General features: G+C 39.6%; 2 protein-coding genes and 2 pseudogenes across 2 annotated transcripts in view; 2 read left to right on the top strand and 2 right to left on the bottom strand.

Moving 5' to 3' along the window:
- Positions 1-27,308: 27,308 nt before the first annotated feature.
- Positions 27,309-29,236, bottom strand: LOC117085615 (annotated as a pseudogene).
- Positions 29,237-49,406: 20,170 nt separating this feature from the next.
- CHIC2 (cysteine rich hydrophobic domain 2) lies at positions 49,407-104,770 on the bottom strand. The gene is made up of 6 exons (XM_033214690.1): positions 104,269-104,770; positions 89,053-89,107; positions 88,757-88,912; positions 54,713-54,769; positions 54,487-54,546; positions 49,407-50,835 (listed from the first exon to the last, which is right to left on the bottom strand). Exons 1-6 carry the CDS (start codon positions 104,385-104,387, stop codon positions 50,785-50,787), a joined length of 498 nt encoding a protein of 165 aa, XP_033070581.1. The 5' UTR covers positions 104,388-104,770; the 3' UTR covers positions 49,407-50,784.
- A 25,828-nt stretch (positions 104,771-130,598) lies between these two features.
- Positions 130,599-131,802, top strand: LOC117085612 (annotated as a pseudogene).
- A 12,193-nt stretch (positions 131,803-143,995) lies between these two features.
- GSX2 (GS homeobox 2) overlaps positions 143,996-144,179 on the top strand; it is a 2,465-nt gene continuing 2,281 nt past the window's right edge. Inside the window, exon 1 of the mRNA XM_033214688.1 lies at positions 143,996-144,179. This exon is cut by the window's right edge and continues 704 nt beyond it. The gene's annotated coding sequence lies outside the window, so the exon portion shown is untranslated.

Below are 144,179 nucleotides of genomic sequence, written 5' to 3'. Positions count from 1 at the left end.
GACCTGCCTGAACTCTGCCCGGGGCCAGGCCAGACAAAGCCCCCCTTGGGACAGCCACTGTCTTCACCCTCTAAGCCCAGGTGGCTGCACAGGCCTCCCAGAGCTTGTGGCAAACAGTAGGCACAGTGTCTCCAGCCTCCAGGGCAGTCCCTGTCCTGCAGCTGTTTTTAAGGCTAATCCCAGGAAAGGGTGAGAAAAAAGAATCTAACTTTGTCACAGAAACAGGATCCTCCTTCCCGAGGAAAAATGGAGTCTGTATAGTTAGACTAAGTTGATGAAGTGAAGCAAGTATTTTTCTCTTGGGTTGTTTAAGAGGAGTTTACTGATTCAGACTGCAAGCCCCTCCTGTTACACAAACACACCACCCCCGTGTCTAGGCTGTCTGGAATGTGTTTCTCTGGTTATTGCCACCTCCTGAGAGACTGCTTTGAGCAGCAAAATCAATTGACTTATTTGTCTCTCTAACCCCTGCCTACTGAGTGAGTCACGAATAATTTTTGAATGAGTCCTTGAAAATCCATTTCTATCATGTATGTTCTCTGAACACCAAGTATCTTTAACATTAGGAACAGGATTTAGAGCAGGGGGATCCACTGTGTTATCAGTCTTGGGTCAGCACAGATTGTAAAATGCACCCCTTTCTTAAGGAAAGGCATCAACACTAGACTGGCCATTGGGATGCCTGGGTTCAAGCCAAGATTGCCCCCCAGCGTGAGCCTCATCTTCCTTTCTTGGTAAAATGTGGCAGAGACACAGGTGACCTTCAAGATCCCTCAAACTTAAACACATTGTACACTGCTCCAAGCTCTCTGGGTTAAGCAGATCCTTCCCACCTGGCTCCATTTTCCCAGCCAGGCAGCCCTTTTTCAAGACTTGTCGGATATTGTTGCTCTTACTGCAGCTTCTGAAAAAACGGCCAGTTATTCCAGTGGCACAACAGAAAGGTCCACAACAGTTGTCTTCTATGGGAGCCAAACCCATCCCTCCAGGCCCTAGCTACAGTTCCGATCACCTCAGTTGCTTTTGAGGGGGGATTTTCATTTACAAACCCCATTCAGAGGCTTTTTGGAAGCCTTCTATCCTGGTGCAATGAAGCAGGCTGCCTTTTTTTCCACCCAATGTCCCAAAGGGAAATGACATTCACCAAGAATTTGGACAAACTTTTTGAGAAGAAGAAACAGTGTGAAAATTGCACAGATCCTTGTTACTTAAAGCATTTGAGAAGAAAACTGCAGGAAGTAGTAGATTCGGGACATAAAGGACATCATTTGCCTGCCTTATTATCTCATTTTTCAGTGGAGCTGACAGGACAGCTGCCTGTTATTACAGGGCACACCAGGAAATGTTTAGCTGCCAAACAGAAAAGAACGAGTGAGGGATTAGCAGCCCTGTTCATGCCACACAAATAGAATTCTTGCACCTGGTAGTCACGCAGTTAGATTTATTATTTCATAGGGTATGTTACTTAAATCCCATTTACAAAGAAACAAAAACAACCCAAAAAGGCGCCTTAATGATATTGTAATTATGATAAGTATTAGTAACCATTTTGCAGTTTTTAGTCTAGATTAAATTAATTGGTGGTGGTTTTCATTTAATCACACTAATCTTTTATTTGGTTTCTATAATGTCACAAATTTACTATTCTATGTTGCAAATCTAAAACGTTCTTAAAAATGAAAGATCTATAACAGTTTAATCCTCCACAAGGCTACTATCATTAATGATGCTGTGTAACAATAGAGATCTCTTTGCAAGGTGGCAGATCACCTACAGAAGTGAGATTTCAAAAAAGGAAATAATTTCCATCTCAGCATCATTTCTAATATTAGGGGGTAGAGGGGAGAGCTGGGGGGAGCCAACTCCTTGAGCTGCTATCAGAGATCAGAGAGGCTGCCTGGGGGATGGCAGGGCTCCTAAATGGCTTTCTTGTTCCCACCCAGAGTGAATTCACTTCCCTTATGCCAAGCTCCAGTAAGAAACCTAACAAGAGAAAAAGTAAGTTTAAGATCCTGTGAAAACCACACTTTACTATCACTGATCATGTATTTTATCAGATGATTCTTTGAATTAATTAAAAACAAAACACAACAAAACAAAACTGCTCATGGAGCCTTGCTGCTTAAATCCTTAAAGCATTAGGTAGAAGTTTGAGATGGTTAACTCTTCATTTTTCATGTAGCATCTGTTATGGACTGATTGTGTGTGTCCGTAAGATTCATAGGTTGAAATCTTAACTCCCAATGCAATGGTATTAGGAGGTGGGATCTTTGGGAGGTGATCAGGTTAGAGCCCTCATGAACGGGATTAGTGCTCTTATAAGAAGAGACACAAGAGGGTCCTCTCTCTCTCTTTTCCTTTGTCTCTCATTCTCTCCACTCTACCATGTGAGGATACAAAGAGAAATAGCCATCTGCAAACCATGAAGCAGGCTCTCACCAGACACCAGATCTGTCTGTCCCTTGATCTCGGACCTCTTGAAGCTGGGAAGGATCCATATTCATATCATTCTAAGCCTCTAAAATTGTAGAGTGAGAAACATGTGTTTGCTGTTTCAGCCACCCAGTCTATGGTAATTTGTCACAGCAGTTCCAACTAAAACAGTATCTACTAAGGCCTCTCTGTACCAACCCTAGATATTAAAAAATGTTTCTGAGTCTGACCCCGTAGGGGCTCCTCACAGTCTGAGATCCCCAACTCATCTTGGAGGTGTCAGGAATGTCTTAGTTGTCAAGGGGAGTATTAGTTTTTCAGGTGAGCAGGAGTCAAGGACATCCCAGCCAGAAAGAACCACAAAAAGGGCATGCAAAAGGCTTGAGAGGGGTACTGTAAGTAGTCAGGTAAGACTAGAATGTAGGTGGCTATGGGTGAATGAAGGGAGGGGAGGCTGAGCCAGCACTCAGGGCCTTAAATGTCCTTTTAAGTGTTGTGGTCTTTGCCCCCCATGTGATGGAGCATCATAAGCAGCAGAGTAATGTAGCTGGTGATGATTGTGAAATTTACTCCTACGGCACAGGGGAAGATGAATTTGAAGGAAAAGATGCAGAAGATGGGAAGATATAGGATACTCAGGATAGTCCAAGTAGGAGATGCTCAGGTGGGATAGCAGTGAGAGTAGAGAAGAAAGAACAGCTCCCAGAGAGCTTTAAGACATAGCTTTAACAAGATGCCAATGGGATATAGGGAAGAGGGACTAGCTTTTCTCCCTGGACACATGGGTGAAGAATGGTACCACTAATATAGATGGGCAACTGAGTAGAAATCTAGATTAAGGAATGAGGGAAGAGTGGATCTGCTCCATTTCAGCATGGCAAGTTTGGCCTGTGTAGGTGGAGATGTCCAGTCCGGTAGCTCAGGAGAGAGTATGAGCATTCAGGCACCAGAGACCTGGTGCATAAAGGGAGTTCAGGAAGCACAGATTTGGGAGTCCTTGTTAGAGCTCTCTTGAACTTATCTGAACAGAGATAGTGGTTGAATCTACCAGATTCAGTAAATTCACTCGAGGACTGAGTATGCACTGAGACCAAACACAGGCTGAATACCAAGGTTAGAGATACCACTCTAAACTTGTACATAGAAAGCACCAGAGAAGGACAGCAGGCTCGAGGCCAGAAGCGGGGGAGAATAAGTTTTCATTAAAAAGAATGTGAGCAGCCATGTCACCTGCCAGCCAGGCCGTGTCCATGGGAGTTGGCAATAAGGAGGTCATCGATCATCCTGGCAAGTGGTTTTCTCTCTTGAGGTGCACGGGGTGGAAGGTGGGGTGCCCGGTAGGGTAGAGTGAGGGCACCGAGTAAAAGAGTTGAATTTCATTGGGATGAGGAGAGAATACAGGGTAAGAGCATGGAGACCACAAACAGACTTGCTTTTGAAGACTGTAATAGAAAAAAACAAATATCCATAAAGAGATACAAAATTACGGAAGAATTTTTTTTTTTTTTTAAAGATGGAGAAAACCTGAACATGTGTATGAGCTACTGGGAGAGAACCAGGAGACAGAGAGAGATCAGAAACGGAGGAAAAGACAAATCAGTGTGCGGGTGTGGCAGCTGGCCTTGTACTCCTGCGGTAAACGCTATCTGTGGGGTCAGAAGTGGCAGTGCTGGGAAGAGAGTGACTGAAGTGCTGGGTGACTGTGTCAGGCAGGCTTTGCACATGCTGATGTTCTTCTCCCTGTCACAAGGGCTCCCCTTTGTCCCATGCCCCTATCGCCTCCAAACCAAACTCTGCATACTCCAAGGCCCCTTAAGCGCCCTTTTCTCTGAAGACCCCCTAATTCCTCCAGCTGTAAGTGATATTTCCCTTATCAGAACCTGGGCACTTCATCTGTTTTTTTCCTCATGGGCCAACATGCTCTATCTTGTATTGTTATTATTTGAAATCAGGGCATAATCCCATTATTAGATGTTTACTTCTTCGAGGGAAGGAACCTTATCCTAAATAATTTCATGCCTCCCATATCCACCTACATAACCCAGAAGAGTGTGTTACACATGCTAAGTATTCAATAACATTCTCTAAAAGGACAAATGCATAACTTGAAGCTAATTTTAACTTCCTGCTGGCTGCAACTGCTTGTGGGCCCTTCTTGCCATCATCAATTTCTATTTTCTTTTTCTTTTTTTTTTTTTTTGAGACAGAGTCTCGCTCTGTCGCCCAGGTTGGAGTGCAGTGGCCAGATCTTGGCTCACTGCAACCTCCGCCTCCCAGGTTTACGCCATTCTCCTGCCTCAGCCTCCCGAGTAGCTGGGACTACAGGTGCCCGCCACCTCGGCCGGCTAGATTTTTTTTGTATTTTTTAGTAGAGACGGGGTTTCACCGTGTTAGCCAGGATGGTCTCCATCTCCTGACCTTGTGATCTGCCCGTCTCGGCCTCCCAAAGTGCTGGGATTACAGGCTTGAGCCACTGCACTCGGCCAATTTCTATTTTCTAAACATATAAATGATTTTCATTTTAGCTTGGATGAAGTTTATTGGAAAGATAAATCTACTGTAATCAAAGTCAGATATAAAAATATTTAAATTATCTCTGCCACCCAAGGTAGGTTATATACTATCATGGAGCATGTTTTTTAATCAGTAAAGCAGAAATAATAATACTATCTACTGTATGAGGTTGTTTCCATCATTAAATGAAATAATGTATATACAGCGCTTAGCACAAGACCTGGGATATAGTAAATGCTTAACGAACAATAGACATTAATAATAATAGTCATTAGCCAGCTAGATAATTTCTAAGACCTATTCCAATTAAGTTTGTAATTCTGTCTCCATTAGTGCAGACAATTAAGAATAGACTTTATACATAAAATATGCACATATTCAATAATACACCATAGTCATGACGGTATGGTTAATCCTACATTTAATGTTTGTGTTTTGTTTGTTTGTTTGTTTGTTTTGAGATCGGGCCTTGCTGTGTTACCCGGAGGTGTAGTGCAGTGGCACAATCACAGCTCACTACAGCCTTGAACTCCCAGGCTCAAGCAATTCTCCCACCTCAGGCTCTCGGGTAGCTGGGACCACACATGCATGCCACCAGACCTGACTAATTGTTCCATTTTTTGTAGAGATGGGTTTTCTCCATGTTGCCCAGGCTGGTCTCTAACTCCTAGGCTCAAGTAATCCTCCCACCTTGGCCCCCCAAAGTGTTGGGATGACAGGGAGGAGCCACTCCGCTTAGTCTCTGCATTTAAATTTAAAGTAGGGGGACGGAGCAAGATGGCCAAATAGGAACAGCTCCAGTCTCCAACTCCCAGCGCGAGCGACACAGAAGACCGGTGATTTCTGCATTTTCAACTGAGGTACTGGGGTCATCTCACTAGGGAGTGCCGGATAATCGGTGCTGGTCAGCTGCTGCAGCCTGACCAGCGAGAGCTGAAGCAGGGCGAGGCATCGCCTCACCTGGAAGCGCGAGGGGGAAGGAAATCCGTTTTCCTAGCCAGGGGAACTGAGACACACAACACCTGGAAAATCGGGTAACTCCCACCCCAATACTGCGCTTTAAGGAAACAGGCACACCAGGAGAATATATCCCACACCTGGCCGGGAGGGTCCCACGCCCACGGAGCCTCCCTCACTGCTAACTCAGCAGTCTGCGGCGATGTATCCGCAAGGCAGCAGCGAGGCTGGGGGAGGGGCGCCCACCATTGCTGAGGCTTAAGTAGGTAAACAAAGTGGAGCTCACAGCAGCTCAAGGAAGCCTGCCTGTCTCTGTAGACTCCACCTCTGGGGACAGCCCACAGCTGAAGTCCAATAGGGGAAGCAGCAGGGGCCGGTGCAGACGCGAACGACTGTCTGACAGCTTTGGGGAGAGCCGTGGATCTCCCAACGCGGAGGTTGAGATCCGAGAACGGACAGACTGCCTGCTCAGGTGGGTCCCTGACCCCTGAGTAGCCTAGCTGGGAGACATCCCCCACTAGGGGCAGTCTGACACCCCACACCTCACAGGGTGGAGTCACCCCTGAGAGGAAACTTCCAAAGGAAGAATCAGACAGGTACACTCGCTGTTCAGCAATATTCTATCTTCTGCAACCTCTGCTGCTGATACCCAGGCAAACAGGGTCTGGAGTGGACCTCAAGCAATCTCCAACAGACCAACAGACAGTCCTTCTGACTGTCAGACGGAAAACTATCAAACAGGAAGGACACCTATACCAAAACCCCATCAGTACGTCACCATCATCAAAGACCAGAGACAGATAAAACCACAAAGATGGGGAAGAAGCAGGGCAGAAAAGCTGGAAATTCAAAAAATAAGAGCGCATCTCCCCCTGCAAAGGAGCGCAGCCCATCGCCAGCAACGGATCAAAGCTGGTCAGAGAATGACTTTGACGAGATGAGAGAAGAAGGCTTCAGTCCATCAAACTTCTCAGAGCTAAAGGAGGAATTACGTACCCAGCGCAAAGAAACTAAAAATCTTGAAAAAAGAGTGGAAGAATTGACAGCTAGAATAATTAATGCAGAGAAGATCATAAACGAAATGACAGAGATGAAAACCATGACACGAGAAATACGTGACAAATGCACAAGCTTCAGTAACCGACTCGATCAACTGGAAGAAAGAGTATCAGCGATTGAGGATCAAATGAATGAAATGAAGCGAGAAGAGAAAACCAAAAGAAAAAAGAAGAAAAAGAAATGAACAAAGCCTGCAAGAAGTATGGGATTATGTAAAAAGACCAAATCTACGTCTGATTGGGGTGCCTGAAAGTGAGGGGGAAAATGGAACCAAGTTGGAAAACACTCTTCAGGATATCATCCAGGAGAACTTCCCCAACCTAGTAGGGCAGGCCAACATTCAAATTCAGGAAATACAGAGAACGCCACAAAGATACTCCTCCAGAAGAGCCACTCCAAGACACATAATTGCCAGATTCACCAAAGTTGAAATGAAGGAAAAAATCTTAAGGGCAGCCAGAGAGAAAGGTCGGGTTACCCACAAAGGGAAGCCCATCAGACTAACAGCAGATCTCTCGGCAGAAACTCTCCAAGCCAGAAGAGAGTGGGGGCCAATATTCAACGTTCTTAAAGAAAAGAATTTTCAACCCAGAATTTCATATCCAGCCAAACTGTTTCATCAGTGAAGGAGAAATAAAATCCTTTACAGATAAGCAAATGCTTAGAGATTTTGTCACCACCAGGCCTGCCTTACAAGAGACCCTGAAGGAAGCCCTAAACATGGAAAGGAACAACCGGTACCAGCCATTGCAAAAACATGCCAAAATGTAAAGACCATCGAGGCTAGGAAGAAACTGCATCAACTAACGAGCAAAATAACCAGTTAATACCATAATGACAGTATCAAGTTCACACATAGCAATATTAACCTTAAATGTAAATGGACTAAATGCTCCAATTAAAAGACACAGACTGGCAAACTGGATAAAGAGTCAAGACCCATCAGTCTGCTGTATTCAGGAGACCCATCTCACATGCAGAGACATACATAGGCTCAAAATAAAGGGATGGAGGAAGATCTACCAAGCAAATGGAGAACAAAAAAAAGCAGGGGTTGCAATCCTAGTCTCTGATAAAACAGACTTTAAACCATCAAAGATCAAAAGAGACAAAGAAGGCCATTACATAATGGTAAAGGGATCAATTCAACAGGAAGAGCTAACTCTCCTAAATATATATGCACCCAATACAGGAGCACCCAGATTCATAAAGCAAGTCCTTAGAGACCTACAAAGAGACTTAGACTCCCATACAATAATAATGGGAGACTTCAACACTCCACTGTCAACATTAGACAGATCAACGAGACAGAAAGTTAACAAGGATATCCAGGAATTGAACTCATCTCTGCACCAAGCAGACCTAATAGACATCTATAGAACTCTCCACCCCAAATCAACAGAATATACATTCTTCTCAGCACCACATCACACTTATTCCAAAATTGACCACATAATTGGAAGTAAAGCACTCCTCAGCAAATGTAAAAGAACAGAAATTATAACAAACTGTCTCTCAGACCACAGTGCAATCAAACTAGAACTCAGGACTAAGAAACTCAATCAAAACCGCTCAACTACATGGAAACTGAACAACCTGCTCCTGAATGACTACTGGGTACATAACGAAATGAAAGCAGAAATAAAGATGTTCTTTGAAACCAATGAGAACAAAGATACAACATACCAGAATCTCTGGGACACATTTAAAGCAGTGTGTAGAGGGAAATTTATAGCACTAAATGCCCACAAGAGAAAGCAGGAAAGATCTAAAATTGACACTCTAACATCACAATTAAAAGAACTAGAGAGGCAAGAGCAAACACATTCAAAAGCTAGCAGAAGGCAAGAAATAACTAAGATCAGAGCAGAACTGAAGGAGATAGAGACACAAAAAACCCTCCAAAAAATCAATGAATCCAGGAGTTGGTTTTTTGAAAAGATCAACAAAATTGACAGACCACTAGCAAGACTAATAAAGAAGAAAAGAGAGAGGAATCAAATAGACGCAATAAAAAATGATAAAGGGGATATCACCACTGACCCCACAGAAATACAAACAACCATCAGAGAATACTATAAATGCCTCTATGCAAATCAACTAGAAAATCTAGAAGAAATGGATAATTTCCTGGACACTTACACTCTCCCAAGACTAAACCAGGAAGAAGTTGAATCCCTGAATAGACCAATAGCAGGCTCTGAAATTGAGGCAACAATTAATAGCCTACCCACCAAAAAAAGTCCAGGACCAGATGGATTCACAGCTGAATTCTACCAGAGGTACAAGGAGGAGCTGGTACCATTCCTTCTGAAACTATTCCAATCAATAGAAAAAGAGGGAATCCTCCCTAACTCATTTTATGAGGCCAACATCATCCTGATACCAAAGCCTGGCAGAGACACAACAAAAAAAGAGAATTTTAGACCAATATCCCTGATGAACATCGATGCAAAAATCCTCAATAAAATACTGGCAAACCGGATTCAGCAGCACATCAAAAAGCTTATCCACCATGATCAAGTGGGCTTCATCCCTGGGATGCAAGGCTGGTTCAACATTCGCAAATCAATAAATGTAATCCAGCATATAAACAGAACCAAAGACAAGAACCACATGATTATCTCAATAGATGCAGAAAAGGCTTTTGACAAAATTCAACAGCCCTTTATGCTAAAAACGCTCAATAAATTCGGTATTGATGGAACGTACCTCAAAATAATAAGAGCTATTTATGACAAACCCACAGCTAATATCATACTGAATGGGCAAAAACTGGAAAAATTCCCTTTGAAAACTGGCACAAGACAGGGATGCCCTCTCTCACCACTCCTATTCAACATAGTGTTGGAAGTTCTGGCTAGGGCAATCAGGCAAGAGAAAGAAATCAAGGGTATCCAGTTAGGAAAAGAAGAAGTCAAATTGTCCCTGTTTGCAGATGACATGATTGTATATTTAGAAAACCCCATTGTCTCAGCCCAGAATCTCCTTAAGCTGATAAGCAACTTCAGCAAAGTCTCAGGATACAAAATTAATGTGCAAAAATCACAAGCATTCTTATACACCAGTAACAGACAAGCAGAGAGCCAAATCAGGAATGAACTTCCATTCACAATTGCTTCAAAGAGAATAAAATACCTAGGAATCCAGCTTACAAGGGATGTAAAGGACCTCTTCAAGGAGAACGACAAACCACTGCTCAGTGAAATCAAAGAGGACACAAACAAATGGAAGAACATACCACGCTCATGGATAGGAAGAATCAATATCGTGAAAATGGCCATACTGCCCAAGGTGATTTATAGATTCAATGCCATCCCCATCAAGCTACCAATGACTTTCTTCACAGAATTGGAAAAAACTGCTTTAAAGTTCATATGGAACCAAAAAAGAGCCCGCATTGCCAAGACAATCCTAAGTCAAAAGGACAAAGCTGGAGGCGTCACGCTACCTGACTTCAAACTATACTACAAGGCTACAGTAACCAAAACAGCATGGTACTGGTACCACAACAGAGATATAGACCAATGGAACAGAACAGAGTCCTCAGAAATAATACCACACATCTACAGCCATCTGATCTTTGACAAACCTGACAAAAACAAAAATGGGGAAAGGATTCCCTATTTAATAAATGGTGCTGGGAAAATTGGCTAGCCATAAGTAGAAAGCTGAAACTGGATCTTTTCCTTACCCCTTATACGAAGATTAATTCAAGATGGATTAGAGACTTAAATGTTAGACCTAATACCATAAAAACCCTAGAAGAAAACCTAAGTAGTACCATTCAGGACATAGGCATGGGCAAGGACTTCATGTCTAAAACACCAAAAGCAACAGCAGCAAAAGCCAAAATTGACAAATGGGATCTCATTAAACTAAAGAGCTTTTGCACAGCAAAAGAAACTACCATCAGAGTGAACAGGCAACCTACAGAATGGGAGAAAATTTTTGCAACCTACTCATCTGACAAAGGGCTAATATCCAGAATCTACAAAGAACTCAAACAAATATACAAGAAAAAAACAAACAACCCCATCAAAAAGTGGGGAAAGGATATGAACAGACATTTCTCAAAAGAAGACATCCATACAGCCAACAGACACATGAAAAAATGCTCATCATCACTGGCCATCAGAGAAATGCAAATCAAAACCACAATGAGATACCATCTCACACCAGTCAGAATGGCAATCATTAAGAAGTCAGGAAACAACAGGTGTTGGAGAGGATGTGGAGAAATAGGAACACTTTTACACTGTTGGTGGGATTGTAAACTAGTTCAACCATTATGGAAAACAGTATGGCGATTCCTCAAGGATCTAGAACTAGATGTACCATATGACCCAGCCATCCCACTACTGGGTATATACCCAAAGGATTATAAATTACTCTACTACAAAGACACATGCACACGTATGTTTATTGTGGCACTATTCACAATAGCAAAGACTTGGAATCAACCCAAATGTCCATCTGTGACAGACTGGATTCAGAAAATGTGGCATATATACACCATGGAATACTATGCAGCCATCAAAAAGGATGAGTTTGCGTCCTTTGTAGGGACATGGATGCAGCTGGAAACCATCATTCTTAGCAAACTATCACAAGAAGAGAAAACCAAACACCGCATGTTCTCACTCATAGGTGGGAACTGAACAATGAGATCACTTGGACTGGGGAAGGGGAACATCACACACTGGGGCCTATCATGGGGAGGGGGGAGGAGGGAGGGATTGCATTGGGGAGTTATACATGATATAAATGATGAATAGATGGGTGCTGACGAGTTGATGGGTGCAGCACACCAACATGGCATAAGTATAAATATGTAACAAACCTGCACGTTATGCACACGTACCCTAGAACTTAGAGTATAATAAAAAAAAAAAAAATTTAAAGTAGGGAAAAAGAAAAACAACTCAGAACTTGAAGCAAACTGAGAACATAGCACTTCCATGTTCCTCTCTGTAAACCTTTCTATGTGATCAGTGGCTATGACAGCTCATTCATTTGTTCATTCCACAAATATGTTTTGAGCACCTACGACGTGCAGGTTTCTCTGAAAGAAGCCACAGGGGAATACAAAGATGAACAAAACCCAGGCTTTGCTGTAAGGCATTCTGAGGTGGGAGGAAGATAAATAAGTACACACCAAGTCCAGTATTATGCGATATGACAAGATACTGAAGAAGACAAGCTGCAGGAAGGAAAGCCTTCAGGAAGAAGGGGAGGGGACCACAACATAACCCTACCCCGGGCACATCGATTTAGAAGCAAAAGCCTTAAGATCTTGCCTTTCAGAAGAAACACGCTCTTTGTATGAGCCTCCTTCTCTCCTTAGCTCAAATTCTTCACAAAGGTGAGGAAAGAGGCCGACTTGTCAGCATTAAGCACCCAGTGGGGCATCAGTAGACTAGTTCCATGGGGACTTCTACTATTAAGCCAGCTGGATTATCCTGCTCTCAGGGACAAAGCAATTTCTATAGGAAGGGTTGGTGGTGAATCTTTTTTTCTCTTTTTAAGACCCCCAGAAGAGCTAACAGAATCAAAATCCTCCATCTGAAAGAGATGTAGTTTTTGGCAGTCTATGGACGCCCGAGTCTTCCTTCTATTCAGGTATCTGGCTGGCTCCCCATCATCGGAAATGCAGCCTCATGCTGCAAAGAAAATAAATCCCCAGAAAACTGAGCATCATTTTAAAAATAGAATTTCCAGACCATTTGCAATTTGTAATATAGACTTGAGCTCTTTTGGAGAGGGGAAAGTGAACAAATTGTTGGAACTTTAATTGATACATAGATTGGCAGACATCCTGGAGGAACTTCAGCCTGTTGGTTTATCAGGTGGCTTGTCCCTTCTGCCTGTGATGGGTGTCTGGGAGGGAAGCAGGTGGTGGCAGTGACTGCGAGGTCACTCGTGAAGTCTGTTGGCCAGTTATTTACAGATCGTATGCAGGAGTATTTCAGGAATAAAATGAAGATTATGCCTTTGAAAGTTTTAGCGCAAGATGTGTATCCCACACTTAATAAAATGTTCTTTGCTTTAAAATGTCTCTAAACTTACTAGGTACTGATAACAATTTGAATTGTTTATGTCAATATCAATTTTTGGTGGCCTTAATGGAAATTTTAGAGCATAATGAAGACTATTTGCAGATACATTGGGTTTTTTAATTAATATAAAATTAATTAAAGGAACATATTTTAATTATAAAACCTAGTTTTCTTAAACCTTAAAGTTCAGCATAGAAACCTTATTACTCCATTTGCAAATTGAGTAGAGTTTAACCATCAGTTTCAAGGAAATTAAAGCTCTGTCAACTAAAACTGCAGGAACTAACTTTCCCAAACACTTTCATTTACATATTGAGTTAATTAAATTCTGTTAAAAATTTCAAACTGCATTTACATACTTAATATACTGGATCTTTTTTAGCACTTCAAATGCTTCTATCAAGCAAAATGTTCTCAAATACGTGACTCTTGCAAAATGTAACTATAGTAATGGTTTAAAGCCTTAGTCAAAAGGTTTTTAAAGGCCTCCTTGTGCCTTTCAATTAAAAATTACAAATTAGACTCTTTAAATTGGGATAATTCCCTAAAAGGTCAAACCTTCCCTTACAAATATTTAAAATACCAAACAAATACATGTTATCTTCAAGATCATAAAAATCTCTTCCTGACTTTACACAAAAATGCTAACCCTATAGATTTGATTTACTTCCCTACTGCTCTACTTTAAACCTTAACAAAATTAAAAGATAGATTAAGAAAATAGCCACACCACCCCAAACAAAAAGAAGTCACTACTTTAGTGGAACAAGCATTCATATTGGCCAGAGGTTTTTAGCTGAGGCATAAGATTTGATTCTCTCCATGGTAATGACCTGCAACACAGTGAACTCTTTTTATAGTTGCCATAGCAAAAGTGACTCCAAGTCCATGCCCTTTAGACATCACCGGTTTCGAGATACAACCTTACCCGTTGTATCTGCAACCCAGACCCTGCACCAGTTTGCTAACCACTTTATTTGCTAGAATAAATAATATTTATGCCTGATTCCTTTCTAACTGTTTTTCTTATTCTTCCATTCTGACTCATAAGTATCTAAATGATATCCTGTAAAACTCTGCATATCTCTCATCATTGCTCAAAATGATGGCCTCAAACCAAACTGGTCCCCTTCACATGACCCAGCCGGTCTCACAACATGAGAGAAGGTTGACACATGTTCTCTTCCTTTTCCCATTAGGTCCATCTCACACATAAGTCCCTTTGTTCCCAAAGGGATTGACCCAAGTTCAGACACAGTAGATCAAGTGAGGTGTGGAAAGGGGCTCTCCTTTAAAGACTGACTCTCAAACTGTAACGTACGTAGGTACCACTGAGATTTCATTCAAGTGCAGAATCTGATGCAGTAGGTCTGGCCTGAGGCCCAAGACTCTTCCTTATGAACAATCCTGTGGCAACCCTGATCTGTTGGTCCTCAGACCACACATTGAATAGCAGGACTGCATAGTTGATGGTACGTGAACTGTAGGGTCAACCTGGCACCTCAATTCTATGAATTATGCAATAAACATCTTGTTTCCTTTCACTAAAGTCCTTCTGTCTCTTTTGTCAATCATTGGTCCTCAGCTTACATTTTTAATCAAAAAAAATTATTGGTGTAAAATTCACATAACATGAAATTAACCATTTTATTTATTTACTTTATAATTTCAACTTTTAGATACAGGGGTTGTAAGTGCAGGTTTGTTAAATGGGTATATTGCATGATGCTGTGGTTTGCAGTACAGATCCCATCGATCCTATCACCCAGGTACTAAGCATAGTACCCAATAGGTAGTTTTCAAACACACACTCCCCTCCCTCCCTTCCCTCCAGTAGCCCACAGTGCCTATTGTTCTCATCTTTATGTCCATGAGTACCCAATGTTTAGCTCCCAGTTATAAGTGAGAACAGGAGGTATTTGGTTTTCTGTTCCTGCATTAATTTACTTGAGATTATGGCCTCCAGCTGCATCCATGTTCCTTCTGAGAACATGATTTTTCCTTTTTAATGGCTGCATAGTATTCCACGGTGTATATGTACCACATTTTCTTTATCTAGTCCACTTCTGATGGGCACCTAGGTTGATTCCATGTCTTTACTATTGTTAATAGAGCTGTAATGAACATACAAGTGCATATGTCTTTTTGGTAGAATGAATTGTTTTCTTTGGGGTATATTCCCGGTAATGGGATTGCTGGGGTTGAATGGTAGTTCTGTTTCAAGTTCTTTGTGAAATCTTCAAACTTCTTGTGAAACCCTCAACCTTCTTTCCACAGTGGCTGAACTAATTTACATTGCCACTAACAACGTATAACTGTTCCCTTTTCTTCACAGCCTTACCAGCATCTGTTATTATTTGATTTTTAAATAATATCTATTCTCTGCAGTGAGCCCATATTGTGCCACTGTACTCCAGCTTGTGTGAGATAGTAAGACCCTGACTCAGAAAAATAATAATAAAAATAATAATAGCTATTCTGACTGCTGTGAGATGGTATCTTATTCTGGTTTTGACTTCTCAGCTCATTTTTTCACATGTATTCTCTCTCTGACACACACACACACACCACGTCCTTTTCCTAACCCTTTTCAAACCTATCAGTGAGAATCTAATGCTTTAGTCACTTGAAAAGTACTCTGTATGCAGATTTGAGAAGAAGGCTATGTATAGAGAACACTGGGATAGTGTTATGGTTTGGCTGTGTCCCCACTCAAATCTCATCTTAAATTGTGGTTCCCATAATCCCCATGTGTTGTGGGAGGGACCCAGTGTGAAGTAATTGAATCATGGGGGCAGTTATCTCCATGCTGTTCTCATGATAGTGAGTGAGTTTTCATGAGATCTGATGGTTTTACAAGGGGCTTTTCCCCACCCTGACTCAGCACTTCTCCTTCCGTCATGTGAAGAAGGATGTGTTTGTTTCCCCTTCCGCCATGATTGTAAGTTTCCTGAGGCCTCCCCAGCCCTGTGGAACTGTGAGTCAATTCAATTTATTTTCTTTATAAATTACCAGTCTCAAATACGTTTTTACTAGCAGCGTGAGAACGGACTAATACATATAGTAAACATAAACTTCAGCTATGTGTTAATAATAATGACCATTTATTATGTGCTGATTACATATTTGTCACAAGCAGTATTTATCTCATATAATCCTATGAAAAAGGTATCATTGTCCCATTTTAAAGGAAGAGAAAACTGAGGTTCAAAAAGGTAAAGTAACTTGTTTTAGTTCAAAGCGTTAGTACATGACAGAGTGGCAGATGTCCACACTTCTTTGAAGCTCATCCCACCAGGTTGGCCTTGTGAGTAGCTTTAACTGATAAAATGTAGCAGAAATGACTTCCAAACTTTGACCTCAGGAAGGCTGGTAGCTTCTGCTCTTGCCTTTTGAACACTGCTATCTCATGAACAAAATTTGGCTCACCTCCTTGAGGATGAGGGACTTCACAGAGAGAGAGGCCCAGTTATCCCACTGTGGCAGCCAAACCAGACATATGAGGCAAGTGAAGCTATGTGGGACTAACCATCCTTCACCCTATTTGCAAGCTAACTGTGGATGTATGAGTGAGCCCAGGTGAGCCATCCTAGGCTGAGCCCTGCCTAAATTGCCTACACATTATGGAAAATAAAGAGTTATTGTTTTGACCCAGTAAGTTACATGATGGCTTATTATGGAACAATATACAACTCAGCTAAGATTTGAATTACAAGTAAGTCTGGCTCTAAAACTCTTCTGAGCCCAAAGCCATGACCCTAAGCCCAAAGCCATGACCCAAAGCCATACCCTAACTTGTGGTCCATAACTGATTTTTGGTCCTGCTTGTTCCTCTCTGAGTTCTAGCTCTAGACCTGGTATAATTCATATGTCACTTCTGATTTTTCTGTGCCTCCAACACCTTCACCACCCTTGGGCTGACTGTCTTACCTTTCTTATCTTTGGGCTCCAGTCCTCCTTCAAGATTTTTTGAGCTGTCTGCCTGGTAACCTGTATATGGGGGTTCATGGTCTGGTCCTGCTTGGGCTCTCTAGGAGACTGTTTATTAAATTTTACTGTGCTTACACATCTAACGATTTTGTTAAAATGCACAATCTGCTTTAGGTGGTCTGGAGTAGGACCTGAGATGCTTCATTTCAAATAGGCTCCCAGGTGATACTGATGCTATTTGCCAAAGGATTACACTTTGAGTAGCAAGGCTGTAGGCTACTCTGCAAAGAAACTATTTCACTGCTTCCTCATTCACATAAATAATAGTCATAGCTGATGGAGATCATGGCTGGATAATTCAGCCAAAGAGGAAATCTCAGCTATTCATTTATCAGTGACCTGCATACTTGCCAGTTTAACCCAGGGAACAATGTTAAATGAAGGAAAAGATAAAAGGCAAAGATTCAATTTTCAAAGCATTCATTCATTAATACAACAAATATTCACCAAGCATCAACAACAAACCACTATGTGATAGTATCTAGGTATGAAACCTCAGGACATCCTCTCCTGAGGACTTGAATCTCCTAAGAAAATACCATTTTACAATGAAACGTCCTTTCTCTAGTCACCTCACAGCCCCCTGAACTAATTAGCTGAACTCTTCGAGCTTTAAATATAATGCTGACTGAAACAATTTGTTTGTAATGCAGCAGTTTGAGTTTGGGAACCAGTGTTATGTTTGCAATGTAACAGAATGGTTAGTGTTCAGCTATCTGTACATAGGTGAATGATCTGTCTTGAAAAGTATATGCCTGGACAGCCTAACCCCTTTCTTAAGAATCAGAGATACATTGGCCGGGCGTGGTGGCTCACGCCTGTAATCCCAGCACTTTGGGAGGCCAAGGCGGGTGGATTGCCTGAGGTCAGGAGTTCGAGATCAGCCTGGCTAACATGGTGAACACGTGACTCTACTAAAAATACAAAAATTAACCAGGTGTGGTGGCGGGCACCTGTAGTCCCAGCTACTTGGGAGGCTGACGCAAGAGAATAGCTTGAAGCCAGGAGGTGGAAGTTGCAGTGAGCTGAGACTGTGCTACTGCATTTCAGCCTGGGTGACAGAGCAAGACTCCATCTCAAAAAAAAAAAAAAAAAAAAGGATCAGGGATACTCATGATATATGTAGGTAACCCTGTAAATAGGACTAGATAGGTGACTTATTTGATCTGAATCCCTACATTCTTTGCTTCGGGAGTCCACCCCGAAAAGAGAATGTCCTGGAGCTCTCTAAATAGATACCACCACATACTGTTTGGCATAGGCATCTTGTGAATATTTGTTATTCATTATGGAATGAATGCCTTGAAAACAGAATCTTCATCTTTTATCCCTTTTCTCCTTTTACCTAATAAGTCCTTCTAAGACAAGAGCTGTCTCAGCCCTGACTAGATGAAGGACTCAGTTTCCCTAGGGACCAATCAGCTACAAGAACCACTCCACCTTCCTCTACATCAACACATGTGCCTGTGCCTGGAATGGTGAGAAACTGCCATTCTTTTTTTTTTTTTTTTTTTTTTGAGATGGAGTTTTGCTCTTGCTGCCCAGGCTGGAGTGCAGTGGCGTGATCTCAGCTCAAAATCTCTGCCTCCCAGGTTCAAGTGATTCTCCTGCCTCAGCCTCCTGAGTAGCTGGGATTACAGGTGTCAGCCACCACACCTGGTTAACTTTTATATTTTCAGTAGAGACGGGGTTTCACCATGTTGCCCAGGCTGATCTCAAACTCCTGACTGACCTTAAGTGATCTGCCTGCCTCGGCCTCCCAAAGTGCTGGATTATAGGAGTGAGCCACCAAGCCTGGTCTGAGAAACTGTCATTCTTAACTTCTCTCTCCTGCCAAGAATCTACCTTTTTCCTTTTTTTCTAGACCACACAAGGAGAGGGATGAGAGCTTGCTTTGTTTTACCCAGTCCTGGATTTGCATTGCAAGGGCCTACCTCTGGAATGATAAACTTCATCTTTAATTACTCTAACACAGATAGGTTCCAGAGAAGCAATGTGATGTGAGACAGACAGGGTCCCTCCCCTCGAGATGGCCCATCGAGAGATGGAGACAAGCTGTTGGGCACTACAGGTATGGCTACTACAATGGGGGAACACACAGTGTTCCTCTGAGCATTGAGGAAGGCACCCACTCATGTTTTGGGAATGGGATTGGGGTGGGGACAGGAAAGGCTTCCCTAAGAAGTTATCACCTAAGGTGGATATTAAAGAACAAATAACAGCCAGGCAAAAAGGAAGGAAAGGGTGGTAAGAGAACATCCTGAAAGAGAAAAGCCATTGTGTAAAATAATTTGAAGAACAAGTCATTAATTCAAGTGGCAATGGTAATTTGAGACATGCAAAACATTCTATGTCTTAGTATTTGAGGTTTTGCTCCATTTTTTACAATTATGCCTACTTTTAGAGAGTAAATTCCATAGTGGAAAGCTTCCCTGAGGAATATGTGATAATTGAACAAAGCTTGGCTGACATTTACCTTTGCTGCATCTACAAAGAAAGAATTTGCTGTGATAACTAATAGAGCAACCATAAGCAGATGCACCTAATCTACTTCAAGGACACCTTTTTTTCAGCATTTTGTAAGTACACTAAATGCAAATTATATTATGCATAAAATTAAAAATCAACCTCATCTAGTCATCAAAACAAGTTATGGCTTAACATCTACCAGGAAACAGCCACTGTAAAAATAAATTTGAATTTAATTACACAATGCAGCTTTTTAAAAGTCCTTTCCTTGTAACTTTGTATTAAGTTATATTAAGTTATCCTGACCTTCTAATTTATCTCATCTATAAGATTTCACCAAATTTGATAGATGCTGAATTGCTTGTGACTGACTTATGTTTTTGTTAGCTTTGAATGTGAAAAAGGAAGTTTCCAAATTCTTCTGTTAGTATCGGTTTAAACAGGATTATAATAATCAGTCAAAATAAGCTCATTTATTAACACAAGTTGAGTATCCCTTTTCCCAAATACATAGGATCAGACGAGTTTTGGATTGGGGATTTTGTGGGATTTTGAAATATTTGCATATACATAATGAAACATGAGACCCAAGGCTAAACACAAAATGCACTTATGTTTTGTATATACCTTATTCACACAGCCTGGAGCTCATTTAATACACTATTTTGATAATTTTGCGCATGAAACAAAGTTGTGTACACTGAATCATCAGAAGGCAAAGGTGTCATCTCAGCCACTCACCGACAATCTGTGGTTGTTTGACATCATCCTCATTCCTGACTCTGAATTTACATGCTACAAATTAACAATCATTTTCACTTATTCACACATAAGTACTTAACAGCAAAAAATAACATCCCATTAATACAGTAAAAAATAATATGTTCAGGAGAACTTAGCAGCACAGTAGCTTCACTAGAACACCTGCATCAGCTGCTAAACAACAGTAGCAACAAACAACAGCAGGCTTTCAGCCTCCACCTATCATGCTGTGTTTTCATTAAAAGGTTACTGTCCACTGTATTTTATTTTTTTAGGTGAGAAGAAACATCAGAAGCAGTCGAAGGACCAGGAAGTGGGTCTTCTAGGGACTAGGAGGCATTCTGCTGAATGGCTTTTAAAAATCTTTCCTCTAGCCTCTTCTGCCTCATTAACAAAGGTGTTGTCTCAGAAGTCTCTTTGATTTTGTAAACTGTCATGATTTCTTGTTCTTGGATGAATGCATGCTGCTCTAGTCCTTCAATAAGCCCATCACACATTTTCACCATGTTGTCTATAGGCACTTTTTCTGTAGTGTTAACAACATCAAGTTTATGACTATTATGACAATTACCTTGATTCAGAACCATTTTGGCTATTCTACCATCAGGTGGTGAATGAACAAGTGGAGCTTCATTATCGATTTAAAAAATTTCTTCAGGCTGGGCATGGTGGTTCACGCCTGTCTTCCCAGCACTTTGAGAGGCTGAGGCAGGTGGATCACTGGAGCCTAGGACTTCAAGACCAGCCTGGGCAATATGGAGAAACCCCATCTCTACCAAAAATACAAAAATTACCTAGGTGTAGTGGCGTGCACCTGTAGTCCCAGATACTTGGGATGCTCAGGTGTGAGAATCACTTGAGCCCAGGAGGTTGCTGCTGTAGTGAGCCATGATCACACCACTGCACTGCAACCTGGGCAACAGAGTGTGACCCTGTCTCAAAAATAAAACAAAACTTCTTCAATAGGCCGGACATGGTGGCTCACACCTGTAATCCCAGCACTTTGGGAAGCTGAGGCAGGAGGATCACTTGAGGTCAGGAGTTTGAGACCAGCCTGGCCAGCATGGTGAAACCCCATCTCTACTAAAAATACAAAAAAAAAAAAAAAAAAGAACCGGGCATGGTGGCATGCACCTGTAGTCCCAGCTACTTGGGAGGCTGAGCCACTAGAATGGCTTCAGCCATGGAGGAGGAGGTTGCAGTGAGCCAAGATCAGCCTGGGCAACTGAGTGAGACTCCATCTCAAAAAACCCCAAAAATGGCCGGGCGTAGTGGCTCATGCCTATAATCCCAGCACTTTGAGAGGCCGAGGCGAGCAGATCAAAAGGTCAGGAGTTTGAGACCAGCCTGGCCAATATGGTGAGGCCCCATCTCTACTAAAAATACAAAAATCAGCCAGGCATGGTAGCAAGTGCCTGCAGTCCCAGATACTTGGGAGGCTGAGGCAGGGGAGTCCCTTAAACCTGGGAGGTGGAGGTTGCAATGAGCCAAGATCGAGCCACTGCACTCCAGCCTGAGCGACAGAGTGAGACTCCGTCTCAAAATAAATAAATAAATAAACCCCGCCAAACCAAAAAAACTTCTTTAATATAAGAAAGTAAAAAAACTTCTTCCAACTTACTAATGGACTCTGAAAGTATATTTTTTGCATATGTAAGAAGGCTAGACATCATTTTTTTTTCTCACTTGACATACAGAATCATTCAAACTTGTCACCTTGCTCGTCATCATCACTGAACACAGTTGCAGGCCAGAAGTTGTGCCAGACATGCCCAACTGTGTGTTTAGTCATTGTGTTCCAATCACTGGCAATAGCACATATAGTATCCTTCAGGCTAAACTCCTTTTGAAAACGTTCACAGTCACGCCTCTGTTCACTATTGCTAGCACGCTGTTCAAAAAGTTTATTGATCTAAGGATAACATGGTCATATGGCTAAATTAATAAAGTCATCTTTGTGAGAAAGTATATGACATAAACATTATTTTTGCTGCGGATCTCAGGTGAAGAATGAGCAGAACAGTTGTCAAGGAATAACAAGATATTTGAGTGGACATCCAGTTCAGCTTTTCTGCAGCACGCGTGAACCACTGGTACAAAATATTTGAGAAACTGCCAGAAAAAATGTCCCTGGTGATCCATGCCTTTTTGTTAGCATAATAATGGACTAATAAGAAATTCACTCCTTGTAAACATCAAGTATGCATGCTTTTGCCTATCACAGCAACTTTACACTCTATGTAGCTGTTGCATTAGCACATCCCAGCACAGTTATCCTATCCTTAGTATCCTGAATTCCTACAGGAGCTGTCTCATCAGCTGCAGTCAGAGTCTTTCTGGGGTAATAATGCCAAAACAGAGATGTTTCATCAGCATTATAGACTTTTTCTGGGATAAGACTCTCATCAGGAATGACCTTGTTAAACAGATACATTTTATGTGTTTTATTTTATTTTGTTTTTTATTTTTTAAGAGACAGGGTCTCACTCTGTCATGCAGGCAGGAGTGCAGTGCAATGGCATTATCATAGCTCACTGTAGCCTCAAATTCCTGGGCTCAAGTGATCCTCCAGCCTCAGCTTCTAGAATATCTAGGGCTACAGGCATGAACCACCACCCAGCTAATTTTTTTTTTTTTTTAAGTTTTTTGTAGCAATTGGGTCTCCCTATTTTGCCCAGGCTGGTCTCAAACTCCTGGGCTCAAGCAATCCTCCTGCCTCACCCTCCCAAAGAGCTGGGATTACAGGCATGCGCCGCTGCACCCAGCTGATTCTGGCAAACTCATCAATGAATTGCTCAGCTGCTTCATGATCAGCAGAAGTTTTACCACCACAAATCTTTAAAAATTTCATGCCATGTCTATTCCTAAATTTCTGCAACCAGCCTATTGACTAATCACAGTTCTCTTCAATTTTCAATTCATCATGACAGGTCTTGCTTGTTTCATGATCTGCATACTATGAAGTGACATGTGTTTGTTCACTGCAATACTGACAAACCCACTCTTTCAATACATGATTGAGGTCTTTATTTTTAGCTTTATGCAGTGTTTTTCTATTTTTAACTCCTATTCATCACTTTCAGCATAGAACTTCAATAGTCCTGTTTCTTCATGTCATACGGGGTGGTCATTCTAACACCATACTGCTGTAAGATGTTTCACACTTACACCACTGTCCAGTTTGTCCAATAGCTTGACTCTCTGTGCTATAGATAAATATGCTTCCTCTTTTTCTTATCACTGTTACCCATAGGGGTATCTGTAGGGCTTTTTGATATTTTCAACAATATCTTTACAGAGAATAAGCAAAAATAAAGTAAGTAATTCACGTGGGTCTTGGCCCCATGTGGGGCATCATGGAGAACCTGGGCATGTCTGGCCTTCACACATGCCATGTTATTACCTTTTGTAGGTGAGTTTGCATGAAGGAATCTGGGCATGCCTAGAAAAGATACATCACAATTAAAGGGCCTGGGAGGGTGTTTCTTTGCTCAGGGACACTGAAGGAATTGTGTGTTGTGCATCTGTGTTTTGACTTCGACTCATCATATGAGGTCAGATGTGAAGTTTTCCACTTGTGGTGTCAAGTCAGCACTCAAAAAGTTTCAGATTTTTAAGCATTTTGGATTTGGGGTTTTCATATTAAGGATGCTCAACCTGTATACAACTTAGGCCCAGTCTCTTTATTCAATTATCTTATGGGGAATTGAGTCCAGTGAAGGGTATCAAGGAATCACAGAATGTTGAGCAGGAAAGCAGTTCAGAAATTTCCAAACTCAAAGTCCTGTAGAGATATGAAGTATTTCCCCTAAGTTCACGATGCTTAGTGAAAATGTCAGTACAGGTTCACCTTCTTTTGCCGCAATTCTGAAATCTCAAAGTCAAAATCTTAAAATCCAAAGTTTTGTTTTTTAAAAATTTAGTGCCTAAACTTATACACCAAAACGTGTCCTACACCTATATGAGGCTATACATCCTACTTAATATGAATATTCATACATTTTCCTGAAGATGCTGATGTGCTTGATTATAGAAAACTTTCCAAGACCTCCATGGAGGTGTATATAGACCATGAAGCTTTTCTACAGTCTGAAGAATTCTGGATTACAAAACAAATCTAGTCTCAAGAGTTCTGCATAACAAGTTTCATGAATCCCTAATAATAATAGTCATTAATTATTGAGCATTTGCTTTGCACCACATACTGTCCTACAATTATAGCTGCATTTTCATAACTTTGATTTGACACATTCCACTCTCACCTCACCTGCTATCTTTCCAGCTCACTAATTCTATTACCCCAGTTCCAAACCTTCTAAACCAAGGGTCTCTCCACCATTGGTCCTTCTCCCACTTTTCACTTGAGGACCTATCTTCTCTCTATAATTACCTGACTTAAATGCTTTGGTCAATTATTATGCTGTAAATACTTCAGAATCCCTCAAATCCCTTGCCTTTCTCTGGCTTTAACTTATTTGTTTAGCAAAACCACAACCCTGGTGAAACCCACCTCTTTCCCTGTACTGGAATGGTTGAATATGTCTGGTGAAAACCATGCTGAGTGATCTCGTTTTCAGTTCATAATCATTAACCCTTAACTGGGCCCTTAATGTTGCCTGGCATTCACAGCCAGGCCTGAGGTTCACAGCAGGATGAGGTTCCCCTCATCCATTCACTCTTCTGTTCTCCTAGAGAACAAGCTCATACTTCCTTCTTCCCTTCAAGAATACTCCTTTCCCCACTTACTCTTAGGTGATTACTATGCTACCTATGTCTCTAAGAAATGTGAGAGAAACAGAAGAAAACCTCCACAGACTCCCAAAACCACATACCCTCCTACCAGTCACTGTACCCACACCCTCAGCCTTCCTGCCTAGTCCCTATGAAAACTCCCCGTGAGTCCCTGGAGCCAAACCCTCTCACATACTCAAGCACATCCCTGTAGCAACTTTTTCTCCTCCTCTCCCGCATGGTCAGTTTTCACCCAATCATTCACAGAGTTGGATCATCAACACAAACCTCCCATAGCCACCCACCCACACCAGCAATCTGTTAAATGATTAGTTAGGTGGGCTCCGTCATTTCACACCAAGCTCTGACAATAGCCTCAAGGTCCTATACAACCTGATCTATAGTTACTTCACTTCTGCCTCTCCAACAACTCTGTCTTCTTTGATCTTTGCTGTCAAACATGCCTGGCATACTCCTGTCCTCTGGCCTTTGTAATGGCTCTTCCCTATGCCTTGAACTTGCTGCCTCTAGATATCCACGTGGCTTACTCCCTCACCAGCTTCACATCTTTGCTCATGTTATCTTCTCAGTGGAGGCTACCCTGTCTCCCCTATACAAAATTGTAACCCACTACCAGCCTCTCACATCCCCCAACCCTGCCTCTGGAACCCTTACCGTGCTCTGCTATTTTCTTAGCACACAGAACTTTTAAAATATTAATATATTTTCTTATAGTTATGGTGTTTTATTTGCTTCCCATCCCCCTCCCCTCGCTAGACTGTACATGCCACAAAGACAAGGATTTGTATTCTGTTCACTGACATATCCCAAACACCTGGAATAATGCCTGACACATAGTAGGCATTCAGTCCATACTGAATGAATGTCATACTTTAAATTTCACAAAAACTTCATGTGTTAGGTTTTATATTATCTTTATTTTATATATGAAGAAACTGACTAAGTTTTCAAAATAGGCCCATGGTCAAGTCACAAGAAAGGGAGACAGCCAGGAGCCCAGTCTTCCTGATTCCACAGTCTACTTGCTAAATGACCAGGCCATGTGGCCTCCCTATATTGTGCTTGCCTGAAGGTTTGGAATAAACATGTTGAACTGCATCTACCATCAATAAGCCATCAAATGCCACAGAATTTTATTGTGTCCTCTTGGGGTACATGACAGCTTGGTAGTTTTGATCTAACATCAAATGCTTCTCAATTTACTTCCTGACCCCATAAGACAACAGGTCTGAAAGCTCATCTATTCCAGGCCAAAGAGGTTGGTTTCACTCATATATCCATTTTTTTTCTTTTTTTTTTTTTTGAGACAGAGTCTTACTCTGTTGCCCAGGCTGGAGTACAGGGGCACAACCTCAGCTCCCTGCAACCTCTGCCTCAGTCTCCCCAGTAGCTTGGATTACAGCAGCGCACCATCACACCTGGCTAATTTTTGCTAATTTTTGTATTTTTAGTAGAGACAGATTTTCACCATGTTGGCCAGGCTTGTCTCAAACTCTTGACCTCAAGTGATCCATCCCCTCTCGGCCTCCTGAAGTGCTAGCCAGGCTGGTCTCGAACTCCTGACCTCAAGTGATCCGCCTTGAGGTCACTTGGCCCCCCCAAAGTGCTGGGATTACAGGGGTGAGCCTCTGCGCCTGGCCATTTATCCACTGATGCGTTCATTTATTGAACACCAACATGCTGAGGGTATTGATGGTTGATTTGGATGTAGCCAGTAAATCAAATTTCTCTTCTTGAAACTACCATGAAGGAAAAAATGCCCACATCATTTTTGGAACTAAATCTACAGATGAAAAATCATCTTTTCTCTAACTGCATCAGAACTACTCCCCGCAGCTGAGGAAGAGCCTCCTATCCCAGCCCCTGTGCTAGGGCCTCCATTCCAGTGGAAGTAAATGTGAGCTACATGACTGATAGCTTGCTAGTTCTGAATAGCTTTGTGCTGGAATTTGGAAGGAATGTGTATAGTGCTCAATATGAAGCTCAGTTTGGCTTCAGGGACCATTTTAATTAAATTAATTATCTCTAAAAGAAACACTTAGAGCTGTTTAAGCCTAAACAATAGGTGCTTGTTCTCATTTCTAATAGGAGTCACATTGTTCAGAGAGTTCTCTCGGCGAGCTGAGTACAATGTTACCACCAGCTATTTAAGGAAGGCCTTCCCCTTCTTGCCCCATGGCTTCTCTCTCACACACAGGAGAGAGGCTTTCAGAGAAGCGGGATGGAGTGCCTGGAATATTAATGTACCAAATCTACAAATGCACTCCACTGCTTTCTTTTTTGTTTTTTGATTTTTTGTTTTGTTTTGTTTTACAGCCAGAGGTGTTTTGTTTTATTTTATTTTATTAACACCTATGATGCCATAAATTCATAGGGAATAGGTTCCAACAGCTCAGGCTCCTTCCCACTGGCTTTCACAAAGTGTGCTTCGCTGGGTGGAGCAGGTTGGTGCTTCACTTGAACCCAGGTACCTTCCTCTTTGGCTTCTTTCTTTTTCTGATCATTTTCCTTCATGCGTTTCAGGAAGCTATCTTGGCTCTTAGAGTACTTAATGTGCTCAATATGCACATTAATTCACTCGGCAAGAATCTTACCCTTGTTTGTTTACAACAATGCCAACAGCATGCTGGGAAACATTGTACCAGTTTTGCCATGGTAACACTTGTGGGGCATTCCTTTTTGAACAGTACCCATTCCGTTGATGTCTACAGTATCACCTTTCTTATAGACTCGCATATTCGTGGCCAAAGGAACAAGTCTATGTTTTCTAAAAGGCCTAGAGAATGTGTATCGGTGCCTCTCCTCTTTCCCTTTGTGTTCATCATTGTGGCAAATTACTGGAAGGTGGCAGTTTTGGCCGAAAGGAAGAACTGCTTCCTTAACTTTCCTAACTCATATATGTCTTGTGTTTGTTTCTGTTGTGGATTCTTAGTCACATGGCCTTGCTCTGTATGGTCTGCATTTCCAGGAAGAGGGTCCCAGCCTAAGTGGCCCTTGTTCCCGTGAAGAAATAGGCAGTGTCACTTTTACTTTGTGTTCTCCTTTCCTCCACCATTTCCTCCTAGTGTGTCCTTGTTTTCAGAAACTCTAGACTGATTTTTAAAAATAATATTGTATACTCCGCCTCACTGCAAGAAGATTCAATCTGGCTTCTTCGTTCCATTCTTTTTTTTTTTTTTTTTGAGACATAGTTCGCTCTTTCACCCAGGCTAGAGTGAGGTGGCGCGATCTTGGCTCACTGCAACCTCCGCCCCACAAGTTCAAGCGATTCTCCTGCCTCAGCCTCCCCAGTAGCTGGGATTATAGGTGCCCACTACTACGCCTGGCTAATTTTTGTATTTTTAATAGAGACGAGGTTTCTCCATGTTGGCCAGGCTGGTCTCGAACTCCTGAGCTCAGGTGATCCACCTGCCTCAGCCTCCCAAAGTGCTGGGATTACAGGCATGAGCCACCGCTTCTGGCCTCTTCGTTCCATTCTATCTGTTCTTTTTATCATTGCAGTACAAGAAGTAAAATGATATCTCCCTCTCATCTTCTGCTCCTCACAGTCAGGCATGCCCCCACAACGTTGTCATCACTAGGAAAAGTGTAGGAGGGCTCTCTTCACCCTCGACATTCACTTTGCAGAGCTGTGTGTTATTTTTAAGGATGCATCATGGCTTTGTGGGAAAGCCTTAGTGAGTGTGTGTGTGTGTGTGTGTGTATGTAATTTCAGTCAAAGGTAAGAGTGTTTAAAGTTTTTCTGTGTTGTGCTAAGCCCTTCTCCCTGAGTCTTCTCTCTTAGATACAGTGTGATTCATCTAATTCCAGTGACTCCTTAGCAGAGTTGTAAAAGGCCATGCCGAATACAGGTGTTGGTCTCTGTTCTTTGGTGTCTCTCGCAGTAAGTGAAGAGTGGACAAGGCACGCAGAAGAGAGCTCTAAAGGCAGTCAATCAATACTGCAGACTGACTGACAATGGCAGTATTAAGTGCCATAGTGGTATGGTTTACTGCAACGAGTGCAAAATAAGGACCAGAATTGGCCAAATTAGCTTTACATAATAACACTAGGCAATTGGTATTGGAAGAGATGGCTAAAGCCCAGGCCACAAGCTAAGCAGGTCCCTTCCAGCTTTGACTACAGTTTTTTTTTTTTTTTTTTTTTTTTCTGTGAGACAGGGCCTCTCTCTGTCTTCCCGGCTGGAGTGCAGTGGCGTGATCCCGACTCACTGCAGCCTTGACTTCCTGGGCTCAAGCAATCCTCCCACTTCAGCATCCAAGTAGCTGGGACTACAAGCATGCCACCATGTCTGGCTAAGTTTTGTATCTTCTGTAGAGACAGGGTTTTGCCATGTTTTCCAGGCTGGTGTTGAACTCCTGAGCTCAACTGATTTGCCTGCCTCAGCCTCCCAAAGTGCTGAGATTATAGGTGTGAGTCACTGTGCCCGGCCTTCCCCTTTAACTATCTATAATTATTTAGCAAGTAGGACTTGATCTGCAGCATAGTGGTAATTCCACTACTCTTTAACTAAAGTGAGGACTAACAATGACACTCAGAATTATTTTTAATTTACTTTTGGTATGTATATTCTAATTCATTAATAATGAGCAAATGACTGAAAAAAAGAAGAAAAACATGTAATCTTCCATCGTTATTTGGAAAAAAGCAATTTTGTTGTAACTAAAATTTCATGACTTATTAATTTGGAGACAAGGTCTCACTTTGTCACCGAGGCTGGAGTGCATGGAGTGCAGTGGTGTGATCATGGCTCACTGCAGCTTCAAACTCTTGGGGTCAAGCAATCCTCCCACTTCAGTCTCTAAAGTAACTAGAACTACAGGTATGCACCATCATGCCAGGCTAATTTTTTAAGCTATTTTTTGTACAGACAGGGTCTTCCTGTGTTGTCCAGGCTGGTCTCAAACTCCTGGCCTCAAATGATCCTCCCACCTCAGCCTTCCAAAGTGCTGGAATTATACCCGCCTCATGACTAATTGTCAATGTCTGTTTTTTTTCCTCTCTTTCTCTAGAATGACCCAACCTTTTGACAAAAACATTGTTTTGAATGCATAGTCAAATTCCAAATCATATCAACATCATTTGTGTATGGATAACAATCAAGTGGGTAGGCCAAATCCAATAACCAATTTTTAAAGTTTTTCTAATATGCCTTGGTACCATGTATTTTGTATCCTAACAATATTGACCTCTACAGGTATGGAAGCAGAGATCTAGTAAAAATTAATGGCAAAAGTCAGTGCATTAACAGATTGCAGCAACCCTTAATCATGAACTGCTAAACTTTAGACCATGAGCTAAGATCATCTTAGTGTACAGAAGGGTTTCCATATTTGAAAACAAATTTGGAAAACGGGGGAAAAGAGGTAAACAAGGGTATTAATTATATTCTGCTTTCCATGTTCTAATGCTTAGTAAATTTACTTGGCACACACACATTCTTACATTAGGAAATACATTTGAGTTAAGTGAGTCTAAGTTTCATTGTTTCACTCACTGAAAAAAAAATCTATCTTATACAATTTGGAGAAAGGAAAAGGTTATTCTGTAGTTGGAAAGGCAAGTATTATACTCTTAGGCTACCCTCTTGACTCTGCTTTGGACAAACACAATAAAGGCTAAAAATGTTTATGCTGCTTTTCTTCCCTGTGTTTTCCTTATAGGACAGTCTGTATTGGTCTAAAATCATGACCTGTCAGAGATTTACATATTTTTAAAGTAGACTGGAGCCTCAGTCTCATCTCTCTTCATCATGATAGTGTATTACCTTTTATCAGCCACATCAGGGAAGTATATTTGTTCATTTAAATCAAGGGTCAAACCAAATACTCATGTGTGTGGGAGGAGTTCTTTTTATAACATGACAATATCTCTATCTTTTGTTTTGGCCTGTATTGATAATTTAATGATGAACTTCCTCCCTGATGTTTATTCAAAGACATTATTATCCTTCTTTTCATTCTAATGGATTTGGGGGCTATTATTTTTTAGCAGTGGCTGGTATAAGTGAAAGCAGTGACAAAGCTTCTCAAGGGAAGGAATAAGGCAGTGAAGCCATGGACACACAGAGCCATGGGAGAAACAAGGCCATGGGAGAAACACGACTTTCCTCAGGTTAAAGTTGTGGGGTTAAAACCATTTTATATTAAAACAAGTATGATTATAAAATGTACTTATTGAACAAACACTTATGGTGCATTTATCATGTGTCAGGCAATATTCTTGATTCTGCAAATATAGTGGTGAAAGTTAAGGTGGCCAGGCAGGGTACCCAGTTTCATGGAGCTGGTATTCTAATAGAGAATGACAAAAATATGAGTAAGAAATTCTGACAGTGAAAAGTGTAATGAAGAAAATACATGATGTGACAGTGACAGGGTAGAGGAGCTAATTCAGATTGGCAGGTTGGGAAAGGTTTCACTGAAGAAGAGACATTTGAGCTGAGACCTGAAATCCTAAGAGTAAGGGGTCATTCTAGGCAGAGACAACAATGAATAAACAACCCCATGGGAAAACTAACTTTGCCTTTTTGAGTAGCTAAAAAAAGACAAAGCAGTCAGACTGGAGTGGATGGGACACTGACGATAAGAAATGATGTCAAAAGGCAGGCAATGGCAAGACTGTGTAGAATGCTGGGAGAACAGCTAAAGAGGCTATTACAATTCAGGTAAGAACTGGTAGAAGATAATGGAAACTTAGAAAAAAGGAAAAGCAATGGATATGGAGGAAAAATTAATGTACTGTAGGTGTACTTTTGAAGTAGGTTATGGGATTATGGGAAATGGAGGAGAAATGACAGTTCCTGGGTTTTTGTCTGAGTGAAATATATGAGTGAAAGAAGGACCATGTAGTAAGATGAGGAAGAATGAAAAAAAGAACCATTTTCACAGGGAGAAAGTAGAGAGTACTGTTTTAGTCATTTTAAATATGAAACACCTTTTTATTATTCAAGTAGCGAAGGGTCAAGTGGGCTTTTAGGTATCTAAATTTATAGCTCAGTGGAAAGGTCAGAACTGGCAATATAAATTTGCACATAAGATAGTATGTAAACCATGCAATTAGATGAGATCAGTAGAAAAAGAGAAAAATCTTAGGCCTGAGCCTGGAGCACACCAACACCTAAGGCTTAAGAGGAAGACCTAGAGCCAATGGATAGAACAAGAAGCAAGAAACCGGGAGAGCATGCTGTTAGAGAAGCCAAGAAAAGACAGTGCATGAAGAGAACTTAATGGCCAGCTGCATAAATGCTGCAGGAGTTAAGAGAGTGATGACTTATTTGGCAAAGTGGAGGTGTTCGTAATCTTGACAAGAGCAGTTTGAGGGAATGGTGGGATACAAAATCTAGTTAGGGTCCATAGAGGTAAGCTGGAAATGTGAGGAAATTTTTGAGCAGGCTTCTGTGAAGGTGTGAGAGAAGTGGCAAAAGAAGATGAGAGGTCAAGGGAGGGTGTTGTTTTGTTTACAAATGGGAGGCAGAAGAAAATGTTTATATGCTGATGGAATGGTCCAGTAGTCACAGGTTGGTGTTGGAAAGTTGAAGAGGGAAGTTATGACACAGTAATTTTGGAGAGTAAGAGAACAAACATGTTTGTGAAGCACAGTAAGATCTTTGGGTAGTACCTATTTGAAATTTGCGGTAATGGATTTAAAATGAAATTAGTCAGCATTGGGTTTAGATTTTTCTCCAGCCCCATTCAGCTGTTAGGTATAAGCACAGAGTAAAGAGATGGAGCAATGCTTAAAACAAGTTAGGACCTGCAGGTAGGAGACTATGACAGAGAGTAGATGAAGTTGATACGATTACAAAAAAGCAACTGCTAATGATAGGCTATGATAAATCCCCAAGACATGTGTTTATTAAATGTCTGATGAATGACACAGACTGGAATCAGACTTTACCCCTTCCTAGAAAGGGTAAGTTGCTGAACTTAAGTCAATGCTTCCTTTATAGAATTTCTGAGAGGATCTGATTATAATTTTTGTATAGTGCCTAAAATAGGACCTGGCATTGAACAGTCACTCAATACATGTTAGTTTTCAACTCCACTTCCCAAGTACAATTTCTCTTCCTCATTCAGTTACTCAACAATCATTTCTTCAAAACAGTCTGTGCCAGACACATACTAGGTGCTAAGATATAATAGCAAGGCTGATAAGAACTTGCTCTCATGGTATAGCAGGGGAAACAGACATTTTACAAATAATTAAACTTAATAAATATTTACGTTCAGTTGTGATAAACACTGTGAAGACTGACCACTATATTTATATAAAAGGGATATGTTTAAAATAGATTTTTAAAACTTTTAAACTTTTGTAAAAATTTTCAAAGAGAATCTGATGTTAGAAGTTTAATATTCTGATCTATCTGTTTTGAACATGAAAAATACAAACTCAAAGTAAACATCTACAACATAAGGCAAATCTATCCATATAGAAAAGGAATAAGAAGGTACTGACTAATAAAGTTGAAACAACACTGTCATATTAATCTCAAAAATGGACCAAACTTGCCTTTATGTTAGGGTCAGAATGCATGTGAGAGTTGGGCTCAATTCCTTTAGAATTATTCCTTAGGATATATTTCTTAAGCTTTAACTTTATGCCAGGCATTGTGCTAAGTGATAGAAAGAGAAAAGCAACCCTTGGCATCCAGGAGTTGGCTTGTTATTACCAGCTAGGCCTTGGTGTTCTCCTGTTGAACATAAACTATCTCACAGAAGACCATCAGTCAAGGTTACTCTGTGACCATGATGAAACAGAAAAGACCGCTTCATATCTTGTGTAATAAGATAAAAACAAAGTAACAATGCAAAGCACAAAATACTAAACATCCCCTTCTAGCATCTCATATGAGTGACTGCTGCTTCTTTAGAAATTACAGCTTTAACTTAGCTTCACGTCTCCCACCTCCTAAATGAGATCTATTCAGACCAATCATAAAATTACCCCGCTTCCTGAGATAATCGAAATCCAGTGCAAACTCTTGCTTGAATCCTTCCCAAATCACTAAACACAAGCCCAAATTCTAAAACGCCTTTCCAGCACTCAGAATTCCCTACAATGTATTCTCTAGCTTCAACAAACAAAAAACCCAACTTTGTTCAACTCCTTGTGTGTTCCTAGTGGTCTCTGCGTTGAGTGGCATTACCAGTGGAATATATGCATTATATTGTGTAATCCTCACAAGTATTTCTTGAAACAGGTACTATTAACAAATCCATTTTACAAATAAGGAAATGGAGGCACAGAGCTGTTAAGTAACATTTCCAAAGTCACACAGCTGGAGAGGGGCAGAACCAGAATTAGATTCCAGTCTGACCCCAATGGGATTCCCTGATAATGTTCCAGAGAATTATTTAGAATTGTTAGTAGGCTACTCTTTCAGTTTAACAAAGGGCAAAACAGTCTTTCTATACCTCTATTCCTTCCATCTTACCTACTCTTTGGTCTCATTGCTAAACAGTGAGTTCTTTATTTAAGGAATTTTTACTTGCTAGCTTTACAGGTTAAAACAAATTAACATCAGAGCTTGCTAATTCTGGCTTATTTCAGGGTCAGAATGAGTTTCATCAATGACAGATTTGATCAGGTCCACTCACATTCTCAAAACCTTTCAATAGCTTCAGGCTAGAGTTAAAAAAATGTCAGCATGATACACTTGTCCGTTCTCCCTTTTCCGACCTTATCTCTTGATGCTTCTGCACAATTCATTAAACAGGTATTTTGTACCAGACCACCTCCCCATATTTTCCAATCATACAGAAACCCTCAGTACTTTTTTTAACACAGCCTTTGCATATGTTAAGCTTCAACCAATGCAACTGATGACCTTTCCACCCCATATTGCTCCTTTGTTGTTCCACCCTATCACTTACTTTATTATTAGCACTTTTCATACCATGTTACATGCTTATTACTCCAGCCTCAACTCTTCAGAAACCAAAAGGCATTATTCTCTTTGCCATCCTTTGCACTTAGCATGATGCCCGAGGTTGGGCCAAGCTTAGACCTTAAACCATTTCTTCACCAAATTCAAATGTCTCCAATTTCTTTAGTAATTGGTATGGTTTGGGTCTGTGTTCCCCCACAAATCTCATGTTGAGCTGTAATCCCCAATGTTAGAAGAGGGGCTTTGTAGGAGATGAATGCATCATGGGGGCAGATTTTTCCCTTGCTATTCTTGTAATAGTGAGTTCTCACAAGATCTGGTTGTTTATAAAAGTGTGTAGTACCTCCCCCTTCATTATCTCTTCCTCCTGCTCTAGCCATGTAGGAAGTGCCTGCTTCCCCTTCACCTTCTGGCATGATTATAAGTTTCCTGCGGCCTTCCCAAAAGCCAAGCAGAAGCTGTCATGCTTCCTGTACAGCCTGTGGAACTATGAGTCAATTAAACCTCTTTTCTTTATGAATTACCCAGTCTCAGGTACTTCTTAAAGCAGTACAAGAACAGAGTAACACAGTAACACATTTCTAGTTTCGTTACTGCACTCAAAAAATCTAAGTTTAATAAATTGTGCATTAGTCATAATGGCAGACAATTGGTTTTCAGATTATTTTCCAAAAATTTATTGTGGATCAGAAGATAACTGGATTTTTGGGGTGTGTGCTTCTCAACCAGCAATGTAAGTTCAATAGATCTTTAGGTTATAGCAGTGTCAACTCTTGAAGTCAACTATGATTTCTTTCTTTTTTTTTTTTTTTGAGAAAGTCTTCATCTGCTTTGCCAGGCCACTGGTTATACATGATTAGGGGACACAGTGTAATAATGAGTCTCCTTGATAACTAGTAATAATGAATCCTAATACCAAAATGCCAATACCAAAAATAAAACACCTCACAGTAGAATGATTACTGTGGGAAAGCAGACTGAAGAGAATAGAAACTAGCTAGTACTCTCTTTTGTATATTGAAACTTGAAATTGATGCAAAAGCAATAAAAAATATTCTTTAAAGCTAAAAAGTGTAGTTGCTGGGGATAACAGAAATAAAGTCACACAGCTAGTGTAAAATAACTGAGACAATTTATGTATTTAAATATAATGGGCTGTCCTATGAAGAAAAATATATTAAAAGAGTGGCTTTTAAGCACAGATTTAAAAAATTGGTCCAGATTCCTTTTAGTTTCAGGAAAAAGGATTAATCATGTATTTTAAAACTGTTAAAACTAGAGACAAAGAAAACTTACTTAAAGTGGCATTAAAATGTCAGTAGGTTTTTGAAAAAGATTATCTTTGAAAGGCAATTTTTGTGAGTAAATAAATTTGCTGTAATAGTATGTTCTATCTTGTTTGTGTTAGCATTCTCTTATTTCTATAGGATTTGTCTAAAAAACTTTAACAATTATATCAAAGTTTCAAAAAGTCCAAAGCCTTAAACCTCTTGTTGAAGAAAGCAAAAGAACCATTTTGTCAAAACAAACATAAAAACAAAACTCAAATTCTGAAATCTGTTATTCCAAGACAAGACTATGATTGACTTCCTCTATCTCGCCAACACTTTTAACTATTTAAAAACAAAAATGGTCTTTTTTGTTGTACTCCTTCTGTTTTAAGCTGTTATGATTTTATACATCAACCCAAAATACTCTAAATAATTTTTTTTTTCTTTTTGGTGGGGAGACTGCGTCTCACTGTCTCCCAGGCTGGAGTACAGTGGCATGATCATGGCACACTGCAGTCTCAACCTCCCTGGCAGCTGGGACCACGGGTGTGCACTATCATTCCCCGTTTTTTTACGTGTTATTTTTATTCATAGAAATGGGGTCTCCCTATGTTGCCCAGGCTAAGGTGGGAGGATTCCTTGAGCCCAGGAGTTTGAGAGCAGCCTGGGATTTCTAGCTAATATTAATCATAAAATATTACATTTTTACATTGCCAATTCATTTTCAGGTAGATTAATTTCTACCCATGTAGCTGCAGAACTAGAAAGGCAAGTCTCTGTAGAGCTGGTTTACTACACAGCTGAGGAATGGTGCTTGAAGTACCCTTCATTATCCCAAAGCAATTATTACAGAAAACATTATGTAGACTTCATGTGCATATATCTATAGAGAATGTAAAGTAGTGAGAGTTATTAACATGCTAGCAGCCCTCGCTCGTTCTTGGCACCTCCTCAGTCTCAGCGTCCACACTGGCTGTGCTTGAGGAGCCCTTCAGCCTGCTGTTGCACTGTGGGAGCCCCTCTCTGGGCTGGCCGAGGCTGGAGCTGGCTCCCTCTGCTTGCGGGGAGGTGTGGAGGGACAGGCAGGGGCGAGAAATGGGGTTGCGTGAATTCTGGGTGGGCGCGGGCTTGGTAGACCCCACACTCAAGAGTGCCTGCCAGCACCGCAGGCCCCAGGCAGTGAGGGATTTAGCACCCGGGCCAGCAGCTACAGAGGGTGCCCGGATCCCCCAGCACTGCCAGCCCACCTGTGCCATGCTGAATTCTTGCTGGGCCTCAGCCACCTCCCTGCCAGGCAGTGCTGGGACCTGCAGCCCACCATGCCTGAGTCCCCTCCCCCTCCACTGTGGGTGCCCACATGGCCCTAGCCTCCCTGACGGGGGCAGCCCCCTGCTCCCCGACGCCCAGTACCATCTACCACCCAAGGGCTGAGGGGTGTGGGCACACTGCAGGGGACTGGCAGACAGCTCTGCCCGTGGGCTAGCACAGGATCCACTAGGCGAAGCCAGCTGGGCTCCTGAGTCCGTTGGGGATTTGGAGAACTTTTATGTCTAGCTAAAGGACTGTAAAAGCACCAATCGGCACTCTGTGTCTAGCTCAAGGTTTGTAAAGGAACAACGTTTGTAAATGCACCAATTGGTGCTCTGTGTCTAGCTAATCTAGTGGGGACTTGCAGAACTTTTGTATCTAGCTAAAGGATTGTAAATGCACCAATCAGCACTGTGTGTCTACCTCAAGATTTGTAAATGCACCAATGCTCTGTGTCTAGCTAATCTAGTGGGGACTTGGAGAGCTTTTTTGTCTAGCTAAAGGATTGTAAATGCACCAATCAGCAACCTGTGCCTAGCTTAAGGTTTGTAAATTAGCTTAAGGTTTGTAAATGCAATCAGTGCTCCCTGTCTAGCTAATCTATGGACACTTGGAGTGTCTAGCTAAAGGATTATAAATGCACCAATCAGCACCCTGTCAAAATGGACCAATCAGCTCTCTGTAAAATGGACCAATCAGCAGGATGTGGGTGGGATCAGATAAGGAAATAAAAGCAGGCTGCCCAAGCCAGCAGCAGCCCTCTTGGGTCCCCTTCCAGGCCATGGAAGCTTTGTTCTTTTGCTCTTCACAATAAATCTTGCTGCAGATCACTGGGTCCACGCTGCCTTTATGAGCTGTAACACTCACTGCAAAGGTCTGCAGTTTCACTCCTGAAGCCAATGAGACCATGAACCCACCAGGAGGGATGAACAACTCCAGATGTGCTGCCTTTAAGAGCTGTAACACTCACCGTGAAGGTCTGCAGCTTCACTCCTGAAGTCAGCGAGACCACGAACCCACCAGAAGGAAGAAACTCCTGACACATCTGAACATCTGAAGGAACAAACTCCGGACCACCATCTTTAAGAACTGTAACACTCACCGGGAGGGTCCGCGGCTTCATTCTTGAAGTCAGTGAGCCCAAGAACCCACCAATTCTGGACACAGTAGGTTTTACTAAAATTAATGTCACTACACATCACAGCTTACGTTTTAAAATAAAAAGAAATCAAAAATAAACAACAAAGGATATGGTTAGCACATTATTCACTTGTTTGCTTGGAAAATGCAATGTTCATCCCTAGGCAGCATTGTGTCCAACCTTGTAGGAGTCCTTTTTTAAATTTTATTAGTCCCAAAAGTCCCTCATTGTCCCTTTCCCCTCCTTCCCACCAGCACCAAAGAAAATACATTTGACAACCACAATTGGATGGTGGCAGTAAAACATAAAATAATTTTAATTCAGAAAACCCACGCCTAGCACTTTTTGTAATGAAGTTAAGTTTTTAGGTTCCAAGCTATTCATCATGAAGAGAATGTGTTTAATCTGATGTGAAGTTGGCTACCCGGCAGTCTAGTCAAGCTGTAGAATGTTTAACTCCGGGTCTGGTAGGCTGCCAGCCATTCTAAATGTTTTCACACGGACAAGCAATAAATAATTAAATGTCTAAGTCACAGTTCTCAGATTGGGCAGTAGATAGAACTAAAACTTAACCACTTACAGAGACAGATAAACAATTTCTGAGTGGCTGGAATCCAACAATTTACCTTTCAGTGCCCCAAGCATAGGCAATGCTCTCTTAGTTACAGAGAACCGGTTGTGGTCATGCTTTCTTACAAGGATTCTAAATGGTCACTTTTAGGATTTTTAAAAATCACTAACAACCTGCGATCTAAGATAAGTGATAAACTTCGTAAGCCTTATTGGCATTATACAATTAGGTTAGAGAGGGAAGGGAAGATAGCTTTTTTTAAAAAAATTTTTAAAACAAGAATAGAGACAGGTTCTTGCTATGTTGCCCAGGCTGGTCTTGAACTCCTGGGCTCAAGCAATCCTGCCACCTCAGCCTCCCAAAGTGCTGGAATTACAGGTGTGAGCCACCACTCCCAGCTGAAAGATGTCTTATAATTGATAAAAATATTCAAAATATACATGGTCTCCTTTCCTTCTTCCCAATTCTAATGTGGAGGGTAGTGCCAAGTGTATTTTAAAAACCAAATTACCAGGCTGGGCATAGTGGCTCATGCCTGTGATCTCAGCACTTTGGGAGGCTGAGGCGGGTGGATCACCTGAGGTCAGGAGTTCGAGAACAGCCTGGGCAACATGGTGAAACCCCATCTCTACTAAAAATACAAAAATTAACCAGGCATGGTGGCAGGCGCCTGTAATCCCAGTTACTCGGGAGGCTGAGGCAGGAGAATTGCTTGAAGCCAGGAGGCAGAGGTTGTGGTGAGTCAAGATTGCGCCACTTCACTCCAGCCTGGGTGACAAACTGAGACATCATCTCAAAAACAAAAAACCCCTACTTTTTATTAAATCCATATGAAAGTTCTAATTTACTCATCAAAATTATAGTTTTGGAATGCATTTGTATCAAGATCAAAATGACATTCATTAAAACATTCAAAATCAACTGGAGAATGGTTTTAATTGAAGAGGAAGATAAAGCAAAGGAGCTCACCCTGGTAAAACCTAGATACTTGAATCGTATGTTACAATTTGTTTAAAGGGCAAGCAAAGGACTCATGCAGGTAATCCAAACACTTTGAGAGGCCAAGGCAGGAGGTTCGCTTAAGCCCAGGAGTTCAAGACCAGCCTGGGCAACATAGTGAGACTCTCTTAAAAAAATCTTTAAAAATTAGCTAGGCATGGTGTGCTCATCTGTAGTCCCAGCTATGGGGGAGGCTGAGGTGGGACAATTGCTTGAGACTGGGATATGGAGGCTGCAGTGAGTCTTGATCACACCACTGCACTATAACCTGGGCGACAGAGCAAGACTCAAATAAATAAATAAAATAAACAAAAAACTTCCCAGCTTATTTTAGTGCATATCCCCACTAGATACCGCTGAGGTTTCTTCCAGCTCTGAGACTCTACCTTCTTTTAAATGGATGTGGCCTATAGCTTAGAAGCAAGACCCAATGCTAACAGAATTTGGGAAACAATCAAAAAATGCCTCTCCCTCCTCCTCTCCCACTCTTTCTTCAGAGCTCTCTTTCTTGACACACCTGTTGACAGTTTTGATAGACAGATTTTAAAAAATGTAATGCATTTGTTTATAGATGACCTAGTTCATCTTTGCTCTAAAACATATATATAGAAGAAACACTGGTCATGGCAGAAATTACCACCCAGCAGATATGTTACAAACAGAAGACTATAAAAAGCTGGCTTTGCAGAACTAATAAATCTAGAATACCTCTAGTAAAATTTATATATCTTCAGAGAATAATTTAGTGAGAGTTTTTGTAACATGCTTGATGTGCAGAATAATATATTGCTAACATTTTACGTACACAAACTGGTTTACCTACCTGTCAGGCTTTCTCAGCATAAGAGTTTTAAAATTTAAAGTCAGTTCTCAATATATTAATTCCAACTTGAAAAAATACAAAGCTCTCAATATTTAGTACAGAAATATGTGTGTTTTTTCTCACTATCTTTCACTTATAATTCATAGCTGTTTTTCTCATTCTTAGAATTCTTAACTTTAGGATTACACAATGGAACAATGGCATCATTAATATAGAAACCATTGACAAATACAGTCAGAACTACAAGGCTGAAACAGAAATTCATACTTATATTTTCCAACTTTTGTCTTTAAGCTGAAGTTAATTTTAAAAGCTTTAAAAATATTACAGGGAGAGAAAACCTGGTAAGTATACGTAAATCAAGATATAAGACCAAAAACAGTTACCACATTTGGCCTGGAAATTGATATTTTATCCATTAAAGCAAAGTAATTGAAAGCACCTTTTACAGGAAAAATCTACTGAAAAAGACACTGTAAACACAGGAATTAAGAATTTCCTTTTCAGAGGTTTTTTTTTTTTTTTTTTTTCCTGTTCCACAGAAAGAACAGAGCTATCCCCCTAGGCAGTGGCCCAGTCTCGCCCTTTTTCAGACGTTTTTATAGATTTCATATTTCCCAGTGATTGCGGAAAGTCTCTGCAATTATTTCTTGCAGAGACTATCAGATCATCCAACATTAGACTGACAGGTTTCTATTTTGCTGAAATAACTAACAAATTGTGTAAATAGGAAGTCATTTTTCATCTCCAAATACTGCAATAAAAACCTGAGATGCTTCCCTTATGATCGATTTTTAATTTCCTAACTTCTACAGAAATTTTTCTTCATGCTTTTCCTATTTTTGGCATTTCTAATTTAAAATATCTAAAACTCTTGAAGTTATATGCATGAAGCATTTGTGCTCTGATTTTAAAAAAAAAGTTAATATCATGCTGTTTGAACAATGTGAGCCACTGAAGGGTATGACTGCCACCATGGTATTCTTTAGCACCTTCATGCACTGCAACCAGAGCAAACCACTTCATTGGTTAAAGACACATCTAGTTGGTCTCTTTCCACTCACAGATGGAATACTTGAGGGTTTTTCTGGTAGGGAAAGTTTTTGGAGTCTAAAATGTGATACAAAGTAAGAAGCATACAACTAAAACCAATTTAATCTAGTTAATATCCTCCTCACCTAGGAATACATTCCAACATTTGAACACACTAGTCCTCAGAACCAAAAGAACTGGTCCATCCATAGGTTATCCTTTACAAGACAACCTCAGGTCATAAGGCATGGGAAGTGTGGCCTCAGTCATGCTCTAGGAAGGACTCAAATAAGAGATTTAGAAGTGATTTTGCCACCTCAGAAATTTTTCACTTTTAAGCCCTATATTAATCAATGAGGTAATCTTTGGTGTGCCAGTCTACACTCCAAAAGTGGGTGGTCTTTGCAGAGGGAGGTGCTCACTCACTCTATCTCTGGCCAGAGCCAGTTCCTGCAGCTGGACCAAGGGCAGCCCACAGACTACACTCGGCACATTTCTTCATTTCTCACTTGAGTGCCCTTCTTTAGTTTCCTTTCAACTGCCCACTTTATATCGGCTTCATTACACCACCGCTCCATTTGTAATGTAAATTGGGAAACTCGGGGAAGTTTTTCTTTTGGCCTTGTCTACGAAAGAATACCGAGAGGTATTCAAAACGTATTAACACAAATCAATGGCAGCAATAAAAGCAAAATCTCCTTAGCAACATAATCTTGATTGCAAAAGGAGAACTGAGAGCATTTAGCAGAACAGTGGCCCACATGGAATACGCATTTGTCTGGAAGAATCCAGCACAAAACCTAAAAGAGAGATTTTGAAAAAATCCAAAATTAACTCACAGGGAACAGTTACTCTTTTTTTCAAAAGTACACAATTGGCTACATTAAATCTATCGTGTGCTTTTGGCTCAGCAACATTGTATCACACCGCTTTGCAAACTGAAATTACAACACCCTGCATGCTTCACATGAGTTACAGGGTGTTTTTTGTTTGTTTTGTTTTTTGGATTTTTTTTCCCTTGGTTGATTTCTTTAGTAGAGCAAACAAAAAAGTCTCAAGAAATATTCATCTCATACACAATGAAAAGAAAATTGAATGGCTATCTAACAATATCTAAGACTGTAGGTACAAAAGGTTGGGCTTTTAGGCTTTCTGCGATGGATTCTAAGATAGTAACTAGCGCAAGCAGTAATGGCATTTTTGCATCGATCTCTATTTGTGAAAAAAGAAACAATTCACTTCTGAGAATGCTCACGTTTTTTCTGGTCAGGATGAAAAATGTGAATAAAAGAATAAAAATTCAGAAAATAAGTTTTCTTTAAAAACTATAGTATGACTCAAGGAAACAAAAATAATTCACAAACAAAATTTCCCTTTAGTTTTTTATGTTTCATGTAGAATCAACTGTCATTCTGTTTTAACTAAAACAATCCAGGTGATGGAGTTATCTTTACTGTCTACTGCAAAGAGATGTCTTAGTGTACTGAGTCACAGTTACTTCATCTTTGATTGTGTGTGTGTATGTGTGTATTTCCATATACGGATCTATGTTAGTAAAGGTTTATACTGGAATCTGGGTCAATTGAGTAAAATGAAAAATTTGTATTGCAAATAGTCACTTGATACAATGCCACAGATAAGCTATTTTAAATAGTGCTGAACGTCTATTTACGGAAGCGGCAACTGGAATTATTTCCGCCTCCCACTGAAAGCTTAAAAACTGAAACAAGATAATTGAGAATCCTATTTACAAGCTGCATTAATTTTAAACTTAAGAGATAACTAAAACACCACTGTGGGGAAAAAAAGGTAATATTATATAAGCTACATTTTTGCCCTATTCTTTTTTCCAACTATGATTCAAGTTCATGAACACATAAAACTTTAAATTCACTGTACACAGTTTCTAAACTGATATTCATAATGACATCAATTTAGCTTTTCCCCACACATTGTACAGGTCATATCTACAGAAACAGGTGTGTGTGCATGTACTCATTCATTCATATGGTCATTTTAACAGACATTATTAGTTTCCTTTAATTTGATCTAAGTTCCAGATTCCCTTTTCCAATTCCAACTACACCAGCTTAAGATCTTATTTAATATAATATATTCTTTAAAGACAAAATGATGTGAATTAGCCCACATTTTATTTTTGAATATGGAATTGTGTGTTGAAATGACATGTTGCAGTAGACTCACTTAAAAGCAACAAAACTAGCCAAAGCAAGCCAAACGTGGGAAAAAAAAAATCCCTAACTGAAATTAGTCTCCATTTGTTTACTAAAAAAAGATCAATACAATCAATGAAGAGTTAATTTTACAAGCCTAAATATACTACAACCAACACAGGACCAAAAACTGAGTCATCTTAAATATAACCCATTATGCATTTCTTCATAATTATGAAGGCCAACAAGTTTTTATCTAACAAAACAATCTCATTTTAAGAAAAATAGGCAGGACGTGATGGCTCACACCTGTAATCCCAGCAGTTTGGGAGGCTGAGGTGGGCGGGATCATCTGAGGTCAGGAGTTTGAGACCAGCCTGGCCAACATGACCAAACGCTGTCTCTATTGAAAATGCAAAAATTAGCTGGGCGTGATGGCTCATGCCTGTAATCCCAAACACTTGGGAGGCTGAGGCAGAATTGCTTGAACCTGGGAGGCAGAGGCTGCAGTGAGCCAAAATCATGCCACTGCATTCCAGCCTGGGTGACAGAGTGAGACTCTGTCTCAAAAAAAGAAAAACCATGCTTATTTGGCAGTGGGATTAATATCTTAATAATGAAAGCAAAAACGTAATACTTACCTTTCACATTCAACTTTATATTTTACCAGTTATCTTCATTTTCTAATGCTATTAGACTTATCTGAATGCTGTATAATTATCTGAAAGCATATTTTCAGGGACCCTGCTCTTAGTTCTGCATAACTGCTCATCATCAGAAATTTCTGATTATCTTATACGAAAACTATTCCATGTTCATTTAAGGATATAGGAACAAATTCCTGCAACCCTTTATTTTATTTTTTTTAATGGTCACATTTATATTATAAAAGATAAATCTAAGTGTATTTGTTTCAAGGTAGCCTCCCATTATCTTCTCAAAGGACATGATGATAAAGGAAAATTCTATCTAGAATAGTATTTTTTCTTTTTCTTTAAAAACAATTTCCATTTTAATATATAAAGACCGTATAAAGAAAGCAAAAAGCTGTGTGCAATTCCTGACCACTGTATAACGTTCACTGTTGTAAACCAAAGAGTAGGATAATAATGCAGTTATTTCTCTCAGCCAGTAGATTTCAGCATCTTGCCTTCCAATCATGTTTGCCTTGCTTCTACTGCCACAACTGCTAAGTTTCACAATACTTAACTCTTCTGAGAGGGCACAATGCTAGTAACCTCAACAAACATAAAAAGAAATACAGAATTTAAAAGTGCTTTGATACTTGAGTTAAAACAAGCTCCTATTTATAAAGACTTGATGGCCACGTAATGAGATTGTTGTAATTACCTAATTAAATAGCTGTTACTAAAGGAAGAGTTCTTTAATTTAGAGCAAAAGGTTTCTTGAGGAAATACTCTTTCCTTCTAGAACATTTTAAACCTATATAGAATTTATGCCAAAAAAAAAAAAAAAAAGAAATGGAACCAGTTATATACTAAATTAAGAACCAGCAGAAGACACAATAGAATAGAAACTGCAGTCTGAGGGTACGTTATGTCTCAATAAAGCAGACAAAACACCCACCCATCACTTATGTCTCTTGAAGGCTGCTTGACACTATGTTTCTTTAAGTAAAAAACAACAAAGCAATATACACCTTATTGCCAAAATTAAGGATGCCTGGTATGGTCAGTTCATCAAAATACTTTCTAAGATAAAGAGCTAGGAAAGCAATATACTGGTTTTCACAAAGAGAAGAAAGTAATCAACTCAATATCAGAGCGCCATGTTTATGAAATAGAGGGGACATTAAAAAAGGCAGGATTTTCTTTAAGTATCTCAGACATAACTACATTTTTAAAAATCTTATTAGAAACTTTTTTCAAAGTACTATATTTAATGTTTCCCTGACTTTTAAACATGCAAAGCATTTTAGGTACATACAGGGAATACCCAGTCTCTTCCATTTTAAATGCAAAACCTGACAGTAATTCAAGTTGGTGCTGACTTTGTAAATAAGTTGAAAAACCTATTCAATCATTATTATTAAACATCTAACTACTTACTTTTATATAGGACTTAATAACAGGGATATAAACTATTGAAAAATATTGCTTCACAAGATAACACCACGAGGTAGTCATAGTATCTTCCTGCTTGGAAAATGAAAATGAAAGCAAAAAGGCCAAGTAGTTGGATGGTCTTGTAGAATATCAGAAATGAATTCCAAATCAGGATCAACATCCTGAATTACCTATTAAGATTATAAACAACTTCTGTTAGTTCAATATGCCACTGGGGTGGGGGAGATAATGCTCCATATTACAGAAACAGATAGAATTACGATTAATAATATCAATAATATTTAGGCTTCTTTTAATTATTATCTAAAGCTCTCCATAGAAGTGCAGAACAAGATAACTCAAGATTTAAAGACATTCTTCAAATCTCAACTTAAGATATATTCCTAAAACAACACAAAGTTAAATATGATATCAAGGAAAAATTAAGAGTTACTTTATTTAAGAAAGGGTTAAATATTTATACACAAACGGCTATGGGATAATAGTTTGGTTTAAAATTAGCCTATTCCTTCCTCCCCAAAACTAATTATTAATCACCTTCTTTCAAAAACAGAGGTTTGAGAAGCAACCCCATGTCCAACCATCCTTGTTCCCTCCCTAGAAAGTGTGGACCATTAGGGTCTTTTCAAAAGGAAACATCAATTGCACCACTGCATCAATTAAGAAATCTCTTTTTAAAACGCATTTTTAAAATGTAAGTACTACCTTAGCAGAACTGAGGATGTCAGCCATTCATCACTTAATGCGACTTACTTTAATTGGTCTTTTAAACACCTACCTAAGAATGCAAAAGAATTGCTGTTCTTATTTTGGGAGGCCAAGATGGGCAGGCTGCTTGAGCGCAGGAGTTTGAGACCAGCCTGGGGAACACGGTGAAACCCCATCTCTACTAAAATACAAAAAATTAGCTGGGCATGGTGGCAGGCATCTGTAATCCCAGCTACTCGGGAGGCTAAGGCAGGGGAATTGCTTGAACCCAGGAGGTGGAGGTTGCAGTGAGCTAAGATGGTGCCACTGCACTCCAGCCTGGACGACAGAGTGAGACTGTCCCAAAAAAAAAAAAAAAAAAAAAAAAAAAAGAATTACTGTTCTTACTGGGAGCTTTGAGGAAGAAAGATAAAAATGCAATTCTGAACTATGTTCAGGCCTAGGTAAAGACTCTGGACATCAGGAGGACAGCAAAAGGATCCATGGTGTCCAAAAGGATAAAAGAAAAGAGGGTGAGGACTAGATGCTGGAGTTCAGTCCAAGGCAGTTTTTAACACACTGTAGTTTTTAGTACTACTGATCAACAGCAAGTCAAAGCAAATATTTACAGTGAAATATCCGCATGCAGTTAAAGGTTATAATTGTGAAGCTAAATACCACAAAAGTTGAAATTGTCTGACTATGTACACAGTGTTATACAAAACTAGTAGTTTGAACTCATGCAACTGTGGGTTCAACTGTATGTATTACTATTTAATGTCCTTTTACATCCAAAGATAGGGCAGAATATTGTCAAAGATTTTTATGGTTGGCCTGGGTCTATTAACATAAAAAAAACAACCAGAAGCTACTAACACCGAAAAAATAACACTAATATATAAATAACCTTGGGGAAAGCTGGATTCTTCCTGATTTAAAATTATTCAATCACAAAACTAGCTTTTCTAATAAGAAAAGAAAATCATTGTTTACTATTATTCAAGACTTTGTTGAATTTATTTTGTTGATTTTAGGGCAAAATTACATGTTTATATTTTAAATAAATGAAACCTAGTCATTAAAGAGTGATGATCATTTTAGATAGGTAAGGTGATCTCCATGTAAGGAAGGGCCAACATCTACCTTAGAAGCTAAATGTATCACACATCAGTTTTACTATAGTCATTAGGCTTTGGAGTATCATTTTAACCCAGATAGCCAGAGTTATATATTAATATTAAATATTAAAATATAACGTACATTTTTTGAGAAAAGAATGTTTCTATACAGAAATGGTGACTGATTGTAAAATGCCATTAATGTATTTTAAAAAGACCATAAGTTATTTACTTAACCTATGTAGAATCCATATACCAAAGTTTCTGCCAATATTTTTTCTTGGCCAGTTTAAAAAGCTCTATGGTTCATGTCCCACAAACTTTAAGTCAGAAAACAGAAGCTGAAGAAAAATTATCACTTTAAATATTCCCTTAGACTGATGTTTACTTAACATGGGCATCTCTAATATCCAGTAATGTGGGCACTTAAATTCATGATTCAAGAAAGGATAGAGTTATACTATAGGCTACTAATGAAAATCCAAGCATGAAAATCTAAACGCCCAAGGCATAACTGGCTTATGATAATACCACATATTAAGTATTCACAGTTCTTTTCTATATATACATTGGAAATGTACGTTTCTAGGGAATCTTTAAGTAAATGGCACATGGCTGAATAAAATCAGAAAAGCTTTTAAAAATTCTATACTTAGTATCATCGACTATGAAAATTATCTTACAGTTAAAATATCCTTAAGGGAATGTAGTAATTTTAAAATTATTATCCACAGTAGACTAATAATAGGAGAATAAATTATGTAAATAGATAAGTTCTTCTTATAAAGCTGATCAATATGGTGCTCTATGGATTTATACAATTTTATACACGGAACACTGTGCTGCATAGTTTACACAGTCATTATATTTTCTGATCTTTCTGAATCCTGAGGCAGATTTAGCATTGTATGAAGATACAATTATTTTTCACACTGAAACCACAGAGGAATACTGAAGTTTCTATATGGCATTATTTTTAATTGCACTACTTTAAGGTGGTAGGACACACCCTAGATACAAGTTAAATAAAATAAGAAGTATTTGAATTCTTTGTACTTTGAGCTCTTCACAGGAAAAGTGTTCTACAAATTCAAGTTGTTACTTGGGGGGCAAGGAAAACATATAATTCTCAAACCAAAAAAAAAAAAAAATTTTAATCCTAGTTTTTAAGATAGCTCCTAATATCCAAGACAGGATATAGGACATGAGATACTGGTATTTGACTATTCAAATTTATATAGGATTACAGTACTTTGAAGAAGTACAAAGAAATACTTTTAAAAATACAGGTATATAAATTAATGAAACTGGTATTTAAAAGATTTAATACAAGGAAAAAAGTATTGTATAGTGGTACCAATTCTCAATACAAATTATTAAGCATAGTTTATATAATTCCAAAAGTTATTGACATTATTGCTCGATACCACAGTTGTATGGAACAAGTTCTTGACACACATTAAAACTTGTATAATTTCTGGTTCATAAAAACAAAAATTTATACATAGGTCATTCACAAATCTAAAAGTTTAAAAATGCATAGAGATATGCACAACAAAAAGGAGAAAAAAAATATGTATGTATGTATATGTATATTTAAAAGAAACAAGCTAATCTGATTTAACATATGTGTCACACTCTCAATCAAAACAAGTATACATAACCGTACTGAAAGTGAACCAGTGGATAAAAACAGTACTAAATGCATTCTCCGTTTCTTATTAATAATCGGTTCTAAATATCAATGGGATATTAAATACCAGCTTACTTTTAGTTTTAGAACTTTTACTTTCTTTCAAAAACTTTTCAGAAACATATATCCATTCTATAATTGTGATAGACTGGAAGAAATATTTTCCTTAGAAATTGTGTAAAGGAATACTTCCACTCTTTTGTAAATAAGATTTGATAAACAATAAAAATAACCCAAGTAAGGCCATTATTATCATCTTGATCAAAAATATACACAGATTGTGATGCTACTATATTCTGCAATCCTGAGTTCTAGTAACCACTAGATACATGCATACCATTCACTGATTTGTCTATTCTAATAAAAATTTAATCCTGTCTTACTACCTTTGAAGACAGAAATACTCTTAAAACTTTTTGATAGGTCTTCATAATGTTACAGATTATCTGCCATAAACAGAGCATTAGAAATTGTATGAGAAAGGATATGTTAGGTTCCAAAAGGCTATTAAAGAAAACTTACTATTTTAAAATAATGACAATATCAAATTTTAAAAGAAAGAAAAAATGATACAAAAAGTGTGCTTAATGGAATAGATAATTTGAGCCTTACAAAGGTGTTTTTCTCTGTTAAGGAATTTATAAATAAAGGATTATGTGTACCTTGGTGACAAAATAAAAAAGGCTGGCCACTTTTTATGCTAAGTTCAAATGTATTTTTTTGATAATACAAAAAAGTAATCCTTGAAAATCAGAATACATAACAGAAAAGAGCACAATAACTTAAGTATTAAACATCTATATGAAGTAACTGTTGCAAAGATTGACAAAAATGCACACTTAGAACATGCGGTTATTTAAAAACAAACAAACAAACAAACAAAACACCACACGATTCTGTAGAACCAATGTTATGTCACCACCAGGAGAGCACCAAGCAAGGCACCATTGGAAAGACAACATACTTGGAAAGTCTCTATAAATAAAGTAAATGCTAATCTGGTCGAAAAATCGGTGTCTTTGGTAAAAATTCTATGAGGATGACCTGTAAAAGGAGAAGAAAAAGTTTTTAAAAGATTTAAACAAAATTTTTTCTTAAAACTTCAATTATATGCTATCGCAATGTTTTTGAAAATCCATTCACATTTTAAAACTGCAACTTTGCATTACTAAAACAGATCTTTATCTGATAATGCAGAGTTCCATCACTGAGAATTCTTCTATTTCTGGACCTTTACCAAATACATGAAATACCTCGGCTCTATGAAAAGGAAGACAAATAAGCAAGTAAAATCACCAAAGTCTGAGAAGGGTGATATAGATAGTGCCCCGACACACTGGAGGAGCAAACATGCATACATGCACACTCCCCTGCACTCATGAGAAAAGGGGCTAGTATGCATTTAGAACTAACTGTATACCAGGTGTTCCATACTACATTGGGTCTCTTTAAACCCAACAACTTTTCTATGAGGCAAGTATTATAATCCCTATTTTACAGATGAGGAAACTGATGATCCAGAGAAGTTGTATCATAATTGATTGTGGAGTCACTGTTTGAATAAAAGACTGTCTTTAACTCCAAAGACTTGCCCTTTCTACCACCCTACGTGACTGCAGCTCACCCAACATTTTTCTTCAGACTTTCTCCTTTTTAATCAACCCAATTACATGAGTCTTCTCTAAGTTCTAGAGTTGCTCTCATTTTACTCTACCAGAATATGTAATCTTTAAATAAAAGGTCCTTTATCTCTTAATTTTTTAAAAAGTCCATTTCTTCTTAGGTTAGCAAAATTACAGGCTAAAATTTGTTCCAAAAGGCCTTTTAATAGGAAACGAAAGGAAAACCAATGAAAACAAAATATGGTAACACAGAGTTACACAAGGTGACCAGAGCTAATTTTTCCAAATTTAAATTTTCTTAAATTACAATCAACTCTTTTGCATGAAATAGATGGTGATTTAAAAATTATTTGATTTTAAAAGTTTCTAAGTCTAGTGACTCATCTTTTTTTTCAGAAACTGTGTCTTGCTTGATATAACCTCCAGATTTCAATACTTCTACAAATTAGCTGTCTGGGCCAGGAATCTTCATTTTCACTCTTCAGTTCTCCTAGGTTTTCATCTGCCTCAATAAAGAAGACACACTTCTATACCTGGCTCAAAAATATTCCTGTCTTACTCTAGGTATCCTGCACTAAGCCTTAGCTGTCACATTTGCCACTCTCCTGACCTGTGATTTGCCTACAAAGTGTTCACTAGCTCCCTGTTAAAATATTTTCTCCCAACTAGCTTCTTCATTTGGGCTAGATTTCCCTGTTTCTTAGGTTTCTTATCTATAAAACAAAGGCATCGAACTAGATGACAAGATTCTTTGCAGCTTTAAAATTTGACAATTAAATGTTTAAATTACTTAAGAGTCAACATTAAACAAATTCTTTTGTATTTCAAATATGTCCTCAATCAGTCTTTATAATTTTAGTCCCCAGTTGTGGGCATCCCCACACTTTACAATATATACTATTAATACATAACGTAAAATAAAGACTATCTTTGCCTACATTTGAACTATTAGTTTTTAAATAATACATCCTACAAATTTTTCCTTCAGAAGCCACTTGTCTCATTTATTCTAAATCATCTGTCTCTACCATATCTGAACAAAGAAAAGTTAGCACCAAGGTGATATATATTTTAGTATTTCCAATGTTCAAATTTAATCAAGGATAATTATTTTCTTTTAACAAAATGAAATTTCTTTAAGTTAAAGAAAAGTTGAAGGAAAGAGGGACAAATGGTTAAAAAGGCCCAAATTCATTAGATAAAATGAATTTTATTTGCTAGTTTAACTTTTAAAATTCATTTTTATGAATTTTTTAAGCTACATTATTCTCACTTTCAACTACCACAAATATATATATACTCTAAGAAAATCTAGCAAAACACATTTTTCCCCAGCATGCATATATATATATATATAAAATTTTTTTTTTTTTTTTTTAAAGAGAGGCGGGTATTGCTATGTTACCCAGACTGTCTTTGTACTCCTGCACTCAAGTGATCCTGCTGCCTCAGCCTCCCCAGCTAGACTACTGGCATGCCCACTACACCCAGCTTTTTCCTAGCAATTTAAATATTTATTTTATCTTTACTACTCTTCTGGATTATTTTCTATGATGGAGTGAAAATAATATAATGGCTTTAGTAGAAGTGCTTAATTATCTAAAAATTCAAGGAAACTTATTTTACAAACAAAGCATATAGTTCAGAATGTTTTGGAAGTTTAAATTACTTTATGAATAAATTATAGTCATACAGTTCTATCTGGAAATCATAGCATTGGGATAACTTTTATGTTTTCCTTTCCAAAGTAAATTTAGAAATGCACAAAAAATTAATACCTTAGTTTTAAGCTTAGTGTTTGTGTTACAAACATAGTAATTTTTTTTTCACTAAATTCTTTACAGCTCTTATCCATCCTTCTCCCCAAAATATATACATAAACCCTCTTACTATCTAAGATGAAAATACAAGACTAGTATTCTCACCTCAAAATGGGTTACTCGAATGTGTTATGATTATAAAGAAGTATCAGGTGTCTTTCTCATCATCATAAATTAACATGTTGATATAATAAAGATAAAATCTACATTATTTGAATAAAGCTTGTATAAGACATTTTAAAAATATTTTTTATGTTCAAGGATAGAAATGGGATTTGACAGTGTGATAATTAAAGAACAGGAAAATGCTAACAGAGAAAAATGCTTTTATGATAATTTACAACGAAACACTTTTAATCAATATTTTACACATACACACACACACATCTATGATGGCTATATTGTTTTCAAGAATAGACAGAATTCCTCAGAAATGTTATAACAGATACTTCACAAAGGCTCTGAGTTTTACTTTCAACAATTAATTTTTCCTTAGATCTTTTTCTTCTAAAGAAACAACCTGGCCATATTTAAAATAAAATACCCAAGCTCAAAAGAGAATTAAAATTCTTCATTTTCTAGAATATTCTGAAATTTTCAAAAGGAGAAAAACTGCTCAAGTAAATCATGGAGTCGGTAAATTAAATCCCACGCTGAGTAAGTACAAAATTCATTGTATATATATGCCAAATTAGATATTTTTTAACAAGTAAACACAATATGATCAACATCTCATTTCCTGCTTACTTTTAATTTTTACAAAGCGATATTCTAATAACACTTTAAAACAGATTCTTTAAAGGGCACTGAGGTACGGGCAGTTAAAATCTATAAAGGCTAAAGGTTTCTTAAGCTCCAATGGCTTGGCTGAAAGGTTTTCTTCCATACTTGGAAACTTGATTAGCATTATATAAAAAAGCTATATCTGACTTGCTGCGTAACCAAAGTTGTGGTTATTCTTTATACAGCATCTAAAATTTCACACTCCATCAACACATGTTCAGGCTATTTTATCTTGGCAATTAATTTATTATTTTTCAGAACACAGCGAAGCCTTGTTTTCAAGTCATTCATAACTTTATAAATCAGTCTTGCGCATGAAACCATGCATCTGTGAACCGTAGAAAATCCTTGCACTCAGGAGATTAAGCTCCTGACACCTTTGCTGATTAATAATCATGGAAAGAATAAGATCAGAAGCAAAATAAATGATCATTTAATAGAGAAACTCACAAAACAGCCCTTTAACTTACATATTCCATCATGTTATTCGTTTCACATTTCCTTTTGCTCAGTCTCCAATGCAAGCACAGCTAGACAAGTAGGAGAGTAAAAGAAGAAAAATGAGCTCTATTTTATTGCAGCACACAGACTAACCCATTTGTCCACCTTTCATATTTTTAGTTCAACAAAAGCATCTGTTTCCATACTGTGCAATTCAGACCCCAACAGTACGAAGCTGCTCCCTGTGGTACTCACCTTGTGGTATAACCTATTGTTTTCCCATTCTAATAACTTCTCAATCGATCTTCGTGTCTGGAAGACAAATGAGAAAAAAGTTTACTCTTGACTGGTTTTAGAAAACTGTTTTGCAGCTGCTTTTTCTGTGAAAAGGGAAGAGGTATAAGACAGTGACTGAGTATACTGCGGTGTGCATCACTATCCATTTTCTAAGCACTAAATGGTAACCTGAACACAAAGAGTTCTCTTTCTTTAAAAAGATATGGCTTTATTTCTATCATATGAATCTTTTTTTACTAGCCTCTGATTTAAAACTATCAAGGTTTAAAAGCTAACGTCATCTGCCAAATAAAACTAAATCCCCACTTTTTTCAAAAATATGTTTCCAATACTTAAATAGTAACAGAAGTTCCTTAATACAAATTTTACAACCAAAGTAAATATTAGTTAACAAAATGCAAATGGCCTTTCAGTAAGTTCCAAAACAAAAAATTGGAAGTTAATATTAAATCAATGAGTTATAAAATCAAACTAATTTTCACATCATGCTTAAAATAATGCCCATATTTAAAAGACAGCTTACTGATTATTCTAACCAACAGATTTTTTTTGAAGAGTCAAAATTTTATTTAAACCAACATAAAAGTGCCATCTGATAGTAAAATCAAACTCTTAATTCAATATTACTGTTTCAGGAATCAACTGAGAATTTACTTCAGTTGACTGATGCAAGATACGCTATGCTGCAAGAAATGTTTCCTACTTGAGAGTATGGATAAAAGAAGATAATTCATGGTGCCAGGTGTTAGGATGAGACTGACACAGCTGCAGGTGCAAAAATGACAGTGTTGCCACCAGGATCAACTGCAACTTGGTTCAGCTGCACTTTTCTTGCAAAGGAAAGAAAAAAACATCTTACCACTATTAATGTGGTATAAGGAAGTACTAGTAATCAAATATGAAAATGTGCATGTCAAGCAAGGATTAGCTAGGTGCAAAACTGTTAGGATCAAGCTGGGTTTGAACAGTTTAATGTTACATAATAAAATTTTAACATGTAATTAAAATATCTACTTTAAATAGTTACATTACCTTTTAGCATATTAAACATGCTAAAGATACACCAAAGTCACATAGGTGCCAATTATAATTCATAACTACCAATGAATTACGACTACTGACTTACATTTTCCAAGCTTATGTCACAAAACTCAGAAAATCAGCTACTTCTCTGGGTAATAATATGCCAATGACTAATTTATTATTACATTACTTTTTTCGAAGAGTCTTTTTGGCAAGAATTTTAAAGGAAAAAAATGTGCCCTTGTTAACAATGATCAGCAGACCTCACTTGTTTCTTTGTAAAGATAGCCTTTTAGAGGCAGCTCTCCTTTTAAATGAAAATAGGGCAGCAGTTATGGTCACACTTTTTGTTAATTTAGTTGCCAGTCAGCCCCAAATCAAAAGAAAATAAGGCTGCAGAGTGTAATTAACATTCAGTTCGGTCGTTTTGTCCCTTGTCTAGCCCCCAAGCTTTGTTAAAATTGCCATCTGAATGCTGAAGGCTGTAGGGAAATCGATTTGATTCTAATCGCACCATGAAAAGAACATGATCTAACTGCTTTCAGCCCTCCGTAAATCTGTACTAGGTCTTTAGCACAATACAACTTCCAATTTAAAAAGCACTGAATGTCTCGTCAATGACTTTGTGAAGAAAAAAGAACAAGGAGCAGACATAAAAATTCCAATAGTTGTTTAAGCATTAAAGTTCATTTGCATCACAGCGAACCTGAAAAGGGCTGACCTCTCAAACCGCCTCTCAGGTCTATGAAGTTGTAGCCTTGACAAGCTCACATTGACAGAGCTCATTGACTCTGAAAGGCTACTCTATCAATGGTGAAAAATGGCAATAGGTTCTACTCTGAGCAGGCATCTGCCTGCCCACCCGCTGCTAAACCAATGGCAAAACTGATTCAAAACCTGAATCTACCTTGTAATCTTTCTTTCTAGGGCCTTTTAATAATAGATTAAGATTACTATACAATTTGAGGTTTTACTTTCACTGATGATTTTGGGGGTGGGTGGATGATGAAAGAACTAGAGTGGAACAAGCTTTCCAAGTCCATTGTCTTATATTAATGTATAAAATAGTACCCAAAAGCTTAACACTACATTCTGTAAATACTTATTACTTAAAGAAAAAAATGTAGTTACCACCATCATTTCATCAGAAATTTAAACCCATGCTATAATAATAATAGATCTCATTATGATATATAGACACATTCATACACACAATTTTAAAACTTAAAAATATTTACTTTAACTTAAATTAACTACTAGTATTTGAATAAAAGATAATTACAAAGTATAAATCTTAAATTCCAAAGTATTTATGTAGGAATTCTCAATTTCTTCTTTGCCTATAATTAGGAGTTTAATGATGAGGTTTGGTATAATAATTGTATCTTACAATATTTAAGAATTCTAAAACAAATAAGCCCTGATATGCCACATTCTGAATAAGCATATAAATATAAAATATTGCTACACACTTCACAATCTGAAGTAAAAGCTGTGAATTAGCACCATCTAATCTTGCTATAAGACTTCTTTCCTGCTTGACAGGTGAAAAAAAAAAAAGCACTTGCACGTGCAGCTTAATTAATCATTGAACTTGACATCTCAATGATTTACAGTGAGGAGCAGGTGAGAACATACAAAACCAGAAAGGAACCCTTGATTTGAGTGGAACACTTCTAGCACACTAAGGTGACAAGTATATAGATTCTAGCAGTCATTTAAAAAAAAAGAAACTGTGCCAAAAATTATTTGTTAGTAACAACAAAAGCTCAAATAGAGAAAAAAAAAGGTTTAGCTACTGAGAATGTTTAATACTATGCAATTATTTTTAGTTAAGAAAACCAAAATATATTTTTAAGATTAAATACAATACCAATTTGGCAGATACTTAAAAAAAAATGACACTTCAGCATTTATAAAAGCTACTTAAAAGCTTTTAAACATGAAAAGAAAGCACTTTATAAATGTAGTCATCCAGATAAAAGTTAAAGAGTTTATGTCCACAAGGATGTCAGGTAGCTATTTCTAATGAAATGTAAGATTCAATAGTGTCAAACTCTACAATTGCTAACTGTGGGCAAGCAAACCTAATCATGTAACAACTGTCCTTGGTTTTTAAATATTTATTTCAACTCCAAATTCAAAACAAGCTGAGGCAAATTAACACGCATCATAAAAAAATAATATGTATGGGATCTATCAACATGAAACAAAGTACCAAAAAAACACCATCTTTCAGTATTCCGGGCCAGTTTCTAAAAAAATAAGTCATTTTTAATTTTCTTAAGAGAATTTAGTGCTTGTGAAAAGCACCAGATTGATAGTCATGGGAACTAAAAATCTATTTAGCTGAAAGAACAGGGGAAAGGGCAGTGCAGGCTTTAGTGCAAGCTTCCCTACAGTGGGCCTTAATCCTTTTCACTGTTCACACCCTGGGGGTGAGGGGACAGGTTAAGTTCTTTACCAATGGAATTCTCGTCTTTCTGCAAAAGATGATCAACAAGAAACATAATTTTATGATGTATTCTTATGTTTAATTAAAAGGACCAAGATCACCAACTCACAACATGCAGGCAAAACAACTTTTTTGTGTGAATGGCGTCATGTTACTAACCTGGTCTGGAAGTAGACAGCTCCAAGCATCTGGATCCCACCCATCTCCCTCAGCTCACTTTAAATGACCCTTTTTCTTTTAAAAAAAAACACACACATTTCTTCATTTCCACACCTTAGTGGTTATATTTTTCTCATTGGTGAACTAGTTTTAACACAGCCATTCAGCTTCGTGAAAGTAAAAATTAATAAGAGATTTTAAAAATATCATTTCAATTACTAAACAAGTATTAAACAGACTTAAGTTAGCAACAAGTAGTAGAAACATAAGAATAGAAATTTTGGCTTCTATTTATACTGCCTTTGGTCCCTTTTAGATCTTTAGCAGAACTGTGAAAATACGGAAAAACATGAAAACTGAAAGAGAACTAAAAGGGCCTCAGTAATTCATAAAATGGCTAATAAGGTAATGATTAATCAACAATATTAGATAAGACATATCCATATAAGACATATCTTCCAAAGAAGCATCTAAAGTAAGCTTATAACGGCAAAATACACATACACCTAGACAAACTCAATTACTGCAACAGAAAACTAAGATTTCCTGAAAATTCAAATTTGAGTTATTAGGTTCTTCTGTAATTTTTCCTAAATACTGTAACTTTCTTAGGAATAAATTATTAATATTATTCTCTATAAACAAATTAAATGCCATTAGACATAAATAAGTCTTCCAGCACAGCAAAGAACCATTCAGAAAATCTTTAAGGTATTAATCTCCTACTTTGCCACCACTATTACTTAAGAGTTTCCTAATTCCCAATGACTCATTTATTCACAATCAATTGTTTGAAAACATGGTTTTACAAAGAAGTGGTTTTCTAGACATTACTAATAAAACCAATGGAAATCTCATGAATTTTAGAGCACTAAGAGCCAAAGAAAAAAAATGTTAAGTGTAGAAACTGAAACAAAGTTTCTCTTAATATTTCCCAATAAAAGAGTATTATCAGTCGTTAGAACAAAAAGATGCTGTGATATGCTAACAAAATATATAGAATATCTCACTAACAATGATTTATAAAAGTTCATCTATTTTAAACCTATAATTAAAATGTATTTGAATTGGATTTATTCATACCATCACAAAATGGGAAAGAAAAATTTCAAATGTTCAATTCCCTACTTAAAACAAATTTTAAACTCCTAAATCTATAATGCATTAATTAACCTTTAAAATAATGCTTTCAATGTATTCATAATCTTGTTTTTAACTTATATTTTTCAAATAAGAATGCTATTTATCTTTAGACATCTGTGTAAACTGAATTTGTTAAGTAAAACAATGTTTTTAGCTGTAAGTTATTAGGAAGAAACCATATATAATTTAAAATGAATTATAGGAAATTATATTATTCACTTCTGTTCATTCTGGATTAATATGAAATTTATATTCCAGTGATGTGCAGAAAATTAGATAATCATATCACAGTATTATATGTGAAAAACCTAGATTCACCAAAAAAAAACTAGAATATGATTTCTCAAAAGGATTTTTAAACAAATTCCCTTCCTGTACATTAAAGCACCTCTTACAATTTTAATATGAACATTAACTTTTACATAATCTAGATATATTAAAACACCCACTGAAGTATCATGTACTATTTACTAAAAGTAGTATTTTTAGATGGAAATACACTAAAAAAAAATTGCTAACATTTTGTGAATCAAAAATATCCTCTTAGTACTGAGCAGTGACTTAATAGGTGCTAATCTTAAATAGAATTTCATCAAGTTTACAATCTAGGCTGGTGAGAGACTATTAACTTGTTTAGGTTATACTGGCTATGAATTATAAAAGATGGGGATTCTCTCTCTCCAGAAAAAAAGAAACATGTACACAAACATGCACAATTTAAAGGGTGTTTGTTATCTACTAACTCTGAATAACATTTCAGAAAGTACTAACGTTTTAAAAACTAAAATTAAGTTTTGAGGTCCCCATCTGACCCACCTTCTGCCTGACCTATTTCCACTAGGCAATCTTCCCACTTGGTCTCAGACGGTTTTTTTGCTTTCAATAATCTAGTCAAACAAAAATGCGCTTGGGTTGGGGCAGGGTGCAGGAAGGGTCTCCTTTAATTTGGGCAGCAAAAACATAACTACTATTGTTTTAAAAAAGTATCCAAAAAATTAAAAAATAAAAAAGAGTTTCAACTGACCACAGAATATTAGAAAAACTGTTCATAAGACAAAGGAATTTCACTAAGCAAATAAAATAAAAAGTACGGCTATCAGGAATTTTAAAAAATATATGTAATTACAAAAGGAAGAATCAGGGCTTAGTGTCAGGCCTCTGAGCCCAAGCTAAGCCATCATATCCCCTGTGACCTGCACGTATACATCCAGATGGCCAAAGGCAACTGAAGATCCACCAAAGAAGTGAAAATGGCCTTAACTGATGACATTCCACCATTGCGATTTGTTTCTGCCCCACCTTAACTGATCAATGTACGTTGTAATCTCCCCCACCCTTAAGAAGGTTCTTTGTAATTCTCCCCACCCTTGAGAATGTACTTTGTGAGATCCACCCCCTGCCCCCAAAACATTGCTCCTAACTCCACTGCCTATCCCAAAACCTGTAAGAACTAATGATAATCCGACCATCCTTTGCTGACTCTCTTTTTTCGGACTCAGCCCGCCTGCACCCAGGTGAAATAAACAGCCTTGTTGCTCACAGAAAGCCTGTTTTGTGGTCTCTTCACATGGACGCGTGTGACATTTGGTGCCGAAGACCGGGGTCAGAGGTACTCCTTTGGGACACCAGTCCCCTGTCCTTGCCCTCACTCCATGAGGAGATCCACCTACGACCTCAGGTTCTCAGACCAACCAGCCCAAGGAACATCTCACCAATTTTAAATCAGGTAAGAGGTCTTTTCACTCTCTTCTCCAGCCTCTCTCTCTACCCTTCAATCTCCCTGTCCAATTCCAGTTCTTTTTCCTCTCTAGTAGAGAAAAGAGAGACACATTTTATCTGTGGACCCAAAACTCCAGCGCCGGTTATGCACTTGGGAAGACAGCCTTCCCTTGGTGTTTAATCATTGCGGAGAAACCTGCCTTGGTCATTCACCCACATTCCCTTGGTGGCAAGTCAACTGCGGGGACGCCAGCTTTGGCAGCTCACCCACATTGCAGCCAAGGGCTGCTCCCTACCTCCCTTCTCTGTGTCTCTACCTTTCTCTTTAAACTTACCTCCTTCACTATGGGCAACCTTCTGCCCTCCATTCCCCCTTCTTCTCCCTTAGCCTGTGTTCTTAAGAACTTAAAACCTCTTCAACTCACACCTGACCTAGAACCTAAACGCCTTATTTTCTTCTGCAATACCGCTCGACCCCAGTACAAACTTGATAATGGTTCTAAATAGCCGGAAAACGGCACTTTTGATTTCTCCATTTTACAAGATCTAGATAATTTTTGTTGAAAAATGGGCAAATGGTCTGAAGTGCCTGATGCCCAGGCATTCTTTTATACATTGGTCCCTCCCTAGTCTCTGCTCCCAATGCGACTCATCCCAAATTTTTCTTTTCTCTCCTGTCTGTTCCTTCAGTCTCCACCCCAAGCTCTGCGTCCTCTGAATCCTCTTTTTCTACAGACCCATATGACCTCTCCTCCCCAGACTGCGCCTCGCCAGGCTGAGCTAGGTCCCAATTCTTCTTCCTCAGCCTCCGCTCCCCTATCCTATAATCCTTCTATCACCTCCCCTCACACCTGGTATGGCTTACAGTTTCGTTCTGCGACTAGCCCTCCCCCACATGCCCAACAATTTCCTCTTAAGAAGGTGGCTGGGGCTGAAGGCATAGTCAAGGTTAATGCTCCTTTTTCTTTATCTGACCTCTCCCAAATCAGTTAGCGTTTAGGCCCTTTTACATCAAATATAAAAACCCAGCCCAGTCCATGACCTGTTTCACAACAACCCTTAGACGTTTTACTGCCCTAGACCCATAGGGGCCAGAAGGCTGTCTTATTCTCAATATACATTTTATTACCCAACCCACTCCCAACACTAAAAAAAGCTCCAGATATTAGATTCTGGCCCTCAAACTCCACAACAAGACTTAATTAACCTCGCCTTCAAGGTGTAAAATAATAGAGTACAGGCAACCAAGTAACAATGTATTTCTGTATTTCTGAGTTGCAGTTCTTTGCCTCCACTGTGAGACAAACCCCAGCCACATCTCCAGCACACAAGACCTCCAAACGCCCAAACCGCAGCAGCCAGGGGTTCCTCCAGAACCTCCTCCCCCAGGAGGTTGCTACAAGTGCCGGAAATCTGGCCACCGGGCCAAGGAATGCCCACAGCCCGGGATTCCTCCTAAGCCGTGTCCCAGCTGTACAGGACCCCACTGGATATCAGACTATCCAACTCACCGGCAGCCACTCCCAGAGTCCGTGGAACTCTGGCCCAAGGCTCTCTGACTGACTCCTTCCCAGATCTTCTCGGCTTAGTGGCTGAAGAGTGACGCTGCCCAATTGCCTCCGAAGCTTCCTGGACCATCACAGATGCTTTGGGTAACTCTTACAGTGGAGGGTAAGTCCAACCCCTTCTAAATTAATACGGAGGCTACCCACTCCACATTACCTTCTTTTCAACGACCTGTTTCCCTTGCCCCCACGTATTGACGGCCAAGCTTCTAAACCTCTTAAAACTCCCCAACTCTGATGCCAGCTTGGACAACATTCTTTTATGCACTCCTTTTTAGTTATCCCCACCTGCCCAGCTCCCTTATTAGGTCGAGACATTTTAACTAAATTATCTGCTTCCCTGACTATTCCTAAGCTACAGCCACACCTCATTGCCACCCTTTTTCCCAACCCAATGCCTCTTTGGCATCTTCCTCTTGCATCCCCTACCTTAACCCACAGGTATGGGACACCTCTACTCCCTCCCTGGCAATGGATCACATGCCCCTTAACATCCTATTAAAACCTAACCACCCTTACCCTGCTCAACTCCAATATCCCATCCCACAGCACGCTTTAAAAGGATTAAAGCCTGTTATCACTCGCATGTTACAGCATGGCCTTTTAAAGCCTATAGACTCTCCTTACAATTCCTCCATTTTACCTGTCCAAAAACCACACAAGTCTTACAAGGTTAGTTCAGGATCTGCACCTTATCAACCAAATTGTCTTGCCTACCCACACCGTGGTGCCAAACCCATATTCTCTTCTATCCTCAATATCTCCCTCCACAAGCCATTATTCTGTTCTAGCAAACCTAACTGGCCCTAGATTCTAACTCCTTTCGCCACTCCTCTTTCCATTCCTTAAAAACAGCCCTAGAAGCTGCCCCCACGCTAGCTCTCCTGAACTCATCCCAACCCTTTTCATTACACATAGCCAAAGTACAGGGCTGTTGGGTCAAAATTCTTACACAAGAGCTGGGAACGCGCCCTGTAGCCTTTCTGTTCAAATAACTTGACCTTACTGTTTTAGGCTGGCCATCATGTCTCCGTGCAGAAGCTGCCACCACCCTAATACTTTTAGAGGCCCTAAAAATCACAAACTATACTCCACTCAACTCTCTACAGTTCTCATAACTTACAAAATCTATTTTCTTCCTAACACTTGATGCATATACTTTCTGCTCCAGCTTCTTCAGCTATACTCACTCTTTGCTGAGTCTCCCACAATTACCATTGTTCCTGATCCGGACTTCAATCTGGCCTCTCACATTATTCTGGATACCACACCTGACCCCCATGACTGTATCTCTCTGATCCACCTGGCATTCACTCCATTTCCCTATATTTCCTTCTTTCCTGTTCCTCATCCTGATCACACTTGGTTTATCAATGGCAGTTCCACCAGGCCTAATAGCCACTCGCCAGCAAACGCAGGCTATGCTATATCTTCCACATCTATCATTGAGGCTACCGCTCTGCCCCGCTCCACTACCTCTCAGCAAGCCGAACTCACTGCTTTAACTCAAGCCCTCACTCTTGCAAAAGGACTACAGGTCAATATTTACACTGACTCTAAATCTGCCTTCCATATTCTGCACCACCATGCTGTTATATGGGCTGAAAGAGGTTTCCTTACTATGCAACGGTCCTCCATCATTAATTCCTCTTTAACAAAACTCTTCTCAAGGCCACTTTCAAAGGAAGCTGGAGTCATTCACTGCAAAGGCCATCAAAAGGTGTCAGATCCCATCGCTCAGGGCAACACTTATGCTGATAAGGTAGCTAAAAAAGTAGCTAGTGTTCCAACTTCTGTCCCTCTTGCCTAGTTTTTCTCCTTCTCATCGGTCACTCCCACCTACTCTGCCACTGAAACTTCCACCTATCAATCTCTTCCCACACAAGGCAAATTCTTGGACCAAGGAAAATATCTCCTTCCAGCCTGAGAGGCCCATCCATTCTATTCTGTCGTCATTTCATAACCTCTTCCATGTAGGTTACAAGCCGCTAGCCTGTCTCTTAAAACCTCTCATTGCCTTTTCGCCGTGAAAATCTATCCCCAATTCGCCACTTTTGACTCCTTCTTGCAGTGGATAGATTATCTTTGCTGACAGGACACACTCCAATACTTTTACCCTGATCAAGTCCTATTCTTTACTTTTATACTTCCTCTTATTCTCGTTCCGTTCTTATGCCACCCACTACGTCTCCTCAGCTATCTCCACCACACTATCAGTCTCACTCACTCTCTCCTAGCCATTTCTAATCCTTCTTTAACAAACAATTGCTGGCTTTGCATTTCTCTTTCCTCCAAAATCACCGAGGGCCCGACTTACTCACTGCTAAAAAAAAAGGGGGGGGACTCTGTACATTTTTAAATGAAGAGTGTTGTTTTTATCTAAATTGATCTGGCCTGGTATATGACAACATAAAAAAACTCAAGGATAGAGCCCAAACACTCACCAACCAAGCAAGTAATTATGTTGAACCCCCTTAGGCACTCTCTAATTGGATGTCCTGGGTCCTCCCAATTCTTAGTCCTTTAACACCTGTTTTCTCCTTCTTTTATTCGAACCTTGTATCTTCCGTTTAGTATTTCAATTCATACAAAACAGTATCCAGGCCATCACCAATCATTCTATATGACAATTGTTTCTTCTAACAACCCCAAAATATCACCCCTTACCACAAAATCTTCCGTCAACTTAATCTCTCCCACTCTAGGTTCCCACGCCACCCCAACCCCGCTCAAAGCAGCCCTGAGAAACACTGCCCATTATCTCCCCATACCATCTCCCCACCTGCTGCAAATTTTTGCTGCCCCAACACTTCAACACTATTACATGTTATTTTTATCATCAATATAAGACGACAAGAATGTCAGGCCTCTGAGCCCAAGCTAAGCCATCACATCCCCTGTGACCTACACATATACATCCAGATGGCCAAAGGCAACTGAAGATCCACCAAAGAAGTGAAAATAGCCTTAACTATGACATTCCACCACTGTGATTTGTTTCTGCCCCACCTTAACTGAGATTACTTTGTAATCTCCCCCAACCTTAAGAAGGTTCTTTGTAATTCTCCCCACCCTTGAGAATGTACTTTGTGAGATCCACCCCTGCCCCCAAAACATTGCTCCTAACTCCACTGCCTATCCCAAAACCTGTAAGAACTAATGATAATCCCACCACCCAGGTGACTCACTTTTCGGACACAGCCCGCCTGCACCCAGGTGAAATAAACAGCCTTGTTGCTCACAGAAAGCCTGTTTGGTGGTCTCTTCACATGGACACGTGAGACACTTAGGGCCAACAGGTAGAAAAGGGGTAAAGGCTGGGCGCAATAGCTCATGCCTGTAATCCCAGCACTTTGGGATGCTGAGAAGGGCAGATCACTTGAGCCTTGGAGTTCAAGACCAGCCTGAGCAACATGGTGAAAACCCATCTCTACAAAAATCAGCCAGGTGTGATGGTGCACACATGTGGTCTTAGCTACTTGGGAAGCTGAGGTGGGAGGATCACTTGAGCCTGGGAGGTCAAGGCAGCAGTGAGCGTGTGACTGCACTCCACCTTGGGCAACAGAGTAAGACCCTGTCAAAAAAAAAAAAAAGGACTTATTTTAAAAGCAAGAAGAAAGGAGTAAAAGAAAATCACCTGCTGATGGATGATAACAGACAACTGGAGAAACAAGAAGAGATAAGGAACCAGCATTTGTGGATCCTCACTTTGGGTATGACCCCATGTTAAGTGTCTTGCTTTTATTACCTTATTTAATCTGCACAACAAGCCTATATGGCGGATTGGACTACTTTCTTTTTACATATAAAAACTAAAGCTTACAGAGGTGAAGAAATGTAAATCTGTACTAGGAAATGATGGAGCTGAGATTTGAAACCAGGATTAAATGGCCTACAATTTCCTGTTCTTTTCATCATGCTACAGAACTATTATAATACTATCACAAAAAAAAAATTTTTGTAGGCCAAGCACCTTGGCTCACACCTGTAATCACAACACTTTGGGAGGAGGAGGTGGATGGATGGATCCCTTGAGGTCAGGAGTTTGAGACCAGCCTGGCCAATGTGGTGAAACCTCATCTCTACTAAAAATACAAAAATTAGCCAGGTGTGGTGGTGTGCACCTGTAGCCCCAGCTACTTGGGAGACTGAGGTAGGAAAACTGCTTGAACCCGGGAGGTGGAGGCTGCAGTGAGCCGAGAGTGTGTCACTGCACTCCAGCCTGGGTGACAGAATGAGACTCTGTCTCAAAAAAAAAAAAAGCATTTTTATCAAGAACTTTTCTTTTTTACAGATATGTTATGGATATTTTACAGATATTATCCTGAGACGAATAAGGGAATGGCCCTAGTATACATCTACTAAACAAAGCTGGAAAATAGAGATGATAATTCTTTATATACCTCCTCCTCTGCCCTTCACCTTTTTTATTTCCTAGTACACCAAATTCTGACAGTTTTTGTCTTTTAAGTATCATTTTAATCTGTTTACTTCTCTTTCTTGTCTACTTTTATGCCTTTCTCTTCTTGACTAATGCAGTCACTTCACTGAATCTACCCTTCTTCCCTTCTTTTTAAAATCTTAATGGTTTCACTTCAATTATATTTTGTTCTTAATTTCAAGGCCAATCCTGACTTTGTAAAGAAAGATTTTTATAAGTCAGTACTTTTTTACAGATATTATCCTCAGACAAATAACATATCTATGACATGCAAATTATCTAAGCCACTAACAAGGCTATTGGCCTTCATATTCAAGTTACTCTAAAACTATGATTAATGTGTTCAAGAAAAGAAAGTAGAAAGCTGGATGAAAAAAATGAAGAATTTCAAAAGAGAACTGGAATCTATTTTCAAAAACAGCAAATGGACACCCTAGAATTGAAAAATACAGTATCTCATATTAAAAACTCAGGTCACAGAAGAAGATAGGTGCAAATCTTTGCATAAACCACGACACCAATACTATGCTCTAAATATTTACAGCCAGCTGATGACAAAACACATTTTCTAAGGATTCTAGCATATCTTTACAGTGCTACCTCTGCATTTTTAAGGCTCAAAGTTTACACTTTTATGAGTATCCTCTTTTATGATGAAAACTTAGTAACACGGTTTAATTTTAATTAAAAACAAATTTTCACTGGTGTTCATAATAATGGCAGTAATTTATGTAAGAATTTGTTTAAGTTTCAAAGCCAAAGCATTCTTTAAAATGGAACGGTAAATGTATTCCTCTAGTTATGAGAAATCTTTTATGTAGGATCCCTTTTGTAAAGGGACTGAAATAAGATTTCAAAAAGGTCAAACCTATTTCATTATTCTGTATCTTATAATACGGAAGATAGTGAAGAAGGGGCAAGAAACCACAAATTAAATGCCTAGGGCTAGATACAGAAAACCCAGTTCTTTCATTCAGAGTTCCCGTCCCACCTTCACTGCATTAACTCATTACATGTCATTCCCAATCTCTCTAAAAGTAAATACACAAGTTTCAAGAAAGGATCTAACACTAGAAGAAAAATAACTTTACCAGAAGTCATGTAAACGTATTTGCTAGGGAGTAGGAACCTAATAAATAACTTTTCAAAGACAAGATGTTGATTTTCATTTGTTTTTATAAAAGCAAAACAGAAGCAAAAGCAATATATCAACTCTTGGTTGTCCAACTATAACTCTGTATAAAATCTACTTAAAATGTATATTTTTTTCTCCTATACCCACTTTACCTGCTTTATAGCTTCTTTCCTTTACTGTCTGTGTCTTCAAGAAATACAAACTTATTTAAATATTAGGAAAAAATACAAAGATAAATCCTCTGAAAAACTAAAGTACTGCAAAAGTTGATATAATAATGCTTGGATAGTGTTACCATTTATCAATCAATTGGACAAATCAGGTAAATTATAACCTAATTCAGCCCATAGGCCTGAATTTCCTAACTCATGAAATCTTTTAAATTCCTTCCAAAGCTCTAAAACCTATCTCTCTGCTGCTAGGTATAACGTCAAATTTTAATAAAAAATAGCTTGATCTTTGTAGTTCTTTAAAATAGTGGGAAAAGCATGAGATTTTGAGCCCAATGATTGGAATTCTAGTTTGGCTTAACTTTATAAACTGGGGATCTCAAATAGGTTACTTGACTTCTGAGCCTCAGTTTTCTCATCCTTAAAATAATCTGAATATCTGCTTTTATAATTTTGTAAGAATACAGTACAAATAAACTGATAAACTCCATCCCTGGTAAACAGTAAGTAAGGACTCAATAACTTACTGATATTACCATATTTTTCACACAGGGTGTTATGAAGATTAAATTAAAAGAGAATGTATATAATGTGCCTTGCTAATAGCCAGTATACAATAATTATCTTTCTCTTTATTTTTTCCTTGTGGTCTATTATTTCATTGCATATCAACATACATTTTCCATTTTATAGCAAAATCTTTCAAGTTAAATATCAGGAATTTAGCAATTTGGAGTAACTGGTATTATAAACTAAGTGTTTCTGTCTTAAATTACATTTAAGTAGATATAAAAGTCAAACATCGACTGGGCACAGTGGCTCACACCTGTAATCCCAGCACTTTGGGAGGCCGAGGCAGGCAGATCATGAGATCAGGAGATTAAGACCATCCTGGCCAACATGGTGAAACCCAGTCTCTACTAAAATACAAAAAAATTAGCCAGGCATGGTGGTGCACACCTGTAGCCCCAGCTACTCCGGAGGCTGAGGCAGGACAATCACTAGAACCGGGGAGGTGGAGACTGCAGGAGCCAACATCGTGCCACTGCACTCCAGCCTGGTGACAGAGCGAGACTCCGTCTCAAAGAAAAAAGAAAAAGTCAAACATCAAATATGATGTGAAAGTTTTTATTATATGTAAAAATAAGATGTTTCTAATTTAATACAAACCATAACTCAAGTTTGTTTCTCTAAATTTACTCGACAGAAATTTCTCCGAGTTGCATTTTATATTGCTAGGTCTATCTGTACATTAGAACAGTATAAATAACCCCTGCACAAGAAAGATCAGGTTCCTGAAAAACCTCTGTAATAAAATCATATGAAAGTCAAGAAATATAGGGTAATGAAGATTAATACCATTATTGACCACATGAATATTTGTTATATTTACCAAAATAAGGCAAATTGGATAGCATTCTAAAAAAAAAGTCATTGATTTTCCACATCTTCAATCAATAATAATAGCAGTTATAAGACTACATTTCATCCATCATTCCTTGTTCTCTAGAAATTCTTCGGGATTCCCACCTCACTAGAATTTCAATATAGTTTCGAATTTGTTCTGCCTTGTTTCAATATCTGTAATATGATGTATGTTAGAGGTATTTTTCTTTATCTGATTCTTCATCCAAATGTTCAATTCCTTTCTCATTTTATGACTCAGAGTTACTGACTATAAATGGTCAATCCCAAACACAGAGTAAATCAGTTCTGAAAGTTTTGGATAACTTTTAATACATCGGTATAACTGAGTAAGGATATTTTATATTCCTCCCACATACCAATATTCTTAGGTTTCTGCTTATGATTCCCCCAGGTTCACTTTCCTTTGAATTTCCTTAAGTCTTACAAAGTTGCATTCTAACTTAAAACAAAACTTTACTATTCACTTCTCCCATTTAGATTCTCAACACTACTATACCCCTAGCCAGAGTAAGTCACAATTATTGGATGACTAAACTTGAACTCGAGAGTAAAGATACTCAGAAGAAACATAACTAGAATCTCAACTAAAAAAAACATAGTAAACTGTATTACCATTTATTTGTATGCATACAAAATACTTGACATGAGAGAAATATAGGCATCTTAGCCAACATTTCAAAAACTAAATAGTAATTATCTTTCAAAAAATTCAGAAAAGTAAAAACCTAAGAAACCTATATTAAAATATTTATTACAATGATGGTCAGGTGCAGTGGCTCATACCTGTAATCCCAGCACTTTGGGAGGCCGAGGCTGGAGGACTGCTTGAACCCAGGAGTTAAAGATCAGCTGGGGTAACAGAGAGAGACCTCATTTCTACAAAAATGTTTTGTTTTAAATTGGCCAGGCATGGTGGTGTGTGCCTGTAGTCACGGCTACTTGGAAGGGTGAGGTGGGAGGATCACTTGAGCCCAGGAGATCCAGGCTGCAGTGAGCCATGATCATGCCACTGCACTCCACTCTGGGCAAGAGAGCCTCTATCTCAAAGAAAAAAAAAAATATATATATATATATATAAATAAAATATATAAATATATAAATTTATAAATCTATATAAAATATATATACACTTATGTTTATATTTACTAAAATGCTAATTCCTTTTTTTTTTTTTTTTTTTGAGACGAAGTTTTGCTCTCGTTGCCCAGGCTGAAGTACAATGGCACGATCTCAGCTCACTGTAATCTCTGCCTCCCAGGTTCAAGTGATTCTCCTGCCTCAGCCTCCCAAGTAGCTGGGACTACAGGCATGCACCACTACGCCCGGCTAATTTTGTATTTTGAGTAGAGATGGGGTTTCACCACGTTGACCAGGCTAGTCTCAAACTCCTGACCTCAGGTAATCAGTCTGCCTCAGTCTCCCAAAGTGCTGGGATTACAGGCGTGAGCCACCACACCTGGCCTAAAATGCTAATTCTTAAGCTTTTTTTTTTTTTTTTTGAGACAGAGTCTCGCTCTGTCACCCAGGCTGGAGTGCTGTGGCTGGATCTCAGCTCACTGCAAGCTCCATCTCCTGGGTTCACGCCATTCTCCTGCCTCAGCCTCCCGGGTAGCTGGGACTACAGGCGCCGCCATCTCGCCCGGCTAGTTTTTTGTAGTTTTTAGTAGAGACGGGGTTTCACCGTGTTAACCAGGATGGTCTCGATCTCCTGACCTCGTGATCCGCCCGTCTCGGCCTCCCAAAGTGCTGGGATTACAGGCTAGAGCCACCGCGCCCGGCCTAATTCTTAAGCTTTAAAATAAAAATCAACATTGAGAATTTTTTTTTTTTTTCTCTGAGATGAAGTCTCACTCTGTCGCCTAGGCTGGAGTGCGGTGGTGCAACCTTGGCTCACTGCAACCTCTACCTCCGCCTCCCGGGTTAAAGCAATTCTCCTGCCTCAGCCTCTTGTGTAGCTGGGATTATAGGTGCATGCACCACTCCTGGCTTCTTTTTAAAGCATGGTTATAGAAATAGTTTATAGACCTACAAAGCTCAATTTTCTAGAGGACTACAGATTTTTGGAACTGGAAGTATCTGAGAAATTAGCTGGCCTGTCCTTTGCTCAGATTAAAAGGAAAGGGAAAAAAAAAACCTAACACTGAGAGAGGCTTTAAGCGACTCTCTCAAGGTCACCCAACTTCAAACATTGGTTTACTATCCTTTATACTGTATCACACTGCTCCTACAGCAGTAGGAGCTCCTATTACTTATTCTAAAAGGCAAGATGCTTCTATTTATCAGGGAATCTTCTTCTGATTAGTAAGTACCATATCTTATGAAACATTATGATCTTGCTAATGCCAGGATTTTAAAGGCCAGATGAATACATTCATTCAACAAATATTTATTGAACACCAAGTAGATGCTAGGCACTGTGAGAGCACTGGGGATACAGTAGTTAAGAAGACAAACACTGGGAATAATAATACTAAAATGATAATAACAGCAACTACATTGAACTAAGCACCTGCTATAGGCAAAATACTATATTAAGTAGCCTACATGTACTTACTTTTGTGTGTGTGTGTGTGCGTGTGTGACAGAGAGACAGAGTCTCATTATGTTGCTTCAGGCTGGAGTACAGTGGTGCCATCTCGACTCACTGCAACCTCCGCCTCCTGGGTTCAAGTGATTCTGCTGTCTCAGCCTCCTGAGTAGCTGGGATTACAAGCACACACCACCACGCCGAGCTAATTTTTGTATTTTTAGTAGACACAGGGTTTCACCATGTTGGCCAGGCTGGTCTTGAACGCCTGGCCTCACACAATCCACTTGCCTCAGCCTCCCAAAAGTGCTGGGATTACAGGAGTGAGCCACAGGGCTCGGCCTACTTGCTGTAATTCTTAAAACAACACTACAAGGAAGGGTTTAGAGTGAGTGGATTGATAAGTGTCACAGTCCAAAGCAGCTAGTTCTAGCACCAAAATGTAAGTTCTAGCCACCACGTGTTACAGGCCACTTCCCTATTCCTAAATGAATGATTTCCTGATATAATTTTAAATATAAATAAAAGCACAAAGGAAATGAAAATATGCAATATTTTTAACAAATCCGTATAGAGACCACTTTTAGAAAGTGGCATAATTCTGGTTAGCGTATCTAAAAGAGTAAAGCATTTTTATAAAGGAGGTAAGACAACTAACAAGGTTAAGAAGTTGGTGTATAAACAGTCTAAAACTTAGGGTTCTTTATTCAGACATGAGGAAGGCTGAAAGCATATATAAACAAAGTCTATAAAGTCATTAAAGTTGCGAAAGAAAATATATGTGCAAAATCTTAGAAGCCTGAAGACTGAAACTAACAGTTGCTTAGGATGGAAGACAAACCAAAACAAAAACATACTACGGCACAGTATATAGTAAAATTATGAAACATTTCTTCAAAAAGTGAGCAGACTGAAGGCACATATAATATGTGATATCCATTTAGCTGAATATGAATTTTCTAAGCTATAATACTATAATTCTGATACAGCCAAGAAGCAAAGTATAACAAAAATAAGCTTTGCAAAGAAAATGTCATAAAATCTATTTAATAAAGCTGAAGGATTTTATTCACTTGTTAAGTTTCTCAGGCTCTTACAAAGAAACCTACTAAAAGATCAAAGTTTCCTGTTTTACTGACTTCTAAGCATTGATTACTCTCTGAAACTATCTTGAATTTATTTTCCTGCTTTTGTCTATCGTTTAAGTCCACAAGAGAAACCATTTAACCTAGGCATCTGAAACAGTACCAAGCCCACAGTGCTGCTTTAGGAATATTCACTGAATTAATTAACAAACGAAATCCAGAGAATAGCACACTGGCAGCATAAAGAAATGGTAGCCAAACCTAGCAATTTCATAGGATGAATATGCTTATCTTCCTAGATTATCAGTTTACTCAATGTTAAGTCATTTTAAATAGCCTATTAAAACAAATACATACCAGGTAATAGAATGTAAAATTCAAATTAATGTTTAATATATGAGATTTCAAATATATTTTGTGACTGCTGGTGGCTACTTCATATTTCCAGACCCTAAGGATACATTTTTATTGTCTTCTGCTATCAGAGCTACTTCATGAAAAACAAGAAAAGTGCCTACAAGCTTACCCTGTAGCCAGCTCTCCAAAGAGACTATATGCTCTTTGAGGAGAATTTTATTTATTTATTTATTTATTTATTTATTGAGATGGAGTCTCACTCTGTCACCCATGCTGGAGTGCAGTGGCATGATCTCAGCTCACCACAACCTCTGCGTCCCGGGTTCAAGAGATTCTCCTGCCTCAGCCTCCTGAGTAGCTGGGATTATAAGCACGCACCACCACACGTGGCTGGTTTTTGTATTTTTAGTAAAGACGGGGTTTCACCATGTTTGCCAGGCTGGTCTCGAACTCCTGACCTCATGATCCACCCACCTCGGCCTCCCAAAGTGCTGACTGCTGGCATGAGCTACCGCGCCCAGCCTTAGTATAGACTTATACTATCCCTGGCACCTAACACGGTACTTATATGTCAAGAGCATCTCTATAAAAAGAGGATGTTTAGACTTCCATTTTCAGCCAAGATGTAGCAATGGACACCAGATTTACCTTCTAATCTGAAACAATCAAAAAAAGACAAAACATCTGAAATAGTTTTCAGGACATGGAAAATGAAAGACAGTCATCCCTGAGAAAACAGAAACAATTTGGACAAGCCCTACAATTTCCCAAACTCACTGACTTAGAGTCCAGGCCACAGTGAATGGATGGAGAAACCAGGCAAAGCCTAGGGACTCCCTAAGTTAAAAAGACAGAAGTGAAAGAATAGGAAGACCGGGGCAGCTAGAAGTCACAGAGCACAGTACCAGAGGAGAGTGCTGAACAGAGAACGAACTCCAGGATCTGCAGATAGTCCTTACTGAATATTAAGGTGAGTACTGAGCAAGTAAAGAAACTATTAGAGGCAGATAAGATCCTATGTAAGGCAAGGCATGGTGGCTCATGCCTATAATCTCAGCACTTTGGGAGGCTGAGGTGGGAAGATTGCTTGAGCCTAGGAGTTCAAGACCAGCCTGGGCAACATAGTAAGACCCCATCTCTACAAAAAATAAAAAACACAAAATACAAAAAATCCAGCATAGTGCCTCTTTCCACCAGCAAGACTAGAAAATGCTATAATTCAGAATACCCAAGAGGGTCTTACTTCACGAGGACACTATTCTGGATCCTCAAGAAGTGAAAACCAGAATTACCATATTTCTAGGTATATACACAAAAGAACTGAAAGCAAGTACTCAAACAAATACATGCATATCCATGTTAACAGCAGCAACTGCTAATGGAAACAGCCTAAATGCCCATCAATGGATGAATAAATAAACAAATTGTGAGATATACATACAATGGAATATTAACCCATAAAAATGAAGTACTGATACATGCTACAATGTAGGCAAATTTGCAAAAAATTATGCTAAGTGAAAGAAGCTAGACACAAAAGGTCATATATTGTATGATCCATTTATATGAAATATCCAGAATCAATAAATCCATAGAGATAGAACACAGATTGTGGTTGCCTGGGGCTACAGGGAAGGAATAATGGGGAGAAATTGCTTGATGGGTAAGGGTGTGATTCCTTTGTGGAGTGATGAAAATGTTTTGAAACTAGATAGAGGTGGGAGTTGCACAATACTGTGAATATACTAAACATCACTGAACTGCTTACTTTTAAATGGCTATGTTACATGAATGTTACCTTACTAATCATTATTTTCAAAAACAAGGAGGCAGGCCGGGCACGGTGGCTCACACCTGTAATCCCAGCACTTTGGGAGGCTGAGACAGGAGAACCACTTGAACCTGGGAGGCAGAGGTTGCAGTGAGTCAAAATTGAGCCACTTCACTCCAGCCTGGGTGACAGAGTGAGACTCTGTCTTAAATAAATAAATAAATAAATAAATAAATAAATAAATAAGAAGGCAAAAAATGAGGCTGGGTGTGGTGGCTCCCGCCGTAATCCCAGCACTTTGGGAGAACGGGGCAAATGGATCACTTGAAGCCAGGAGTTCGAGACCAGCCTGACCAATGTGGCATAACCCCGTCTCTACCAAAAACACAAAAATTAGCCAGGCATGGTAGCGTATACTTGTAGTCCCAGCTACGCAGGAGGCTGAGGCAAAAGAATCTCCCGAATCCAGGAGGTGGAAGTTACAGTGAGCTGAGAATGAGCCACTGCATTCCAGCCTGGTAGACAGAGTAAGACTGTTTCAAAAAAGAAAGAAAAGAAAAAAGAAAAAAAAGAAAAGAAAAGAAAAAGGAAAAGAAAAGAGAAAAGAAAAGGAAAAGAAAAGAAAAAAAGAAAGGAAAAGGAAAAAGAAAAGAAAGGAAAGGAAAAGAAAAAAAGAAAAGCAAAAATAAGGCAAAAAAATGAGAAAAAAATGTAAATTAAAAATCTGATGGAAAAAACAGCAAAATGAAAGATGAACCTAGCCATAATGATGATCACAAGAAATGCAAATGGGTCAAAATCCCTAATTAAAAGGCAGAGATTGTCAGATTGAATAAAAAAGCAAGACCCAACACTGCCTATAAGAAATAAACTTTAAATAAAAGGTACAAATGAGCTAAACAAGTTTAAGGATGGAAAAATATATACCATGCTAACATCAATCAAAAGAAATGGAATGACTATGAATATTAGACAAAGTAAATTTCAGAGAAAAATACAGGTCAATTTTATAATGATAAAGAGGTCAATCACAAAAATCCTGAAAATTTATATACCTAATTATAGAACACCAAAATACATACAGCATAAGCTGCATGAATAAATACACAAACCCACAATTATAGTCAATCCATGGAAATGCATTTAAGGAACTGAGAAACTGCCAAAAGTGGAAGTACTATTATTTTATGATCTCACACTACTGTAGGATAGATTCTGTTCTGCTACATCCTTGTCAACACTGAGTAGTCTTTTAAAGAGTTTAAGTATGTGTCCCCTCTAAATCTCATGTTGAAATGTAATCCCCAGTGTTGGAGGTGGGGCCTGGTGGAAGGTGATTGGATCATGGGGGCAGATACTTCATGGCTTTGTGCTGAGTTCTCTGGAGATGTTTTTTTAAAAGAGTGTGGCACCTCCCCCAACCCCCTTGCTCCTGCCCTGCCATATGAGATGCCCGCTCCCTTTCATCTTCCACCGTGATTATAAGCTCTCTGAGTCCTCCCCACAAGCTGAGCAGATGGCAGTGCCATGTTTCTTGTACAGTCTGCAGAACCGTGAGCCAATTAAACCTCTTCATTATAAATTGTAGAGTCTCAGGTATTTCCTTATAGCAATGGAAGACTTACATAGTCTTTTTAATTTCAGTCCTTCTAATAAGTATGTAATGTTATCATTATGGTTTTAATCTGCATTTTTCCTAATGATTAGTGATGTTGAGCATCTGAAAAGATGCTAATTTTTCATTTATATATCTTTTTTGGTGAGGTGTCTGTTCTAAATTTTTGCTCAATATTTTTTGAATTGTTTTCTTATTGTTGAGTTTTGAGAATTCCTTATATATTCTGGATAAAAATATCTGCTTTGCAAAGATTTCTCCCAGTCAGTAGTTTGTCTTTAAATCCTCCAATAGTTTTCAAAAATATAAATTTTTAATTTTTATGGAGTCCAATTTGTCTGGTGTTCTTTTACGGATTGTGCCATTAATGTTATACCTAGTAATTCTTCCTAAGCCTAGGTCACAAGAATTTTTCTCCTATGTTTTCTTCTAGAGTTCTATAGGTTTAGGTTTTACATTTTGAGTTAAACTTTCTATTAAAATACGGTTTAATGTATAGACTGAAGGATTTTTAAAAAATGTATAGGTATTTAATTTTACCAATTATATCGCTGTAAAAGACTGTTCTTTCTTTACTGAATTGCCTTTCTACCTTTGGGGGAAATCAGTTCATAAAGGGGTCTATTTTTTGGCTCTGTCTCTTCTGTTTATCTGTTTGTCTATCTTGATGCGAGTACCACACTACTTTGAGTATTGTAGCTTTATAATTATGTCTTGAAATTGGGTAGTGTTGGTTCTCCAACTTTGTATTCCCTTTTCAGAGTTGTTTTGCTTTTGTAGGTTGTCTGTATTCCATATGAATTTTAGAATCAGCCTGTCAATTTCTACAAAAAAAAAGTCCTGCTGGGAATTTACTTTGGATTGCACTGAATCTATGGATCAGTCTGGAGAAATTGGCCACTTAAAAGTATTTCCTCACCAGACGCGGTGGCTCATGCCTATAATCCCAACACTTTGGGAGGCTGAGGCGGACGGATCACCTCAGGTCGGGAGTTCGAGATCAACCTGACCAACACTGAGAAACCCTGTCTCTACTAGAAACATAAAATTAGCCAGGCATGGTGGCGCATTCCTGTAATCTTAGCTACTCGGAGGCTAAGGCAGGAGAATCGCTGGAACCTGGGAGGCAGAGGTCGTGGTGAGCCAAGATCGTACCAATCCAGTCCAGCTTGGGCAATGAGAGCGAAACTTCGTCTCAAAACAAACAAAAAATTTCTCTTCTGACACATGAACCAATATTTTCCCCCATTTACTTAAGTCTTTTAAGTTTTTTTCTAAGTGATATTTTGTAGATTTTAGTGTATGGGTCTTATATATTTTTTCAGCTTTCTCTATAAGTACTTAGTATTTTTATGCTATTTTAAAATTGTATTTTTTCATTTTAATTTTTTATTTTTTGTTGATAGGGTATAGCTTTGCTAAACTCATCTGTTAGTTCTAGGAGTTTCTTTAAAGATTCTATTGAATTTTCTTGATAGACAAACATGTCATCTGCCCATCAAGACAGTAGTATTACTATACTTGTTGCTTTTTCTTGCCTTACTGCCCTGGCTAGAATCTCCAGAATAACATTGATTAGTAGTAGTGAGAACATCCTCTTGGTTCGTTCTTGATTTTAGAAGAAATGCATTCAGACTTTCATTATTAAGTGTCATGTTAATTGTACGGTTTCTGTAGATGTCCTTTATCAGCTTGAGGAAGTTTTATTCTATTAGGCTGTGAGACTGTTAATCAAGTATAGATGCTGAATTTTGTCAAATGCCTTTACTGCCACTTTAGAGATTGTTGTGTGGTTTTTCTTTTTAGTTTAGAAATATGTTGAGTTACATTCATTGCATTTTTGGTTGTTACACCAACCTTACTTACCTTCCTGGGAAGGACAATGTACATGGCCATGTGTGTTTTTCTTTTCATGTTTTTGTTGGACTTGATAGGCTAAAAGTCTGTTTAGAAATTTTATATCTATGTTATGAGGAACATTTTTCTGTCTTTTCTTTTATAATATCTCTGTCTGGTTTTGGCCTCAGAGTAATGATGGCCTCATAAAGTGAGCTGGGAAGGGTTCTTTTCTCTTGATTTTCTAGAAGAGTTTGTGTAGAATAGGCATTATTTCTTCCTTATATTTTGTAAGAATATACCAGTAAAGGTATCTGGGCCTGGAATTTTCTTTGCTGGCAGTTTTTAAATTACAAATTCAATTTACTTAATTGATATGGGACTTTTCAAGTCATCTATTTTATCTTGGTTAAGCTTTATAGTTTCTCTTTTTCAAGGAATTTGTCCACTTTAAGGTGCTGAATTATAGGCATACAGTTTATAGTATTCATTAATCATTCTTTTACTATCTTTAAAACCTCTTAGTCTCGTCACCTGTTTCATTCCTGAAATTGTTAATATATTATCTCTTCTTTCTCTTTTCCCCACTCTGGCTAGAGATTTATTAATTTTTTTGTTCTTCTCAAAGATCAGTTTTTGGTTTCACTGATTGTTTCTATTGATTTTATGTTTTATATTTCATAGGTTTCAGTCTGACCATTATTATTTTTTTCCCCTCTCCTTACTTTGGATTTAATTTCCTCCTGTTTTTCTGATTTCTTAAGGTGAAAACAGAGGTCATGGATTTGAGGCTTTCTTTTCTAGTGCAGACTTTCAGTGATATAAATTTCCTTCCTTGAACACTGCTGTAGGAGTATCACACAAATTTTGACATTTTGTGTTTTAATCTTTATTTAATTCATTCTGCTTTTAAATGTCCCTTTTGATTTCTTTGACCAATGAGTTATTCAGAAGCATTTTATTTAGCTTTCAAATATTTGGGGATTTTCTAGTGATTTTTCATTTACTGATTTTTAATTTACTTTTACTGTGGTCAGATAACCTACTTTGTATGTTTTGAATCCCTTTAAATTTATTAAGACTTGTTTAATTACTTTGAATAAGAACTATCTCAATGATCTGTAGGTACTTGAAAAGAATGTGTATTTACCTATTGTTGGTTAGAGTGTTTTATAAATGTCAATTTGGTTAAGTTGGCTGATATTTGTAGGGATTTTCTGTCTACTAGTTCTATCAGTTATCAAGACAGTGGTACTAAAATCTCTCGTTAGGCTGTTCTTGCATTGCTATAAAGAAATATCTGAGACTAGGTAACTTATAATGAAGAGGTTTAATTGGCTCACAGTTCTGCAGGCTATGCAAGCAGCATGGCACTGGCATCTGCTCAGCTTCTGGGGAGGACTCAGGGAGCTTATAATCATGGTGGAAGATGAAAGGCAGCAGACATTTCATATGGCAGAGCAGGAGCAAGGGGGTTGCGGGAGGTGCCATGCTCTTTTAAAAAACCAGATCTTCAGAGAACTCAGCACAAAGCCATGAAGTATTGCCCCCATGATCCAATCACCTTCCACAAGGCCCCACCTCCAACACTAGGGATTATATTTCAACACGAGATTTAGAGGGGACACATACCTAAACTCTTTAAAAGACTGTACTCAATGTTGACAAGGATGTAGCAGAACAGAATCTATCCTACAATAACATGAGATCATAAAATAATAGTACCTCCACTTTTGGCAGTTTCTCAGTTCCTTAAATGCATTTCCACGATTGTCCCACCACCACCACAAAAAAAAAAAAGAAAAAAAAGAAAGCTAAACATACACATGACATATGACCAAGGCATTCCACTGAGTAATTTTTACTCAAGTGAAAAAAAAAAAAAGTGTCTGTCCATAAAAAGACCTGAACAAGAATATTCACAGCAGCTTTATTTATATAGACCAAAATGTCCATCAACAGGTAAATAAACAAATATGGCATATCCATATAATAAACATTATTCAGCAATAAAAGGGAATGAACTACCGATGCAACAACATGGTTGAATCTCAAAATCACAGTAAGTAAAAGACAAAAAGGGGCTGGCCAAGCATGGGGGCTCATGCCTATAATCCCAGCACTTTGGGAGGCTGAGGTGGGTGGATTGCTTGAGTTCAGGAGTTTGAGAGACGAAACCCCGTCTCTACCAAAAATACAAAAATTAGCCAGGCGTGGTGATGTGCACCTGTGGCCCCAGCTACTTGGGAGGCTGGGGTGGAAGGATGAGTGGAGCCTGGGAAGTCTGGGAAGGCTGTAGTAAGCCATGATCACGCCACTGAACTCCAGCCTCAGTGACAGAATGAGACCCTATCTCAAAATTAAATAAATAAAAAATAAAACAAGAAGACAAAAAGGAATACATATTGTATGATTTCATTTAGATAAAATTCTAGAAAATGCAAACTAATCTATAGTGCCAGAAAGCAGATCAGCACTTGCACAGGGAAGTTTTTGGAAATGATGAATATGTTCACTATCTTGATGCACACAAGTGTATACATGTGACAAAATTCATCAAATAATATACATTAAACATGTGCAGTTTATTGTATGTCACTTGCACTTCAATAAAGCCAGTAAAATATAAATAGAAGTTTTGAACATGCCATTACCAAAATACACTGTATTCAAGGCCGTAAAATAAAACTTAACACATTTAAAAGAACTGAAATCACACAAAGTATATACTTTAACAGTAATAAAATTAAATTGGAAATCAGTAACAGAAAAGTTTCTGGTAAATCTCCAAATATTTGGAGGTTAAACAAACTTCTTGATAATCCACCAGTCAGACAGAAAATCACAAAAACTTTGAACAAATGAAAACAAAAATAATATATAAAAATGTGTAGGATATAGTCAAAACAGTGCTTTAGAGGGAAAGAGCATTAAATGCTCATATAAGAAAAAAAGAAACGACAAATCAATGACTTCTACCTTAAGAAACTAAAAAACAAGAGTAAATTATATCCAAATCAAGAAGAAATAATAAAAACAAAAAATAATGGAAGTGAAAACAGAAAAACAGAGAAAATCAAGAATAAAGCAAGGAGTTTGCTCTCATCATTCCTATTCAGCATTTTATTAGAAGTCCTACACTGTGAAAAGGGGAAGGAAAAGAAAAAGTACACAGATTGGGAATAAAACTGTCATTATTTTCTGACAACATAGTTATCTCTGTAGAAAATCTCAAGGAATCCACAAAAAAGTTCCTGGAATTTAATAAGTGAGTTTGGCAAGGTTGAAGGACATGATGTTAATATACAAAAATCAATTGTATTTTATGTACTAGTAGTGAACAATTGGAAATCAAAATTTAAAAAAAATTACCATTTACAATAGCAACAAACCCAAAGAAATACTTATGTATAAAGCTAATAAAACATGAGCATAATCTATATGCTACGCAAAAAGCTACAAAGCTCCAACAAAAAAAAAGTCAAAGACCTAAATACATGGAGAGTACGTCATATTCTTGGTTTGGAAGACTTAATATTGTTAAGATGTCAATTCTCTCCAATTCATCTGTAAATTGAATGTAATTCCAATCAAATACCAGTGTTTTTTATAGATATTTGACAAGCTAATTTTAAAATTTATACAGAAAGGTAAAGAAATCACAATAGCCAAAACAATCTTGAAAAATAAGAAAAAATTTGAAAGGCTCAAACTACCTGATTTCAAGACTTACTGTAAAGCTACAGTAGGCTGGGCGCAGTGGCTCATATCTGTAATTCCAGCACTTTGGGAGGCCGAGATGAGAAAGAACTGCTTGAGCCCAGGAGTTCGAGACCAACCTGGGGAACACAGCAAGACCCTGTCTCCTTTTTATTTAAAACAGAAAAAAAAAAAGCTGCAGTAAACTAGATATTGTGGTATTTAATCAAGATAGACATATAGATCAATAGAGCAGAATAGAGTATGGAAAGAGACCTACACAGGTATCGTTGACTGATTTTTGACAACGTACAATGGCAATTCAAGGGAGAAAGAATAGTCTTTTCAACAAATGGTACTGGAAAACCTAGAAAGTCACATGCAAAAAAAAAAAAAAAAAAAAACCCAAAAAACTGAGCCATACCTCACACCCATATTAAAACCTGAGTTAAAATGGGTCACACACCTAAAAGCAAAGTAAAGAGATCATGGGAGAAAATTTTCATGACCTTGCTTTAGGCAAATTCTTAGATACAGCACTACAAGTACAATCTGTATTTTTTAAAAAAGTGATGAATTCGTCAAAAGCAACAACTTTTGTTCTGCCAAAGACATTGTTGGAGAATGAAAAGACAGCTACAGACTGCAAATATATATTTGCACATATCTGCCAGGGGATTTATTTTCAGAATTATATGAAGAACTCTCAAAACTCAACAAGAAATAAGTATTTTAAATGGACAAAATATTTCAATGAGCACTTTAACGAAGGTGTACAAATGGCAAATAAGCACATGAAAAGGTGCTCAACATCATTACTCATGATGGTAATGCAAATTAAAACCACAATGAGATGCTACTATATATCTATTAGAATGACTATAATTTCTAAAACTAACCATGTCAAGTCCTGCAAGGATGCTAAGCAATTGGATCTCTCATGCATTGCTGGCTGGAATGCAAAATGGTTCACCCACTTTGGAAAACAGTTTGGAAATTTTTTATAAAATTAAACATTCACTTAGCATATAACCCAGCAATCCCCTTCCTAAAAATGAAAACTTGTGTTCACACAAAAACATGCATGTGAATGTTTATGGCAAGCTTTATTCAAAAACTGGAAACAACTCAATGTCTTCAAGTGATGAATGGATAAACTGTGATACATCCATACAATGGAATACTACTCAACAACAAAAAAGAATAAACTATTAATACATGAAAGAAAATAGATGAATCTCAAATGCACTAAGCTACATGAAAGAAGCCAGATTCAAAAAGTTATATATACTATTTTATTCCATTTATATAATATTCTAGAAAAGACAAAATTGTAGGGATAGACAACAGATCACTGGCTGCCGGGTTTAAGAGTTGACAAGGGTTCAACTACAGAGGGACAGCACAAGTAAGTTTTTAACGGAAAACTGTTATGTATCTTCATTCTGGCGGTGGTTACAAAACTCTATGCATTTATTGAAAATCATAGAACTGTATACAAAAATTTTACTGTATATTAAAAAACAATTTTCAAAAATAGGCAAAGGTAGTTAAGAAAAAAGGCAATTTGGCAGCTCTAAAAAATAATCAAAATAACAGAATAGGCTGGGCGCAGTGGCTCACGCCTGTAATCCCAGCACTTTGGGAGGCCAGGGCAAGCAGATCACCAGAGGTCAAGAGCTCGAGATCGGCCTGGCCAAAATGGTGAAACCTCATCTCTACTAAAAATACAAAAATTAGCCAGGCACAGGGGCTCATGCCTGAATCCCAGCACTTTGGAAGGCCGAGGCAGGCAGATCACCTGAGGTCAGGAGTTCAAGACTAGCCTGGCAAACATGGTGAAACCCTGTCTCTACTAAAAATACAAAAATTAGCGGGGCGTGGTATCAGGAGCCTGTAATTCCAGCTACTCCGGAGGTTGAGGCAGGAGAATCACTTGAACTGGGCAGGTGCAGGTTACGGTGAGCTGAGACCACGCCATTGCACTCCAGCCTGGGCAACAAAAGTGAAACTCCGTCTCAAAAAAAAAAAAAAATTAGCTGGGTGTGGCTGCAGGCACCTGTAATCCGAGCTACTCAGGAGGCTGAGGCAGAAGAATTGCTTGAACCTGGGAGGAGGAGGTTGCCGTGAGTGGAGATCATGCCATCTGCACTCCAGCCTGGACAACAAGAGTAAAACTCCCGTCTCAAAAAAAAAAAAAAATAACAATAATAGAACAGAATAAAAACAAGGTCTTGGGAATAATAACAGATCATAAAAAGAGGGCACTAAGTTGGGGATAGATTTTTTTTTTTTTTTTTTTGAGACGGAACCTCCAACTCCCTGGTTCAAACGATTCTCCTGCCTCAGCCTCCCAAGTAGCTGGGATTATAGGCACATGCCACTATGCCCAGCTAATTTTTATATTTTTAGTAGAGATGGGGTTTCACCATGTTGGCCAGTATGGTCTCGATCTCCTGACCTTGTGAGGGGATGGATTTTAAAGGTAAGACAGAACTGCAGTTTTCCCAATCAGTGAATAATATCAAGAAAGTAAAAACACTGAGCTGCGTATCAAGTATCCCTTTGGTCCTGATATGTCTTAGAGTCGGAGACCATTCTAACCATATAAAAGGATTTCACATCACAAGTAAAAAAAACAGAAATTCACAGGCTGGCAATTTTTTATCTCATGCCTCTCAATCGAGGGTTCTTAACATGCAGTACTTAGAATTCTGGGAGTCTGTGAAAGTGAGTGAAATGAAAATGCATCTTTTTAACCACTAACTGAAATGCATTACATTTCCTTAGGTCATGAATGTATGCAACTAACTGCAATAGACTAAACAGGACCTGTACCTTCATCACTTAAAGAAATCACAGATTCTTCCTATCATATTATTACCATGGATCTGTTGCTATCTTATTTTGTATGCATTAATAAACATATTTATAAATCACATTGAAGTTTTCTAGTATTTTGATAACTATATTTTATATAATCAGTTTCCTTTCTAATCCCATGTATTTTACCTTATACATTTAGAATACATTAAATGTTTTTAAATATATATAAAGCATCTAAGATAGTATTCATAGGCTTCCCTAAACCATCAAAAGGATTTATGGCAAATAAAACATTAAAAATCCCTGCTCTAGAGGGGAACATCACACACCAGGGCCTGTCAGGGGTTGAGGGATAGGGAAGGGATAGCATTAGGAGAAATACCTAATGTAGATGAGGGGCTGATGCGTGCAGAAAACCACCATGGCAGATGTATACCTATGTAACAAACCTGCATGTTCTGCACATGTACCCCAGAACTTAAAAGTATAATTAAAAAAAAAAGGAAAAAAATCCAAATTATTTTGCCCCCATCTTACAAAGCACCTCTTTCTCCAGGGCCTGTAATATCCTTCACACACGCATGAAGTGTCACTCTTACCATGGTTATATAACAGTTTACACCCAAGACACAGATATGTATGGCTTTTTAAAAAAGCAAGTCATGTTTGTTTATGCTCCCTGAATAGTAGTCCATATAAAATTAAATATATTAAATAAATATTCCATCTAGTAATATAAAATACAAAGAGAGACCTTAGACTGAACACTACAATGCTAAATGAAATGTACTTTCAGAAACTACAGATGAAATTAGCTTAAAAAAGTCAATCTTACATCTCACATAAGAAATTTAATGAAGGCATTTCTTTTTTTTTTTTTTTTTTTTTTTTGAGACGGAGTCTAGCTCTGTCGCCCAGGCTGGAGTGCAGTGGCGCGATCTCCGCTCACTGCAAGCTCCGCCTCCCGGGTTTACGCCATTCTCCTGCCTCAGCCTCCCGAGTAGCTGGGACTACAGGCACCAGCCACCTCGCCCGGCTAGTTTTTGTATTTTTTAGTAGAGACGGGGTTTCACCGTGTAGACCAGGATGGTCTCGATCTCCTGACCTCGTGATCCACCCGTCTCGGCCTCCCAAAGTGCTGGGATTACAGGCTTGAGCCACCGCGCCCGGCCATGAAGGCATTTCAAAAAGGATCTCAAGTTGACAAGAATGCAAAGTTTAACTCATTTACCTTTATTTTCTAAATACACTGTACAAACACTGCAGTATCTTATGCTACTCATTTAAAGGTTTAAAAAAAGGGTATCAAAACAAAACCAAGCACAAACAAAAAAGTCAGATCTCAAAGGTATCTACAGTATTAAAACTCTTACGATTTTTTGGGTTACCTGATAGCAATTACCAACCAAGTGAGACATAGCAGGCACTGAAACAATGGAAATGCCCACAGAGCGGAAGGGAGTGAGGGGATCCAAACTACAAGAGCAACAAAATCAACTGTGGATCCAGAGACGAAAAAATGTTCTGTGGTGTAAAGGTAATCTGGTGAGAACGATGAAAAAAAATAATCATTTTTAGAAAAAAGGAATATTAGAAATATTGAAGTAAATATCACAAAAGTCATTCTATTACAAAGGCATTAACTCCTTCCTATCAATAGAATGTACCAATTTAAAAACTTTTAGTAGGAATATATCTTCTATTTTGTAACAGAAATCAAGGGACAAAGAGAATTAGCTCATCCATACTTCCTACTCTTATTGGTTATCAAAACGTAGCCACATAAAACTGTTCATTCATTTTCATCTTAACAAAATATCATTTTTGGCTGGGTGCAGTGGCTCATGCCTATAATCCCAGCACTTAGAGACGCCGAGGAGGGCAGACTGCTCGAGCCCAGAAGTTCGAGACCAGCCTGGGCAACATAGTGAAACCCTGTCTCTATTTTTTTTTAATACATGTTTTTTAAAAAATAAAAAAAACATTTTTATACATATAAATACCATTTTTTAAAAATTTAACAAAAATATAATGCCTTCAATCTGTAATAATTTGTCATATCTCTACCAACATCTTAAAATTACATTTGTTTGTTTTTTGAGACAGAGTTTCACTATTGTTGCCCAGGCTGGAGTGCAACAGCGCGATCTCAGCTCACTGCAACCTCTGCCTCCCAGGTTCAAGCGATTCTCCTGCCTCAATCTCCTGACTAACTGGGATTACAGGCACCTGCCACCACACCTAATTTTTTGTATTTTTAGTAGAGACAGGGTTTTATCATGTTGGCCAGACTGGCCCTGAACTTCTGACCTCAAGCGATCCACCTGCCTTGGCCTCTCAAAGTGTTGAAATTGCAGGCATGAGCCACTGTGCCTGGCCAGAATTTTTTATTGTAAGTAGTCAAAATAATGAGTCTTTAAAATTATTTTTTTTGATTACAGAATCACTTTGTGCTCACTACAGAAAACTTGTAAAATATAAAAAGAAGAAAACAATGTCCCATAATCTTACCAACTAGAAACCACCATCGTAACCATTTTATTTCTTATATGGGTACTATCTTACTATTAGTAAGAATACTATTAATTAATACTTATTAACCACTTCCTTTGAACTATTCAGCTAAAAGCTTTCCAAACATTTTCATTATACCTTTACAATAATCCTATTCAAGTAGTAGATGAACATGTGAACATTTTACAGTTTTGTCAAGTAGGGTTGAAAGAGGTTAGGAAATGTGCCTAAGGTCATAGAGATAAATGGTAGACCTGAAGCCAGCATCCTTATCACTATGCCACACCACCATCAATGTACAGATAGAGACAATGCTACATACTACTCCTTGCTCCTAAAATTACAAATATAATTTTTAGATGGCTATTTAGTAACAGCACTTGGATATATAGTAACTTTACTGACTCACTCCTCTCCTGGATTCATATTGTATTCAGGATAGGTGATTCATTCAATGTAAAAATAAAAACTAGATAAATGCAAGACTTGCTTGTCCACTTCTAAATTTAAATTATAATATATAATTCAACTTACCCTTTTACTGAGGCAAATAACTGGCCACATACTGCAACCTAATGTGCAGCAGCAACAAAGGCAGCCACAAAGTAGCCAACGTACATTAACAGGAAGGTTCTTCTTAAGACAACTGTTAACTCTGTTGATGCTGGCTTTAAATTCTTCAGGAGCTACCTAAAGAAAAATTTTAAGAAATAATAACAATGCAATATTAATGTCAAAAAACATGACTGATAAGCATACTTTTTTTTAATTTTCTCAGAAAAAAACTGTCATTTTGAGGCATACAAATAGTACAAAAATGAGACACTCACTTTTCCAGTTAATGAAGAAGGGAATTCTGATTCAAATTTGTTACTCAGTCCAAATCTATTTTAAAAAATAAGAAGAATATGTTATTACATGTCATTGTTGCCAAAAATATAGAGCATTTAATTTAAAGGTCAAGTCAATAGAAAAAGCATTTTCACATACGGAGGAAGTTTAAGACATAAAATGGAAGTTTGAGATAAAATAACTGTTACAAGCAATTTATGAAATGTAACAAGCAACTATTTTAGCAGTTAAATGGAAACTTTTGCATAATGATAAGGGGCTGAATGTTAATTAACCAGCAGGATGTAAACAAAAATATAAATGGTTCATTTAATTTATATCTCAAAAAGTTAACTACAAAGCATATTATTTTAATGGGTGGGATAGCAATTTTTTCCAGCTTTTAATGTTATTGGTGGAAACAAACAATAGCTGTGAATTTTAGCAGGTGTCCTATACAAGCAATAAGATGAGAAGCAAAATGCAGGAAAAAGAGTGGGGAAGGGGAAGAATAAGGAAAAAGGGAGAGAAAAAATAAAAAAGTAGGAACGGACAAAGTGCTACCAAGAACTCTCTTAGTTCCATTCAATATCTATTTGTCAGTGCATTAGATGGTATGAAAGAAAATGTAGACATGTACTATACCTATATCTATTCCTATTACCTAAAAGATCTTTTCTTGAATCATGGTTAAAATATTCCATGGCTTTAGAATTGATAAAAGATTTAAACTATTTTCAAAGAACGGTAAATATAACAAGAAGATAAAAGACATAATAAAAACAACCTATTTTGCTTTTATCTGTCAGAAGTCTACCAGTACTTGGAGAAAAGAGAATTCATTCAAATCACAACTATTGAGCACATTCCATGCAACATTTCAATACAGCCTTTTATAGCTTTTACAGCTTCCTTTGTTTCCTTAAGAAATCACATATGAGACCAATTTTACTTTTATGTCATTTGAGATAATTTTGAAAGTTCATGTAATACACACTGTAAAGTTTCAAAGGGGGAACTCCAACTTTACACCTAAATCTAAATGGAATCTTGAAACAGGCTTGTTTTACTCATATCCTACATACATCCATTTCACTATCTCTACATTCCTCCAGTCTATAGTCATAACTCAGTGCAAACCACTCCAATCTGTTATCCTGCTTTCTCATCATCATCAAATTCAGGTTTATCTTTCCTGATAGACCTTTTCCATTCCAAACTCCTTTAACACTTTCCTCTGAAACCCTCAATCTGTTGATCTGCAGCTATCAGGATACCTCCTTACATCTTATCTTAAAAAACAAAACAAACCTTAAATACATACAGTCATGCGCCATATTAACAATGTTTCAGTCAGGACATACTTGAAGGTGGTCCCACAAGATTTTAATACCGTGTTTTTACTGTACCTTCTCTATGTTTAGATACACAAAACTTACCACTGTGTTATAACTGCCTACAGGCCGGGCGCGGTGGCTCAAGCCTGTAATCCCAGCACTTTGGGAGGCCAAGGTGGGCGGATCACGAGGTCAGGAGATCGAGACCATCCTGGCTAACACGGTGAAACCCCATCTCTACTAAAAATACAAAAACGAGCCGGGCGAGGTGGCGGGCGCCTGTAGTCCCAGCTACTCGGGGAGGCTGAGGCAGGAGAATGGCGTAAACCCGGGAGGCGGAGCTTGCAGTGAGCTGAGATCTGGCCACTGCACTCCAGTCCGGGAGACAGAGCGAGACTCCGTCTCAAAAAAAAAAAAAAAAAAAAAAAAAACCTGCCTACAATACACAGTACAGTAACATACTGTACAGGTTTGTAGCATAAGGGCTACGGGCTATATACCATATAGCCTAGATGTGTAGTAGGCTACACCATTTAAGTTTGTACACACACACTCTGTGATGTTTGCACAATGATGAAATTGCCTACCAACCCATTTATCAGAATAGTCCCCATAATTAAGCACCACACACCTGTATGTATCTTCACTTTAACCATAAACCCTGTTGAAATGCCACTCTTTCCTTAGAAATCTTCAACTACAGTTCACTCCTGACCTTATCTATTCTAAATAACTTTACCTCCTGCACCTCCATCTAATTCAGCAACCTACTCACTGTGATATATTCTGCATATTGTTATCACTTGGGACTGTATCACCTCTGAAATTCTGAACTGTAAAATTCTCCTCTTACCACTGCCATCAATCATTTCATTTCTCCCATCCTTACTAAATTTGTTTTTTGGCCTCTGGTTGTAATTTACTGCTTCCTACCCCTCCATAGCTCCCTATGACTCCATTTCCTTCCTTATTTGCCAGAACTACAGTCAATCATTTTGAATATACTCCAACAAACACCCTTAATCATCTCTAGTGTCCCTTGCCAACCCAGGTTCAATTAAATTGTTTACTTTCTTCACATTGCCTGGAGCTACTGGAGAAAAATCACATTTATAAATGTATCACCATTAATAAATACAAATATATATATTAAAAACACACATCTTATTTCTAACCTCAGTGAGTATTATTTTAATTAACAATATTTATTCATCCCCAATAAGTTCCCTTTTCCATACTCCGTAGTTGTGGCACCTGTCTTTAGGTACTCCACTTTACCCTCACAACATTTTTTTGCAAATAACCACAGTTGTCAACTCTGAGAGAAAAAAATGTCATTGAATATAAACTGCTTTACCTTCCCTCCCTTTTATTTTTGGACTTACTTTTATATCTTCAGTAATTTTACCATCTCTCAATGGAGGAAAACTTCCAAAAACTAACCATTTACTTCTGGTTGCATCTCCTCCAGTCTCCACTGCAATCCACTGTATTTCTACCTCGCTTCAGGCTACTTAAACACAGCCTACAAACCTGAATTAGTCTAGCCATCTAAGACTGTGAATCCCTATTACTTCTTCTCTCTCAATGTCTGATGGCATCTATTTCTTTCCTTCCTCAACTAATGTTTTGAAAGACTCCTTTACATTAACTATCTTTACGTTACCTCTCATTCATTATTCAAACTACCACAATCCAGGCTTTCCTACACACTTCTTTACTAATAAGACTGTTCTCATCAGAGTAGTAGAAAATCACTCTTTTCAGCAAGTCTTCTTTCATATAGCATGCTTTCTCCTGGCAAAGAGCTTGAACATCAGAATTTCTTATTTGGCACAGGCCACAGCAAATATCTCCTTTGCTATGTTTTTCATCCCTGCCAAAACCTTCTCTCTTTTTTTTTTCCAAATCTAGACCAACCAAAACAATAGTATCAGGTAGAATTTTAGCAAGACCATCCTATTTTATTAAATGGATAAGAAAAGTCACACTTCTTGTTTGATAATATAACTGTAAAATATCACCTCTAATGATTTATTTTTGACATAAACCACTTAATTTTGACAATACCTTAGTTCTGGCTTCTTAAATTCAGCGGAAGGCAGAGACTATTAGAATGAAAATGGCATATATGTTTTGTTTTCAATTGACAGCATTATAAATGTACCCACAAGTTTACATAAAAGTTTTTAAATATGGTAAAATAATTTCCTTTATTCCAAGACAAAGTGCAATTGGCTCAGCACAGTATTAGAAAGGCCAAGTTTCATCCCATAAAATAATAATTTGATGTACTTGAAAGAAGAGCAATGATTCCTGCATTGAGTAGGAAGCCGAACCCCCTTCAGACTCTAATAACCAAACACTCTATTAATCCAAAAAGCTAGAAGCAGCACTTGGATAATTTTTAAAAATATGATTTAACATAGGTGGCATCTTAATTCAGTTATCTACAAGATTAATAAAATTACATTTAAAAAATATTTTATGTTGGCAAGAAGGTCAAGATGGAAAAATATCACACACTATCAATGGAACTATAAATTGTTACAACCATTTCAGATTAATTTGGCACTGAAAATATCTATATCTTTGTCACAGTGTCTTCTCTTTAGAAATGTAATATTACCTAAAAAATAACTTGAATTGTGGATTAAATTTATGCATAAACAAGTTCATTGAATCTTTATTCACAAATATAAAAATATATCTATAACATTTTAGGAATGGTTAATTATCTCAATATAACAGAATATTAAACAACCATTAAAAATGAAATTTGCAAACCAAAAACATGGAAATATCATTGAACATAAACTTCTTCACCTTCCCTCCCTTTCATTTTTAGATTTATTTATATATCTTCTGTATTTTTACCGTCTTTCTCAATGGAAGAAAATGCTGAAGAAGAAAATTCAGTATATCATGATCTTAACTGAAAAGAACAAAAATCTCGCAACTTGATAGAATTTTCAGGAGTGCAATCTGGTAGTACATAAAAGGGGTCTTAAAAAATATTCCTACCCTGGCTGGGTGCGGTGGCCCATGCCTGTAATCCCAGCACTTTGGGAGGCCAAGGGAGGTGGATCACCTGAGGTCAGGAATTCCAGACCAGCCTGGCCAACACGGTGAAACCCCGTCACTCTAAAAATGCAAAAATTAGCCGGATGTGGTAGTGGGCACCTGTAATCTCTGCTACTCGGGAGGCTGAGGTAGGAGAACTGCTGGAACCCGGAGGCGGAGGTTGCAGTGAGCTGAGATTGCATCACTGCACTCCAGCCCGGGCCGACAACAGTGAGACTGAGTCTCAAAAAAAAAAAAAAAAAAAAAAATTCCTACCCTTTGATCCAGTAATTCTACTTTCAGAAATGTATCAAGAGAAAACAGCTGCAGTGGCACAGATATGTTAATGAATAATCAAGTATTCTGTAGTGTTATTTTACGGAGGGGGTATTAAAGACATTTTGTGTCATTTGTTGATTTTTTTAAATAACAGCTATTTTTCAGCAATGTATAGTTGCTGTTAACTAAATAATTGACGAGTTATTTTATTTTATTTTATTTTATTTTTTTGAGACAGACTCGCTTTGTTGCTCAGGCTGGAGTGCAGTGACGTGATCTCATCTCGCTGTAACCTCTGCCTCCCAGGTTCAAGCGATTCTCATGCCTCAGCTTCCCAAGTACCTAGGATTACAGGTGTTTGCCACCATGCCGGGCTAATTTTTGTATTTTTAGTAGAGATGGGGTTTCACCATGTTGGCCAGGCTGGTCGCAAACACCTGACCTCAAGTGATCCGCCCACCTTGGCCTCCCAAAGTATTGGGATTACAGGCGTAAGCCACTACACCCAGCAGACAAATATTTTATAATGTACAATACCATCCTAATTTTGTTTTCTTATTTGAATATTTTATTTGGCATTAACTAGGTATTTTAACATAAGTAAAAAGGGAAATTTGGGTTCACTAATCAACAGTTTTCTTGAATGCATTTCAATTTTTTCCATAGTTCAAGTCCATATAATCCTCTGTCCCTCTTACTTCAGTTTTTACTTCTTCTATGTTCCTTGTATCTCCTTGTATTAACAATGTCTCCTGGCATTCACTAGTGAACTATCATTTTAAATTAAGACATTTTTTGAACTCATAATGAATTTTGCCTTTTAAATGCAGAAATGCAAGAATCTGCTGCTTCAACTTGTTTTGCCCTTAATCAAAAATATATGTTCGATGTTTCTTTTCTTCTGAGTTACAGTGATATTTTTAACAGTGAAATTTTTAAAACAGAAATATCTTATAATTAAATTAATTATAATACAACAATCTGAAAAGACGCTACACAGCTCAAAACCATGTATACTAGAGAGTGTAGTCTGTTACTCTGCATGCCTAACTAGGAACTCCCTATACTTTGGCTAACTAGATCACAAGTGGACATCTGCTTTAAGAACAGCTAATCCCTGGGCTGGGTAGCAGCACATGGAATGGCAAGGCCAAACAGTCCTGCCTAACTTAGATAACATTAACTAATTCAATCAGCTCTCTCGAGGCATTTGAACATAAGACAAAGAGATGGTAACATGCAGAGCTGACAGAGAGAGGGCTTACAGAGAGGGCTTAAATTGAAGTCAAGATGTAGTAAAGCCATTGATAACTATAAGTCAAAATAAACTGAAGCCAATAGTAAGAAGAAACTGAGATCGGCAGATAAGTAATGATGGGCCAGATCAGGGAGGGTCTTGTAGAACATTGAAAGGACTCTGAAGAAGATGGGGAACCTTTGAGGGGCCTGATACAGAGAAAAGACTTGAACTGACTTATGTTTTAAAAGGATCACTATAGCAGATGTACCAAAATGATTGTATAAGAGGAGACGCTAAAGTGGAAAGGTGGAGACTGGCGGAAGAAAATATATATATATTTTTTGTAATTTAGATGGATTCTTGCTATGTTGCCCAGGGTAGTCTCAAACTCCTGGGCTCAAGTGATCTTTCTGTCTCAGCCTCCCATGTAGCTGGGATTATAGGAACATGCCAGCATGCCTGACTTAAGAAATATATTAAGTGTAAGGCAGAAGGGATACTGGCAACTCACTCCAGCCGTGTAGGTGGCAAAATAGGGCCAGATTTTGAAGACAGAGCCAAAATGTCAAGACAAAATGGATGCAGTGAAAGAGAAAGAGGAAAATCAAGAACGTATCAAAAAGTTTTTGAGCTAAACAAAAACTGCCATCAACTGACAATGGAAGGCTGCCATTGAAGTTGATTTGGGGTGTAGATCATGAATTCCATTTTGGATATTCTGGATTCTGAGACATTTAACCTGTACAAATCCACAGATACAGAGAATTTTTATCTTCCTACAGATATGACAAGACCTATGAGCATATGAACTAGAAATTTCAAACTGAACACATGGGTTATACAGATGGCACATGCAGAGAGAGCTTATTTCCTAATCCTGAACTTTGAGTTCAATGAACTCAAATTTTTAGCTACTTTTGGAGATAAAGTCATAATTATGGAAAAAAATTAACAGGCTTTGATGTATATAAATCATGCTTTACGTTTATCTGGTTGATTCAACATATGTCTGAATATCAGTGTAGCTCAAAGAGGATGGGATCTAATTGAAAGTATACTCTATTTATCCAAAAGATACAGAAACCCTGGAGTTAGAGACATATTTTTGGGTTTCAGAATAATCCTAAAAATTTTAACTCTGTAACTATATTCTGAACAATATTTGAGTTTATCCAGTTTCATGAAAGTTTAATCTCATTCAGGAAACTAGTGAAATCAAAGACTTAATTCTCTAAAGCATGTGTTAAACTTACTCTGTCATAAACCTCACCATTATACATAGTCTTATAATAATCTAGCATTAGCATTTTATCTGTTTTTAATTATTAAGGTTATAATTTCCATTATTAACAGATTACATATGTTGTTAAGCAGTGAAAGTTATACAAGTGTATACCGACGAAAATGCACAGTATAACTAACTTCTGATGACAGAGGGATGCAGCTGATCTAACTTAACAACTTTTAAATTTTCTGTACTAAAGAAAAAAATTTTTGTATATCTGATTTATACATATTTTAGAATATTCTTAATACTTCTATAACTCTTAAGAGCAAGATAATGATGCTAAATTATGTTCACTTATGCAAAATATATGGTTGAACTGATTTATAATACAGACTAACAAAAATATTCATTTCAAGTAACATTTATAATTGAGTAGTTTAGAAAAGACCAAGAAAGGAGATTGGGTACATAGGAACTCCACCACTGAACTAACCAAGGCCCACATTATGACTACAATGCAAGATCAAAGAGAATAAAACAAGAAGCTCTTGCAGGAAGCTAACTATATATAGTACATTCACTTTTTATCAATCAAAATAACAAAGTTAGGTTACCTTCAAATCCAACCAACTCCATCCAAGTAGATAGTGGGACAGAAAAAAAGCTTAAGGAGAAAAAAATTACTCTTCAGGGACATTGTGAGAACATTTCAGCTCCTGTGGATGCAACTGAGTTTTAAATGTAAGATATAAAAAACACAATTTTTTCCTCAAATCTAACGAATCATGTACTGAGGGCTGTCACATACCACATACCTTATAGCTAAAGGATATCACGTTTACGAGGGTTCCCACTTCAAAATCTATGATCCTGTGGGAAAGACTCTTTCTACTACCGGCACATGCTATTCTCTTGGCATACTAGCTGCCCCAGCATCAGAACAGAAAGTGCAGGTATGCCATCAAAATCATTCCCAGTGAACAGTTATTTAACTGTAAAAAGTAGCCAGTTATTTAATGTCAGCCTACACAAAGCTAAAATTAAAAAATAAACAGACCAAAACACACACAACAACTGAGGAATCAGACAGCAAAAGTGGCCATTGCTATGTATTTCCATACATCATAGGAAAAGCTGTGAAATTTGATGGTTTATACCCAGAATTGTAATAACTCATTTAATCTAGAGATCAACACCCTAGCTGGGGCCACTATCACATCTTATGGAGGCTACTTTAATAACCTTCTAAATTTCATCTTAATCCCTTTACAATCCTTTCTGGTCCCTACTGAACTCTCCAAACTCATTTAAAGACATTATCCCCTTTGTTCACTATATTCTAGCCATAATATAGAGGTATCCTTTCAGTTCCTCAGGCAAGTCAAGCTTGTTTTGGCTTGGAGTCTTGGTACCTGCCGTTCTCCAGATCCAGGGGCTCTTGACAGGACTCTAGTCCTTCCTAAATGTTAGCTTCCTCAGAGAGGGTCCCCCAATCACATTATTTTCAATCACAGGATCTCATCCATTTCCTTCACTGCAATTTTATCAGACAAAATTTGTCTATTAGCAGTAAACTCCATGAAGGCAGAAACTATGTGTGTTTCATTTTGGGTTTCATTATATACCTAGAGCCTTGTGCAATACCTGGCAGAAAAATGGGCATTTAACAAATACTCATTAAACTACTTATCAGGAAACCTCAATGAGACAGCTGATAATCAAAGATTAAGCAAAACATACTCTGATAAAACAAAGTAAATATTGTAAAACCCAAGTACTAAAACCCAAGCATCTACACTCAACAATCAGAATGAACTTGTCTTACTTTATATGCAGTTCAAATAAGGCTAGCTGTTTTACTTCCAAGTACAGCTGATCAATTACAAAGAGAGAGGAAAGTAAACCAAAAAGAACAGCCCACATATGAAATTTAAATGAAAGTGCCATTTAGAGAAAGTTCTCAAACTCCAACATACCTCAGGGCCATTAAGGCATCACTGTGTATCAATCTGATAGTCGTTTTTGATTAAATGATTCCTCTAGTCAATTAGATAATTCTGATCTATGCTCAGAGTCTTGTTTTAAAGCAGAAAAGCATACATCACATTTTAGACTGACATCCCACAAAATGGTAAAGAGCAACCAAAAAATGTGCATGCAGGGTTAAACATCAAAGTATGTCATAAGTAATAATTTGTTGAATGCCTATTAATTAGATAAATTCTGACTCACACATAACCTCTAAGGTGGATACTATCCTCTTTCCCAGAAGAAAAAACCGAAGTTGGGAAAGGTTAATTTGCTTATGGTTACTGTTAGGAAGTGACTAAGAATTGAAACCAATTTGCCTAATATCAAAGACCATACTTTTTTCACAGTACCATCTATTACTTTCCAAATATGTCTGACAGAATCACACAGCACTCTTACCAAAACTAAAAATCCCTAAACTCTTCCCTTCCAGACCCAAGATTCTGATTGGGTCAAAAGTCACACACACACACACACACACACAGCACACACACACACACAATCTTACACGGAAGGCACTAAAAGGATACTTAAGAGCATCTGTTGCTACATGTTATATTTAAAGCTTAATTTTATTAAGAATAAAATCTAAATTGCTTTATAGCAGATTAGAAACCTAAGCCAGACATAGCTATCAGTTATTTGAAAGATTTCTTTCTGAGTATACAGCTAGCCTAATATCCTCGGCCTTTAACCTGTTAACAGTATAAACTCCAGCTGGAAATCAAGAGTAGATCTCAACTTAATAGTATTATTCTTTAGAGTAATATTATTTATTTAAATTATTTAGAATAGTATTTGATTATTATCATAATTACATATAATTTACTTTTCACCATTTAATCCCTCTTTTCTACTTAGCTAGTCATATAAAATTTTAAGTACTAATCAATTTCATATCCCTTGGTAGGCAAAAATCCAACACTGAACTCTTTGGACCAAAATGTCATATAAATTCTCAAATTCAAATACAGTAAAAACTTTGAAACCTCAGTTAATTATCATAGTTCTCATTTCTTCAAGAAAATCTATGCATTAAGTTTTAGTAGTTGGTCCAAATAAAATGCATAGAATTTTTTCTTCATATTACCAAAGATATGTCCAAATTATAATCAAATTAATTTCCTCTCAAACCATATGGGATAAGAAAAATCTCTGGGAGGCCACGCATGGTGGCTTATACATACAATCCCAGCATTTGGTGGGGCTGAGACAGGAGGAACACTTGAAGCCAGGAGTTCAAAACCAGTCTAGGCAACTCAGTGAAGCCCCATCTCTACAAAAACCAAAAAAAATTTTTAAAAAAAAATTACCTGTAGTTCTAGCTACTTGGGAGACTGAGAAAGGAGGATCACTAGAGCCAGGAGGTCAAGGCCACAGTAGGGTGTGATCGGGCCACTGCCCACAAGCTTGGATGACAGGGCAAGACTCTGTCTCAAAAAAAAAAAAAAAATCTCTTGAGAAAAAAAACAAAAAAGAGTTATAAAAAAAACTACCTTAATTTGATAATTTCCTCACAATTACTAGATTTCATTTTTCAAAACAGAGGAGCCATTTATCTTTTCAATGTGATAAGTAGTCTATTATAGAATATTGTTTGCCTTTGTTAGGAGGTGCAGAAAGAGAAGAAAACAGTGATTCATTTAGCAATTCTGACAAAATCCAAAGATGTATACAATTACTTCATTCATTTAGAAAATATTATAGGAACTATAGTATTCTAGACACTATATTAAAGAATAAAGAAAGATCAATAAACACAACCTCTGCCCTCAAGAACTTTATATCCTGTGGAGATACATCAATGAGACCTTCAAAAATTTGAAAACAGAAACCTTAATCTTTAGAAAAAAATAGAGTATGTCTTAAATATTATGCTGGGTGGGAAAAAGAGGTCGGAATTATAAAGTTTAACAAAATTGCTTTATTGAAATGATTCTGTAATTTGGCAACTCACATTCAGGTCTCTTACTGCTAACCACAGCATCTAGTAGCAGTCCTGAAATAGTGACACATTTCAAGACAATTTTTTACTAACTCTACCATTTGAAAAATCGATAAATACTAAGGTGTTCTTGTGATGTCTCTTATTCAAAAATCATACTCCATCCCAATATACTTTCCAAACATTTTCAAGTCACATTTCTAAATCTTTAATCTTCCATAACATATCTGGAATGAAAACAAGCAAAAAGTGGTTTCCGACAGCCATTGATAAAAACTGGTGTTGAAAGATAAGGAATGATTTGTGGAGATGGTAAGATTACACCTCAGAAGAGAGTACGTGAAGACACAGTAAAATTACAAGAGAATAACATTAGAAACAAACCTCAGCAAAATAACTTGACTCTATGACAGGGCTTCAGTTAGAAGTCAAAGATCATACATACTCTAGGAAAGCCCCAAGTTTGATTCTGATATAAGAAGGGTAAAAAGTGGGGATGGGAGCAAATAATGTCTGTTACAATGATAGATTACCTAGGAAATATTGGCCTAAAACTACTTTTAAATTCTAACTTTTAGACTGACACATCTTTTAGAGTTATCACTGTGAAAAATGAAACTCTTCAATAAATGATCAACATATTTTGCAAATATATTTTGAAGCATAAGGAACTCCATAATTTTAAAATATTAACCAATCTGATCAAGACTACCTAATAGTCTTTTTACAGTATTACTGTTGCTTTTAGAAACTATTTTTCCTCATCGTCAGTTATATGAGAAGTCACCATGAAAGCAAAAAGGAAATCTACTTTTAATTGAATCATAAGTGTAAGTCTTTTAGGTTACATGTACCAAAATATTATGCAATAATTTATCATTTATCTTCCTTCCTTCCAATACCACTTTCCTCAAAATATGCTTCTGCACAAGATTTCTCCATATTGCTACATAGAAATCTAACAATGAAGGGAAATATTATACTTAACAGAAGAATGTCAGAAAAGAATACTGATCATGAGAGAAGTATAAAAAATAAGTCTGATTTGGGGTCAAGATGAAAACATTTGTATTTAAAAAAAGGAAAATATTTGTACTAAAAGCCACTTTAAAGCAGACTCCAGGCAAATTAGACATGTTGCATCCTATGTCACAAAAATCTGATTATGCCTAGAGACCAACCTAGAGAATGGAAGGTAACTTTCTTTCTCACATCACCACAATGACATGCCAATCATGTCACGTGAGCATACAATAGTTTCTAAAATAAACAGTAATACTGTAATATTAAAGTAGAAAAAAGTAATATTAAAGTAGAAAAAAAGAGCAGAAAGGCCTACTCAAAGTTACATCTGTGAAAAACATATGGATTCATCTATATCCTTCCAGACTGATCTAGACTACAGATGATTCAGTTTACATGGTCAATTACTTTCAAATTGGTAAGGGAAGACTGCTCTGATCAGCACCTCAGTTAAAAAAAAAAAAAGGTGGGGGAGGGGGTGTGAGGGGCAGTGACAAACTTAGCCAGTCTTACTACAACTGTTCTAATAGCTCCTCCCATTTATATTTAAAGCAAGAAAAACTGAATGTGCGCAACAGTCATAGTAACACATATGCACCAATTCTAAAAACCTTTATAGGTGCTAACTGGGCTATCCATTGGCATGGTGTGCTAGTGTGCCTGGGAATTATGCATGACAGAGCCATGTTAAAAAAAAAAAGTTTTGTATTATTACCTATGTGCCACAAAACAGGCTTAAGTTTTCAATGCAGAAAGATCCTTATTGTCATCAAAATACTTCAAACAGTAATTTAAGCACACACACATTGCTTAGAAATCAAAAATAACACTAAAGTGAATCACTGTTATGTTTGACAACGGCAATTCTAATTTTTTAGTACTTTGTTTTACACCTGTTTCTCAAAGTGTAAAACTATATCTGAGGAGGAGAATAATAAAAACTAGTATCTATTGAACATAGTACCACACATGGCAATAAATTCTTTTCATGTACTATCTCATTTAATCCTTAATAATCTTAAAAGGTATTGACTGTAACTACTCCCATCTCAACTAAAGGTCATGAATAAACAATTTATCCAGGAAGTAGCTGAGACAGATTTTAACCCAGAGCCCAGAACCAAGATAAATGGGAGAAGAAGGAAGTTGCTGAGGAAGATCAGAGATTTAACTCCCAATGTAAAAATGTTTATTGATGATAGATAATCCCTCCCTATAACCTGGAATAGTTTTCAATCTTGGCTACACATTAGAATCACCTGTGAGACTGTATTATTTGTTTATTTATTATTTTAACTATCCACGCCTAGGACCCTCACTCAGTACTTGGCCTTCAACTGGCCTGGGGTGGAGCAAAGACAAGGGTCTTTTTTAAAGCCACCCAGGATTCTAATGGACAGCTAAGTTTGAAAACCACTAATAATTCTTTGCTACCCTATTAATCTCTCCAGGTAGCCAACTACAATCAAGTTTACTGATTACTTAGGTTCTGAGCACTTTGTCCACTATTACATTTTCCACTTTCAACAAAGTGCTTAGTTTTTCTTCTCCTTAACAGAGGTAACATTACAACTACAGCGGCGTCTTTTTAAATGACAAGATTTAGCTTTTCTTTGATATTAGGAAAGTAGAAGGAGGGATAGACGGCATGACAAAGTTTGGAAATCACTTCTTTAAGCATCCACATACTCCTGAGGCTTAAAACAATGCAAAAAGATCATAAAAGTCAAAATAAAATCAAATGGCAGGTTATGAATTCTGTGATATATGTTAAAAGTTTAATATCCATGATATTTGGTTGTATTTCTTAAGCTGGTGACAACACTTAGAAAGTGTTATTGTGGTGATAAATTCCACTGTCTTGTCATGGTGCTGTGATGGCAATTATGCAGTGTTTTTACCCTGTTAAGTCACCTGAATATAAACTAACAGGTGCTAAAGAAATCAAAGCATTACATAAGCATACTCAAACAACAATACGGCTGGTCATAAGAGAAATGCAATTATTTTGCTGACAAACTTGTATGAGAAGTCTTACTGTTTTCCTAAGTTATTCACAGCACATCCCACTCACTCGTCACCAAAATATAATGAAGACTATTCCAGACATTTTCAGACTTGCTGGCTCTTTTACTGAAAAGTTGAAGAAGTACAGAGATACCTGACAAGTATGGAAGTTTGATCTATGATTTGAACAAGAGACCTAAAATGGGAGAGTATCAATACATCAAGTGGTACAAAACTGTGGACTTCATAGAGAAACATTACAAAACTTCCTGCTTCCGGACAGCTCATTATTTGGTTCAAGTCTTCACATTCCTTTATTTGTCATGGTCTTTCCGAAAGCTTTCATTCCTTATTGTTTAATACCAAACTTTTAATGTTACTAGTGGGACTTTCCAAATTAAGAAGCCCCAACTTCAGGACTACAGTTTTCCCTCAGTAACCTGAGCAGAGTGTATGTCCCTCAAGTAGTTTTTTGTTGTTGTTGTAAACATATTTCTTTCTGTACATCTTAAATTTGTGTTCAACTATATATTTTTATCACGTACAACTACAAGAAATTGCATTAGCTGTGCGGAAATATGTGGAAGAACTGGGAGAACTGTGGGTATGTGTGAAACAGACACGACAGGGAGCTTCGCTGCCAATTGTCACTGGGGTCTCACACGACCCGGATCTGGCCTCTGAGCCATGTCACTGGGTGCAAAAGCACAGAGAACCACAGGATAACTGGGCGAGAAAACAAGGAGGCTCCCTGGCAATACACCCTGAAGGGGAAGGGTGGCCCGCAGGACAGACCCTAATGAAAACCCGTGCCTACTGGGATCGTCACATCGCCCGGGCCTGTAGGGCCTGCTAAAGGGGTGTGTGGAGGACGAAGGACAGCGTCCGTCCCCACTTCGGAGACCCAAACAAACGAAAATAAGCCAAGTTCTCACTTCCTGGTCGCCGACTCTTTCCGAAGGCCATCGACACCCGACGGACACAGGGGAAATCGGGCTCCCGTGGAGTAACGGGGCCCACCCCAGCCCGCACCTCCCGCCCTCGCCCTTCTCCGGGCCTTACACGGTGACGTGACCGGAGCCGCGGACGACCACCGGGTCCGGCGAGTACTTGAGCAGCTGCTCCTCCAGGGCCCGCTCCTCGTCCTCCTCTTCCTCATAGATTTCGTCGAAATCCGCCATCCTGAGCCTCCGAGCGCCCCTGCCCAAAGGGGCCTGATTCCCGGGATTGGCGCCGGGGTACCCGCGGGCGAGGCGGCTGAGGCTGAGGGTCGCCGCTGCCGCCGGCTCCGAGGCCGCGGAGTTCGCTGTCGGCTCTCTCGGCTCCGGCTACAGAGGAGATGGGGTCGGGACAGTCGCCGCCACCGCCGCCGCCATTACCATCAGCAATAACAACAACACAATGTCAACATCCGCCCAGAGGCCAACACCTCTACAGGCACAGACGCCGCTGCCGCCGCCGCAGCAGCAGCAACTCAGGCAACCACAGCAACAGCCTGAGCCACCCGCAGCGGGAGCAGCCGGCTACGGCATCGCGAGACTTCCCGGGCCTACGGGTGGGCGGGAGCGTGCGTGGGCGCGTGGGCGCGCGGACTGGCGGGCGGGCGGGCGCGCGCACGTGCGGCCTCGCTCGCTCCCAAGCCGCCGTCTTTCCTCTGCTACCACCCGCGGACGGCGCCCGAGGCGCGCGCTCCCGCCGGCGAGGCCCCGCCCTCCAGCTCCTGGGTCGCGGACCCGGGGGGCGGCGGCTCCGCTGACTGGAAGCGGTGACCCACGACTCCGACAACGCAGCTCGGAATGTCCAGTGGGACATTCAGTTCCCCAAAGTCATCTCTAACCAAAACAACTGAAAAGAAAAAGCCTTGGTTGGAATAGACACATTTTTGTGCGTGTCATGCCGGTTTCTCTAATAATCGCATCTCGCTTTTTCTCAGGTTTTGAGTCTATGATGAGTACCAGAGTCTCTTTTTTCCCAATTTCAGGAGTCCAGCAGAGACATTGCAAACATTTGTGTCCACCACAGGATTTTCCAAGACATCTCCAAATTCAAACGTCTTGTCCCTTGATCCCCTTAAATATAATCCAATATATGAGGCCAATGATGCTGGTATTTTTTTTTTCTTACAAGAAATCTCACAGTAGTCATGCTATAGGAAAAAAAAAAAAAAACTGATCAATTATCTGGATTCCATATTAGAAGACGCAGTTTCTTGCCCTAGCTCCCTCACCAAACATAACCTGGTGTGTGTTGTTGTTTCCTTAAAACCTTAGGGAATCCCTTTCCTTTTCTTACCAGTTCCTACCACAAAAAAGACCTGAAAGAAAGGGAGGAGGGGAGGAAGAAAAGGAGGCAGGAAGGAAGAAAGGATAGAAGGAAGGACGAGAAAGAATGAAAGAAGAATGGGAGGGAGAGAAAAAAGGAAGGAGGGGAAGAAAGAAGGAAAAGGTTTAATGGAGTCTACTTATCTGCCTTGTAACAGTTGAATGGTCACTTCAGGTACTTGGTATCATTAAGGATATAAACAGTACAGGGGAAGGGCTTCTGAGAAGAGAGTCCTGGACAGTGAGGACACACCATGGGAGAAGAAAGGATAGTTCTACTGAGCCCAGCGCTGGTCAAGCTATTCTCCAAGTGCAGTGTTCATGTCACAGTAGTCAGCTTTAGATGGGTCACTGTTGACGTGGAGAAAGTGCAAAGGAGGTCAATGAGGACAGTGAGAAATGCCAACCTCCTATTGGAAACAACTGAAGCAAATTGGTGTGGTTAGCCAAGAAAAGATGAAGGAAAAATACAGTAGTTGTATCAGACTTATCGTATGCCTCCCTGGAGGATATTGGTTCATTCAACAATTATCTCCTGAACTCTAGCTATGTGGCAGGCACTGTGGGCATGTGTGAATGAGGCACAGGCCCTGCCTTCTGGTAGCTTATCTATTGTTAAGGCAAGCAATTGTCATCTCTGCCAGGGGCTCCTGGAGGAAGACACAGGGAGTGTCAGTGGGGCACACAGGAGGCAGCTTCGTCTGGTATTTAATAATGTGGGTTCTGGAACCTGAATACCTGGCCTTGAATCTCAGCTCTGCTACTTACTGTGCGACCCTGGACAAGTCATTCAACCTCCCTGTTCAGTACCTGCCCTGTTGGGATGCTCAGCAGATTCAAGGGCTTAAGATCTGTGAAGTGCTTAGAAGAGGGCCCAGCACACAATAAATACAGGGTGATAATAGGTGATGCTTAAGGCTCCCCAGCTTATCAACCCTATGAGGGTCACCACAGCATTATGTAATATTTTACTGCTTATAAAGCACATGCATAATATATCATTTAATATTCCCCTAAGAACCTGTGAGGTGAGCAAAAAGGGTGTATTTATTTTCAGATATGCTATGTTTCAGAGATGCTATGATATGCTATACTTCAGAGATGCTATGTGGCTTTCTCAAGGCCATGTGACAATTTAAGGTTTAACAGTCTAATTGAGTGCACTGGGTGGGCCAAGCTTTCCTGAATGTCTTTTTGGTTTTTTTTAAAGACAGAGTCTCACTCTCTCACCCAGGTTGGAGTGCAGTGGCACCATCGTAGCTCACTGCAGCCTTGAACTCCTCAGCTCAAGCGATCCTCCCTCCTCCGCCTCTGAATTTCCTTCTTGGCAGGAGCCAGGAGACTAGTGGCTGCACTCAGTTAATGGAAGAGCTGCAAATGGGAAGATAAGAAAGAGAATAAGAAAGGTCAGTATATCCTGGCACAGCCCACACCTGGCTGTGGCTGAGAATTCACCTTTATGTGGAAACAGTGGTCAAGATAAGGGGCTGGTGCCCCAAAGTATCTAAATCATCACATAGCTGACAACTTCCCAAAGATGGAGGAAGCGACACAGAGCTCCTTAAAACTCTAGCACCTTCCACAGTTCCTGCTTCAGAAAAGGAGCTTAATAAATGTTATCTGAATTGAGATATAGTGTTACTAGTGCTCTTTCCAGAACACTGTGACTTAATTAGGCTTCAGAGGACTGTGAGAAGCTCACCCTTATCTTCACACTGGCTCGATGTGGGAGAAATGTTCTTATTCTAAGATCTATTCAGCAGAGAGATCTTTGTAACTCCCACTGCCTGGGTATACGATGGAGGGAGGGAAATGCCTTTTCTTTTTCTTTTTTCCTTTCTGTGTGTGTGTGTGTGTGTGTGTGTGTGTGTGTGTGTGTTTTCTTCTTTTTCCTGCTCTGAAAAACCTGTCAGAGCCAGCAAAAGGGTGTGGGACCTAGGAACAAGGCCAAAGGGGTGAGTGAACATGAGTCAAACATTTTCCTGATGAGAATTGACATCATAATTCCAACCCCCCACCTCCCCTCCGCCCCACCAACCTTCCAAGATCCAGTTTCCTGTGAAACTCCTTCCCCCAATTGCTTCCTGGAGATAAGCCGCTTTTCCAGGATTCTCTCCCTCTGTGTCCAGGTACTCCCCTGCACCTTGCTAAGTGCCCATCCCTCCATCGCCTCCTCTTCATTGGAGTTTCTCTTTACATTCTTGCCTCACATAGTTTTATATTTACCTTCAGACCAAATGGCTCAAAACCAAACTGGATAATGTCTCCAGGCCTCAGGAGTCAGCAAGACTTGTTTTTAAGGCAAACATTCCTTAGTTAATTCCCTAGATTTGAAAACTTCCCAGTTCCATTTCTACCTCGCAGAATGGCCATTGGCAGCCTCACCTTTCTAAGCTTCCTTTTCTTCATCTTCTAATGGAAACTATGTCATGGGTTTCTGGAGGATCAAATGAGATCATGCGTGTACTATGGACTGAATTGTGTCCCCCATCCCCAAATTCATATGTTGAAGTCCTATCCCTCAATGTTATGGTATTTGGAAATGGAGCCTTTGGAGGTGATTAGGTTGAGATGAGGTCAAGAGGCTGGTACTCTCATGATGGAATTTGTGCCCTTATAAGAAGAAATACTAGATAGTTTGTGATCTCTCTGTGCCATGGGGACATGGAAAGAAGACAGTCATCTGCAAGCCAGGAAGAGGACTGTCACCAGGAACCAAATTATCAGGAACTGTAAGCTAAATTTCTGTTGTTTCAGCCACCCAGGCTACAATGTACTGAATGTTTATATCCCCCCAAATTTGTATGTTGATATCCTGGCCCTCAAGGTGATGGTATTAGGAAATATTAGGGCCTTTCAGAGGTGATTAGGTTATGAAGGCTGAGCCCTCATGAATGGGATTAGTGCCCTTATAAAAGAGGCCCCAGAGAGCTGATTTGCCTCTTCCACTATCTTCGAACACAGCAAGAAGACAACCATCTATACAAGGACGAAGACATTCACCAGACACCAAATCTGCCAGCCATTTGCTCTTGGACTTCCCAGTTTCCAAAACTGTGAGAAATAAATGTTTGTTTATAAGTCACATAGTTTATGATATTTGATTGGAGCAACCCAAAGGGACTAAGACACAGCCTATGGTATTTTGTACAGTGGCCTGTTTGTGTGGAACAAAATACACTCAATGTGCTTTTTCCTGTTCTCCCACTTAACAACCACAACCAACACAGAAGACCTGTGTGACCAGATGTGTGGGGGGTTTTCCCCACCAACAAGCAAGCAATCAACTCTGCAGTGGGGCACCAGCTGTATGTCCTAATTCAATTCCAACACTCTCTACCTGGAGATAGCATCACATCCCACAGGGTGAGGGCTCAGTTGGCAAGACTCCACCCTCCACTTCAAACACCAGTCACAAGTCCAGGTCTCCAGAACTTCTGACTGACCGGCTATAAACTGGGGTTCCCACAACACCCTCCTCAGGTTCAACTAATTTGTTAGAGTGGCTCACAGAACTCAGGGAAACAGGTTTACTGGTTTCTTAAGAAGGATATTTCATTTCATTTCATTTATTGAGACAGAGGTACAATCACCACTCACTGTAGCCCAATATTTATTTATTTATTTATTATTTATTGAAACAGAGGTACAATCACCACTCACTGCAGCCTCAACCTCCCTGGGCCCAAGCAATGCTCCCACTTCAGCTTCCCAAATAACTGGGAATGCAGGCATGCACCACCACACCCAGCTAATTTTTATATTTTTTGTAGAGATGGGGTTTCACCATGTTGCCCAGGCTGGTCTCCAACTCCTGGGCTCAAGTAATCTGCGCACCTTGGTCTCCCAAAAGTGCTGAGATTACAGGCATGAGCCACTACACCCAGCCAAGAAGGATATTTTAAGGGTTACAAATAAACAGCCAGATGAAGAGACACAGAAGGTGAGGTCTGGAAGGGTCCTGGGTGCAGGAGCTTCTGTCCCCACAGAGTCAGGGTGCTCTGCTTTGCCAACACATGGATGAGTTCTTGTTCACCTCCCTGTAATCCTCCATGTGTTCAGCTGTCTGGCAGCTCTCAGAATCCTGTTCCTTCTGGGTTTTATGGAGGCTTCATTATGTAGGCATGATTGATTAAACCACTGGCCATTGACTTAATCTTCAGCCCCTTCTGGTGACCAGCTCTCATCCTGAAGCTACTTAGGAGCTGCCAGCCTACAGTCAACTCACTAGCATACAGAAAAACATTGCTTTGGAGTTTCTAAGCATTTTAGGTGTTTTATGCCAGGAAACAGAGTCAAAAACCAGATACGTATTTCACAATATCATACAGCCCAAGCTGACTTGAGAAAGCATATAAATTCTCATTTGTTCACTCATTCATTCATTCCACAAACCTGCATTGAATGCTTCTCATGTGTCACACACTGTGCCAGGAACTAGAGATTTAGCAGTAAACCAAACACAGCCCCTGCCTTCGTGAGCATAAAGTCCACTGGGGAGGACTGACAGATAATTATAAAAATAAATAACTATTAGAATTGTGATCAGTTCTGTGCAGAAGCACAGGGGTCCACGGGAGTAGTAAACCCACCTAAATCCAAAAAATCAGGATTTATTCTCTGGAAAAATGACATGTAAGCTGATGAGCTAAGCAAAGGTATGGAGGTAGGGAAGTAGAGAGAAGAGAGGAGAAAGCTCCAGACAGTGGGAATAGCATGTTTAAAGAGCTTGAAGTAGAAAAGAGCACAGCTCAAATGAGGTACAAAACAAACCCAGTGTGGGTGGATCATAGTGAGGAAGGCAGAGCCAGACTGGAGTTGAGGTCAAAGAGGCTGGTGGAAACTTGGTGGCCTTTGTAAGAAATCTGAAATGCACCGGGCGCGGTGGCTCAAGCCTGTAATCCCAGCACTTTGGGAGGCCGACACGGGCGGATCACGAGGTCAGGAGATCGAGACCATCCTGGCTAAACCGGTGAAACCCCGTCTCTACTAAAAATACAAAAACTAGCCGGGCGAGGTAGCAGGCGCCTGTAGTCCCAGCTACTCGGGAGGCTGAGGCAGGAGAATGGCGTAAACCCGGGAGGCGGAGCTTGCAGTGAGCTGAGATCTGGCCCCTGCACTCCAGTCCGGGCGACAGAGCGAGACTCCGCCTCAAAAAAAAAAAAAAAAAAAAAAAAACTAGCCAGGGGCGTGGTGGCGGCCGCCTGTAGTCCCAGCTACTCGGAGGCTGAGGCAGGAGAATGGCGTAAACGCGGAAGGCAGAGCTTGCAGTGAGCTGAGATCTGGCCCCTGCACTCCAGCCTGGGCGATAAAGCGAGACTCTGTCTCAAAAAAAAAAAAGAAAGAAGAAATCTGAAATGCATGCCAAAAGCAAAGGAGCCGAGGATGTGAAGCCAGGCAGTGACACTATCAGATGTGCATTTTTATTTTTTATGTATGTATGTATTTATTTATTTTTTATTTTATTTTATTTGAGACGGAGTGTACTCTTGTCGCCCAGGCTGGAGTGCAATGGCACAATCTCAGCTCATTACAACCTCTGCCTCCTGGGTTCAAGCGATTCTCCTTCCTCAGCATCCTGAGTAGCTGGGATTACAGGCATGCGCCAGCATGCCCGGCTGATTTTTGTATTTTTAGTAGAGGCGGGGTTTCACCATGTTGGCCAGGCTGGTCTTGAACTCCTGACCTCAGCTGATCTGCCCAACTCGGTCTCCCAAAGTGCTGAGATTATAGGTGTGAGCCACCATGCCTGGCCAGATATGTATTTTTAAATCCCCAAATGGGAGACCAGTAGTCCAACCTAGCCTGCATGCACCACTTGCTAGCCTGTTCTGTAAACGGCACACATTCTATAACAACACTCTCAGGATTTTCAGTAAATCGTATCGGCTCCATCCTCAATACATGTGATTAGGTTAAGCTGACCATATCCCCAGTTCCAAGAGTGGGCGTGTGACCCAAAATTTGCAGGTTGTGCCCCAACCTTAGAGTTTTTGGTGCCCATGGTATAAGTGATAGAAAATAGCACTACTGCTCCAGTGCTTTAGGATTAATGTATGTGCAATACAACTATGCAAAAGGCCTTTAGGGAGCAACAGAGATCCTCTTCAGCTTCCATATAACTGTGGCCACTAAGGGAGAGGGAAGGAAGATGATCTAAACTAGGCTGGGAGCTTCCTGAGGGCAGAACCAATTATGCTTAGAGAAAAAGCTAAATGTGTACATAGACTGAGCATCCTTAATCTGAAAATCCAAAACTTAAAATGCTCCAATGAGCTTTTCCTTTGAGTGTCATGTCAGCACTCAAAAAGTTTCAGATTTTGAAGCATTTTGGATTTTGGATTTTTAGATTAGGGATACACAACCTGTATAGCACACATAGTATTCCAAGCACTATTCTAAACACTTTGTACAAATCAACTCACTTAGCCTTATAAGCCTTATAAGCATCCCTATAACAGAGGTACCGTTTTCATCCCTGTTTTAGACATTATAAAACTGAAGTACAAGGAAGTTAGGTAACTTGGCTAAGGCCACACAACTAGTAAGTGGTAGAGCCAGATCTTGAACTAAAATAGGATCTTTCCTCATCCCATAATCTTACCACTATGCTACATCAGTCTTAAACACCACCAGAGAAATATTTGGGTTCCTTACATCAGTCTTCCTAACACCTACAACAGTGCCTGCCATATAATTAGTGCTTAATAAATATTAAATGGGGTCAGGCACAGTGACTCACGCCTGTAATCCCAACACTTTGGGAGGCCGAGGCAGGCAGATCACGAGGTCAGGAGTTCAAGACCAGCCATGGCCAGCATGGTGAAACCCCAACTCTGTTAAAAATAAATACTAAATGGATGGCTACATGTATAAAATCATATTTTCCAGATCATTCCACGCTGTGTATACACATTTGGTTCAAAGTTGGTCCCTAAAATATTTTTATAATAAATCTATGAAATCCATGTGGTTTCTCTTAGATTTCCCTAGAATAATATCTAAATCTAAATAATAATGATACCTATAAAGTATCTAATTTAGGCTGGGTGCGGTGGCTCACGTCTGTAATCCCAGCACTTTGGGAGGCCAAGACGGGTGAATCACGAGGTCAGGAGATCTAGACCATCCTGGCCAACATGGTGAAACTCCATCTCTACTAAAAATACAAAAATTATCTGGGCGTGGTGGCGCGTGCCTGTAGTCCCAGCTGCTTGGGAGGCTGAGGCAGGAGAATTGCTTAAACCTGGGAGGTGGAGGTTGCAGTGAGCCAAGATCGCGCCACTGCACTCCAGCCTGGTGACAGAGCGAGATTCCATATTAAAAAAAAAAAAAGTTTCTTTTAAACCAACACCATAAATATAAAATACAAGTTGTACTTAGCTCTCTTCACTACGACCTTTTAAGTTCACGACTATCTGGAGATTACTACTGGAACCATAGGTTCATAAAACCAGAATGAACCCAAAAGTAACCTGGCCCACACTCGCCTTTAAAACCATCTACATCACGCGGTACTTCCTTCTTTAGCTGTTAAACAACTACAATAATTGTATTAAATATCTATAGCATATTGAACATATACAAAAATATTATGTTCTTCCACATAAAAGACTAGATTCCTTAAGGTCTAGAACTATGACTTAGTTATTCTTGTAATCTAAGCCCTTGATTATTGCCTGGAATCCAAGAGTCATTCACCACATCGTCATCTGTTAGTCCTGGTTCCTGTCTCTGAGGACACACAAAACAAGTCTACTTCTTCTATGTGATGGTCCTTCAAATATATTAAGATGTGTGTGGCCGGGCACAGTGGCTCATGCTTGTAATGCCAACACTTTGGGAGGCCGAGGCGGATGGATCACAAAGTCAGGAGATCAAGACCATCCTGGCTGACACGGTGAAACCCCATCTCTACTAAAAATACAAAAACCAGCCGGGCACGGTGGCAGGCTCCTGCAGTCCTACTCGGGAGGCTGAGGAAGGAGAATGGCGTGAACCCGGGAGGCGGAGTTTGCAATGAGCCAAGATCGTGTCACTGCACTCCAGCCTGTGCTACAGAGTGAGACTCCATCTCAAAATAAATAAATAAATAAATAAAATAAAGATGTTCGCATCCCAAATCTTTTTTTGTTTTGAGCTAAACATGCCCATTTACTTCAACCATATTTCCTCCTGGAAGGGAGTTTCAAGTCTCTGCCTCTTTGCAGAGGTGGTCTCTCACTCCCACCAGCCTTGGTTTGGTCAACAGCCATCTTAACATTTGGGGCTCTGACTAGATGGTGTGACTTAACTAGTGTGATAGCCAGCCTCCAGGATGGTCCCTGAGAGACTTATCAACTTGTGTGCAAGCCATTCTGTAGTTCCCTCCCACAGTGAATAGAGGTGACCTGTGTGACCAACAGGATTTGTGAAAGTGACCATGTGTGACTTCCAAAGCTAAGTTATAAAAGACATGACAGATTTTATCTAATTCCCTTAAATTACTCATTCTGGCGGAAGCCACTCACCATGTCATGAGGACACTCAAACAGGCCTATGGAGAGACTCACATGAACAGGAACTGAGGCTTTCTGCCACTCATGGGAGTGAGCCACCCTAAAATTGGATCCTCCAGCCCCAGCCAAGCAGCCCCAAATAACATCTTGACTGCAACCCCACAAGAGACCTTGTGCCAGACCACCCAGCCATTCACCAATTCCTAACCTCCAGAGACTATCAGAAATGACAAATGTTTACTGCTGTTTTAAGCTACCAAGTTTGGGGCAATTGGTTATGTAGCAATAGATGACTAATACAGCAAGGCTAGAAGAAAGAGGGACTTAGCCCTTTCTTCCTGACCCTGGATATCATAAGAAACAGTAGAAAGACAAAGAAAAATAGATCAAACTATTAATTTTTAAAGTCATAGGTTTTAGGCTGGGCACAGTGGCTCATGTCTGTAATCCCAGCACTTTGGGAGGCTGAGGCAGGCAGATTACAAGGTCAAGAGATCGAGACCATCCTGGCCAACATGGTGAAACCCTGTCTCTACTAAAAAAAATTCAAAAATTAGCCGAGTGTGGTGGTGCACGCCTGTAGTGCCAGCTACTCAGGAGGCTGAGGCAGGAGATCGCTTGAACCTGGGAGGCGGAGGTTGCAGGGAGCTGAGATAGCGCCATTGCACTCCAGCCTGGGTGACAAGAGGGAAACTCCGTCTTTAAAAAAAAAAAAAAAAAAGTCATAGTTTTTTTCCTCTTCTGTGTGTCTTTGTGTAAAATTTCTTAAGGGATATTTTTAATTAAGTTGTTTTATGTCTCTGTTAAGTGCCATACTTAATTTACATAGACACTTAAAACATGGCTTTTAAGACACTGGTTTTCACTTTTAAGATCTGAGAGGCACAAGCAATTTTTTTTTGCCCCTGAATGCATGCTGAGAATATCTACTCTTTATCCTTTGGAACTGTCACTTGGAGCCAATGGCCTTCTTACACACCAGTGTTAAGATTTTCTGTAGTTCTTTGCACATGGTACAGGGAAAAGTTGGATTTAATAGTTATAATCATGTTGGCCTCACTTAATTGAGATTAGGAAATGCCCAGCTTCATCTGGGAACTCAAAAGAGAAGTTGTTTCTATGTTCTGCCACTACCACCTTCACCTACAACACACACACACACACACACACACACACACACATATGCACACACAGGCCTTGCTATGGCGTTTTTTCCCTATTTTTAATTTTTTCTTATATTTATATGATTTTTTTCTGAATATGTCTACTTTTTGAATTCATACTTTTCGTTTTTTTTGAGACGAAGTCTTGCTCTGTCGCCCGGGCTGGAGTGCAGTGGCCGGATCTCAGCTCACTGCAAGCTCCGCCTCCCGGGTTCACGCCATTCTCCTGCCTCAGCCTCCCCAGTAGCTGGGACTATAGGCGCCCGCCACCTCGCCCGGCTAGTTTTTTGTATTTTTTAGTAGAGACGGGGTTTCACCGGGTTAGCCAGGATGGTCTCGATCTCCTGACCTCGTGATCCGCCCGTGTCGGCCTCCCAAAGTGCTGGGATTACAGGCTTGAGCCACCGCGCCCGGCCGAATTCATACTTTTCAAATGTTTTTCTTTTCTACTCTATTGGCTAGTATGTCTCAACCTCTTCTTAACCTGAGAGTTACTCTTATGTAGAACTAAAACATTTTTAAAAATTCTCAGCTGGGCACAGTGGTGCACGCCTATAATCCCAACACCTTGTGAGGCCAAGGCAAGATAATTGTTTGAGCCCAAGAGTTTGAGACCAGCCTGGGCAACATGGTGAGACCCTGTCTCTGAAAAAAAAAAAAAAATTTAAATTCACTAGGCGTGGTGGCATGCAACTGTAGTCCCAGCTACTCAGGAGGCTGAGGTGGGAGGATCACTTAAGCCAGGGAGGTCAAAGCTGCAGTGAGCTGTGATTGTGTCACTGTATTCACCTGGGCAACAGAGTGAGACCTAGGCTCCAAAAATATATAAAAATAAAATAAATTATCTCAAGTCAGTTAACTTTAAGGTGTCAATATCCAGGGTATTACCTTGCTCTCAGTGACTTTAAGCATGTAAAGAGATACCTGAATTCAAGCTTTGAGGATCATCTGGTGACTCAGCACTTGATATATTTAAAGATATCAATGTGTCCTTTGAAGCTGTAATGGACTGTGAGGTAATCTGAAGGTCCAGAAAACTAAATACATGTTAGTTACTGGAAGAATAACTTAGTCTTGGAGAAACAAAAGAGTTTTAAGTCAACATCTTCAGAAATCTTGCTATTAACTTTTTCTGCTGTAGTTAATCACACCATTTGGAGGACATTTGGATATGAACATGTAAAGGAATATAATATCTTTATTCAGAAAAATAAGGGGAAAAATCAGGCAAAGAAAAAAGTAGAAATAATATTTATTTATTTTTATTGTTATTTTGAGACTGAGTTTCACTCTATCACCCATGCTGGAATGCAGTGGCTCCATCTCAGCTGACCACAACCTCTGCCCACTGAGTTCAAGCAATTCTTGTGCCTCAGCCTTCTGAGTAGCTGGGATTACAGGCACTTGCCACCATGCCCGGCTAATTTTTGTAGTTTTATTAGAGACCGGGTTTCACCATTTTGGCCAGGCTGGCCTCGAACTCCTGACTTCAAGTGATCCACCCACCTCAGCCTCCTAAAGTGCTGGGATTACAGGTGTGAGCCACTGTGCTGGCCATATTTATATCAGTGTTTACATAGTGCTTAATATTTTACAAAACATGTTCATTTGCAATGTCACCTCTGCCCCTCACCATACCCCAGTGTTGTAAACAGAGAAATGTTCATCCCATTCTATAAACTTCAGAGAAAACTGAAGTTAAATGACTTACTCAGGCTGGGCATGGTGGCTCACACCTGTAATCCCAGCACTTTGGGCAGCTGAGGCAGGAGGTTTGCTTGAGCTCCGGAGTTCAAGAACAGCCTGCGCAACATAGCAAGACCTCGTCTCTACTAAAAATTGAAATAAATTAGGTGGGCGTGGTAGAGCACAGCTGTAGTCCCAGTTATTTGGGGGGCTCAGGCAGGAGAATTGCTTGAGCCAGGGAAGCCAAGACTGCAGTGAGCCATGATCATGCCACTATAGTCCAGCCTGGGCAATAGAGTGAAAACCTGTCTCAAAAAAAATAAAATAAACTAATTAATTAAATTAATTTTTAAAAATGACTTACTCAAGCTCAAATGACTCCTAAAAGCTGAAATACAGCTAAGGCCTAAGGCTTCTGCTGTAGGTAAAAGTTTCCACTGCAAGGGAGAAAAGATAAATAAGAAGGAAAAAATATGAGCAACGAGAAAATAAAGCTAACTGGTTTTATTCAGTATAATGAGCGATTGTTGAGTGGTTATTTTTAAAGTCTATATGCTTCCCCAAAGATTTTACAATCCCATGATGATATTTAAGAAACTGGGCATTTCTCCATCAGCCAGGAAGGACATTGATGTTGAGAACAATAACTACCATGGCTTCCACTGTTTTGAAGAAATTTCAGATGCACAGACTTCTGGCCAGGTGTCTGTGATTTCATATTGTCAGAGCATTTCTTGTAATGCTGTGGGTTGCAGCTCTTTTGAAGTTTACATGGCTGAACCAAGAAAGAAGATATATGCAGATTTCTACAGAAACTATGATTCCATGAAAGAGTTTGAAGAGATGAAGAGGGCTGGTATCTTTCAGAGTGCAAAGTGATTTTGGAATGTTAAGAATGTTTTGGGATTGAGTTCCTCAGAAGTTTGTCACTGACCTGTGTTCCTGAACTATGAAACATGAATATGTGGGCTAAGGAATCATTTGTACTGATAAATAAACAATTATAAATTTTGAAAAAGGAACTGAGGAAACTGGGTTAACTCAACACGTGTTGTCCTTTTTATCGTCCGTGTAATGCAGCTAATTACACGTGTAATGCAGTATTCATTCATAAAGTTGTGGGAGGATTAAAATGAGATAATATATGACAAGTACTCAACGTTAGTTGTTATTGAGGATGTTGTTATTTTAATCAGGATGGACAAAATTCTAGATAAAGAGAAGATATGCATTTTCATGCTATTATAATCAGCCAACTATAAATTCTCTTTCTTCAGTTCTTTTTTCTAGAGAATGAAGGCAATATTCCTTTCTAGTTGCCTCCTTCACAGAAAAAATTCACCAGAATGAATCATGCTCTCAGCACTGTCTTCTTGTAGAAATACAAGAAGATCCTGCAACCATTTTTCTCTTCCAGTCTTTCTCCTTGCCATTCTGAGCAAAGCCATACTGCAGGAGGGTAGAAAGGGTATATGAATGGTCATTCATTCAGACTTACATGGCTGTCTGCAATTTAAGAGTTCAATGGCTGAACTGGAAAGAACAGCCAGCATGATTTTATTGTTTTCTGAGATTCGTATGAACAGCTCACACTATCTATGAGAGGTTCATTGAGATGGCAATGCACCTGTCATCTAAGGAACAGACAGATTATTTTGCTGAGGATGAGCATAGTCACTAGCCTATAAGAGGTTTCTCCACAAGAATATGCTTCCTCAGCCGGGCACAGTGGCTCACGCCTGTAATCCCAGCACTTTGGGAGGCCGAGGCGGGCGGATCACGAGGTCAGGAGATCGAGACCATCCTGGCTAACACGATGAAACCCTGTCTCTACTAAAACTGCAAAACTTAGCTGGGCGTGGTGGCGGGCGCCTGTAGTCCCAGCCACTCGGGAGGCTGAGGCAGGAGAATGGCATGAACCCGGGAGGCGGAGCTTGCAGTGAACCGAGATCGCCCCACTGCACTCCGGCCTGGGCAACAGAGGGAGACTCTTGTCTCAAAAAAAAAAAAACAAAACAAAAAAGAGAATATGCGTCCTCAAAATGTACTTGCAAGACTGTTGAGACTACTGCTTACCTTAGACATGATCCCACTTTGGCCCGAAGATCCCACTCTGCCAGTGGGTGACCTGTTGTTCAAGGGCATATCACATGAGCAGGTGAGCATTCTTATTAGTGTCCCAGAGCAGCTATCAATTCACAATTATAGCATCAATGTTGACTAAATCAGAGACCATTCAAAGCCACCTACACCCTGTGACATCAGCATGTGATTCTATTCTGCCCTTCCTGATTTGAGATGCTTTAGGAATGATGTAACTTGGCAAAGAAATCCTAAGTCAAAAATTTTTTTATCATAATCTCAGATCAACTAAGAGTGATGCCAATCAACCCATGAATGTAATGTTTCTCACATGTGGATTCTATAATTAGTGCTTACTAATAGAGGTTTCTTCAAGTTACTGAAATGAGTTTACAAACTTTAGGTAGCTCAGGACCCTACCCTCATGTATATGTGAGATTTCATTTTTATAAATGCCACTGTCAAAGGGTCAGATGTTGCTTTTTATTCTCATTGCTAGGATGGTTAAAAGCAACATTTTGAGCATCACAGAGCAGAGCAGTCCAGTCAGATTTAATCCACTCAGATTAGGATCATACCATTAGAGAACAGTTCCGCACTCTTTTCTAATTCCTCTTTTGTTTCTGGATCATAATTAAAATAATATAGGAACAATCTTATTAATAAAGCTTGAATTATATTTGTCTGTATTGAGCTGGCCTTTCATCTTTCTGTCACACAACCTTAAAAGATCTCTTATGATTTATTTATTTATTTATTTATTTATTGTTTTGAGATGGAGTCTCTCTCTGTCCCCAGGGCTGGAGTGCAGTGACACGATCTTGCCTCACTGCAACCTCCACCTCCCAGGTTCAAGCAATTATCTGGCCTCAGCCTCCCAGGTAGCTGGGATTACAGGCATGCACCACCACACCGCATTAATTTTGTACTTTTAGTAGAGATGGGGTTTCACTACGTTGGCCAGACCAGTCTCAAACTCCTGACCTCAAGTGATCTGCCCACCTTGGCCTCCCAAAGTGTTGGGATTACATACGTGAGCCACCATGCCCGGCCTCTCTTATGATTTGTTAACTATTATCTTTACGTTTTCCTGCATGACATTAAATTATACAATCTTTGAAATTTTACTGTATACTTTCTTTTCCAAGTTAGTGTTAAAACTTCCCCTTACAGAGCCAGGTGCGGTGGCCCATGCCCATAATCCTAGCAATTTGGGAGGCTGAGGTGGGCAGATCACTTGAGATCAGGCGTTCCAGACCAGCCTAGCCAACATGGTGAAACCCCGCCTCTACTAAAAATATAAAAATTAGCTGGGCATGGTGGTGGGTGCCTGTAATCCCAGTTACTCAGGAGGCTGAGGCAGGAGAATTGCTTGAACCTGGAAGGCAGAGGTTGCAGTGAGCTGAGATTGAGCCACCACACACTCCAGCCTGGGTGACAGTGCAAGACTCTGTTTAAAACAAACAACAAAACTTCCCCTTCTAGAAAACTGACTTTTATCCTTTTGCTTTTTGTCCCATTTTTTCCTATATTCTCTTTCTCCTGAAATACATTATTTCTTTCCTTTCACCATAATCACAGTGATCTTTTTTATTTTTCTTATTTCTTTTACTAATATCTCAAAGGTGTTTTAATTGCTAACTGAAAACTTTGTTAAATTTAAACCAAAAGACATTTTGAAGATTAATGTTTAAGAAAATGTCTTCACACTTAAACTGCATAGCAGATATAAAAATATTTCTTAAAAACAGGAAAAATAAGCCCAGTGCAGTGGCTCATGCCTGTAATCCCAGCACTTTGGGAGGCTGAGGTGGGTAGATCACAAGGTCAGGAGTTCGAGACCACCCTGGCCAACATAGTGAAACCCTGTCTCTACTAAAAAATACAAAAATTAGCTGGGTGTGGTGGCACATGCCTGTAGTCCCAGCTACTCGGGATGCTGAGGCTGGAGAATCACTTCAACCTGAGAGGCAGAGGTTGCAGTGAGCCGAGACTATGCCATTGCACTCCAGCCTGGGTGACACAGTGAGACTCTGTCTCAAAGAAAAAAAAAAGAAAAATATTGGTCAAAGTGACGCGTATTCTATCCTCTCTGGGACATTGGTTAACAATTATCAATTGTTGAAATCAGCACAGTCCAATGTGAATTTATTCTGAGAAAAATCTAACACGCTTCTAGAAAAAGTAAGGGGGGAGAGTAATAAGGTTTTTCTTTGTGTCGATTACTACGCTTTAAGTTGCAATTAATGAAACTCAATTCAAACTCCTCAATAAATAAAAAGCATTTATTAGCTTCACTGATGGTTGAACTCCAGAGGTGGGACAGGGAAGGTGCGATATTATCAGGCCTCCAGCTCCATTTCTTTGCAATTCTCTAGGCTCTATATCTGTGTGTCAGATTCTTCTCTCTTCTCTGCAAAATGACTGCAGAAGATCCAGTCCTGTCATTTACACACTACACTCTTCAGAGCATGAGAGGATTAGTGTTCTTGAAATATCCCCCAAAAAGTTCTACAATTTGCTTTATTGTACCTTTTCAGGTCACATGCCCTTTACCAAACCAATCAATCATTGTGGAAGGTATAATGTGTAATGATTGGCTAAGCCTAGATCACATGTTCTCCTTTGGAGCCAGAAGTAATGTCAATTTCCCCAAAATTACAAGACTGAAATAAAACATGAACACAATAGAAACAACTAACTGATGTTAATTATAAATATATTGGAGAAATATTGGCCTATACAACCTCTTAATTCAAACACAGTCTTGAAAATGGAGAAGACTTCAAACCTGGAGAATAAGCATTGAGAAGACACCAGCCTAGTGACATTTGCTATCACTAAAACTTAATGTAAGGAACCATTAAAGCATAAGTCCATTAGGAGAAATCTTATTCTGTTTTGTTCACCACTTTTCCCTAGTGCCTTGAAGTGTTAGACACATAGTAAGCACTCAATAAATATTGGTTGAGCTAAAGAACTATTTTCTAATGAAGAGTCTTTTATCTGAACATTAGCAAGCTTTGTTCTCAAAGGGAGGGAGGATCCATAAAACACTAAGGAAACCCCTTCAGAAAAAAAAAAAAAAAAAAAGGTCAAAAGGGGTAGCAGCATTCAGCACATAGCCCTGTACAAGGAGGAATGGAAAGACATCAGAAAAATACTAGAAACCGTTTCTGTCCTTTAAACAATGAATACTAAAACATAGTATACTGTCAAGATTATGAGCCACGGTCTCAAAGACATGGGCTTGATACACATATACAGTCAACTAATCTTTGACAAGGATATACAATGGAGAAATAATAATGTCTTCAGTAAATGGCGTTGGAAAAACTGGATATCCACATGCAAAATAATAAAATTGGATGCTTATCTTATAATATACACAAAAATTAACTAGAAATGGCTTAAAGTCTTAAGCTAGGCCAGGCATGATGGCTCATGCCTCTAATCTCAGCACTTTGAGAGGCTGAGGTGGGAGGATCACTTGAGGTCAGGGGTTCGAGACCAGTCTGGTCAACATGGTGAAATCACATCTCTACTAAAAATACAAAAAACTAGTTGAGCGTGGTGGCACACACCTGTAATCCTGGCTACTCCAGAGGCTGAGGGAGAAAAATCACTTGAAGCCAGGAGGCGGAGTTTATAGTGAGCCGAGATGGTGCAACTATACTCCAGTGTGGGTGACAAAGGGAGACTGTCTCCACAAAACAAACAAACAAACACGGCAAAAAGATTTAAGCTAAAGTCTGAAACCGCAAAATTCCTAGAACAAAACATAGGGGAAAATTTCCTTGACATTGCTGTTGGCAATGAATTTTTTGGATGTGTAAAGCACAGGCAATAAAAATAAAAATAATGAAGTAGTTCACTGCATCAAATCAAAAAGTTTCTGCACAGCAAAGAAGACAAGCAACAAATGAAAAGAAAACCCACAGAATAGAAGACAATATTTAGAAATCACATATCAGATAAGGTGTTAGTCTCTAATATAGAAAAATAACGCATACAACTCAATAGCGAAAGACAAAAAACTTGATATAAAGATAGGCAACGGACCAGAATAGACATTTTTTCAAAGAAGATATACCAGTGTCCAGCAGGTATATAAAAGGTCCTCAGCATTACTAATCATCAGGTAAGTGCAAGTGAAAACCACAATGAGATATCACTTCACACCTGTTAGAATGATATTTTCATCCCTGAAAGGTTTCAGAAACCAAAAAACAAATTAAAAAAATAAAATAAAAAACAAAGAATGCCTATTATCCAAGAGACAAAAGATGAGAGTCGGCAAGGGTATGGAGTAAAGGGAACCCTTATACACTGTTGGTGGAAATGTGAATTGGTATAACCATTATGAAAAACAGTATGGCAGTTCCTCAAAAAATCAAAAATAGAACTCCTGTACCATCCAGCAATCCCACTTCTGTGTGTATAGCCAAACAAAATGAAATCAGTATCTCAAAGAGATATTTGCATTCTCATGTTTACTACAGCACTATTCACATTAGCCAAGTTATGATATCAACTTAAGTATTGTATTCATCCACAGTTAATGGATAAAGAAAATTTGGTGTATGTGTGTGTATATATATATATACACACACACACCCCAAACGTATGTATATATACCACACACACACACCCCAAATGTATGTATGTATATATACCATATATATGTATGTATGTGTGTGTGTGTATATATATTTTCAGCCATAAAAAGAAGAAAATTCTACCATTTTTGACAATGAGGACATTATGCTAAGTGAAATTAGCCAGACAAAGAAAGACAAATGCTATACAATCTCACTTATATGTGGAATCTAAAAAAACTGAACTCACAGAGGCAGAAAGTAGAATAATGGTTTTCAGGAGCTGAGGCAGGGGTTTGGGGTGGTGTAAGAGTAAGGGGAAGAGATGGGAAGATGTTGGTCAAGGGTACAAACTTTCTGTTATAAGATTAAAGAGTACTGGGGTTTCAGCTGGGCGCAGTGGCTCATGCCTGTAATCCCAGAACTTTGGGAGGCTGAGGCAGGTGGATCACCTGAGATCAAGAGTTCAAGACCAACCTGAGCAACATGGTGAAATCCCATCTCTATTAAAATACAAAAAATTAGCTGGGTGTGGTGGTGCACACTTGGGAAGCTGAGGTATGAGAATCGCTTAAACCCAGGAGGTGGAGGTTGCAGTGAGCTGAGATCGTACCACTGGACTCTAGCTTAGACTACAGAGTGAGACTCCATCTCAAAAAAAAAAAAAAAAAAAAAAAGAGTACTGGGGTCTCTATAGCATGGTGACAATGGTTAATACTGCATTGTATACTTGAAATTTGCTATCAGAGTGGATCTTAAGTATTCTTACCACACATGGTAACTACGTTAGATAATGGATGTGTTAATTAGCTTGATTGTGGTAATCATTTCACAATGTGTACATATATATATATTAAATCATCACATATATACCTTAAATATATACAATTTTTATTTGTCAATTAATTTAAATATTTACAAATTTTATTTGATAAATACCTCAAAAAGCTGGGGGAAAAAAAGGCTTAGGTTTGAATCCAGGTTCCACTGCCTATAAATTAAGACCTTGGGCAAATTATTCCTTTATTTGTTTCTTTTCTTTTTTCAGAGACAGGGTCTCACTATGTTATCCAGGCTGGCCTTGAACTCCTGAGCTAAAGGGATCCTCCTGCCTTAGCCTCCCAAGTAGCTAGGACTACAGGCACACACCACTGTGCCTGGCTTCAAATTACTTGTTTGAATCTTTGTTTTCTAATCTATAAGATGGGCATGATACTCTTCTCACTCTTTATTGTCATAGTTAAATGTAATAACATTAAAAAATGCTTAGTAGAGTGTCTGGCATGACAGACACTTGATGAATGATACTTTTTATCACTATTATTCTCATCATCTAAGAAACTTCAATTTGATATAGTCAAATATTCTATTCTACTAATCTACCTCTCTAAGTGAGGGCTACTCTGTAACATACTGCTATGGAAATATTAGGAATCTGCCCTAGGCATGTATAAATAAGTACTTTATACTCAAATGAGTATAAATTAAACCTTTGGTATAATATCTATGGGGAGATAAAGCTTTAATTACCATATAGGAAACCACTGGGGAATTTGGGATGATTTCATGTGTTTGTTTTGGGTTTGCTATTGCTGTTGTTGTTGTTTTTAGAGATGAGGTCTCACTATGGTGCCCAAGATGGTCTCGAACTCCTGGTCTTAAGTGAGCCTCCTGCCTAGCCCTCCCAAAGTGCTAGGATTATAGGTGTGAGCCATAGCACCCAGCCTAAGTTTTTACCATTAGGAAGCAAATGTTTTGTGGAGAAGCTATAGTTTTGAATAGCAATTTAAAGAAGAAAAATAGATGATTGAGAAAAGGTAGAAGTGGAGAAAGGTGTCATTGGGAAGCCCCACATATGGTAAGATAACTATGTGTGCCATGGATCACAAACAGGCTAGCCTGGTTGAAGCAAAAAGGTTGATACAGAACGTAATGGGATGAGGGCATTAGATAGGTAAGGAAGTGACAGATGGAAAATCAAGAGTGGTAGCTGATGATGATTGGTGATACCGTATATGATTTTGTGCACTGATATACCATTTTTCTTTTCTTTTTCCATCTATGTGGATCTCAAAGATGAGCAATCTTCTCTCTGGAGGTGGATAAGACAGAACATTTTGCAAGCCCTTTAAGTCCTTCAGAAAACACAAACATCCTGTGATCTGTCACTCAGGATTCTGACTCAGACTGGGAATCTGAGCAATGCTCGTGGTAATAGGCCAGGACCAGGCCCTAAACATCTGGCTGCTCCACTCCATGGATCTTTGGCATGTTAAATGTCAACAGACCTTGGGGATATAAAGTTGACTCAGTCAGAAAACATCTACGGTCTACATGGAAAAGAAAGTCTTTTGGAAAGAAAAGAAGGCAGGGTTTCTGAACCCTCCATCAAGATTTCCCTACTTCACTCTGTTTCTATTAGATGGGAGGCATGAGGAAAGAGTACTTAGGCACTTTTTCAAGTCATCTGGTGGTCAGGGCTATTTGTAACTCTAATCTCATATTCATACCAATCCTTTCTAAATCCAATCCTATATTTAAAACATGCTGTATTACAACCTTAATTTGGTTTCCCATGTGTATTCCAGTTCCACTGTCAAGTGGTAAGTACTGGATTATCCCTAGATAGATTCACCAAAAGATTATACAAGTCCTTAGAGGAGGGAAGTGAGACTGTAGAAGAGACTCAGCATCCAACAAATATATCACATAGTATGTTCAAACGACTCTAAGTACTACACCAAAACAATGACTTTCCTGACCACCATCCTAACCATAACCCCAACCCTGGGCAATTTCATCTTATCATATTGCTTCAAATATTATACATGCTTCAAATAATATAGGCTGATGCCATTTTTACCTGCACTCTCAATTTTTTTTCCTTTTTCTTTTTGTTTTTGAGACTGAGTCTTGCGCTATCGCCCAGGCTGGAGTGATCTCGGCTCACAGCAACCTCTGCTTCCTGGGTTTAAGCAATTCTCCTGCCTCAGCCAACCAAGTAGCTAGGATTACAGGGATGTGCCACCATACCCAGCTAATTTTGTATTTTTAGTAGAGACGGGTTTCACTATGTTAGTCAGGCTGGTCTCGAACCCCTGACCTCAGGTGATCCACCCACCTCGGCCTCCCAAAGTGCTGGGATTACAGGCATGAGCCACCATGCCCAGTTCCAATCTCAATTTCTGTTAAATTCAGATCCATATTTCCAACTGCTACTCTACATCAAAAATTTCCTCTTGGCTATTCTTACAGCACTTAAAACTCAAAATGTTTATAACCAAATACTTTATCTTCCTCTGTTCTACTCACTCTATCTACAGTCTCATCTGAAACAACAAAAAACTGTTTATCTTTCATCGGTAACCACTATATTTCTTAACACAATCATCTTCAATACAGACACCTGACCTAGAAACCCAAGTCTCCACTGACCCATTTGTCTTTCTGTACTCCTGTCCTATCTAATTAGTAACCAAGGCTCATTGGTGCTATCTTCCAAATTACTCTTGAATTTATTCTCTCCTCTCCATTCCCACCACCACTGATTAATGTGACATTTATCATTTCAAGTCTGGACTTTGGTACTGGACACTGTCTCTGGTTTCTCTCTCTTCCAATCCCATCCTTTACAATGATTACAATATAATCATTTCAATTTTCTGCTTAACGTCCTTCAAAGACCCTTTATCTTACTACAGAGATCTTCATACTTCTTCACCTGCCACTCACACCCTTTGCTTTCTGCTACTAAGCAGCCCTTCCTGCTTCTGTCTCCTACATGCAGCTATTCCACCTAAACCTACTTAATGCATGTCCATCCTCTGGGACTGTGCTTACTCATGAAATTTTGGCCTAGAAGTCTCTTCTCTTGCTGTTGTTGTTTTCACTCTGAGCATCTCCTAGAAATAGTTCAAGATTCAGTCTCAGAGTCCATGATGCCAGCAGGAAGAAAGAACAGATGTCTCCTCCATGGTTCCACAGATTATTGCATGCCACTATCACTTACTTGATTTCACTGATGGCTGTGCTTAGGTGTGCCACTGTGCCCGGCCCAGGGTCTAGTCATCTTTGTAGCCCTAGCACCTAACATATGTAGGCACTCCGTAAATAATGGCGAATTAAAATAAACTGAATTTTAAGAGCAACTGTCTCCTATTTCCGGAAGTTCCTCTAACAATATGATGTAGGCCTTATATTTAAAAGTAGCCATTATTCTCATAAGTTTTATATTTTGTTGACAGCTAAATACACTAAGAGTCCTGTCTGGGTAAGGGTCATTCTGTGGACAATTTAAATGGTATTGTGATTATATTAGGTCCATATTGTTTGGAATCTAACTAACTTGTCTGATCTCAGAAAAAAAAAAAAAAGAAGAAGAAGAAAGCACAGGTAAAAACCCCTCTCACGAACGGCAATGAAGTAGTTAACTTTGGCTACCAGTGCACCTTCTACATTCATAATTATTGTCACTGATGCTTTAGAGCACCCAGAATAGGGAAATAGTGTACAACTGAGAACTATTAAATTCTAACAGGCTAAGCACGGTGGCTAACACCTGTAATGCCAGTACTTTGGGAGGCCAAGGCAGGCAGATCACTTGAGGCCAGGAATTTGAAACCAACCTGGCCAATATGGTGAAACCCCATCTGTACTGAAAGTATAAAAAATGCCGGGCGCGGTGGCTCAAGCCTGTAATCCCAGCACTTTGGGAGGCCCAGACGGGTGGATCACGAGGTCAGGAGATCGAGAGCATCCTGGCTAACACAGTGAAACCCCGTCTCTACTAAAAAAATACAAAAAAACTAGCCGGGCGAGGTGGCGGGCGCCTGTAGTCCCAGTTACTCCGGAGGCTGAGGCAGGAGAATGGCGTAAACCCGTGAGGCGGAGCTTGCAGTGAGCTGAGATCCGGCCACTGCACTCCAGCCTGGGTGACAGAGTGAGACTCCGTCTCAAAAAAAAAAGAAAAGAAAAGAAAGTATAAAAAATTAGCCAGGCGTGGTGTTGTATACCTGCAATCTCAGCTACTCGGGAGGCTGACGCATGAGAATCACCTGAACCCAGGAGGCGAAGGTTGCAGTGAGCCAAGGTTGTGCCACTAAACTCCAGCCTGGGAGACAGAGTCTTGCTCTGTCTCAAAAAAAAAAAAAATCAAACAGGTAGCATAGAGACAAAATCTGTGAAAAACTAAACACTGAATTGTTATTTTATAAATAAAGTGTTCCACTCCTTATCTCAAAATGTTTAAGTGCTATATTTTCCCCACTCACATAAAAAAGTAACCATTTATGTAATTCAAATGATAATAAAGAAATAACTATTTTATTAAATATGAATGACCTTAAGGAACAAGTATTATCTTTAAAAACCTGTTCAGAATTGGTAATTTTATATTTCCACCCATCTTCTGAATTATATTACCTTTTTACCACTTTTGTAGATTACTATGATAAATTCTTGCCTTACCAACAGCTATTGATTTTAATTATTGAGATACCAATGATCTCGCAGGGGGATGCCAATTATTATGAAGTATCTGTGGAAGACAATGGTGCTGTGTATGTATGCACAGAGAATTAGGGACACTGTCTTGCTCAATCAATTTTCAGTCAATGAGCTCATCAGCTAAATCTGATGAACTGACAGAGAATCCAAACAGAGTAATACAATACTAAGACAGTAGTTGGTTTGCCCAGAGAAGTCAGATGAGGAAGGGCATTGAGCCAAGTCCAGAGATTCAGGGCAGACTCCAAATGAGCTCTAGCTATCAACAAGACAATATCTCTTGTTTTCCATCCCATGTAAATTATAAAAACAAGAGGATGTGGCCATTATGGTGTCTTTCCCAAAACCACTCATGTAGCTGTGATGTGAGCAGCTACAGAATTCCACAGGTCGACAGTGGAGGGAGAACCTTAGCCCTAATCTCAGGGCCACTGGATTTAGAAGCATCCACAGCAAATACAGTAACTTATTAGTTTTCCTCATTTAGCCAGGAGGTCTGGAAAGGGAACTTGTCTCCCACCAAAAAAAAAAAAAAAAAAAGATACTTTGATTGCAAGTCTAAATCCAGGATCTGATTTTGGCAAGTCCTTTAATCTCTCAATATCTTATTGTAGAAATAATGATTTTTAAAAACCCCACAAAAAGTCCTATCTAGCTTAAGTAATTGTGCTGACCCAATGACATAACTGGTTTGAGTCTTTATAAACTGCCGTCCTATGTACAGGTAAAATAGAATGATGGGGAAGCATCCACCTAGAACACGGATATTCTTCTTTTAATCCTTCATCAATTATTGAGCATCTCCTATGCCAGGTTCTGCTTTATATGCTTAGGAAACCATGAAAACAAGATAGCTTAGATCTCATTCATTTTGGAGCTTCCACTAGGCATTTGATTCATGTGCAACCAGCTTGTAAAATGCTGGTCATACACAAGTTTTGGGCTCTGCCCTCAAGCAGAGGGGCATGGAGAAGATTATGAGACAGATGATGATAGTAATAAGATGATGCATTGAAATCAGTGCAAATCCGTTTCATCTCCATCCCAACCTCACCTTTCCACTGCATCATTGAGTTTGGTGTTCCATTTAGGAGGTCCTGGATGTGAATTCACCCTCTGTTTGAAATAATAATGGCCCTCTTCTCGTAGGGTGGTGTTCTCAATGACCCCAGCAGACATAAATATCCTGCAGGAGCGTCCATTCTAACAGGGAGATCGAGACAATAAACATAAACACAGGATATAATGTAGCATATAATTGGAAAGTGATGACTGCTATGGGAGAAAAAAATAGAGCATGGAAAAGGGATTGGGAGTGCAGAGGGCACAGTAGTGGATTTGATATTTTAAAAAGAGTGAGAAAGCGACTACTAGAAAGATTTGGATTCTCATTTCAGGTCACCATTCAGAAAAGCTAAGTTTGCTGTATAGTAAGGCTCAGGAGATCTGATCCTGACTGTAGAAACCTCTGATTATAGAATCTTGGATTGTATCTCCCACTTCATCCTTCTAGACCATCCTATAAGATCTATAAGATTCCATCTGGGAAATCCCTACGAGTTCTTGGGAAGAAGAAAGATTGTTGGTTGGAATAAAAACAGGGTTGAATGAGTTCCAGAAAGCCGGTTTCTCAAACTTGTGGACAACAATCTGCAGAAGAAGACAACTTCAAAAAACCAACTAGAAGCAACATGCAGAGATGAGAGGGGCTTCCTCAGGAAAGAAGGCAGCTGGTCCACAGCAGAAAAATCTTGAACCACCTCTCCCAGGAATATGGAGGGTCACTCTGCAGAGAACGTCCTCACTTCAGGATCCATGAGGAAGACCAGAAAGAACAAACAGAGGACTCCTGGAAACAGATATGGGGGCAGTACCAGCAAAGCACCTTAGAACCCAAGAAAGGAAAGAGCCTGGGCAGACCTCACTGTTGAAAGCGAGGACACATTTAAGAACATAATGGAAGTTAAAGTGAAGATGCCTGAAGAAACGAAACCATGGCTTGTTAGGGACTGGGACTTAGTTACCAAGCAGAAGTAGCTGTTTTAACTCCCCGCTAAGCAAAATGTAGGTGCAATTCTAAAGGAGTATGCAAATTGCAAAAAAATCACAGGGAAACGTCAATAATAAGGCATAGGCAGTTAATGAAGTTGTGGCAAGAATAAAAGAATATTTCGACGTGATGTTACACACTCAGCTGCTCTACAAATTTGAGAGGCCCTAGTATGCGGAAATCCTCTTGGCTCACCCCAATGCTCCTGTGTCCCAGGTTTAAGGAGCACACACCTACTGAGGTTATTTGTAACAATTGGAGATATGTTGGCCTATACATCCCTTGACGAGAAGAGCCTTGCATTATTGTTGGGCTATTTGCATGATTTCCTAAAATATCTGGCAAAGAATTCTGCATCCCTGTTTACTGGCGGTGATGACAAAGTAGCTTCTGCTAAGTACTACCACAAAGCCCTGTGCTAGTCTATAGACCACTCACTGTTATTTGCCTGAGATCTGGAAACACTTTTTGATCTTAGTCTTTTTCTTGTAAAATTGATGTTCTTTAACATTGTTAATGTATAACAGGGCTTAAGTTTCAGTTTGTTTTCTGTTCTGTTTTAAACAGAAAATAAAAGGAGTGTAAGTTCCTTTTCTCATTTCAAAGTTGCTACCAGGTATGCAGTAATTGGAACAAAGAAGAAACATTCAGCAGAACACTTTATTGCCTAGTTGACAACACTGCTTGAATGCTGGTGGTTGTACCCCTTTGACACTACACAATTTTCTAATATGTGTTAATGCTACATGACAAAATGCCCTGACTCCTAGTGCCAAAGGTTCAATTTAATGTATATACCCAAAAACTCATGCATTTTTTTTTTTATGGTGCTTGAAGTAAAACAGCCCATCCTCTGCAAATCCATCTATGTTGTTCCTTAGGATCAACAATATGTGATCGGCTTGAGCCTAGGAGTTCAAGGCTGCAATGAGCTATGATCCCACCACTGCACTCCATATATATTCTATCTTTGCTCAAATTGTTGAAGGATAGTGGTTTGTCTCATGGTTTTTGTATTTGAGTCTAATGCACATTGTAACATGATAGAGGCAATGCATTATTGTGTAAGCCACAGTTTTCTAGAAAAGTTGATATTACATTTCCTATTACAAATTCCTTTCATCTGAGATTTTGGTGCACCCATCACCCGAGCAGTGTGCACTGTACCCAATGTGTGGTCCTTGATCCCTGTGCGCATAGCTGTGTGAGTGAAGCGTGTAGGTGTTTGGGAGCATGAGTGTGTGTGAATATATGAGTGTGTGAATACAAATTACAAATATAATAGGAATTACATTTCAGATCTTAAAATTTATTTCTAAATTTCAAAGCAAAAAAAGAAAGAAAAAAAGAAAAAAGAAACAATAAGAAAGTGCCTTTGGAGGAAAGACCTAAAGGTGAGGAAGTAAGACATGTGTGGGCTTGTAGGGGAAGAGTTCTCAACAGAGGGGAAGGCCAGAGAGGGCCAGACCAGCAAGGAAAACAGAGAGACCAAGTAGGCCAGTGGTTGGAGTGGTCAGAGATAGCCATGGTGGGATCATGGAGAGCCTTTTGTTCTTGATTTGACCTGATCAGATTTCTGTTTCACAAGGATCCTTCTGGCTGCTCTGTTGAGAACAGATTGTAGAGGCAAGTACAGGAAGAATGAACCCAGTCATCACTATGCAGTGGTGATGGGTTGGACCCCTGTGATAGTGGTTGGAGTGTTGACAAGTGGTCAGTTTCCAGTTGCATCTGAAGATAAAGCCATCAGGACTTCATGATGGGTTAAATGTACAGGATTAGAGAAAGCAAGAGAGGAGTCACAGAAGATTAAAAGGATTTGGGCAAGAGTCACCAGAAGATGGAGGTGCCAACAACAGAGACCTGCGGATAATGCAGAAACCTGGAACTCCTGTACCTTCTCTTCTAGTTTCCAGGGCATCTTCCTGCAAGTGCATAAAACTGAAGGTAGAGGAACAAAGCTGATATGGTCCTATTTGGTGACTGTAGGAGAGACTGACCACTAAGACAATTTCATCCCTCGAGACCTCAGTTTCCCTAGTTATAACATGAGATAGGTCAGTTACATAAGGACAGAATTCCTTTCTCGCTGTTAAATTCAAGAACCTAGATCTGCAATCAATTCTCCAATCTTTCAAGCCTTCTTTTTGATACTTTTTTTTTCCTTGGGAAAACATCTCAATAATGAAATCCAATCTTTAAAAATGTTCCTTTTGGTTTTAAACAAAATTATATTGTGATTGGCTTGAGCCTAGGAGTTCAAGGCTGCAGTGAGCTATGATCCCACCACTGCACTCCATATATATGTATGTGTGTATATATATATGCTGTCTCTATATATGCACTATATATATAGTGATCAAAATATTTGATCAAAATATCAAAAAATGTTTTTAATAAGTCAGCTTCTCTAAAATAAAAATAAGCATGTGTTGCAATTGTTTACACAATACTTTGTTCCAGGTAGGTACATGACTAATCGGGAAACATATCTCCTATGTCATATTTAATCAGAAATTGTGCTCACAAGGTTAAATTACAGCATTCATTTTGTGCCACTGTGAAAATACTCCCTTCCATTTTAACAGGACTAAAAATGCTCCCAAAGCTGCCTAAAAGAATATTCAGCTCCTAAAGGTTCTTGCTGCATTTTTATTTCCCTTGGTAACAGCACTTTTGATAACACTGGTAGAAGAAAAGAAGTCACAGTAAAGGATGAAGATGGAGTATCTGATACTATAATACTAGCCAGATGCTAGAGGAGAATGTAATACAGGCTGAGTATTCAAAATTTGCAACTTTTTGAGCATCAACATGATATCACAAGTGGAAAATTCCACATACAAGTACTTAAAACATACTGCTTCATGCAAAAAATTATTTAAAATATTGTATAAAAAACCTTTAGGCTATGTACACTGAATAAGCTGTGTATGAAATATAAATGAATGTTGTGTTTAGACTTGGGTCCCCTTCCAAGGTATCTCATTATATACATGCAAATATTCCAAAACCATAAAAAATCCAAAATCTTTGGAAACATCTGGTCCCCAGCATTTCTGATAAAGGATACCCAATCTGTATAAATTATACACAATTTAATTAATTTATTTTATATATATACTTTTTTTTTAGATGAAGTTTCACTCTGTGGCCCAGGCTGAAGTGCAATGGTGCAATCTCGGCTCACTGCAACCTCCACCTCTCAGGTTGAAGAAGCCTCCTGTCTCAGCCTCCCAAGTAGCTGGGGCTACAGGCGTGTACCACCATGCTGGCTAATTTTTGTATTTTTAGCCTAATATAATTTTGGCCTAATTTAATTTAAATCCAGAAATAATCCCTTAAACTTTGTAGCTCACAAACACATCCTCCTTCTTTCCTCACAACATTCCATCAGACTCAGGGAACGTCATCACACATCAACATCATCATAGTTTGTATACTGAGTGCTAAATATGTGCAAGGCATTGTTCCAAGAGATATCATGACTTAACTCATTTAATGCTCACAACCATCCTGTGAGAAGTGGGTCATTATTATTTCCATGGTCAGAGAGAAGGTGGATTCACATCCAGGACCTCCTAAATCCAATCCCAAGCTCAGTGGTGCAGTGAAAGAGTGAGGTTGGGTTGGAGATGAAATGGATTGCACTGATTTCAATGCATCGTCTTATTACCATCATTGTCTCATAATCTCCATGCCCCTCTGCTTGAGGAGAGAGGCGCCAAAACTTGTGTATGACTGGCATTTTGCAAGCTGGTTACACATTAATAAAAGGCCCTGTGGAAGTTCCAAAACGAATGAGATCTAAGCTATCTTGTTCTCATGGTTTCCCAAGCCCAGGTGGAGCCTGGCATACCATAGGCACACTATGGATGCTCCCTGAGTTCATAAACATAAAGATGATCCACAGGTGAGTAAGCAATACTGGCGGCAGGTGAAAGGGAGGACATCGAGGCAATACTCCCAGAGCCCCTCCTACTTAGCGTGTCCAGGCTTCTATGTGGGGAGACAGCGCACTTCCGAGACACTCCTGCCCACTCCTTTCTGGCTTGCTGAGTGACGCCAGTTTCAAGCCTCAGCCCACGCCAGGCTCCAATACCAGCAGAGCGGGTCTGCGCCCACTGCGCACCTCACCGAGAGGAAGGCGTGCCTAGCTGGGAGGCGGGGCTCGAGAGGCCAGGCACACGCAGACACACTCATACTCTCACTACGCACGTTCTCACACTCTCATTCACACCCCACTCACCCTGTGCACACCCCCAGTTTCTCGTATTCCTCACAGTCACACATTCACACACTCATATATTCACACACACCCATGCTCCCAAACACCTACACGCTTCACTCACACAGCTACGCGCACAGGGATCAAGGACCACACATTGGGTACAGTGCACACTGGTCGAGTGATGGGTGCACCAAAATCTCAGAAATCACTACTAAAGAACTTATCCATGTAACCTAACACCACCTGTTCCCCCAAAAAACTATTGAAATAATTTTAAAATAAAAAAAGAAAATCTCATTCCCTGCCCTCATTCTAATTCATTTTTCACCTCTTCACACGCCATCACGCCCACGTACCTTAATCTCATTCTCGACAGCACACTCATGCTCGCGCTCATGCACACTCGCCCCCACCTCTCCTTCGCTCTTTACACGCGCTTGCGTGCAGACACACTCAAGGACACCCTACCCAGTTACACTCACGCATGCGCACAGACTCTCACGCGAATTCGGCCGCCTCACTCGCGCATGTGCATCCGTCGCGGAGCGTATGCTGTGCCTGGTGTGGGCGCCGGTGTTCGGTGTTTGGTGGCCTTTGCGGATGGGGTTGTTTTGAGGCTGTAGGGTCAGTGCGATCGCTTAGATTTCCTTGGTTTCCCAGTGAGAAATAAGTTAGCCAGGAAGAGAGAGTGGCGGAGACCCAGGGAGACCGAGACTGGAGGAAGGGAGTAGGTTGCGTTTCTAGAGCCATGGGAGCAAGAGCACCGGGTAGAGCTGTCGCTCAGAGAGCGCCTCGCGCAGCCCTGGAACCTGTTTGTTTACCCTCTTCCTCGGAGCGGCTTCTCCAGCCTCTCATTTCTTCTGCCTCCCTTGGCCTTGCCCAGGTGTGGGACCGGGGCAAGTGAGGACTGACTTACGACCGTCCCTGGCCGCGCAGCACCGGGTTCCCGCGCCCTGTCCCTATGCCCCGGGGACACAGCTCAGGAGGCTGAAAAAGGGACTCAGCGTTAGAAACTATGGTTGGAATTCTCCCTCTGCCACTTGCTATGTGACCTTGGCCAGGTTACCGTGTTTCAGAGCCTCTGTTTCCTATCTGAAATAAGGAATCATTCATTCAACAAATATTAATTGCCATCCTAATATATGTTACCTCTGGGCTGGACGTTTGGCATACACTGGTGAATACATAAAACAGACCCAGTTTCTGCCCAGGAGCAGTTTGCAGTCAACAAGCACATGGATTGATTATGATGAGGGCTTTTGAATTAAATAATAAAATACTGCTTTCATCCACTCCGAATGTTTTTCAGCGGTTACTGTGCTCTGGGCACAGTTGAATAAAAACAATCATGTTCCCTGTCCTCATTCTAATTTCAGTCCGTGCCCTTTCTGTCATATGGGCCATATTGGATTGGCCATCAGAACCTTTAATATATAGGAAAACCACACTAACTAACAAATGGACAGCCAACAAATAAGGAAGTAATAAAAGCACCTACCTCACAGGGTTGCTGTGAGAAAGAAAGGAGGCATTAAAGTCTTAACCCACTGCCAGGCATAGAGCAGGTGTTCAATAAATGCTAGGTGTTATTAGGTGGTTAGTATTGCTTAGTGCCTACGACGCTCTGCCATCACTAGCTGTGTGACCTTGGTTTAGTCTTTGAACTTCAATAGTTCAAATAGGGTTCTCCGCAAACATAATTCGGAGAAAATAATGGCGTTTTATCTGGGAGGGCTGTTGTACGGATTAAATGAGGTCAAGCAGGCAAGGCTCTTGGTTCAGGAACTGCCACATAGAGCTCGGAAAAAATATAGCTACGAGTATTGTCATATACTCGAATGGCGACTGTTTTCCTCCTATGCAAAGCAGGTCGGTGTGCAGCAAAGCTGGGAGGTTTCTACGATCATAAGAACGTTTTGAAATTTAGAGCGCAGTCCCAAGTGGGGCGGCCAGGAAGCCAGAGCCTTTGACGCGGGCAAGGAGTGGCGAGGTTCCCCTAGCAGGCCAGGTTAATGTAGCTGCTGAACGCAAGTATGTCCAGAAACCAAAGGCTAGAAAAATCCCACACTGGGCGCCTTCAGAGTGTGAGCGCCAGGCTGTGGAGGAGCCTTAGAGAGCAACACCCAGCCCGGAAAAGGTGCCGGGGGACGGACAGATGATTGTGCAGCGGTTTCTTGGCTCCTGGTTGCCAAGCCCAGGGACTCTGATACCTAATTTACAAGGTTCAAGAGCCCATGGAGCTGCAGGTCCCTGATAATAATAAAACCAGCAAGAGAAGCCACGAGCCTTACCAGGCACCAGGCCCGGTGTTAGGCAGTCCTTAATTCCTCACAAAAAACTCGAAGACGACGGCATTTTCTCTATTTTACAGATGCAGAAACTGAAATTCTTTCTCCACTTTCCTTGGTCTCCTTTCAGTTTTTGCAATTAACCAAGAGAAACTCTCCGAGGCTCCCTTGAGCACCCTTCGGTGGCCCGGAACGCATTCCCCATCCCTCTTTCCCAGGCCAACACCCATACATCTTGTAGATCTCCGTTTAAATGTCACTTCAAGCTTCGGTTTTATCATCACCCAGAGCCCCTTGAGCTTTTCTTTCATATTCACACGGCCTTTTAACTCACCAGCTCCGAGTTAATTTGTTGATTTGCTTAACCTGGAAACTCCCCGGGTGCGGGTCTTGTGCTACTGAATTCCCTGGCGCGCAGCCTGGGGTATATAGTAGGCGCTCAATATACACTTTCCAACTATCAGATGACCAGATAAAGCTCAAAGAAGTTAAATTGCTCTCTTCAGATTCCATGATAGGAGGGCGTAGGGGGTAGGATTTATCGTTTATTTCTCAACTACATCAGAACCGCATGCAGAATTCTGGTTGTCTCGTGTCTCTCCCTCCACCTCCACCCCACCGTGTTCCAGCCTCACATCATTAAATCGAAATCTCTTAGGTAATCAGTATTTCTATAAAGCTCTCCAAGTGATTTTTGTAGATAACCAAGATCAAAAACCAGAAGGGCGGAACTCCTAAAAATTATAAAGGATGGCTCTTATTTTAGTGACTTTCTTGTTGTTAAGTCTTTGTTCCCATAACTAAGCAGCTATTTTGGCTCCAAGCTTTTAGAAAACTTAGACCAAGGGAAGTGGGGAATTGGTATGCATGTGAATAATTCAACCCTTCTCTTACACACTCCCTGCCTCCCGCGCCTGCCCTCCAATACAAAAACCACATCTCTGAATAGGGTAGTAAAAAATAGTAAGTGCCCGGAGAACTGGAGAGGGCGGGAGGGAGGTGAAGCATTTGCTTCAATTATCCGGATAATTGTTCCCCACCTCAGGTCATTGTTACTAAAATAAAACAATATTCTATTGGATACTGTCTTGGCCTTTTCAGGCCTGCTCCCTGCAGTGTCTAGCACACGCTGGGCACAGAGTAGGCACTCAATAAATTTTATTCTGATGACGGAGGAGAGCTCTGAGGGTGGGAGAGGGATGCCTTGTTCAGCTTGAGGATTTGGGGGTGGGCGAATATTAATTAAAGTGACGTGGGGAGCAGAGGGGCTGTGTGGCAGGCATTAAGCGCCATCAACACTTTTTCCGACTGGGTTGTTCCTGAAATTCTAAGCCAAACCCCTCACTTATTTCTCAGAAGACCTCTCCTACCACCCCCCACCCCGCCCCTTCTTCTCAGGGCCGAATTGAACTCTTGCAACTGTGGTGAGCACAAAGACGAATTCAGGTTTTTCTCAAAAGCCCATCCGTTCTGAATAAACACCAGGGAGAAGCAAGATTATTTTTGGTGGTGCATGAGCACAGGGCCCACAGCCTGCCCTCCCTCTAGAAAGGCTTCCCTGGCCTTGCATTAAAACTAACAATATTGGGGCAGCTGAAGGAATAGCCTGGCTCCTGAGCCCCCCATCACTCAAGCAGTGCAAGAATGTGGGGACTAGCTCTCAACTGCCCTCTTTCATCTTGACCCACAGCTTTTCAAGAGGAGCTTGAGTTCTCTATGAGTGTGTATTTGCTAATTGCAGCCGGGGCTTTAATGAGATTCTTTTAACTCCCCCAAGCTCGTTTGCAGGTTATAGCCTTATCTGGGGACCCACGTTTTCCACCCTGGCTACACGTCCTGTGAACAATTGCCTCTCCAGAGCCTGAAAGGAGAGCGAGCGCCCCATTTCTGCTGAATACACGTCTCAGTTCATCCAAGGCTGGCGGGCTTTTGATGGCCACAATGCAAGTTACGCCCAAAGAGTGTCTCTTTGGTCAGATCCACAACGCTTGGCTTCACGTTTGCAAGTTAAACGGGCAGAAACCGGGCTGAAACTCCCACGCCAGACGCCGGGGACATTTCCCTCCGCCCTGCTCAGAGCAGAACTGAGGAATGGGCCTGGGTGAGGGGAGGAAAGAAAGGAGGGGTAGTTGTGAGGGGAGGGTGGGGGAGAAAAGAGTCCTCATTCTCAACAGCCATCTAGAAGACGAAAGGGGGGGGCATTTTCTCTGGCATTCCTTATTTTTATTTTTTCCATTTTGCTTTGTTGGCAGCTTTACCCAAACAAAAAATAAAATAAAATGAGAGCATTTTCTCCTTGTCTTCACCTAGGTAGCTGCTTTCCTCCAGCCCCTGAAAATGTGACTCCTTCATAAAATCAAAATTTATGATTATTCAAATGTTGGGGACTGTGAAAAGAGAGGAAGAAAGAGAGAAAATTAATATTGCAGCTGTTCTTCTGATTAATGAGAGATAATTGCTCATGAAAAGTCACCCCTGTGGCATTTTGTTGTCTCCTGGATCTTTGTTCTTTTCCACTATTATTGAGGACTTTCTTGAAGACTAAGCGGTTCTTTTCAATTTTTGGGTATTCAGAAAGGGTTGCCTGGTTACAGAGAATGGGGAAATCTCGGGCTATATCGGGTAAGATGTGCCACAGACAGCAATATCACAATGCCACTCGGAGAAAAGGATGGATACAAGTTAACGATGCACTTTCAATAAAACATTCATAGACTTGTTCACGCTTTGATAATGACCTCATTAAAGGGAGCTGGGGGCAAGTAAGTCCTGTCTCCTGTTTGTGTTCTGCTAACAAAACCCAGCTTTGAGATCATTCATCGCTTTGGAAACTAATATGAAATCAATGTAAGAGGAGCAAATAAATCCGAGGCAGCCCCGCCAACTCCCCGGCTGTCCCGCCCTGCCTGCAGCCTCCATTTGGAGCTGGAGAACCATGTGGGCAAATGCTGAAACTAAGAGAAAAAAGGACTGGGGATGAAAGGGAGGGGGGATTTTGGAGGACACAGAGGGAGGGGCAAAGTGGGAGTTACAGCCTGAAAAAAACAGCTAAGCACTGGAACGGGTCAGAACTCTGGGGCCTGTTGAATAAGCAACGCTAAGTCCCTGCCCTTTACTTTCCCTGACTTTGCCCATGAAAGGAAACAGGAAGAAAGAGAAGTGAGACAGGAGTGTGGGGTTCAGGTCAGGTGCCATTGCAGAGCTGGGAAGAAGTACTGGAGACCTTTTGAAAGCTAGAACTAAGAATTCAAATCTCAAGGTTGGGCTGAAAGGAAACTGCTCACCCAGGCTCAAGTTGGAGAATCCAGAGACAAGAAGGCCATGCCTCTGCTGTTCTTTCTAGAACAGCTTTGATTTTTTTTTCTAAGTTGAGGGTAAGAGTGGAGAGCCCTGGCCAGAAGGAAGTACAAAGAACAATTTTGTTACCATTGCATATGTGACACTGTCTTGCACTCAAGGAAGACAAAACCACCCTCTATCATCCCGAGCAAGAGGGAGATAATAAAAAGATTTCCTCCCTCCTTTAAAAGAACTAATTTTCTCCTTGAATTATGAAAGTAATGGCTTAGGTAACAGCCTGTACTCTGTACCCAACTGCTTAATACCAAATAAATCCTTCCACGTGGCTCCCGGAGTCGTGGCAATTAGAGCTCATTATAGGCTCATAAGAGCTCTCATTTCGGGGATTACTTAATGGACGATGAAATTTTATCAGACAGAATCACTGAGAAATAAAATTGTATGGCAGCTCAGGCACCATGGGCACACGCCAATGGTCTGTCTGCTCCCTCTCAGGAAAAGAAAGCTGAACTTGGGATCTCCTGCTGGTTCAGGGCACTGCACTCTGGGGAACGGTAGGGCTGGGCAGGGCCAGTGGATGGATGGGTGGGGGGCAGTGCTGCCCTGGGGGCATGGAGGGTAGGCTTCCTTTGAGGAGGGGATAGGCAAGTAGGGCCAGATGGGGGCTGGACTCAGAAAAGGAGGAGGGAGAGAGACTGGCAGACACTGAGTTCCAAAGAGAACTAGAGAAATGAGTCAGAGTGGACAGAGACTATGCAAGAAATAGGATTCCAGTATACTTGCTCTTGGTGGGCTGAAGCAATTAACCAAGTACCCTAAGGGGCAAGTTTTTCAGACATGGTCTTGCTTTCAGCCTTAGCCTGGTCTGAAACCACTGCTCCCCTTGAAGCCCTTAGGAAACCCCATGAGCCCCTCACATTTTTCAAAATTCCTTGGCACTGAAAAATGAAAGTTTCCATAGTAAGACACAAATTGAATAAGATGAACAAGCCTCTTCCATAGTTAAGATTCTCTAAAGTAAAATGGTCTGCACAAGGATGCGATTTCTAGGACTTTAGCAAAGGAGCTCTTCCTCTGAGCACACCCCAAACCACTGGGAACTTTGTCACTCAAATCATCAGCCCAAAACAGACCATGGAAAACCTGGTACCTAACCCAGAGGAAGAAAAGAGAAAAAGCTATTATTCTTAAAGAATATCTATATCTATATCTATATATGCATATATAGTTGCAAAGTGAATAGGGGAAATCGAGTCATCTATTTGGACAGTTTAGGACTGTAAAAAATATCCTGCTATTCAGCAGGGTACTTTTTTTTTTTATTGCCAGTCTCCATCAGTGGGCTCCAAGCCTTCTTCCTGGGGCTGAAATGATTTCAGGGATTGCCTAGATCCTCCAGTCATGAACAAGGGTGGGCTGGGGTGAGCCTGAGTGTCTGCAAACCTTGTGGTACAAAAGTAGTTACAGCTGAGCTGCCCCCTGTTAAGCCCTGAGACTCCTTAATTGTTGTCACAAGATGTTGGATTAGCACATTTCTGGAATAGCTGTCTGTTTACACTCCAGAGACCCACCGTCCACTAACCGCTTTCTAATTGAATTCTAATCACATTCAAATAGCTCAATAACCAGCCTCAGCTGCAATTCATAAAACTTTAATTGCCATCCATAAATCCTGGGCTCCCCAGAGCGGGGCATCCCTACAACCCAATTACACTTCTCTAACAGGCAAGAGAGACCATCACAGAGATGGAGAGGGGAAGACAGAGGATGGAAAGATAGAGCCGTGCCTCTTGCTAGCGCTCTCCTGGATTTGGGCACCTTGTTCTCTCAGGTGGAGGGAGTCCTGTCTCTAAGTTTCTTAGCACCATCATGAACTGAGGATTGAAGTTAACTGTTCTGGAAAAAGGATCAGACTAGCTACTGCCCAACCTCATGGCCCCAACCAGATTTTCTGCAGGGGGAAAGGAAGAGAGAAAATGGCCACCTCTGCCGCCTTGCCTTCTCTAAAGATTAATAGTCCCAATAGCTTGGCAGCCACCCCTTCTTGGGTAGTGAGGGGTGCGCAAAACTTCCATGGACCAGAGAGATTTCCCTTACAAAGCCTCTTCTGCCAATCAGAGGCAAGATTCCCTGGGTGGCTGGATTCTCTTCATCCTTTTTAGGTTCTTAGGATGCAGAGGAAAGAGTGCTTCCTGGTTAGCCTTGCTAAGTTGCCCAAGATTGGTAAAAATGAGGGGACAGGAAATCCTCAGACCCAGAGCGAAGGCCTATCTAATCCCTGCTCCGTCTTTAGGAGGGCTTGATGTTTGGGGTCCTCTCTCCAAAATCTTCAGGATGGAGTTTGTAGGGCTGCCCTGGAATGCCATGGTGTTGACTATTTGGAGAAAGAAAAGGGTGACTCTTCCACATCTCTCTCTCTCTCTCTCTCTCTCTCTCTCTCTCTCTCTCTCTCTGCGGAAGTGTGAGGCGCCGATCAGAAAGGGAAACAAGGAAGGGTCGTTGGTCTGAGTGGCCCCAGGAGGGCCCCAAGTACAAAGCCACTTTAGACCTTGTCCAACATCAGCATGAAAAGCTTGACGGCTTCTTAGCTGGGAGGCCTCACTGTTCTGCGCCGGACTGTCCTGAACTAACCACTTGAATGACCTCTGCCAAGTCCAAAAGCTGTGGACAGGGGTAGGTGTAACCGTGGCCAGAGCTGCGCTCAGGGACTGGAAGACTGTCAGTCCGCCGCCCGCACAATCCTGCTCCAAACCGCAGGCCTCACACTTCACCGCGCCGCAGCTACCCCTACCACAGAGGAGCTGGGAACACCGAGCATTCCTATTAAAAAGGCCTCCAAGTCCCCACCTGGTACGCTCTGCGGCGGGGCGTGGGTAAGAGTTGGGCTGGGGCCAGGGTAGCGAGAGGGGGTGGGATGGAGGATGCAGCGCTGTGATTTCTCGGTAAAGCGTGGAGAAAGAGGGGGAGGAGGCCGGCCTCCCCGGGAAATTAACAAAACCTACACTTTGCAAAGTCTCCCCCATCCCCCTCCCCCGAGTTCTTCCCCGCCGCGCGCCCGCCCCCCCTCGCGGCTTCTGTTGTGACTCGGGCAGCCTATCCCGAGGGTGGGGAGCTGCCGAGGAGCCTGAGCGGAGCGGTACTCCGCAGCATCACGTGCCAGGGTGGGGGGCTATAAAATACTCGAGCCGGGGCGCCAGGCGGGGGACGTGAGGACCAACCCTCTCCGGGGACCCCTTTGTTCCCAGCCCAGA

The sequence above is a fragment of the Trachypithecus francoisi genome, unplaced genomic scaffold (assembly GCF_009764315.1).
Source record: "Trachypithecus francoisi isolate TF-2019V2 unplaced genomic scaffold, Tfra_2.0 Lachesis_group1, whole genome shotgun sequence".
NCBI classification, from domain to species: domain Eukaryota; kingdom Metazoa; phylum Chordata; class Mammalia; order Primates; family Cercopithecidae; genus Trachypithecus; species Trachypithecus francoisi.
Note: the sequence above shows the minus strand (reverse complement) of the source record. Positions and strands in the feature narration are given on the sequence as shown.

What these genes read in the sequence shown, in the direction of transcription:
- CHIC2 (XM_033214690.1), bottom strand. Translation starts at nt 104,387, where the DNA reads ATGGCGGATTTCGACGAAATCTATGAGGAAGAGGAGGACGAGGAGCGG. An exon ending in TTATTTGCCTCAGTAAAAGG is followed by an intron (nt 54,770 to 88,756) that starts GTAAGTTGAATT and finishes TTTGTCTTCCAG; the next exon opens with ACACGAAGATCGATTGAGAA. An exon ending in CGAATAACATGATGGAATAT is followed by an intron (nt 50,836 to 54,486) that starts GTAAGTTAAAGG and finishes CTCCTTTTACAG; the next exon opens with GTCATCCTCATAGAATTTTT.